This window comes from Ochotona curzoniae, unplaced genomic scaffold (genome assembly GCF_017591425.1).
Source record: "Ochotona curzoniae isolate NIBS_2020 unplaced genomic scaffold, NIBS_Ocur_1.0 contig_523, whole genome shotgun sequence".
Classification (NCBI taxonomy): domain Eukaryota; kingdom Metazoa; phylum Chordata; class Mammalia; order Lagomorpha; family Ochotonidae; genus Ochotona; species Ochotona curzoniae.
Genome location: NW_024466459.1, coordinates 6,477,302 through 6,621,480, shown reverse-complemented (window position 1 = coordinate 6,621,480; position 144,179 = coordinate 6,477,302).

Sequence of the window (144,179 nt, the reverse complement as noted above, 5' to 3'; positions counted from 1 at the left end):
AGCCAACACACTGGGACCCTAACTTAAAGTTGTAGGCATTTGGTGCAAATGTGAAGTAGTCCAATTCTTCCTTCCTTCCTTCCTTCCTTCCTTCCTTCCTTCCTTCCTTCCTTCCTTCCTTCCTTCCTTCCTTCTTTCTTCCTTCCTTCCTTCCTCCCTCCCTTCCTTCCTTTGTTCTTGGCATGGAGGTATCCAGCCGTCCCAGCACTACTTGCTGAAGAGACTATTCTTACTGAAGTCTTTTGACATGAACACTCATTTTTCATAGTGCGTTTCCTTAGGCTAAGGGATTTCCCCTCCCCACCCCACTTGCCCCATTTGGTTTTCTCCTGTATTGTAACAATAGCATAGTCCTTCAACAACAGTCATAAGTACATCATCCTGCTAATTAAGTGTATTCTGATATTGTAGGTATAGAGAATGGTGTAAAGCCCAGCAATGTAGTGTCAAAATATAATTAACAGTTTCATTATGAGTCCATCTTTAATTCAGAGGTAGAGACTCAGACTGCAATGTGTCTCTGCTTCATGCTGTACCTGCCTCCATTATACAGATGCTCTAGGTACGTATGTGCATATTCCCACTGAATAACCTTAAACCTCTTGTCAGGGTCAGCTGGTCATATGTGTTTTGGTCTTTGTCATCATTTTTAATGCATAATAAACCTGATAGTCACTTAAAATTTCTCAGGCTTCAATATAAAGACATCCTTTCAGTACTGTACCTTCACGGAAAATGGAGGAAAATGGACTGATAATTATAGACAGACTACCCAAATTGAAATTCAGCCAACACTTGTAGGCTGCATACTAAGTGAATGGTAATGTACTTGATTCGGGGGGATAAAATACGAATAATTCATATCTAGTTCCTATCTTACTGGAGTGTCACAATTCAGTGGGGAAGACAAATGTACTCACATATGCAAATAACTCTGCCTCATTTTTGCAGAAACAGCCAGGAAATAGTGATTGATTGGTTTTGACTCTGACATCATGCAATGGAAAGGGTGGGCAATGTTTATCATAGCATGCGGCATCTAGGGTCATAATAACAAAAATTCTTTTTGGCGCTACGATTTTTGACATTATACGCAGGTCATGTTATTTTAGTGCTGATCTTAGTTCCTGTTGAAATAGTTGATACATTAAAAATTTCAATTATTGCATCCAAATGGCAGTTACCACACTGACACACAAGGAATTGATTTCTTCAAAGCATTCTCCTTGCTCCAATATGTCAGAACAAGATCCTTTAGTATCTAAAGGCAAAATATTGATAATTCGTTTGTCTTGATCTGTGTAGAATGGCATTAAAAATAAAACTTTTACTGGGGAGTGGATCTAGGTGATTTTGAGGTGATGTTGGGTTGGGGCTCTGTGCCCATGTGCTGGATTGCAGAGGGCGCTTGGAGAAACTTTTAAAGTTGGAATGAATGCCTCCTTCCTCCAAAGCTCATGTTAAGATCTCATTGCCACTGTAAAAGGTGGGGTCTTTAAGAAGTCCTTCGGTGGGATGCTCCCTCATGAACGGGTTAATGCTGTTGTCAGATTGGGAGTTGGTCTTGGGGATGCGCATTTGCACTGCATCAACATAAAGGCCCAATCCAGAGACTAGTGCCTGGCTCTTGATTGTCCCAACTTCCTGAACCATGAACCAAATCAATTTCCTTTCTCTGTATATTCCTCAGTCTGTGACATTCTATGATAGCACTAGGATAGAAATTAAAACAGACTCCAGCAACGAAGGGGTGAGAAAAGGGGAAAAACTGAATTGCAATGTGGTTCTAACAGGCAGCATCAGTCGAACTTGTGCAGAGCCCCAGAGCTGGGCCCTTACTGGAAGTCCTCAGCGGAAGTGAGGAGGTGACACTGCCTACACTTGGGGAAACAACTGCTTTGGTCTTGAAGGGACAATCTGAGCTGTGCGCTACAACATCACTCCAGCAGATTGGGACTACCATCGAGGAGGAAGAGGTGCAATAGCTTAATCAATCTGCATAAAGGCCCATAGTCATGAATGGCAAATTTAGAGACACATTCCATGTTTTCTGATTTCAAACTCCATTGATTTTAGGCAGTGTTATTATCCTTCAAATTCACAATATCATTCATTTAAAAAATAAGTAAAGGCAGATGCATTTCAGTTTGATTTCCTTGTCATACATAAACATTTATACATTCTTTAAACGAGACAGAGAAGATGGAAGCAAGATGTTACTGAAACTGCTATATTAAAGAAACAGCACAACATCTGGATAGGTACACAGTTTTCAGCCTATATTCTCAACAATATGTATGTGTGTGCAAGTGTGATTAACAAATGAAAATATGCATTAATACTGTATGAAAGAGATGAAAAATTGGTCAAAATGTCATCCAGAGATAAGAAAGAATTGAGAGCCAGAGGAAAGGAAGCCTTCCAAATGATCGTTCATTTATTTATGGCACTGGCAACCAAGAGGGAGACAAGCAGAGTTTCCCCATTGAATGTCCTACAATCCAGTTACTAACTGCTTCATTGCTGATGCTTTAGAATCTGATATGTCCAAGTTCAGAAGATCTTGGCTTTGCACTTGCTATAGATATCCAAGCACGTTTAAAGACATTAAAGAGTGCTGGTCAAAGATGAGAACTTTGAACTTGGCTCCACCATTTCCTAGCTGGACAAGGTAAGGCTCTTATTTTTTGAAAGGCTAAGATTCTTATCTTGTAAATAGCATGGCATAATAGCCACGTCGTAAGGTCAATGTGATTATGAAATTAAATGAGGTAAGTCTCAAATGGACCCATTACTATGACAGATTCAGAACGGTAGCTGTCAAATGTGTCTTATTCATGTGTGTGTGTGTGTGATGAGCCTACAGATATGGAAATGCTATGACAGTATTACAAAGCAACACTACTGAGTGAAACTTTTTGACACAAGTCTTCTTCCTCTGTGCTGTCTAGTATGGTGGCCACCAGTCTTGTGTATCTACTGCATGTTTGACATGTGTGCTGGTGCAACTGAGGAATGGAATTTTTCATTTAACCTCATTTTAATTAATTTAGCTAATAATTCAATAGCTGCATAGCTATCACAAGGGACTATTTGCTTATAAAATATTCAAGATGGAGGCTATGCTGGCTATTATTCAATGCAAAGTGATAGAATATGCACATCTCAAAGAGATATGAAATAACATGCTCAAAGTTTCACAACCACCCAGGGGGCAAAGCCAGGATTTCATCACAAGCTCCAGCATTCTAATCTCAAGTCATCATATTGCCGCACAGCATGCCAATATTAATGATCTAAAGACATGGGCAGGTTAACAACAGATGGTGAGCTGGGATTCCCAAGCTCCAACAGTCTCAGTAATCATCAGTACCAGAACCACACGAAGGACCACTTTCCTAGCATCTGTGCTTTGAGAGATAGAATCCACAGTCTGTGTTCTTGACCTCTGTGTCCAGGTATCTTCAAACCCCCGTCTGAGCATCTGCTTGTGGGCACTGATGCCTCTGGCTGAAGTCCCTGCATAGAAGACACCAAGACGGATCAGTGATGAATGCACAGAGGAGACGTCACGGAGAGCACATGGGGTCAGCCCCTCATGACAAGGGAAGAGAGGATTGGGAAGAAGGAGAAGCTGGGTCATGATGGTAGCCCTGGAGTTAAAATCCATCCCCAGAGTAGCCACTTACTGGCTATCTTGGAAGAATGCTCAGCCTTGGGGGAAATAGATTTCTTCTGCTAAAGCAACTTTCAAAGGAAACTGATAGCTGAGGCACATCTCACAGCACAACTGGCTCTTGGACAACTCCATTTTCCATCACTTGAGGGGCATCTGGCTGTCCACCTCACAGTGTCCACCTCAGAGAGCTACGAGGAGCTTCTGAACCACTTTATTCTGCAATAGAAGCTTCTGGGCTGGTGTTGCACACAGTGGGTTAAGCCACTGCTAACAATGCTGACATCCCATATCAGAATACCAATTTGAGTCCCAGGTACTCTGTCTCTGGTATAGTACCACTTCCCACTAATGTGCATGCAAAAACAGTGGTAATGGCCCTACCACCCACGCGGGAGACCCAAATGGAGTTTGGCTCTGGCTGTTGCAGAGAAGTGAACCAGCAGATCTCTCTCTCTCTCTCCTCTCCTCCCTCCTCTCCTTCTCTCCCTCTTTCCCTATCTCCTCCTTTCTATCACTCTACCTTTCAAATAAATAACGAATTTTTAAAAAAGCTTCAACATACAACCTCAACAAGGCTAGTGTTGGAACCATGACTAGTCCAAATAGCAGTGAGTATTACTTTTGAGGGAAAAGAGGCATTTTAAAGAGAAAGGACTGTGGATAGAAGAAGCCTGCAGTACACAAACACTCTTGGGAATCAACAAAGGAGGGGAGGCTTGGCAGGCAGGCGGGAGTGAGGGTGTGCGTGGGAGGGTGGTGGTTGGGGGGGAATTGAGCCCGGCAAACCACTATAAAGAAATCATTTTTACAGCAGCCCCAGGAAACTTATTGAGACCTCATAAAATACAGAGAACCAAGGAAACAGTCCCCTCCGCTAAGTGTCCCTTTTGCTGTTTTACAGACTCGGGTGAGATTTTATGAGCTCTTTGGCTTTTCCTTTGGATGCCACTTTGGTAGAAGTTCCTGGTTCTTCCGCCAGCTATTTTAACTTTTGGCTGGGGAGTGACAAGATTCCAAAATAGGATAATAACCATTTAGGCCTCCTGGCAATATTCTCCAGATGTTGACCACAGCAAGCACTTAAGCAAGCCACAGGGTATACGTAAATTCACTAGCACGAGGCATCTGTTCTGGGGTCCCCCCCGGACGGGACATTTAAAGTCCAGTGACTATTGAAATACTCCCTGGGTGTGTGGGGAGAGTGTGGGGTGGGAGGGCAGGGTGTCCCTCGGGTCTTTCTATGGTTGCAGAATTTGAGTTCTTATCCGCTTCGTTCCATGCTGAGCATCGGCAGGAAGTTGAAAGCAGGGACGGATACAGGATTCCCACTCAGGCACTCCAACAAAGGAAGTGGGTGTGGATACAATACAGCAGATATTTCAACCATTGTACCAAATGCGCACCCTGAAATTGTAAGGCCGAAGAATGTAAAATCAGCCCCTCTGAAAGTGATTCAGCCATCCAAGTGGATGGGGCAGGAGGGAAAAGAGAGCCAATCTCCTTCCTCTACAACTGCCCAGAAAAATAAAGCAATAGCCCCATCCTATTCCAGTCATTCTTTGGTTTCCTCTAAGACCGATAGTGTTCCAAAGAACACAGGTCATTTGTTTACAATTTCGAACTCATTTCAATCTTGGATGTTCGTCTCCGGTCACGTTCATCTCAGGTCATTGATATTCTTAGATGACGATTTTGCGGTGTGCACCATCACCCTAGACAGGAGAGTTAGCACTCCAGAGATCCAACAGGCCCTAGACTCAGCTCAGGACCCCTACCTTAAGCTAGTCTCCACGTTGAACTAGAATTCTTGCTTCTATAGATAAAGCAATCGGTGTAACTCCCATTCTTGTTCATGAGGATACCACATCATTACAGAGGTAGATGGGACATGTTGCAAAAACTGACCTCAATCCTCCCATTCAAAAGCATTTCAAGTTTATTCCTGGGTCCAGCCCTCTGGCCCTGCAGTGACCGTGGGCACACAGGGTTTGATGTTTACTTCTAAGTCATTACATTCTAATGACTCAATACCCTTCAAGGGCCTCCCTTGTCACCTGTCAGAAGGGTCTTTGAGCATCATAGGGTCCCATCATTCATCTTTTCTAAGCCACCTGTTTCTACTTGAACCATACTTTCTGTACTAACAACATCATATTTTTGGTTTTGGTACAAATCAAAGAATTTTTGTGATATTTGATAGTGTGATAATATAAGTTCTCATTTTTATTTCAATAATTTGGTTGTCTCTGAGTTTCAAATCACAAAACATTATAGAAATGAAAGACTGTAAAAGATAGTTGCATATTGTTATGTTAGTTCAAATCTTTAGGAGGAAAAAAAATCCCTTCTAAATGGCTCAGGTTTGTTCATTCAAAAACACAAAGACATCATTTGACATAGAATGGCAAAGTTGGAAAGGACTTGATTTAATGATTTGCTTTTGCTTTGAGAAGTGAAGCAAAGAAAAGCTGCTGAAAATCAAGCAAGTGTTTTAAGTAGCGAACCCAGGTTGAGCCTCTGCCTCATCCTCTGGGAACCCCTGGAGCAGTGGCGGTCAGTAGGGGGCTGTTTTGTCCCCCTCTCAGGGTTGGGGATGGCATTAGGCAGCATATGGGGACAGTGTGGCTGTTGTAACTGGGGACGGGGGTCCAGGAAGGTTGAGAGCATCAGAGGCTAAGGGGCAGGGGAGCATCGTTTGTTGTCGGATGGCATCACAGTAATCACCAGGCTCTAGAAGCTTGGAGGGCAAAAGCAAAGAAACCCTACACGAACCTTAACTCTCGGGGTGGAAGGGGTTGGTGGGGCCACTTTCAAGGGGTGTGATGTCCTCATTGAATGGTCAGAATTTGCTTCTTTGTATACAAGAATGGAAATAATCCTTGCTCCTTTAAAGTGTACAATCAGCATACAACCATATCTGTACCTCCTATGGAAGTGTGATACTGCAATATCAGGGTGCTTCTGAAAGCTCCTGGAACACACATTCAATGGCACTGTGACCTGGAGGCTAAAGTCCTTGCCTTGAATGCACCTGGATCCCATATGGGCACTGGCTCTAATCCCAGGGGCCCTGCTTCCCATCTAGCTCCCTGCTTGCGGCCTGGGTAAAGCAGTTGAGGATGGTCCCAAGCCTTGGGATCCTGTACCTGCGTTGGAGATCTGGAGGAAGTTCTGGGTTCCTGGCTTTGGATCTGTGCAGAACCGGCCATTGCACTCACTTGGGGGGGTAAATGATTGGACGGAAGATCTTCCTCTCTTTCTTCCTCTCTGTATATCTGACTTTCCAATCAGAAATCAACAAATCTTTTTTTAAAAAAAGAAAGATAAGGCTGTTTTAGTGCAGAAATGTTTGAAATCTACCCAGACAGGTGTATCAGAGTATTCCAGGACTTGCTGTTAAAACAGAATGTCATAGGGATGGAACTGTGCAAGAAAGCAGTTCTGCAAAGTTGTCTCGGGAGAGGGTGACCAGAAAACAAGACTGGGGAAAATGGAGGTAGCAGAAAGCAGAGGCATCTCTGCTCCGCCACAGCCTGGCTCTCCGGTGCCCGAATCAGGGTGGCACTCGGTTAGCTGCAGGTCCTGACAGCCTCGTGGCCTGTGTGTCCCTCCCTGCTCTCTTTGCCCACAGCTGTGCATTGTGGGAAGCAGAGAAAACGGTTACAGGTGATGCTCGGGTAGCATTGTCCTTTGGCTAAGAATTTAAGATCATAAACCGAAAACAGAAAGACAAATCCGGCCTGTTCTCCCCTGCATGCAGAATCTAAAACTTAAAAAAAAAATCAAAAAAGAAAATGAAATACAATGTCTCTGTGTATCGGTTTTGCTGCAAACAGTTTTTTTTTTTTTCAAAACTTTGTTTTAAATATCCATTAACTTAATTGTTAAGAATTGGGCCCAGCATGACGGCTCCACTGGCTAATCCTTCCCTTGCAAAGTGGCGGGGTATCATATGGGTGCCACTTAGTGTCCCAGCTGCTCTGCTTCCTTTCCAGTTCCCTGCTTATGGCTTGGGAAAGCAGTAAAGGACAGCCCAAAGCCTCGGGACTCTGCAGTGGCATGGGAGATCCAAAGAAGCTCCTGGCTTCAGATCAACTCAGCTCTGGCCGTTGCGGCCACTTGGGGAGTGAATCAGCAGATGGACTATCTTCCTCTCTGCCTTTCTCCCTGTAAATCTGACTTTCCAATAGAAATAAATAAATACTTTGCAAAGTTCCTTGCATCTATAGTTTTAAAGATTGATGACTGGGCCCGGCGCGGTGGCGCAAGTGGTTAAAGGTCCTCGCCTTGCACGCCCGGGATCCCATATGGGCGCCGGTTCTAATCCCGGCAGCCCCGCTTCCCTTCCAGCTCCCTGCCTGTGGCCCGGGAAAGCAGTCCAGGACGGCCCAAGGCTTTGGGAACCTGCACCCGCGTGGGAGACCCGGAAGAGGCTCCTGGCTTCAGATTGGCATAGCATCGGCCCGTTGCGCTCACTTGGGGAGTGAATCATCGGATGGAAGATCTTCCTCTCTGTCTCTCCTCTCTGTATATCCACCTTTCCAATGAAAAAAATAAATAAATAAATCTTAAAAAAAAAAAAAAAATTTCAGTTAAAAAAAAAAAAAAAAAAAAGATTGATGACTATCTCAAGACTGAGTGAAGTTGTACACCTTTTCATTTGCTTATTGTTTATGGCTTTGCCTATATTCTTGCGAACATTCAACTGCTGCTTGTTGAATCCTTAATTCAGAGAGAACTAAACCCTTGACTATGATATAAATTAAGTAGGTTGTCTCAAAGACAGTAAGTAAAATACTGATGAATTTCAGACAAAATGAAGCAGAGGTAGGAGTGAAAGAAGGCAGGAAGGGACAGTGTTTTGTTCATATCAGAAGTCAGGGTACATGGAGCAGAGAGAAGTGGCTTGATCTCCACGGGGTGAGGTCTGTTTCCTGGGTGGTGGGGCACCGGCTAGAAGCATCAGTGAACATCCTGCTCGCAGGCAGTGGATTGTGGCGGTGCTTTCGATGCCTTTATTTTGATTGAAGTCAGATATACATAGAGAAGGAGACAGAGAGGAAGATCTTCCGTCAGATGATTCACTCCCCAAGTGAGCGCAATGGCCGATGCTATGCCGATCCGGAGCCAGGAACCAGGAACCTCTTCCAGGTCTCCCACGCGGGTGCAGGGTCCCAAAGCTTTGGGCCGTCCTCGACTGCTTTCTCAGGCCACAAGCAGGGAGCTGGATGGGAAGTGGAGCTGCCGGGATTAGAACCGGCGCCCATATGGGATCCTGGTGTGTTCAAGGCGAGGACTTTGGCCACTAGGCCATGCCGCTGGGCCCTGGAGTTTGAATCTTAAACTAAGATTTAGTTACGAGGCTTGAATTTGTTTTTTCCTTATGGGTGAACTCAACTCTTCTTGTGTTGGAATTGATTAACTCAATTTTCTGGTTTTCGGAGCAAAATTTTGGGTATCAGGGAAGCAATAGGCAAGTTGGGGTTTCCGCAGGTACCTAGCAGTGAGTGCCATGTGGTCTCTTCAGTTAGAGCCAGTGGCCATATCAGAGGGAGAAGAGAGAAAGACACATGACCATCCGTGGGAAAGGTTTCACCCATTGGAAGCTTTTAAAAATATACAAGAAGTTCATCAAGGAATTCAAAAGTTGAGAGGGAATGCCCAAGCATTCTTTTTCTGCCATTTTTCCTCGCAACATGGAACCCACGATGAGCTTATACACAGCACAGCCTATTAAGCTGTAAAACCTTGAGAAGCAGGGCAGTAAAAAATAATGAAACACAATATTCAGAATACATGGAAAAGCAATGACTTACCTTAATCCTGGGGACCAGGAATACTACACCTGCCTTGGATCGGGGGATGGCATAATTTTGGCTAACACTGAAGGTTTAATAATTTTTGACCACATTTTATAGACCCTTTCCTGCAATTAATGCTAAGTAAACATTTTCTCCACCTGCTGCTCTGGGGGCTTCTACAGAGCATGTCCCAGCTGCCTCCATTGCCCAACGCCATGGAGTTCTTGAACTTGTTGTATTTGCTTGTTTTGTCATGCTAATCTCCAGGACTGTCCCATGCACTGTTTATGGTAGACACGGTTTTCCATTCTTTTCTGGAAAGAGCTAAGTTAATGAACTTCGGCAGCACTAGCCTCACCGCTGTGACACTAACGCCCGCCTCTGCAGAGACTGTGTGTAAATATCACCTTTGTTTAGAAGGATTGGCTATTATTTGCCTCTTTTTGTTAAAAGAAAATAAAATGTTTATTCGATTAATTTGTTCGCTTTCTGAATGTTTAACTAAAACGTCTTAAGTGAACACTTTAAGTGAAAGATTCGTAAACGTTTTACTCAAAAAATTATCATTTTCACAAATTTGTGGGATATCATGCAATTTTTCAATTTTAGTTTTATTTGTTTGAGAAGGGGAGGAGAGAAAAAGAGAGAAACATCTCCCTAAATATCCCAAACAGCAAGGCCTGAGGATGGAGCTGGTAGCGAGGAACTCGGTCTCCTCCTGGGTGGCAGGGACACAGCACCCGCAGCTCTCAGTGCTGCCTTCCAGCGTGTGCTCTGGGAGGACGTCCCCGGAGCACGTCCCCGGAGCACGTCGCGGGAGCACGTCGCCGGAGCACGTCCCCGGAGCACGTCCCCGGAGCACGTCGCCGGAGCACGTCCCCGGAGCACGTCGCCGGAGCACGTCCCCGGAGCACGTCCCCGGAGCACGACGCCGGAGCACGTCCCCGGAGCACGATGCCGGAGCACGTCCCCGGAGCACGTCGCCGGAGCACGTCGCCGGAGCACGTCCCCGGAGCACGTCCCCGGAGCACGTCCCCGGAGCACGTCGCCGGAGCTTGGTACCCAATCCAGGTGTGAGACGTGAGCATCTCCTCCAGCATCGTGAATACTAGGTCACACCCCTGTCTCCAAGTGACGATTGGACATTAGGTAATGCTCAAATTAAGGCAGATATGTACTTTTTAAGTAGTTATCATATTTATGTTAAAAGCATTCAAAATTCTTCCTTGCAGTTGTGTTTTTAGAAGGAGATCCAGCACATCATTATTATCTAGAGGCTGACTGCTGATGCAATAGAATGCCAGAACTTCTTCCTACTGTCTAACTGTGACTTATACTTGTTAATCAGCCTTTCCCTGCCCTTCCTCAACCTCTGGGAATGTCATCCCATTCCTAATCATGGAGATGTTGCTCCAGGGGTGCCAAGGTTGAGTTGGACAAGAGGAAACGCTGGCAGCTCATCCATGTCCTATTTCAAGGGTCACTTGAGAACGACGTGAGGGCTCTGCTCCGAGATCTCGCGATCATAGGAACACTGTCCCAAAATGTGTCCCAAAATGATGAGGAAAGCATACACCCACGCTGTAGCTTTGTGTCTTTAAGATAGGCAGGGATGCTTCTGGAGAAAAACCAAAAATTGTTTTACAAGACCAAGTGAGATTTAACCATTGCTCTGTGTGTGTGTGTGTGTGTGTGTGTGCGTGTACTCCAGTGCGCACACCTACACACGTGCTTGTGTGTGTTTGCTTTGGAAGGAGATGGTTGAAAGCGTTAGCTATAAAAACCATTAGCAATTCCTAGTTGATCTCAACATTTTTCAAAATGTCGCTTAGGTTCTTGTCCTGCTTCAGCCTGAACCGAGGTGATTAACTCACTCAGGGGGCTGTTCGTTTAATTGTAGTAACAGTATATAAAGCCGAGACACTGTCTAATCTCCTATTCTAGGGCTTTTAAATCCCACATGGTGAATGGCAAGCAAGGCTGCTAGTTTTATAGCTCCATGAATTAGTTCAGCTGAAAAATATTTTGTCCGTTTTCATTTGGGAGCCCTTGGGGGGGAGGGGGTTGGGGGAGGGGCAGAACATGATTCTTCAGCCAGCACTAATCAGTTCTTGGCCTCCAGCGATTTTCTGTAGCAGAATAAAGAAAGGAGATAATTACTCTCCTTAATCAGAGCGTCAATGACTGCATTTAAACCCTCTCCTTAAAGGCGGAGCAGATTTTTCAGAGAATATTTGCAAGCTTTCATTGATCTGATTTTGAGGTGAATGGATGTCCTGAAAATATCCACTAGCCGGGACTTTCTTGTTTGTCTGAGATTCTTGGAAACAACAAACCGCCTGTGGCGTCACATGAGTGACCCTTCTTCTATCTGTCACTGGCCTCTTAGTGAAGGTGGGTTTCACATCATTGCAATTGAGTATCAAGGTTAAAAAAAAAAAAATCACTCAGAACAAGCTACAAAGTCGGCTCGCTGTTACTCCTGTCTCTGGCTCATTCCCATTCTCTTGGCCCTGGTTGTCAATCTCATTCAAAGTGGTGGATTTGTGATCTTAGAAGTGAATGAATGAGAAGGAAAAGGAGACAGCACCCCGGCCTCCGTGATTATCATTTTCCTGCAAGGAATTCAGTCTCCGTGAACGTATAGGAACACGTGCTACGAACACGTGAGGCCGTGCTGATTTGATCAAAGGGTTTCTCTTTGATTGATCAGGACAGAGTGGTCTACAGCTTTGGTTTATGTGAGAGCCAAGCTGAATTTTCATGTGACTGTTTCTTAGGAATTCAATTGCATCTGCACGCCCTGGAGAGTAGCACGAGCCGCCATCATCGTGGGCTGTTTGGCAGCCCAGGGATAATAAATGATAGCCATTATGATATAATATATAACAGCATAACGATTTTTCGTCAGAGAAATGAATCTGGTTCTTTGGAATACCGGGGGAGATGAATGCCAGGTCTAAGATGTTCTAGCTGGGTGTTTCTGCGCAATTTACCTGAACACTCGGGCCTTTTTCCTCCCGTGGTAGGTTAGGCAGAACACTGCCTCTTTCTTTTCAGTTTACACTGAGGTCAAACAAATTAAATTATATATCCAATTCTCAGAGTCTAAGAACTTTGCCTCGTATATTGTATGATAAACTCAAGATCAGCGTTAGATACTGTGATGATGAGCCTGGTAACAGCAAATCCATATCATGTCAGTTTCTCCTGGAGTAGCTCTCCTCGTTGACAAAGTGCTTCAGCTAGTGGTGAAGACCCTCACGTGCTGTGTCAGAGTGCTGGCTCCCGCTTCTGATTTCAGAGTCCGGTTTCCTAGTAGAGGCGGTGGCGATGGCTCTCATGTGATCTAAAGCCTGAATAGGAGATCTGGTTTCTGCTCCTGGCTCCTGACTCCTGGCTCCTGGCTCCTGATTCCTACTCCTGGCTCCTGGTTTCTGCTCCTGGCTCCTGGCTCCTGATTCCTACTCCTGGCTCCTGGCTCCTGGTTTCTGCTCCTGGCTCCTGATTCCTACTCCTGGCTCCTGGCTCCTGGTTTCTGCTCCCTGCTCCTGGCTCCTGGCTCCTGGCTCCTAGCTCTTTGCTTCAGGATCCAGGCTCCTGCCTGGCTCCTGGCTCTGACCCCAGAGCTGCCTCAGCCTTGGAGCTCATTTGGAGCATGAGCCAAGGGGTGAACCTCTCTCTGACTCCATCTCAAATCAAATAAAAATGTGAGAATTCTTAAATTGGAAGGTTTTTTCCCCCGAATGAATTGGGTGCACTAACATCATTTCTAACTTAGTCTTATATCTGTGTTTGTCATTGTCTTAATATTATTTTCTAACTTATTTTTATATGAAATAGTTTTCCAAGCTACAATAATTTTTTCTTAAGTAAGGAATGGCATAAGTTCATAAATAATCAACTTTTTATCTTCGGGAACTTTTGATGGGCCTGCTTTGTTCTCTCCCATCACGTGTGAACAATTCTAAGGTTGTATCTTCACTTTCTTATGTCACCTGCAGCTCTCTGACACTCTCTTGTACACGGTGAGATTATAGCTGGTTTCTAGGCACTTCCCGTTTCCTTAGCTCTCCATCCTCCACGTGTTCTGCACTAGGATGCAGCATCGACTGCCTGGAGTGGTGCTTGGGGATTAAGGGAAAATGTTGCCTTTTTGCATTTCAGTTCATCTCACTTCAGTAGTGGTGATTGCAATGGCATAATGTTTCATGATATTCTTTGGGCCTGATGCCATGTTTCTTTAGGATTTAGGTTTTCTCGTAGTGCGGTAAGATTTCCTGTTGTTGATACGGAGGAAAACGCTGCAGTCATTTGGGAAAGAGCTACTCCATTTCAGTCAACGTTTTTATTTTTTTACAAAAAAAAAAAAAGAAAACTGAGACCCACAGAGTTTGTTGTTTATGTAGGGTTAATATTCGTACTTAGAACAGAACTGCAACTGGACTCTCCTTACTCTAAGTCCACTCTTCCTGCCAAGAGCACGTGACTTGAAAATGTTTCTTTTTTTTTTTCATTTCGGTCCTACAAATAGTATTTCTAGCACATTCCTACAGATGATGAATGCAAATTTATTTGTCAAGTTAAAATAACTTTGTGAGTGGGAACTAATGATATTTCTTATTTTTAGAAAATGTTTCCTTCCAGCTTCTTCTAGAGAGACCGAGCCTCTGGGACTTAAGGGATCTGTACTGCAAATCCATTCACAAGAATGAGAAATTAGATGTAATCTAAATATCATCATGTCACATTGAAACTAAACACTAAATGACATACTAAAATAAATAGCGATCTATCTGTAGGTGAATGGAATATTTTGCTAATACTAAAAAGGAAGACAGAAACCCATCACCACTGATGATAAAACAAAAGCTAATATTTCTTGTGCATTTATTATGTCTGGATGCTAAGAGCCTTTTGTAGGACCTTTTATGGCAGTCTCAGTACCCTCCCACAGACGACCTGTGCTTTTACTGGGGCTTAAAAACACCGCGAAGTTTCTTTGATGGACTCAGTTTCTTTCCTTGCTCCAGTCTGCCTGGGCAGTGAGTCTGTGATGTGCAATTGTGGAAAACAAAACCAAGACAGAGGATCCTACTTTTTCATGTTCCTTACTTGCCTGTGATCTTGTGTATGGTTGGTGTATGAACTTGTAAAAAAAAAAATGTTTTGGAAGTATATATACCAGCAAAAGTATTGTCTGGCCAATATATTAACAAATCTTAATTTTTCAATATTTTCTACATCAGGAGAATTGCTTTATCATGGTCATATCTATTCACATATGTACCTGTGCATGACTTCTAGGATGAAAATAAGGAGGTTAAATAAAGCGATAGCATTAAGGAAGCAGGGGAGTTGCCAGAAAGGAAAAAAAACCCACCAAATGGATTATGAAGATCTTCCCCTTAAAAGACACCCTCAAATCTTGACTTCCTGCATTCTATTTATATTTTCTTTTCTGTTTTTCAGAGTAATCTCTTGCGGTCAGCGAAAGTTTTGTCGCCTTCCAGATAGGACCCAGCCCTTTGTGCCGTGGCGCCAGGCGAGGCTGACCCCCCATCAGAGGACCTAGCTCGCAAGCCCCTCTTTATGACCCAGGCTCAACCTGCCTTGATTTTCCACGGGGAAAGCCGAAGTGGAAATTACTCTTTTGGAAAGAGATTTTCAAAGTAGATTTCACTCAAACTCGGCAAATAATTAACTTTTCATCCTCTCATAAAATTGAGACTGTGGCTGGTTCAAAGCCCAGGACCCCGGGCCTTAATTGAATTAACTCGGTTTTCCATCCTTGTGAAGGACCATTCCAAACCATAACATTTAGTGAGGGCTGCCCTTCCTGGCGAGAACATAAGCGCCCATTGAAAGAGGATGGCCGAGTCAGGGCTGTGGCACGCAAATTGGGCCCGAGTGGAAAATGGGCCACTCTCCGAAAGGGGACAAAACACTTTCTGTAAGTTCAGGGAGACGACGTCTCTGCACCGCGTCATCTCGGCCAAAGCAAAGAGAGCAGCTAGCCCGCTGGATGGACCGGCTGCGGCGAGCACCTGGCCCCTTCTCCTTCCGTGCCTCAGCATCTCTTACCTGCTCTGCTTGGAATGAATGCCCTTTCCTCTCCTTTCGACCTCACCACCTCTCCATCGCCTCCTTTCATCCCGAGCTTGCTGTGCTGCCCGGCAGCTTCCCTCTGCACAGTGTCTGCTGTTGGTCTTATTTTTGTCACCTCTACACAGTCACGCCCCTTGTCATACGGAATAACCGTACGTCAGCGGCTCAGTAGGAAGTCATGGGTGCACCAGCAATAAAGCCTGCTGGTCAGGGATTGAAGCTGTCAACAGAGAAGTGGGCCAACTCACGACGTTCCTCCCTCACTAGATAGAATGTCACACTGTACGTCCATAGAACATGGACAATAATAATGAATGATATGAAGCAGAAGTCCCCTGAGGGCAGGGCACTGTCTCCTCTGCACTGCGCTGTACCAACCACCCCTGTGCGTAACCCTGCCTGACTCAGCATCGGGTGAATACGTGACTGATGACTCCTTGTTTGGCAAACTAGAATAGGACATCTCCCATGCCTGAAACCTGGCACAGAGCGGCTACAAAAGTACATATTTAAGTAATTTAAAATTCTTAAAAACTAAATTATAAAGCGGTAGGAAGTATTCTTGTTTTTTTTTTTTTTCTTCTAAATGTTTCTGGTCACGGATGGAGGGGTTCTTGTGCTGGAGGTCATCTGCTGAAATCGACCTAACCACAGAACACTTAGGCACGCAGAACCTTGGAATTAGGGATCCGCCAAAGGAAATGTAGAATTAAATTCTGATATTGATACTGACACTTGGGCTTTGGCTCTGGGACTGTATGGGGAAAGTCTCTCCATGTGGGATCAGAAATCAGATTTGTGATGCAGAGTCTCGGAGGCGAGCCCCAGATTTACCGTGTGTGGATTGTGCTTCCTTATTGCTGCTGTGAACCCCGGTTTTCCGCTGGCGCTGGCATGTGCTGGCTATCTCTGCAACTTCATTTTGAAAGATGCTGTCTTTGCATGAGAACTCTTCCAAGGCCATTCCCTGGTTTGCGCAAATGTAATATGAAGGCTGTCCTTACGCGTTTATGGGCCATGTGATTAAGCTCCAAGGCAATGTGGAGGACCTTCTTTCAATGGGACAGCTGTCCCGGACCAGGTTCTGGGATCACTTCTCTTTCTTTCTTTCTCTCTCTCTCTCTCTTTTTTTTCTTGTATGATCTCTTCCTGTAGCTTTCCTCCCCAATTTCTGTTTAAGCCCTGATTGCTATTCCAAGTTAGATATCTTCACAAAAAACTTTCTCTCTATGTTTAATACTTATTTATTTGAAAAAGCAAAGTGATAGAGGAAGAGTAAGAGAGAATTAGAGAGAGAGATCTTCCATATGCTGATTATTTCTCCAAACACCTGCAGGAGTCAGAGTTGAACTAAGCTGAAACGAAGGGCCTGTAGCTCCATATGAGACTCCCATGAGGGGGCAGAGGCCCAAGTACTTGTGCCATTATGCACTGGTTTGCCAGGGCGCATGAGCAGAAGGAAGTAGAGTGGTAGGGAAGTGAGCCAGGCATTGCAACCAGCAATAGGGCATTCCTACCTCAAGGAGTTCCACAACGCCTGCCCCTCCGATCCTGGTTTTGTAAAAACTGTAGTTTTCCAGCCTACACTTTTGTCCCTAGCATTTCCTTCCATGGTTTGATCTGTTGGTTTAAGGAAAAGCACATGAGGACAGATATGAATATGATGAGGGAGGCAGCCTGGCACTTCATACAGACAAAAGAAGCTCCTTACGGGCGACGGCGTTTCTGCATGAATACGGTTCCTGAAAATGTGTGGCTACTAAGCTAAGAACTATTTATTGATTTTATTGACACAAAATCCAAGAAAGTGATGAAAATAACCCCACTTGCCATTGGCTATATGTGAAACCCAGCACGATGGGTAAATATTAAAAGCAAGCAGGCAAACAGATTCTCTGCTGCTTACCTGACTTCTCTGGGCTGCGCTGCCAACTGCGCATACACAAGAGTCTGTGAGATGTCACCGGTTAGAATGAGCGAACGGGTATTGTGCAATGTCTGTCGTGGGTCCTGAAAGGGGGCCTGAGGGAACGTAAGGATGCTGTGATCCTACCTGCTCCATCTCAGATGCTTCGGATACAACAAGCTCCTTGATACTCTGCCTCATGGACTGCAAGTAGCAACTCTAGGCTATCGTTTCTCTTCTAAGCTTCCTTTGACAGATAAAAGTGATCTTGCCCAAATCAGAGTCTGGAGTCTTATTCAAGTCCACATACTATTTCTACGATTACCTAGAGAGAAGGTGCAAGAGTCTGTTGAAATGTTACTTCTCAACTTTTGCTCCAAGTTCCTCTCACGTCTTTCTTGCTTACATCTGAATCTTTCTTGTTTCCATCTGAATCTTGTCCTTTTCTTCACGAACCAGCGTCTTCAGAGCGACATAGGTAAGTGGTAGGAGGCAGAAGTGATTTAGCCAGTTCTTCTCAAGAGAACAAATTGCCTGTCCATAGCCCCATCCAAAGAGGAGGTGGTCACGATCAAGTGCTTATGCTTCCTAGTCTAAATGATGTAGGATGTTAATGATGTGGAATGTTCTAGAATGTTAATTCTTACAACCTCAACTTGCTGCAAGAAATGTCACCCCTGGAAGCAGTTGTCTCCATCCTAGTTGACATAATGATCTTACAGGATGATGTTACTAAATTTAGAAGATGTGCTTTGTTTCTCCAGCAAGGGAAAGAGAACAGAATGGGACAAATGTTCAATCCTGATCAAGTTCTTAACGCTGTGGTCCTGCTTACAGAATGGAAGCCTGCATTCAAATCTTTGTTTCCATGATTTTTCAGTGACATAGCTTCTTTGAGCCTTGTTTTATAAGTGGGCCCATAAACTGCAGGTAATAAGGATTACCTCATAGGTTTAAGAGGACGAAACAGATTTTTTTTGGTAACTTGGAACATCTCTATGAAATTTCCTGACATGTCATAGGCACTCAGTGAATGTTACTGCAATGACTGTGACTGGTACCATGACAGCTGTTATTGATGCTATTTTTAGTCAAAGTTAAGGGTGTTATGTGGGACCACAGGGTGGTGTGAAAGTCTCCTAACCAAATTGAACAGCCTAGGGCATCTGCTTGTCCAGGCAGAGGAATAATCGGCCGTAGCTGACGAATGCATCATTTCCCATTCAAAGGGTGACTCTGTGACCTGTGTGGCTGCCGCGCTGGCTGTAATGCCAACCTTCCTATGACAAATGCGTTTGTTAGATCAATGGTAAATGACCCAATCTCTCATTCAAGCACCGATTCCAAGTCAATAAAATAACTGTAGTTCCGCCCTTAACCCCTTGTTAATCCTCGGCATGTACCCAATTTTAACTTTCCCCTCGACTTTTATTTTCTGAGATGGATTATTTTCAGCAGATGGATGGGGTGTCTGCGGCGAGGCATTGCTCATTGTACCCACAGCTCATATTTCATTAGATAAATATACCATGGACTAAGAGCCAGGATTTTGGTGGGCACCCAAGCCTGGAAGAAGCTTTGAGGGTCGAAGTCACTCAGCTCCGAGGGAGGGATAGTTATAGATGCTGGATTTAGCACGGTGAATGAGCACATTGCTGGAGACCTCTCGGTTTATTTGCTCAGATGCTAGACATGCAGAGAGTCAGCCTCGCCCCTTGGTTATGTGTCTGCTGTGAGATGTCAGAGGGATAATCTCTCGAGAGAAACAAAACACATGTTCATGTTTCAAATAGGTAAAGATGGATAGGAAGAAGAAGGTGAATTACAGATAGGATGGTTTTCTATTTAGAATACTTTCTTGAAACTCACATGTTTTTCAAAAGTTCTAATTCTGGCAATAAAGCATTTCTCCTCAAAGAAAGCTGTGTTGTCTGGACTCCCCTGCTGCAGCTAATGACACGACTGAGTCCAGAGTGCAAAATGATAACTTTGCCTGGTTTTGATGCGTGGCCTTTGCTGTCGTGTGGAGAGCCTTGAATCAGATAAACAAGTTGCATGCGCAAGCACACACAGATGTGCATCAAGGCTGCGGACGCCGTAAATGCGACATCCTTACGCGCGTCGTTGGAAGCACATGTAAGGATTGGCTTTCAACGAATCAGCAAATGCCACAAAATCCTGCTTTTGCACACAATGCAATTCCAAACAAATTCCTGAATCTAAACCCAAGTAGCAGAAGTACAGACCTAGGCAGAGTGAAAAAGTGCAATGAGCAGCAAATGAAAGGGAAGTATCCAATTTGAATAGCAATTAAGGCATGAAAATTAACCTTTCAATCTACTTTCACCCATTTTTGGTGACTTAGAAGTTATTTTTGTACATTAAGCATAGGCTGGGTTGCCATGAAATGGTTATTGTCCAACTTGTCACCAGCACGCATCCTTGAAAGTCTACATCTCTACCTTTTAAAGTTGCATGGCTTCCCGATACACCTGATTACCTGGTACTGTCTCTAGCTGATTGACTTCTGTTTTCTAGAAATGTGTTGGTTATTTTACACATTTTATTGACCCCATTAAACTTTAAAATCACTAGTTCAAGTTTCAAAGTTGGCTTTTGGTGTTCCGATTGACCAAGCAGTCATCCTGCAGATCAATCACAGATACACTCAGAAAGAAATGACACGTTTAGGATAGTGCCTTCCATCTCCAAAGCTGTGCGGCTTCCTTCTACACTGCCTGCTCCTCCGTCTCCTCCTTTGGCCCAGAACAAGTAGCATGTGGATGGAGTTCTTGTGGAGAGACTTACACACCGTAGTGAGTGGCTAATTACTGAATTAAGTGAACTGGTTCATGAATCAGTGAATGGTCCACGAGAAAACGAAATACAAGTTCATTTCTCTTGCATCACTACTGAGCTTCCACTTGGTTCTAGCCCTCCTGCCCTTCAGTTTTCTGACAGTACTGTGATCTTTCTGTTCTTGCCTGTGTCGGCCTGAAGCCCTCCTCTGGGCCTGGACATCTGTGTCGTCTTTGGCAGAATCACCGTCCGCTGCTCTTTCTGCTGACAGCAAACTTCACTTAGTTCCTATTGGATGAATAGTCCTCTGCATAGGGTTTCTCTCTCGAGGATGACTCCACAGACCCTACCCTTAACACTGGATTGGGCATCCACCTTCTAGGGTGAGAATATTCCCAATGATCTAACTGGTATTCTTGGTGTTACTTTTTCTAAATGACAACCATGCATGGTGGCTAAAAGAGGAAGTCGGATGCCAGCCTGGATGTGCTGGTTAGCATGTGACTTCAGGGAAAGCACCTCCGTGTCTCCCCATTCAGAGGAAGACAGCATGGGGGCCACCTGGGGTCATCATGAAAATCAAACACACTAATATACATAAAACATTTCAAACAGGACCTGACAGTATCAGCATTATGGAAGCTCTGGCCATCGATACTACTTGTTCTCATAAAGCTCTTTTTGTATGAGCTGTCCTATTACAGGTTACAAGGCTAAGTCCATTTTATTCATTACTTTATCCCTAATGTGTAGAGCAGCCCCAGGTCTTTGTATAATAAGTACTCAGTATATATTTGTTCAACTAATGACTTAGTGTGTTACTTTGACATGTTCTCCACTCCCTTTTAAGGCAATGTTTTATTTATTTAATAAAAGCTTTCTTTGTTTTTCCAGCCCGGTAAAAGAGTATATTGTGTCCTTGATAAGTCATTTATTCTGTACATAGGAGTTGAGAGTTGAATTAGGGATTTTATTTTGTTCTTTTTTGCTTCTTGGTGCTCTTCCGGAATGCAACTTTTCAAATTCAAAGATATCTAATGGACTGTTCAGGAGGGAGTGAGACCTCTACCACTAGAGGCATGTTAACACCTGACAAAGATTTGGTCTCAGTGACCTTTTCCACGTCTGCAATTCCTGATTTTATATCCTGTATTTTCAAAGCACCTAATCTGGGCAGTTTAATGAAACATTCAACCTAACCAGTTTTCTACTTGTGGCTTATATATGGTTAAATGCCTTTTGCATATGTCTAAGAAGACTTTTAAATTGGTAAATAAAACCTTAGCATTTTTCTGAAACTCAGGGGGACACTGTGACGTCAGGAAGTGAAAACGCATTCAATCCCACTTGACAATTATGCCGTGCCATACCGCATATTTTACCAGTCATTTAACTTGGTCAATTTTTAATAATACAAATATATTGTATAAAGTGACACTGCAATTTAAACAGGGACACATAATATTATACAACCCTCAAATTTGGAAAAGAAAAAGTGCCTTTTCCTCTGTGCTACCCACAGACTTTAAAATAAAAGCTTTGAAAAGGACTCTAGACACGGAGTCAGGAAGCCAGAGTTTTAATTTTTGTTCTGTCAGTAAGAAGGTTTTCTGTGTGTGTGTGTGTGTTTCTTCTATATTGAAAATTCAAATTGCAAAGTAGATTGAGAGCTTACAGGCAGCAACAGCTGGCCCCTCCTTGCAGGTCGTTCACAAGAAGGGGCAGCTAAGTATTTCCCACCCAGAGCACAGACCCTTCGAGGAGTAAGCATTCCGATTCAGCCTGGATAGGCAGATGAGTTCAGAACCTGGTTGAAAGCAGGATGGGGGTTCTTGAGGATCTCAGTGAAGATCATAAGTACTGCCTCTCGCTTCGTGCTTTCTGAGTGAGGTTCTGCCTCGGTCACTGGACATCACTTCGCTGTGATGTAGGAAGGGAGACTGCTCCCCACTCAGTGGTAGCATCCCTGACCACAACTTGATGGCAGATGGCCTCGCCACGCCTTCCAGTTCAGGAAGCCACCATCGGCTTTCTCTTACTTCTTCTTCTTCTTGCAAGATTGATTTATTTGGAAATCAATGCTAGAAAGAGAGTGGGGCTGAGAGAGAGAGGGAAAGAGAGATAGTGAGAATGTGAGAGAGAGGAAAGATATCTTCCATTCACCGGCATCACCTGGGTCATCTTTGGTTTTCCCAGGCCGTTAGCAAGGCGCTGGATCAGAAGTGGAGCAGCCAGGACATGAACTGGCACCAATACTGGCAAGACAAATGACAGGTTTGTCTTCTATGCTATAATGCCAGTCCTGCCATCAACTTTCTTACAACTGTACTGTTTTGTCTACAAACCTTCTGCAACCTGTCTGCTTAGAGCAAATGAAATGTCTCTTCAGAACAAGACAAGAATTAAAACTCTACAGACTTTCTTTCATGATCATCTTGATCCACTGGGGATTAAATCTACAGATGAAGATACTGGCAATCTGCAAGGTGCACATACTCGACACGGTTTGGATTATTTACTGTCAGATTTATGCTTTATTTAAGCATATAGCGTAATTATGAATTAAGGCACTTTTAAAGATTTTAAAATGATAGAGTTTTCTTTCCCCAACTGGCAAAATTTATGTTTTTCTTTGTTTAGTTTTATTGGTTAGGACATCCAGACGCATTATATGTATATATTATATATATATATATACACACAACACATATATATGTATATGTATGTATTTATGGAACTCATTCTTTATTTGAAAGACATTAAGAAACAAAGAAGAAGAGAGAAAGTGAATGAGCAAATGTTCAAGGGCTCCCCTCCCCCCCGACCCCCGGCAGGTTCATTCCTCAAATTCTTAAAATAATTGGACTGTGCTGAAGTCGGAAGCTCAAATGTATCCACCTCCCACATAGGTGACAGAGCCGTGACTGGTCCTGGTCCGCATCAGTAAGATGCTGGATTCAGGAACCAGAGTTAAAAATCACGCTCAGGTACTTCCATAACTGAATGATCACTCAGTCTTGAACACTTCGAAATTTAAAAAAAAAAGTTTCATTTTTAAAATTTTCATTGGAAAAGCAGAGTTAGGATGATAGTCTGCCAGCTCTACTTTCAGACCACGGATGGTCTCCCAAGGAAACTGTGAATTGATCTGGACAGTAAGAGGCTGGACTCTATGCATGGTACATGCTTGCAATGAAGGAATCATGACTGGATAGGAACTGTAATACTGCAACAAGGTGGAGGAATCCAACATACGGGGAGGGCATGGGGCAGTCCCTGAGCGTATGAAATTGTGTCATAAAATGAAACAAACAAAAAAACAAAAGAAAAGCAGAGGAGAGAGGAGACGCATGGAGACACACATTCCATCCACTGGTTTGCTACTCATATGGTTTCCCTCCCTCTTCCCGTTCCCTCCTCCCTCCCTCCCTGTCTCCCTCCCTCCGTCCCGTCCTTCCAATTTTTGTAATAGGATACTTTCAATTTGTTTTATGAACACAGGCTTAATGCACCACTAAACGGCACGCTCAACGAGTGAAACGTAGACAGACCACTGTTATAAGAAATAATCAGATGACAAGATGTCAGCTTCATCTTACACTTTTTTTGTATCCTCCATTACCTACCATATATTAGAGAAAGCAAATGATATTTGTCTTTTGGGACTGGCTGACTTCATTTTGGTCACTTTGGATCAGGTTCCAAAAGGAGAAGGCATTCCACAAGGCAAGCCAGAGTGGAGTCCCTTCCATTCCTTAGTTAAACAGCCTCAAGTACACAGCGAGATCCTTCTTCCCCGTTTTGTTTTTTGTTCAAGTGACTGCAGCCACCATACTAAACTAATTACACCACTTCCTAATTTATTTGAAATGTGTATTTGTAGGGCTTTACATGTATACAAGTCTATCTGTACTTTTAAGGAAAACCAAGTCAACAATCACCAGCTTTTCTGAAGTCAAATAATTCCGAATGCAGCAGACCTTTTCCAAACGCAGAAGAACCTGAGAAGGGTGGATTTGCGTGCTCGGAGGATCTGATTTTATAGCTCGCTGACTTCAGTCGTTTTAGCTCCGTCTCAGGGCTTGGATCATAACTGATAAGGGCGCTTGGGCAATTGGTTCTGATTTTAACTTAGGTCGTGCAGACTTTATTTATTTAGATTTTTATGTTAAATATTAGTGTTTTTGCTAATGCCAATTTCCAACATGCGATTTTTATTTTCCAAGTTTGCTATCTTTCTCTTCCTTTTGCTGTATGGCTCATTACAGGAGAATCATGCAGAAATGAGAACTTTTTCCCCCCTACTTTTAAATACACTGTATTACATCAGGCTTGCCATGAATTGTTTGACGACAGGATCTTAGCTATTGTCTCCAGTTGGACTAGCCTGACATCTTGTGTTCTCATTCTTTCAAATGGAGCAAGATTTTGAACAGGAGGATGGACCAAGCACTCTAAAACGCAGGACTTGTTGGCATGTCAGAAACAAATGCTTGTTTTGTGGCTTGAGCAAAGGTAATTCTTCTTGTCTTGAATTCAGTGTTACGCAGGACCTTTTATTATGTGCCACTACCTTGTCTCCATGGCTGACAGCACATGCGAATCTTTGTACACACACAGGAAATGAGCCACATTCGAGGAGAGCTGAGTTTGTGTCAAGGGTACTGTTCCCCTCTAATCGTTTTCTCTCCTTTTATGATGCCCTCATCCTCTGTCTCTGTTTCTTTTGCTGTTCTCTCTCCCCATATCTCTACTTTTCTCCCTCTCCCCCTCCTCTCTCTTTCTCATCTCTATAATCTCTCTCTTCCATCCATTCTTTTTCTTTCTTTCCTCTTCTTTGCTGTTTCTTTGTACTAAAATGAGGAAGGATAAAGAAGTTATGTGGCTGGAACAGATTGGAACTGAGTGGAGTTGAACAATCACAAATCTTCCACAATGAAATGTAAATTTGTCTAAGCTACCATGCCAATTTTTTTTTTCATTCATTCTCAGTGGTAGCAATAACAGAAATGTGTATTGACCTCGTGATCAGGAGGGAAGCTTGCCCAACTCCTGGTCTTAATGAAGTGGAGTCTTAAAATGTAACAGCAATCTTCACACAGACTGGCAGGCATTCAGAGGCTGAATCAGAGTAGGGCTTCATTCAGCATCTCCAAGTACCCCTCCCTTTCCTACCCCTTCCCTGTGCCCTGCTCTGCTGGTGTTTTCCTAGAGGTCTTAATGAGGCACTCAATTGGACTTGGAAGTGTAGTGCATCATTCCTATCTTGGAAACACACATCCATGAATTTGACCGATCGTGATAGAAAATTGGGGAAAAAGAATCTAGACCAAACATGCACAGACTTTTTTTTTTCTCATCACTATTCAACAATTTACATACGTTTTACATTGTAGAGAGTCTTTTAATCCAGAGAAAATGAAGAATGCACATCAGCTGTGTGTTAACATTGTGCCATTTCTTAGAAGGGATTAGAGCATTCACGGACCTTAATATCTTATGGGGGTCATTGTCCCTCAGACACTGAGGGATGAGTGAAAATCAAATTCAGAGCACTAAGCAGGTCACTCTCTGCAAAATCCATTTCAATCAGGTTGCCAAAGAGTGTCTTGGCATTCAACGGGTGATCCACAAAGGCTCTGCACTCATTATTTGCACTTGATCTGAGTACAGTTCCTAAGTCCAGAAGATAGGCTGAGAGAATTTCAGAAGTTTTTACTTAATTATTTCATTCATTCCAGAGGAATGAAGGAAAGGAAGAAGGAAGGGGTTTGGGGAGGACAGAGAGAGACCCATCTATTGGTTTATAACCCAATGCCATAGCCAATGACGCTACGCCATGCTGAAGCCAGAAGCCAGCAACTCAAGTCAGATCTTCCATATATTAGGGTGTCCAGGACTTGAACCATCACCAGTGCTTCCCAAGGTTCACCTTTGTGGGTACCAGGCACAGTGTCAGAACTTGAACTGAGGCACTTCTGCAGGGAATGTGGGCATCTGGAACATCAACCCAACAACTGCCCTAGATGCCTACTCGAAGGCTGAGCTGCCTCTTTTGAGTAAGATAAGGTTTTATACTCTGATGAGGTGCAGTAGAACTGGCTGACTACATATCTGGCCCACGTAGCTCACAGAATCATGGGCCTGACTGTAAGAGGATCCTGTGGCCTGGGAGGTGGTGGTGAAATAGATTAGATGTGTCTTCTGTTTCTGACAAGAGGCCAAGAGTAGCATCTGTCTGTGTGTAGTTTGGTTGAGAAGCACTGGATAAAAATATGCAGAATAAAGCCAGAGATTTTAGATGTCTGTGACCTGATGGTTTCTCAGCCTCTGACCACCAAAATCTAGAGGCTCTTGTGGGTAGATGTGGGTGGATGATGGAAAGCAAATCAATGTGACTCAGTGTAAATTGAACTGAAAAATCATTTGATATAAGACTATCAAAGAATATCATGGAATAAATAATCATTGTTATTATCACTGTATGTATAGTGGGAATTTTATTCAAATTACTAGAGGTGGGCAATTACCTAGCTTTATTTCAGAGTGGATCTAGGATGGGCACTCCGTTTAGCAGTTAAGATGGTGATTGGCGTGTCCACATTGCACACCCTACACTGGAACATCCGAGTTTGAGTCTTGGCTCTACTTGTGGTTCCAGCATCTCGTGAGGGGTGCAGGCCCTGAGAGGCAGTGGTCACTGATAGCTCAGGCAGGTGGTTCTCTTCATCCGTATAGTGGATCTGTGTCAAGTCCGTGGATTCCATTTTTGTGCTTTCCACTCTGCAATGTTTGTTAGGGAGTAAACCAGCTGATGAAAGTACTGCCTCTCTCCCTCCCCTCCTTCATAAATAAATAATAATTTTAAAAAAGTTTTTCTGAAAAAAAAGCCTGGAGGTGTATTTTTGGGACAATGACTTCCTGCTAAAGCCATGTGTACTATTTATGTTTCCTAACTGAAGAATCCCGTACTTTATCACATCATTTCCCCCCTTAAAATTGGCTTATTAAGGATGACGAATGGGCCTTCCAAAATGCTAATTCAACCTTGTCCCTGCTCCTTCTAGCTATCAGTCAAGCTCCATTAGATTTCCCCAGTTGACAAGTTCCAGTTCCAGGCCTGTGAATCCAATCTTCTCAGCTTGTCATCACCTAAAATATTAGTTTTAAATTGAATAATCAAGACATGTTGCATCTCTGTCAAATGGAGTAAAATAGCATGACTTCTAATGCCTTTGCGTACAATGACTTTATGAAGTTTTCTAAAAACATTCTTTCTCCCCCCAAATGTAGATATGAATCACTTGAGAGCACCTTGAACAAAGTGGATTATTTCCAGCTCTGTGGACTCCTGCGTCTGTATTAGGTCAGAAGTTTTTAGTCTGAGAAACCCACCTTCCTCACCCAATGAGAAAATGTTTCAAGAAATAAACTTTCATATTTTGCATTAATGGTTCTATTTTTGTGCTCTTCTTAGGCAAAAGAAGGGGCGATTTACTTAAGTTCTTAAATTTTATTTTACTTTTATTTGAAATGGAGAGTGAGAGAGAGAGAGAAGGAATTCTTCCATCTGCTGGCTCACCCCTCATATGGCTGTGGAGACCAGGGTTGGGCCAGCTTGAACTCAGGAGCCTGGAAAGCTTTCCTGAACTCCCAAGTACACGCAGAGGCCTGGGCACTTGGGCCATATGTTGCTTATTTCCCAGGTGACTCAGCAGGGAGCTGGATCAAAAGTGGAGCAGGCATATCTCAAGATGACAACCTTGCAGGTGGAAGCTTTGCCTACTGTTCCACAATGCTGGCTCCTGATTCATTCAAGCTTTTAAGTCTGGGACGTAACTTCCTCTGGAAATTTCTCTTGTATGTTGCTGTCACCAATTTGGAAAGCTGTTTGCAATGTGGCTCAGAGCTTATCTGTGGTGGTAAGACTGGGTGGGAAGATGTTGGAGAGGAGAGGACAGTGACAGAGTGTTAACAAATGGTACTGACTGGTAGAAGAAGATGGCAGAAGAGAGGATGATCAGCAGGTAATCATTGTGTTCAAGGAGCAAAAGCTGTGCAGGCATCAGAGCTAGGCTCTCATACGCAGTGTCATTCTATTTAAGATACTTTCCAGGTGTCAAGTTACTCAGCTTTGGAACTGAGTAGTTGGGTTTCAAATTCCAGTACTACTTAACAGCCATGCGACCTTGGGCACATTACTTAGCTTTTCTGTGCCTTCCTGCTTTCACCTGTATGAGAGAGTAAAGCTCCAGCCTTGTAGGATTTTATGAGAACAAGTGTTTATACAAATACATATATTGACGTATAGCAAGGCATCAGTAAATGATAGCATTTTATGATTGTGGAGAGTTTTTGGGTTTTCCCTGCAGAAAAGTATCTCCGTTAAATCTAGGTAAGAACCAGCCCAAGTTTGTAACTTGACTGAGAAGTTAGGAACTTCATAAAAGACTCTTTATCAACGCTCTGACCTGAACGCATTTGCTTTTAGAACTTCGCTTACCTTTAAGTTGAATATTTTGTGCAAAATATAGGCCTTAGAAGAATTAAAACTTGTACGATTATATTAATACCTACCTGTGGTCATCCAATGCATGCTCATGGGTGATCTACCCAGTGTCCAGCTTTGGAATCCTCCTCAGAGGGCAACGCAGAGCACGTAGACAGAGTGCAGTGAGCATTTGGCTTAGCACTTAAGATGCCAGTTAGCGGTACGCATCTCACACTAGAGGCCTTGAGTTTGATGTGATGCTCCAGCTCCCAATTCCAGATTCCTGCTAACATAAGCCCTGGGAGGTAGTGGTGATGGCTTCAGTAACTGGGATCCTCAAGTTCATGTGGGAGGCCTCACATGGATCCCATCCGCTAGCTTTGACTCTGCCGTTACAGCTGTTTGAGTAGTGAATCAGCCAATGCATACTCTCTCTTGCATCAGACAAATGCATACTTCCAAAAATAGATGAAGAACATTTGCAAAGACATCATTTCGTACTGATGGATGAGTGATAAATATCGATGATAAAATGACTGGATAAAATTGATGATCTTTTAATTCCAAACTTCCATCAACTTTTGAAGTCCCTTCATATTGCATACGTTAAATCCTGTGATGGGTCCTGCCCTCTCTCCCTTTACTTTATTTCTATCATCACTGTGGGCACCTGGGAGGCCAGGAAGGCCAGATGTGCTTACTAAATCAGAGTCTCATCATGGGTGATGATGACTAAGTTAACAATACCAAAAAGTAGGTGTTCTGAATTCGAGACCAAAACATCGTATGTAATGGATTTTTTTTGTCTGTCTCAAAATCAGATCTGCATTACTCCCTTCCTACTTTCAGACTTCTTAACCAGTGGCTCTTCCACTCAAACAAAAAGATGTCTTCACAAAGTAAAACTATTTCCAAGGTCTCCATAGTTCTTCAATGGAAATGTCTCCGTAGGAGACACGTTTGTTCTGCCTGGAGGAGATCCACAGGATTTGTAAAACGCCTTGTAGTTTCATTATATATATAGACAGATTTACTCTTACACACATATTCACATGTACACAAACATTAAACAATACTCTCCCTTTGGGTAAACAATGGCCACTTGTTCACTTCTGGGACGGTGTCTGTGTAACTGGAACATCCCCTGCTGCCTTGAAGGTCTCGCACCTGAGTGTGCGTGTTCTTTTGGGATCTAACTGAATCCTCCCAGACTGGGTGGTTTCCTGTCTGGGCTGAACTCGGAAAACAAGGGAGCTGCTGGCGCTGAAAATAGCACTTGGCCTGATGGCTAGGACATGGACTGAATCTGGGAAAGTTCTGGAGTTGGGGGTGGGGATCGAGAACACACTATCAACAACAAAGAATTGAATGGGTTGACAATAGAAGTCACAGGGGTGACTTCTATTTAGGGGGTGAGAGTTAGGATGTCTCTGTTCGGTCTCTCCTATTCTACAAAGCTTCCATGAGCTAATTTCTCACCTTACCTTGTGGTTTGTCTGTCTATGACATCCAACATGTCACCGCTTATTGCCAGCAAAAGTGCAAGAGATTCGGAAATTGACAATGCTAGGAAGTACAAATGTTTGATGTACAGTAGATGCTCAAAAATGATTTGTGAAATTGATTTCAAGCAAATGCATCCACTGTGGTTGGCACTCCATGTTGGTCAAATTCGGATATTATAAGAGTGAGAAAAATATCGCTGAATGTTTTAAAGCCAAGTGGGAAGAGTATCGCTTAACCCATGCTTCCCAAAGACAATGTTCTTTGACAACATACATCAAAAGCATTAGAATTATTCTACTCTTTTCTAAGTGGCTTAAACAAAAAGCCCATTCCTTCAGAAGTTATTTATTGTAAAAAAATCTTTAGTTCTCATGTCACAAGACTCTCTTGTAAATGTTGCATCCCAAGAAATGGCTGGGTTCAGCTAGGCTTTGCTACAACGTTGCTTAGATCTGCCTTCTGCATGTGCTGTGGGTCCTTATTAATTGTCACTTATAAAGTAATCTGTGGTCTGGACCAGAGATTCCATAATATATTTTTTTTCCTTCAACCAAATTTTCCACTGAGTATTAACTAACCTTTTCATTTCAGTGGAGCCACTGGTACTGATGAAATGAGAAGGAAGCCAAGGCCCACAGCCTAGATTTTTTGCTGCTGGGGTCTTGAACTGTTTCCATGTCCTTTTTTTAGAAACACCAGGCTACGCACTTTTTTTTTATGTGTCTGTCAAAACTCTCTGGCTTGTCATTTCTTCTTTCACCACTTCTGGGTCATATTTTCTTGGCTGCAATTGAAACTTTGTCATACTAATAGGCACTAGTAGTGATTAGATAGTTCTGAAATATAGAGGAGAACTCTCCAAGCTTCTTTTGGAATATTAAAGCCTGGGACATGTTGTCATATGGAACCATTCTAGTGTGTTGGAGGAAATGTTATGGAATATTAAGAGGTTATTGACAACACACACACACACAGAGCAATAAAATTATTTTTGTTTTGCTGCATGCACTGATTCACATGAAGAAAATGCAAATTTTGGTAGACCTAAAGATGAGTTTTGAGTTTCAAAACTCTTGCCAGTATGGTAAAACATAGCAAATGTTGAGAAGGTATAGAGAAAAGTGAAGTTGGGACTGTAAAGTGGTACAGCTGCTTTGGAAGATAATTTGTCAGTTTCTTTAAAAAGTAAACAGAAATTTATTGTGTGACCCAATAATTCTATCACATAATTCTATCACATAATGAATTCACACATAATGAATTATATTTATAATCCTATTCTTCAAAACACCAAAAAGCATAGTGACTCATATGTCCGTCAGTTTGTGAGAGCATAAGTTAAACAGATGTATTTTGTACAGCAGAATACTATTTTGCAACAAAAAAAAACAGCACAATGCTATAGCATGAATGAACTCAAAATATTATTGTAAATCGAAGAAGTCATCTGCAAAAGCTATAATAGAATTGTGAATGTTGTATCATTACATTCATGTGACATGTCAGGAGGAGGTCAATGTGTAAAGCCAGGAAGTAAAATGCTGGTCGTAGTACGCTCTGCCTGATTATCACTATCATTTTATAACACTGGAAATAAACCCTGTTGGAACTGACCAGGCAACAGGATTCCATTGGCATGAGATCCATTCCATTGAGATGCTTTGGGTTTCTCTATCTCTTAAAGTAACGATGGGACATCTCCTGATAACCAATTTCCTTTGCAAGCATGGAGCTTGACGAGATTCATGAAGTTGAATTGGAAAAAAAGAACATATCACACGCGTAGCCAGTTCCTTAAACAAACAGGCTTCATTGTGACCTAAGCAGCCTTTGGACTTTTCCTGACAGTTTATTTGGGCTCCGTGGCCTCCTGCTTACAGCCAGTGGATATACCACGCTCAGGAATCATAGCTTCTCTAGGAGAGGTTAGGCAATGTTACGCCAGCAGCTTCTCACCTTTGATACAGAAGCACTCAAGAAGTTCCTTCTTTTAATTTCATTCTCGAATGTGTCAGAAATAGGATACTTAAGACAATGCAGGAGAAATTCCCTACTTATCTAAGACTGTAGGGAGAAAGAGGATAATTTGTCTCTTCGTTTTTGCTTTGTGAATTACAGCCCGGTTTCCACAGCACCATCACAGTTATTGCATTTTATATGTCGTTCCTTGTAAGATAGCTGGAGAGTGACGTAGTGTGGCCTAAAGGGTATGTGTACTTTATGAGCACGCCATCATAATGTCTGTAGGCATTTACTATCATCTCTTCAGGAGCACTCAGGAGTGGTCTGGGTGTCTCTACTTCAGAAGGTGGGACACACTGAGGGATTAAGTTTCTGTCTGCCACCGTGGTAGAAATGATGCATCTTAGATCGTTTTTGTAGTTGTTATATAGTTGCATACACTCTATCATTCATTCTCGGTACATCCAAACATCACTTGAACTAGTCAAGGCGGCATTTATGAAGCTAAGGAAGGTTTTGGAATATAATCCAAATTCTGAAAGCCATCCACCCTCTCTGAAAGTCCCCTTAACTTATGAGGATCACTTCATCTGTCCATTCTTACAGATCAAGATATCGAAGCCCCCCATGCTATGTCAGCTCAACAAACACAGGAAAAATAAAACGTCTTGTGGGAACAGGGCTAGAATTTAAATTTCCAGACTTCATTCACTCCTGCTTTCCCTTATATATGACTTACTATTTTTAGGAGTGAATGCAAGGATGAATTTGTTTAGCTATTGAGATTCAGACATCCTTCTCTATCAGAGACAGTGTCCAATTGATCTGCACTTGCATCAATCACTTTAGTTGCTTTAGTCCTACTGATGAGCTGTGTGCTTGTTATAGTAACAGAAGGCTTGTTCACTATTCATGAGTCCTACCTAAGACTTTAAATGATGAGTGTATTGACACATATAAAGTCTTTAACCAACACCATAAATGCCAGCTGTCTTCCAGAAAAATTAAGTTTCTAGAGTTCTTTCAATGAATGGATTCTCAAGTTGGAATCCTATATTAGCTTTTGACATTTCACATTTTAACTGAAATACACAATTCTGGTGGTTTGGAAAGAGCTTTAGGACTAGTGCCACTGAAGCACAGCTTGCAGGGACATTGTGTGCTTCCAAGTTCACAAACCCTGAAAACAAAACAGAGAGCTTCTAACTTTTCTGAGAACCATTAGTTATAACATCATTCAGGTAGAAATTTTCTCTAAGCTTTAACGGAGCCTTGCTTACCACGACATGAACCATGCAGGCAAGATGTGTCGTGGAAATATACAGAAGGATTAGCTATTGCCCATTGGCATACGATCCTAATTCATTCTGAGTGACAGAAAGCAATTGAAGAAACAAGTATATTCTCAGCTAGAGTAAGCTCTTTCGGGGAGAAAACTTGAGGGAAATGAAATCAGTAAAGAAATTAGTTCAGAAAAGCTCATGCAGACTTCGGCGATCTGAGAAGTGGTGCAAAGAGCAGAAAACTGGGGAATGACGGTTATCTAGTTCCTGCGACACTGTGCTGGGAAATGTGACTCTCTCTCGCACTTTTTGTTATTCAATGCATAGCTCCGCAGACAGGTTGTAAGGCCCCCGACAGCTTCAGAGTGGGCACCTGTATGAAAAGCGTGGATGCCCCTGAGTTCATGCTGAAGTCCTGCTCTCTAACACCTCAAAATCCGGCTGTATTTAGCTATGGGTCTATGGTAAAATGGGGCCTTTACATTAGGCAGTAGTTCAAGGAGGTTATGCAGAATCCAGATATGCACAGTGGGAAGACCACAAGAAAACACGTGGCGGAGGGGGAGTCCATCTACAAACCAGGAAAACAGGCCTCCGCAGGAACCAATCTGCTCTCACCTTGATCTCAGATTTCGGGCCCTTCTAATTTGAAGTAGAGAAGCCTTTGTGAAGTAACTCAGGCAACATTTACCAGCAGACTAGTTTGTTCCCCAAGCAACTAGTGCAATGCGAATGTAGGGGCAGCACTAGGCGCACAACTACATGGAAGAGAGAATATTGCTCCTTTTCCTGAGAGCTGGGAAGGGACCCATTGAGGAAAAAACACGTGAACTCCAAAGACAAGTAAGAATGACAACAACTGGTGAGCGGGTATTCCAAGCAAGAGAAACTACATAAAGGAAACTCCTGGAAATAACTGGAAATAACTCCATTGTTGATGAAAGGGGGGAACCAATAACAAAGAGTGACTGCAGCTGGAAGGGTGGGTTAAAGTTGGTGTTAGATGGTCTTGAATTCAAGGTTAAGAGATATACAAGCTCACATAGTTGATGTGCCATGGGTTCTCAGGTTTACTTGCAAGTTCCGTGCCGGCTTTGCGTGAAGCCCTGCCCTGAATAAGCTTGGGAATTTTAATAAGCAAATGAGACAGACACCTCTGCCCTTGTAAAGATGAGACAAACAATAGCTCGTAGACTAACATTTGATATATTTATTATACCCATCTAATAGATTCTCTTAATCATGATTATGTCCATCACAAAAACTTTATAGTATTTTGCAAGACAGAAGTTTTACGGTGCAATGTGAAGCAGTGCGAGAGTCCTGGGAGGAGAGGAGTAGATTTGAACTAAAATACAATCATCAGAAAGGGAGATGAGAGTGACAGGAAGTGGGCCATGACGCTACAGGGAAGGAGAACAACCAGGGCAGAACGAACAGTTAATGCAAAGACAGAAGTATATCTATGGGGTGATGGGACACCTGTCGGGGGCCGGGTTGGCATGGGGTGGGAGACACATTCTGTAAAATAGCCATCCTTTGACAGAATCGATGGATTAAGATGCTATTTTTGTGATACTGACGATGCTGACCTTAGCAATGCCTAACCTGATTTGATTTTTCAGTTCTGAATGCTTTCAAATAGACAACATTGTGATTTTGTGCTTTGAACAGCTCTGGGAGCTTGGGAAAAGTAGATAAAAATATTTGTGCTTCATAGATGGTAAAATGACATTCCAAGACATTATGTGATTTGCCCAAGGTTATGATACAAGCTCTGGGAGTCTCTGCACCCAAGGTAGAATAGCACCTCTGTTAGGCTGTGGGCCCTCTTGGGCAGGTGGCATAATGAGGTTCTTAGACAAAGAGTGGGAAGACTCCCGTAAAAAACAGTCCTGTGATATCACGACTTCAGGAAATACCACCTCCACCCCATTCCATGTCCCCCACGTGAGTTTCATGAAGCCTTTTACTGTCCCTTTGGGAACCCTGAGTTCATGTGAGAACAGTTGCTCCTGCTTTGTAGCACCTAGACCTTTCATGTCAATGAGTGGACAAAGTATTGCATTTTGTGATACTCTGATCCTTGACCTTGGTACTTGCTTCAATATGAGGCAAAAAATGTGTTCAGATGCCCAAGATGGTGACTCCCATTGTGATGTGAGTAAAGATCTCACTCAGGTATTGATCCTTCTATGGGACCTACGGAGAAGGCACGATTATCTAGGAGCAGGTGTCAGCACAAGAACATTTGAGAACACAATGAGAGAGACATGCTTTTCCCTGCGCTACACACTCCTGCAGGTCAGCTGCTTTGTATTTCCTGTTAGGAAAGGAAAAGGTCTGTTAGGAAGGTCTGAACCTACCTGCTACCCATATAGCAGAAATCTCCTAATATAGGCAATTGACTTGCCCTCTGAGTGACCCCTTGGGTTCATGGCCGGCACAAGTCATTTCTCCACGCGAGAGTAGGCGAAGCTGAATTATTCGTACAGATTTGGAAAGGAATTGTAGCAGATATGCTTTCTTTTCTTGTGGTTTATCCTAGAGCCATAACTATTGCTCACTTCTCATAATTTAATTATTGCTTATGAAGACTTTCATTTAACTCCTTCAACCAAGTTGGCTAGCGACAGGCAAAAAGTAAAGTTATACACTCACTAACAGCTTGACGATGAAAAAGGTTCTTTTATTATCTCACATATATCTCCCTGCCCAGCCTGGTTACTGGAACCATGCACGTTGCCAAGTGTCTAAAATGCAGTTGTCATGCGCAGATTGTGTAAAAGTTGAAACAAGGCAAATTCCTTCAACTTTTTAAAAATGTGCTTTACAAAGACAAGCACAAATCCTTTAGTTCCGCTTTAATCATCTGCCTCATGACAAGTCCACAGATTTCCCCAAGGAAGTGTGTCAAATCAGATTAAGATTTCAAGTCCACATTGGAAGCCGGACTCGGAATGTCTCTGGTGATCTGAGTCCTTTGTAAGACACTAATTCAAGGATCAGTGGCTGGATTAGAGAGAAGATGGAAAACGGTTGCTGCCAAAGTGTCAAGTGCTTGGAACGCTGCTGACAGCCAGGATCTGAAGTTGGTCATGGGTGCTTGTGAGAAATGATGTGCCTATGTTTGGGTGAGACACACCTGTAGGGAGCACCTCCTCTGTGCTGTAACTGCACCGTCCGCAGGCGAGTGGCACCCTCAGCCTGCTCTCGGCAGTAGGTAACTCTTGACAACAGAGAGTGAATGGTTTTGCGAAAGTCTAAAGGCCAGTGCTGCTTTGTGGGCAATTTATTCTCTCTCTTCTTACGTGCTTTTCACCCACGCAGCCTCCAGATTCTCAAGGCTGCTCATAATCTGCTCTCGGGATGTCTGGCAGAGCAGCCCAAGGACAGGTGTGGGATGCTAATGAGGGATGAAGTCAGAGGGCAGGAAAGGGGTCAGAGACCAAACAGGAAGAGAGGCCTGGGCCCAAAGAAGCTTCTGTGTGCTGCTGTCCAAGAGCTCTGCGGGCTTTTTGAGGTGTCTGTTGAGGTGCCAGCTGCACAGTGGAATGCTCTGAGAGGCTTTGGGTGTGAAGGCAAATAAGGTCACCAGTTTAGCAGATAAAAATAAAGGGCACCCAGTTCTCTGGATTGCAGATAAGCAACATTTCTCTTTTTTGTGTGAGCAGGTTGCACACAGTCCTGGGGATGCACCTGTTTCCCCTGCACCCTTCCCCATCCCGTAGGTGCTCTGCAGGAACACTCAGCTCTGATGACTTCTCACGGTGGGGCTCATGGTCACGTACCTCTTCCATTTACAACTGCTATGCTCGCCTGCCAACTCTGCTCCACGTGGCTTACATGGAATCAAACTCATGATCTACTTCTGTGTTGCCTTGTGAGCTCATCCACTTTGAGTGCACCTATTTCATAGGCAGTGTTCAGGCTAGATGGGTCTTCAGCCTCCTCTGATCCTAAGGTTTTCAATCTCCATCGGACATCCTAATCCATGTTTCCACACAATTCCATGCTTTTTATTTTAATGCATACCTGTTATCATTGTAGCCTTCACTTGCTTTTCCCCATCCTTTACCATAAAGGATCAAGAACCAAGGCTTTGCCTAGGTTGCCTTTGTATACTATGAGCACCAAATAGGCTCTCTTGGTGTCTGGGAACTCAATAGGTGCTTGTTCGATGGTTGGGTATGAAACAGAAGGCCTGCACTCCAGGCCTTAGAATCTCCTTTGCCTGGACCTCAGTCCCAGGATTACTTCAGCTTTGGGATTGGGTTATAAGAAAGGACCACTTTTAGTCCCCATACTTAGCACGCTCAGACCGCCAGATACTCCAGTGTGAGGATGCTTATGCGCCAGTTTCTAGACTCTGAGAAAACAGAGGGATAAGAAATTCCCAGCTGGAATATTTCTTTCCCTGAAAGATGAAGCAGTGCATGAAATTCCTTATGCATAAGCAGGCATTCATTGGCTATCAAGGCAAAGAATAAAATCTCAAGCACTTGTACCACTTGTGTTAGTTGCAGCAGTGTGGACTATCCTTTGAGATTTCACCTTCATGAGAAAAAAAAAAAAAGGTGGAAAAGAAAATGTTCGTCATCTTATTTTGCCTGACACTGATTTTTTGTTATCTTACTCTACAACTTTAGGACATGGTGGAAATCATTACCCGAAAAGGTGTAAATGTGTTGTATATATCAGTCTCTCATTGTTTTTATCTAGAACACCTGACAGAAGCTACTTGTGAGAGAAGAAGGTTGGTTTTGGTTCCCGGTTGGGCACAGAGTCTCAGACTGGCATTCTCTGTAGCTTTGCGTGTGATGCAGGGCTGGCAGGGTGGAGCTCCGGTGGAGTAGTGATCTCTCGGAGCTTGGAAGCCGGGAGGCCTGGGGAGCACACACTGCCTTCACGCCCAGGTGTCTCTGCTTGCACAGGTACAATGATTTGAACATGAGGTTTCCGCCTCCATAGCCTGACCCGATCTAACCATTGCCCAAGGCTCCACCATCCGACACCATAATTTGATTAAACTCCATTCTTAATCCATCAACCCAAACGCTCTGGGGGTGAAGACATTGCAATATGAGTTGTTTGGGAGTACCCAAATTGTTTTCTAAACCATACCTGTTTTAAGAACAATTCTCATTTAAACTCCATGGAAGCATTTTACATGTAGTTATGCAATGCTTCACCCCCGTTTCTGTTTCCTGTTTCCACAGTGGGAATATTGGCTACCTTCTGGTGCTGGAGACAGGGCTGAGGCACGGCTTGCTTCCTAGTTGGAGCCACTTGGATTTCATGGGGAAATAGTTTTGAGCTGTAATGACAGGGATCATCTGGCTGCTGCTCAGTTCCCTTGGAAACCAGCAGAGGGACAGCCGGCAGATGAATAGCACAAGTGTCATCTTGGAGTTGGTTTGGAGAGCAGGCGCCAGGTACACAAAGGCAAGACTGGCTCACACCCCAAAGTCACAGTAAACTGTTCACCTCTTCTGTTCAGTCATTCAGAAAAGATCTTATGGAATTTGTATTTTCTACTTTTTCTATGACGCTGACGTTTTTAGATTCCCAACAAAGGAGAGCTCATGTGATGTTGCTGCCTGGCTTATTGCACATAAAACAGCGTTCTTTGGCTTCATCTATGCTGCTATAAATTCAAAAAGAATCCTTCTTTCTCAAGCTGTGTAATATTCCTTTGTGTACCCAGTATCACACTTTTGAATTCATTAATGTATTGATGGAGAACTGAGGGATGGAGGATAGATGGAAAAAAAGACGCTAATCAGGGAGTTCAAGCTTTAGGTAGAAAGGAGGGGAAGCTCCAGTGATGGTGCTGCGTGGTGAACTGGGCGTCTGAGAAAGTTTATGAAAATGGGATTAAATAAGCAAGTTTATTTGGTACATTCTTGAAATCCGTGCATGCATGCAGAGTCGTTTGAAAGTACATGAAAACCACATACTATGAAAAAAATAAGTACAGCCTTCAAAATATTTTTTGTGCTAAAATGCCACCATACTTTATTATTTATTTCAAACATTACCAGAATCAATTTTAAAGCTCTTGCCACAAGAACAGAGTGAGATGATGAATATGTTAATTCGTTTTACTGAGTCTTCTCATAATGTATGCGTAGATCAAAACTTTTGTAGATATACCTTACAAATATGTGTAATTATCATTGGCCAATTAAACATAGGTCAAGAAAAATACTTGATGCTAATTTTCGTGTTGGCCTATAGACTTAGGAGCTGCACAGTGAGAAACTAATTAAACAGGTGTTACTTGGGATTCTTAATTTCTTTGTAACTCAACATTTCATGGCATTGATCTTACTAATCAAGTTGTGTTTGACAGAGAGTTGTGCATTGGCCATTCTCGGCGCTCTACGCCATGAGTAATACATGTAGCAAGCTGCCGAGATCACTTGGAAGAACTCTGGAAGTCTATATGATAGCTTTTGTGCTCTTATGCTCACCTTTTGTGCTTGCCTTTCATCATGGAATCACTCCTGCATTTTCAAGTGCAGAGAAAACTACTAGAAACAAAATATTGCATAGGGAGAAACACTTCATACTTTCCATCATAGAAGAGGAAAATGTACGTGAAGAAAGAGAATCACACTACGTATCTAACTTTAGTTCCCTGCTTTATCCTCATTTTAACTCATTTCTTACAGCTGCTTTAAATCCTTTTAATAAACACAGTTGCACTACTCTGAAATCAATGATTCTAGTAGAGTGATTGTCAAGTGGGAAGCATAGTTTCTAGATGTATTTGTATATGTGTAGATATCCTGAAATACGTTGTCCCAGCTCAAGGATGGGCCACTCTGTGTGTACCCGGGAGGCTCTAGTGGAGGGCTGAAGACTCGAGGCCCTGAGCAATTGTTTCTAGCTCTTGGTGTCTCTTTGGTTCTGGCTCTTTCTGTTTCTCTGACTTCCCTTTCTTCTTTGCCCTCGTCAGAAGTCACAGCCAGAAAGTCCAAGAGATGATGGACCTGTGGGTGGGACAGCTGCTGTGTGTGCATCTCTGCGTGAGAATGGCAGTAGTGTGACCACACAACCCATTCACCATGTGCTTTGCATCAGGGGTCAGCTGGGTTACCTGACAGCCCCAATTAGTGGGCGTGAAACATCTCTGTTACCCCAGGCGACGGAACCCAGGGAAATCTTTGCATTGATTGATAGAGAAGAAGGTCCTTAGGAGGAAGAGCGTAGCTTGGGGACAGGAGCGGGCCACAGAGGATTGGCCCTCTGCAGGTCACACAAATATTTCCATATCTGGAAGCAATCAAGGTACTTCACTGAAACAGAGCCAGATCTGGGACTCAAAACACAGTGGAGCCACCTTCCATTTCAACCAAGTTCACACTCCTTTAGACAGAATCATGTTTATAAAAAACTATAAATCTCATATAAATTAAAGAAGAAAACTTAGCTTCTTTAGAAGGGAACTCATTTTTTTTTTCTTATTGGACGGTTTGGGTCTTTATTCAAAGCCTATCATTTTACATTTTAAATGACTGATTAAAAAAATAAACCTCCGGCAGTAGGTGTTTATTGAGTTCTTTTTGTGGACAAGTACCAACCCAGACATTGAAAATGTTTCTTCCCTTCCAGTCTAGTCCCTGGGTTTCTTTCTGTTCATAGTGGTTTGGTGTAGTCATAGCTCATTTTCAACCATCAACTGTATGTAGTCATATGTGTTAACTGAATTATGGAGAATCAAGTTCTCTAAGAATGATGATTAGTAGCCACTCACATATGCTTTCTGTGCACTGTGATTGGTTGACTTTATGAATGTGTACTTAGAGTCGTATTTCCAACCATGGCACTTCTGCTATTCTGGTAGATGATGGTCCTTTGTGCTACTGAATGGTTATCATGGTTAGCAGGATGCCTGTCTTTTATCATCATGCTTTAATAGCAACCCTAAGTTGGGGTAATAAAAAATGTCCCCAAATATCGCTGGACGACCCCTAAAGGGACATGGCAAGACCATCTCAGATGAGATTGATAACTGTAGAATGAAATGTATGCATTCAAAAAGCAGTGCAGATAGGGAAAAATATCCTTTCAGTGCCTCAATGAAAAAAAGAACTCTCACTTGGCACACAGTTGTTCATTATATTTAAGTAAGTATAATACACATTTCCTCACAGTTTCAATGATAATGATCACATTATTATTAGCATCATTTTCAATCTCAAAAATATTGAGTAGTTATTCTTCTAAACTATGGCAATCAGTCTAGAATAATTGATTGTTCAATAAAAATGAAAATTCCCCACATATGACATCAATTTTATCAGTTGTATAGTAACAGGCCAACCGTAAGAAATAATGAATTTGTGAGTTCCCCTACCCTGAAACTTTCTGAGCTGCTTGGAAAGTGGATTGACGCTGGAATGAGAGCTGGTGGCAAGAGCACCGTGAAGAATTTTACTCCCTTTCACGTCTTACAGCGTTTGACCTTTCACAACTTCTGGTCTTCACCTCCTCTTAAAAGAGCATTTTTTTCTAGAATCGGATGGAAATTCACTTGATGAGTCAGAAAACTCATCAAAATATATCTTTATAACTCTGAAGATCCCAGGAGAAACCTCCAGAATCTGACAATTTCTAGAATTTTAAATTGTTTTTAGTCATTAAAGAACCATCAAACATTTTTCTCCTAAATAAATGTTTCTTGATTATAAGGCACCTCATAATGCAAATTTTAATATATTTGCAAAGTCAGTCAACAGTGAAGGTTAATTCTGTGGTACCTAGCTTGATGGAGTTAATGGCAGAAGACCAGTTAATAAAGCCAACACATTCCAAATGTTCCATATAAGAGGTTGTTGGGAGTGTGACTTTTTTTTTTAAAGCCATTTAATTACATACCCCGATGTCTTCACTCAGCCATTTTCCAAAATATATTTTCTCAATTTCAGCATATACCCCTTCTCTATTCTCAATTAGCTTTTGCATTGGGCCTTTGCTTGCAAGCCCCGTAAGTAATAGTAAGTTAATTTTCCAAGTCATAAATCAGGTAGACTTATGCTCCATAGCACATGTTCCATTTGTTTTCAATCAGGGGCAGCCTGGTACTCAGAGGTCGGAAGCTTTAATTCAGAGGGCTCCTATGCCTTTTGGGAGGGAGAAATCTTTTAGCTTCCTTGAATTCCCTTTGTGAATGTTTTAAGTATTGTTTTGGCACCAGTTTGAATATGTAAAACATCTTGTGCAGAACCCTTTAATTCACTGGCTGATATGCACACCCTGTTACTCAGGCTTTGAGATGAGAAGAAACAATAAAAAACTTTTCTATGCTCACACATTCTCCTGATTTTTAAAGTTATTCTTAAAAAAATATAAAGCTGCTGGGAAAGGAGATAGAAAAGTATACAATTAAAAGATGCTTAACTTCCAAAAACCAGTTCCCTAAAGCAGCCCTAGCAGACAGCACACACACTGAGATGGTTGCAGTCTGATCTCTTGAGAAGGAAGAGCTGATAATGTCAAGTCCCTACATGATTTTTAGTACAGCATTTTGTAACTGGAAGAATCTTGGAGGTGCTTTCTCGCTCATTTCCTGTCTGAGGACAGTGACATCCAGATGGAATTTAACCCCAGAGAGTGGTTACAAGGTTGTTAAAACACAACCAAAACCCTGTTCATCTAGACATCGCAGCTGCACTAGCATCTAAGAAATATCCAGTAAGATGGCTTATCTACCCCCAACACAAAGCACCCAAATATTTTAAAGTTTCCTCATTATTTACTAACTTTTAGTATTTCTGCTAGAAGCATTTTGAAGACATTCGGAAAGCCTGAGAATCAAGCAAAAGATCTTATAGAAAGCTATCAGAAAAGGGACAACATGAAGATTGGGTACAATGGAAGGGAAAATACTTTTACCTTATACCTTTATACCGAAGGCCATTTTTCAGGCATGGGTTTGAAAGGAAGACAGTGTATGATACTAAGACAAACTTATGCATGTTGTGAAGGAATCACAACAAGACAGATACCATCAACAAGAAAGGCAAACCCCGCAAGGACTACTGAGCTGGAACAACCAAAGATGAACAAGACGTTAGGAAATATTCATGTTATGTTTAATAAGTAGTCACTGAAAAATCTTTAAAAGTCAACTTTGAGACGATATCAAGAAGTAGTTTAGTTAGACTGGAATGGGAGGATGCCACAGTGGAATAAAAGAAAAACACACAATATGTTAATATCAGGGAACATAGAGAGCACTACAATTGTACCGGCTACTGAGTTAACCTTGAGGACTTACAAACTTTGAAAGCATGCATTTCCAGGACCCAGCGACTCTTCTGTTGAGCTATTACCCTTCAAAGAAAAAAGCCCAAGGCATGAGGGTGCACACATCCCACAAATGTCACAACAGTAGTTCTCAATAGTAAAAATAAGGAAACAAGGGAGAGAGGGAGGAAGGAAGGACAAAAGGGAGGAAGAAGAAAAAGAAGAAAGGAAAGGAGGCAGAGGGAAGGAAGGAAAGAAGGGAGAGAAGGAAGGGAGGAGGCAACGAAAGGAGGGAAGGAGGAAGGGAAGAAAGGGAAAAGGGAGGAATGAAGATAAGAAGAAACAGAATATGTCTTTCTAATAAGGACGACAGCTGAGACAAACAAACAAACAAACAAACAAACAACCTGGGACACATATAGTCTATGGAATCCAAAAACCCAAAAGCAAAATCCAAATACAAGTGACAGCAATGGCTAGAGCTGGGCTTATCTAAGGCCAGGAGCCAGGAGCCTCCTCTGGGTCTCCCATGAGGGTGTAGGTTCCCAAAACTTTGAATCATCCTCTACTGCTTTCTCAGGCCACCATCAAGAAGTTGGAAGGGAAGTGGAGCATCCAGGACACAAACTGATGCCCATATGGGATCCAGGCACTTGCAAGGTAAGGATTTTGACAGTGAGCCATCGTGCCCAGCCCAGAATACACATTTTCAAAAAGGTAAGTAAACCTCAAGAATAAGCCAATCCGACAGCATGAGAGAGAAACAGTTCTTTTTGCAGGGCTTTGAAAAGCTGTGTAGTAGGTGACCAAAGGGGTGGGCCTTGCAAGGGGGACCCTTCTGGCAATACGAGAAGCAGAAGAACATTCCAGCAGCAGTAAATAGAATGGATAGCTAAACATGGATGTGGGTGAGAGACACAGCCTGGAGGAGAAAATGTGAACATTCTAATTCATGTTAGGTATTTTATGCTTAAATTTTTGTGGCTTCATTCTACAGAGAACAGGGAGTCACAAAAGAAACAGAATTAGGTGTTTGTTTTCAGAACATTCTTTATAATTTGGGGGAAGGAGCTAGAAAGAATAGCCAAGATTTCATAAGAATACAGGTGAAATGCCCATCAGCAGAAGATTGGATAAGAAAGCTTTGGTTCATCTACTCCATGGAATACTACTCAGCTATTAAAAAAACCAAAATGCAGTTCTTTGTGGCTAAATGGGCCCAAATGGAAACTATAGTGCTAAGGGAAATGAGCGAATCCCAAAAGGTTAGATATCACATGTTTGCCTTAATTTAAACTGTATTTTTTTGATCCTGTCATTGATACTGTCTCAACATATGTGTTTTGAAAAAGTGAACTTGCATTATTTTTAACATATTGTTTACTCAATACTATGTCAATCAATTTCATAACACTGTATATTGTTGCTGATGTTTTGTTGGGGCTTTTAACTGACCGGGATTTTACTCTGTTAGCTTTGCCTTCAGACCAGGGAAGGCCTCCCCAAGAAGCTGTTTAAGTTATCAGGACAATAAGATGCTGAACTCAATGCTGGGAATGTGCTTGCAATGAAGGAATCTCAACTGAACTTGAACTGTGGTTATGCACCATGGGGGGAGGGTTGTGGGAGGAGCGGGGGAAATCCAAGCACCTATAAAACTGTATCACATAATCCAATGTTATTAACAATAAAAAAAAAAGAATACAAGTGAAAGAAAAAAGTAATAGAATTACATAGGGAGAAATTGTTGCAATGTGTATTTCAGAACAAACTTGAACATACACTGGTATGTCATTAAGGGGCAAGTTACTACCTTTATTTTTCATTTCTATTTTCTATTTATTTTTCATTACTTATTTTCTCCTGTCCCAGTTTCTTTGCATATTGTGACAGCCCGTAAGTTAATTTTACTGGGAAGATAATGGGTGGCCGAGAAAATCTGAAGGGTCCAGCTGGCAATGTTAACAAGGGAACAGGACAATGCCTACTCTAGGAAGATGCCTCTGCAGGCTTCTCACGGAGTCCAGTGGTCTGGACCTCAGCCCTCTTGCAGGAAACGTGTCGCCTCACACAGATGCCATCCATCATGTGCTTGGGACTGCTGCCTTTGGTTACGTCTGGCATCCAGGACTCACCACAAGTTGGCAGTGGTTGCGTCACACGCAGAGGAAGACGTGTCTGTGGGCATGCATCTCTGGCCTCCAAGTGGGTGCTGCTGGTGGTGGGACTCAAGGCAGGGTGAAATTAGGAGGCTGGTGATGTTCCAAGAGGAGATCAGCCGAAGACATAGCCCTCCTCTTCCTCACCTGGATGCCCGCGTGCTCCTGAGTGTTCACCTTTGGAACCTCCAGCTGCAGTCCTCGTTTCTGGCCCGTATTGTGCCGGAAGGTGGCTACTGTTTATCCAAACGTGAAGAGTCGGCTCTATTTCTTAACTTTAATAAAGTTAAAGAAAAAGCAAGCAATGAACAGAAGAAAGGTTGGGAATTGGTGTTGTGTGTGTGTGTGTGGCACTTTCATATCCCAATAACCTTGAGTTTCTCTCATGGTCATCCAAAGCAAGGTGAGAGGGATGGCTGTTCTAGAGAAGGCAGAGGCGCACGTGTATCCGTGGGACATCTCTGCAAAGACTTGTGTGTGGCGCATGTCTGTCAATGTTGGCATGTTGGTCCAACGCCTGCCACACCGCTACCACCAGGATAATGCAAGGGCCTGACGGGGCACGGAGATGTCCAGGGAGCACACAGTTTCTCATGGTTTCCTGAACCCTCTAGAAGTAGACAAGCAACTCCCTGTTCACTTCATTTTGGCTTTTTTTTTTTCCTTTTCTTTTTTCCTTCCACTTCCCCCCCACCCCCCCGTCTTCTGTGCCTGCCTGCCTACCTATAGCTATATTCCTTGCTTTGCACTGTTCCCTCACTGTGCATACAGGAAGAGTAAAAATTGAGCGGGGCCTTGATTTCTGTCATTTATCAGTGTGCAGATTTTTTAAAACAATATGAATGCAAATGAGTGTGAGTGCATTTGGAGACTGGAGGGGAAAGATAGGATGAAAAGTGCAGTTGGCGGCTAGCTTAACAGTCCCAGATCAGAGTATTTGATCTGTCCAGCTCTGCTTCCCGAATTGAGCTTCCTCAGTGCAGACTTTCAGAAGCATCAGGGATGGCCCAGAGTTGGGTCCCTGGGTAACCTGGATTTCGTTTCTATAGCCCAGCTTTGACTCTGGGCTCACCCTGGCTGTTGTGGGCATTTGAGGAGTTAAACAGCTCTATGTTTGTCTTTCTGTCTGTCTCTGCCTCTCAAATAAAGGTCTTAAAAATGAAAGGAGAAAAGAAAGATTGTAAAAGGATGAGTGTGGGATGTTAGGTAGCAAACAAAAAGCATTAGAAACAAAGTAAAATGCAAAGGTCCTATTGATTTATTGATTTTTTTTAACCTTCCAAGGAAGTCTTTTGTTTTTTTTTTTTTCTGTCTTCCCAGGGAGCTCATTTGTGACCTGTTGGGTTATGGGGAACCTGGTGCTGTGATGCGATAGCTTAAGTTGCCACCTGCCACAACGGTACCCTATGCAGGTACTGTTCTACGTTCCTGCTGCTCTACCTCTGACCAAGCTCCCTGGCAATTCAGCTGGGAAAGTAGTGGAAGATGGTCCCCTGCCACCCACATGAGCGTACTGGTTGACTCCTGGCTTCGGCTGGCCCAATTCTCAGTCAGTGCGGCCACTTGAGGTGCGAGCCTCAAATTAGAGATGGAAGATCTCTGTCTCACCTTCTTGTTCTATGTAACTCTGCCTTTCAAGTAAAAAAAAATATATTTAAAAAATATATCCGTTAGGGAGATGATATTTCATAGTCCATTGGACTCACAGCGACTAGTGGGGAAACTTAGGGTGCCTAAGTACTTGATAGTAAATAAATCTTTGTTTCTTTGAACAACTTTAGAGTGTCAAAATAGCTGAAGTGAGTAGAATGCCATTGAGGCCAGGCTCAGAGGGAGGTGATATTTCCCATAAGAAATGACTAACCATCATTGGGGTGGAGGAGGTTGTAGACTGGCATTGAAATAGAAGGTCAAAGACAGCATGAGACCGAGGGATATAGTGAGAAACTTCCTGATGGGGAGAGACCAATGGAACTTCAAGACAGGGACATGTGCAGTTGGTTGCTGCCATAAATGCGAAAACATTCCTTGTTCCATTATTTAATTTCTTCCCCCTCACCCCATTTAACTTCCAGTTTCCTTAATGTCACAGAACTGACTCAGGATGGTGACATTTCGATGGGGTATGTTTTTAAATTTTTATTGGACAAAGAGGTCCAAGTGAGCATGCACACAGGACACATGTGGGAAGACAGGTTCTGTAAGAGCAGAGCCTTGGAGAAAGAAATGCCCATGAGAAGCAGCAGTTCCTTTGGAAAAATCCACATATGGTGGAAGACAGGCCCCTTGCCTGCCTCAGAAAACAGGCACCAAGACGATGAACGTAGGTAGAGGTGGACAAGTTGTCTTCAGAAGATGGAAAGATCTGGAAGAGCTGGGAGTCTAAGGTTGAAGTTTGTCTTATACACACTCTCCTTCAGGGTTATATTTGACCAGGTATTTTCTCTGGCCCTGGCACCTGAGCTAGGCATGTCTCTTTCACTGGATTCTCAGAACAGTTCTTGATGTTTTGACAACCACATCTTGTTGTATGTCTCAGATCCGGCCCCCCTCTCCGCCCGCCGGATAGCTTTAATTAACTATAACCACTGTTAGTGCTTGATGTGCAACAAACAACATAGTAATTTATCTAAATAACCTTCTGTGATTTTCCATCTGTAATACAAACTGAGTGTGGTAAGCACCTTTTGTTTCCCTGCGAGTTACAGGTGAGTGAAGTTTTAGGTTTACTGCCTTGATCAAAAGCAAGAATTCGTACATACATGTCTATTCACTCTCTCTCTGTTCCCTGTATTGTCCTCTTGCCTGTCCCTCTTGGGTACCCATGTGTCTCCAACCTTCCAACTGGACGAAGAGAAAACAACATTTTCCTGTTTATCATGACCCATTAGGAGATGGGGGTAAGTGAGCTTTCTACCGGATCTTGAATGGATGAGAAGTACTTGAAACATATGGAAAATATGGAGAATAGGGTATAAGTCATAAAAATAAAAATAAAATAAATAAAATAAATCGCGAATGCCAGTTTCTGGTAATGATTTGTTTTCACAGTAACTGAGAGCCCCCATAAACTCGTGATTAATCACACATTTATGGTGAGGGTAAGCTGGGAGAATTAGGGAGCTCCTTGGGACTTGGGTTATTAGCGCAGCTGCTTTTCATTGATGAGATCTGAGTTCAAATCCCAACCACTGTTACAAATGAAAATGTCATTTTGAAAGTTAATTAGCTCCATGCAATAAATACCAGCTACTTGATTGATGTGCTTAAAAAAAAAAATTGCCATGCAGACAAAAAAAAAAAAGTCAGGCCAGTCAAAAAGTCAGACATTATTTAAACAATTTGCTTTTCTTAATAGTCTCAGCACCTGCACGTAAATAGAATTTATTAAAAGAAGGTGGAGCTTCTGGTAGTCGGATCATGCGACAGAATGTCTGAGCATGTTAAGAACCGCAGCATTTCAGAACCAGAAAAAAAATCCTTAGCAGCCATCAGATCAAATCCTTGTTTTCTTTATAGAAGAAGAAATAAGATCCCAGGAGGTGAAGTGACGTGCTGGAGCCACGCGGTTCACCACGGGGGAAGCGGCTGGATGGCAGGTGTCTCGCATCTTTGTCTACTCTGGGTTAGTCCTGTGGACTTTCAGCTTGGCTCTGCCTTCCTGCTCCATCTTGGCTTCTCCTTGCACAACCTCTCACCTGCATAACTCTTCCTTAACACGTTCGGTGCTTCGACAGTTCTGTCTTTGGCTAGGGCATTTGGCACGGTGGTTATGAAGCCTCATGGAATTTCTGCATCCCATTTAGAAGAAGCTGGATTCCAATCCTGACAGCTGCTCAAAGTTTCTAGCTTCCTGGTCATGTGCACTCGAGGATATAGTGGTCGTGACCCAAGAAGCTAGACTACTACCACCCTTTTAAAAGATCTGGCTATTTGTTGGATCTGAAGCTGATCTGCGGGTAAAAGGACCAGCAGATGGAAGCTAGCTCTCATTCAAAATAAAGCAATAAATTACTTTTTTAAAAATTCTGTCTTCCACTATACAAAAAATAAACCTTTAAACTTGATTTCCATTCAGTTTCTGATTCACTCTCCCAAAATGCCTGCAGGAGCCAGCGTTGAGGGGGGCGAATGTGGGGAGCCTGAAGTCCCATCTGAATCTTCCGTGTAGGTGACAGGATCCACCAAAGAGCCAGCACCTGCTGCTTTCTTGGGGATCACGTCAACAGGAAGTTGGCTCAGAAGTGAAGTAGCTGGCACTCAAAGCAGGCACCTCCACATGGGATGCAGGAGTTGAAACCAACAGCTTAACCCTCTTCAGCCCAACACCCACTGACTATTTAACACGACCGTTCCATCTGTACTAAATTTGATAAGGACATGTCAGCAGCAGTGAGAGGAAACAAATAAAAACCAAAGAAGTCACTTAGTTTCCGTGTTTAGAGCTTACACTTTTTTTTTTTAATCCTGAATGATGCCTTCTATGTGGCACTTGAGAAAATTTCCCATCTATGTATTTAAAAGGCATAATAATGGAGAACAAGGCAGAGATAGAGAATGTGATCTTCTATCCACTGATGCACACCGGCCCCCAACCAAAATTAGCAACAGCCAAGGAAGTGCCAGGCTAAACCCAGGAGCCAGCAACTCCTTTCAGTCCTCCAGTGTGAGTGGCAGGGTCCCAAGAAATCAGAGCATTCTCCACTGTCTCGCAGGTGAATGGGTAGGAAGCTGGTTCGGAAACAGAGGTAGTATTTGACCTCAGACACTCTCAGATGGGATGGATGTTGGTAAGCCAACGCCAACCCACCGTGTGGCATCTCATTCGGTTGCTTGGCAAAGACCATCAGAGGCTCTTCTGGGGGAGGACTGAAAGACATAGAGCCGTCTGTCAGCCAGAAGAGCCCTCTCCAGAGACCAAAGGGACGGAACCTCCTGGTCTCGGACTGTCACCCTGCAGGACTGTGAGAAGACAATGCGTGTTGCTGAAGCAGTTATCAACTCAACCTCTTTTGCAAAATTGTAGTCCAAAAGGACTAGGTCAAGGAGGGTCAAAAGGTGAAAATAATGACCCATTTTAAAAGTCAGTATCTTCGGGTAGTCAGATGTCCTGCACTAATGCCTATTTTTATCTTCCCTATTTCTCCTCCCTATTACTGCTCAGCGAACAAGAAGATGAAGATTAGGTCGCATATGTTACATGACTAATGTGAGTTGTCTTCATTGCAATTGAAGCACACTAGGCTTTTTCGGGGGTATTATTTTGGGATAATTATGGGATTTAAGTCCTATATATTGCAGACCATTTATGCGCTAATAATCAATAAAAGTAGTCAGGAAACTTTGAAAGTGAGATGAACACTAGAATTCCTACTGACATATGGAGAGAACATTGGTGGATGTGTCTGATTTTTCTGGAGTGAATTTTTTCCCTGAGTTGAAACCTATTACTTGAGTAACAGAAGGAACATATCCAGTGTAAACTTTGGGAACCCGAGAATTGAACAGAAAGAATAATAGGAGTTATCATTCAACTGCCGTTATCACCTCAGCATACTATACACAAATATATTAATGTTATTTGGTATTATATATATTTAAATTCCTATTATAAATTGCTTGATATACTTGTTCGGTTTGGTGTATTTTCACTCTAAATCTTTTTGTCTTTTTCTCTGTATGTCATTCCATTTTATTTCTATATCAGATCCCAGAAATGCATGTATTATGTTAGACATTATTTATACAGTGCTGATGAAGTGGTTGGAATGAGATGGCACAAAGAGGATGAGGGAATAGGGCAGGCATGCCCCAGACCATATCTGCAGCCCGAGCACTTGGAAGAATGAAGGGAATTAAGAGAAACATCTGGCCTGCTGTGTTTAGTACACATGTAGGTGGTCAAAGCTAGGAGGGAACAGGATTCATTTAATGGTTTGTTAGTCTCATACTTTTACAGAGTTAGACATGTGTTTGAGGGCATTTATCTATACTTTTATCCAGGTCCATTTCAAGAGTGGTATTAATAACCTTATCTTTCTCTTTTTTTTCATGTAATTATTGCAATTATTTTTTTTTCTCTTGACATTGTATTCAAGCTCTATTATAGAAATTGAGTGGCTTAAGATAAAAAAAGAAAGTAAACAAAACAAACAAGCAACACACAAAAACACAGTGGCTTCAAATGGTTCAAGTGTTGTTGTTTGCAATCTGACACAGGTCTCATCAGGCCAAGGTCAGGCTGTGTGCAGGCAGTGCTGCTTTCTGGGTGCAGGAGCCCAAGCCCTTGGGTCATCCTCCACTGCTTTCGCTGGATGGGAGCTGGGTTGGTAGTGGAGCAGCCAGGACTCGAACTGGTGTCCGTAGGGGATGCCAGTGTTGCAGGGAGCGGATGTATCCACTACAGTACAACGATGGTCAAGTGCGGGTCTTTTCATGAGCAATGGTGGAGAGTCTTCCACTTCCAATCGTTCTTGCCCTCTTCTTCCTTTATCACACTTTCTTGGCCAATTGTGGTGAATCCGTTCTCCACTTTTTAAATATATGTATCTGTCTTATGTCAAAGGCAATAAGCGAGCTGGATCTTCCATGCACCGGTTTTTTCCCCAGATGCCTGCGATGGCCCAAGCTGGGTAAGAATGGAGCTTGGGAACAGGGAGTTCTGTCTGGTTGTCTCACATGTGTGGAGGAGACTCAGGTACTTCGGCTAGCCACCTGTTGCCTCCCAAGACGCCCCTCAGCAGGAACATGGAATTGGGTACCATTTCCTAGGAGCCGAGCCAATAACCCTTCTTAGCAATGTTTGTGAATAAATTAATGAGCATATTAAATAAGTGAATGAATGCCTTCTAAAATAAACAGGATGTATTTTTAACGTAAGGCTTTTTTTTTTTAATTCAAAAGAAAGAAAACTAATTGCAGAAAATGTAGATTTCTGATGAAATTGTTTCCTAGGTTGTTAACCCTAAAAACATTTCCATAATATCGATAATAGACTATAATAACCATGCTGGAATCTTCCAGGTTTTAGTGAATCATCCTTTCCGTAGAATCAGATCCGCTCTCACTTCCTCCCTTGAGGTATTTGTACCTTCGGTTTGACGTCTCTGGAATATTCAGCATCGTGCTAAATGGCAGTATGCTTTTCTTCTCTGCAGCTTTCACATGGGCAAGATTCTTCCAGGGGTCCTGCGTGGTGTCGGTTGGTAGTTTTTGAGGCATACGTCGCTCCTCAAGCTCAGGGTGTGTCTGTCCACTTCCAAGTAGTCTTAAAGAAAGAGAAATGTCATTTCCATTTTATCAGATGTGCTTTAGGTAAGTTCCACAATTGCTTTTGCAACAGTAGAACTTCAGAACTTCTTCATACCTATGGAAGGAACCATTACTGCTGCATACACAATTTACAGCAGTTATGTTCAGGCAGATAGATATATGGTTTAAACTTTCTTTGTGAGACTGATTCTTACGCTCATACTGGAAATCCCGAATGGAAAGTGTTAACATTCTGTGATGGCCTCCTGGTGCCACCGTCTGTTTTTATGATCCATTTTATCTTTATTTGAAAACCAGGACAGCAGAGAAAGAAGAGAGATAGACAAGAGGTCTCATCCGGCGCTTCATTCCCTAAGCGGCCGCAGCGTGAACAGCTGCGAGCCAAAGGCAGGAGTGACTCTGGGTTCTCCCGTGAGGATGCAGGGCCCCAGGCAGTTGGGCCATCCTCTGCCACTTCCCCAGGCCCATTAGCAGGGAGCCAGACTGGAAGTGGAGCAGCTGGGACATAAAGCGATATGCCTGTGGGATGTTGCTGCTGCAGGTGGTGGCTTCTGCAAGCAGGCAACTCATCTAGTCAGTCCCTTTGTACCCCTCCTTCTTCACCCTATTTGGTTGCTGAACGGATCAAATAAGAGATAGTGAACTGTAGCAGTTCTCAAAGTTTGCATTCACATTAAAAGGCATTCTTACAATCAGAAATTTTGTCAACATACTTTTTAAAGACTCATTCAATTAATTATTCTCAAACATTTCCACTCATGGTATCTAATTTAAGTTCTGTGCCAAGTGTTCTACCAGAAACAAGCTTTCCTTGGTGGGGAAAAATCCCCAGCCCCACCCCCACAGCCCCACCCCCACAGCCTCACCCCCACAGCCCCACCCCCACAGCCCCTCCGTTTCCCTGTGCTGGAGATCAGAGGTGACTTGCAGGCACTTTTTTCGTATCCTGAGGAGATGCTACCTACAATGTTCCTTTCAAAGTTGAGCTAGTTAATTTCCAGGGCAGCTATGACAATTGAACAATCCCCGCAAATTCATACTTTGAAAGAAGTAAGGCCTTGCTAAAAAGGAAGGAGGCTGACAATTGGAATGAAAATTCCAAGTAAACTCGCAGGACTTGAAACTGTATCCGTCCTTGCCCTAAATGCTCTCTAATATCGGGCAAATTGTCTGGATCGCTCTGCTCTCTTCCTCCAATTCCTGATCAAGACATGTTTCCTGAGTAATTGCCTTCTACTCCGTTTACTCCCTGAGCGTTAAATACCATTTGGTCCGTTGTGTGCAATCTTAAATCCATCTCAAGTCTATCCGGTCCTCTGCACTCCCAGCACCGTTGCATTAATTCTGGGCGGCATTATTTTCCCCCTTGGATTATTGTAATTGCCTCTATTCTGTCTTAACTGCCTGACGTCTCGTCCCGTTCCCTGCGCCCCTTACAATTCATTTTCTACATTGCTGGAATAATCTTTCTTAAATGCATGCCCGGGCATGTCATTCCCTGCTTAAAATCCTTCAATTACTCTCAATTGCATTCATAATACAATCCAAGCTTTTTCTCAACAGTCCTTTGAAATCCTTTCTGGAATAAGGTGGGGGTACAAACATGGACATGTGTGCCCGGGAGCTTTGCAGCAGGTCACATGAGAAAGGTCCTTTGCAGCAAGTCTAGCTGCCCGGCCCTTCCTTTCCACCTGTGGATAGGTTGCGGTACTGTTCTCTTGGCCTGAAATTCAGTCTCCTCTACCTTGAACTTCCCATCTTCTCCAGTCTTAACCTACACTTGGGAGTTTCTTTAGCCATGGATTTGGGGCTCTCTTCCAGATTCACCAGTAACTCTGTTTGTCTAAAGAATGCCACAGGCAGGGCTGCTTATAAGAAAAAAATAATTATTTCCATTCTGGTAAGTTGGGACCTTCAAGATCAGGAAGCTAAGAGGTTCAAGGCTCAAGACTTTTGCTCTTCTGCAAGTGTTGCTGATGAATTTTTTTTTGTCGTGTTGAGTAGTTTGCAAAATTAAAAAAAACCCAAACAAACAGGTAACCTTCCTCTTTTCTTGATATATTTTTCTGCCTTGTAACATCCCAGTGTGCTGCACTGCCCCAGCTTCTTTCTGAGACTTGACTAGGGCATGGGCATATATTTTCACTGTCTCATACAAAAATCATCTTGAGGTTTGTTCCCTTGGAAACATTAAGATTGGGATAATTGCATCCCGTTAGTTGATGACTAATGACAATTTAATTATAGGTCCACATACTTTCGCATGCTGGCCGATTTTCTTACTTCAACCCCAAATACAAACGTATTGAGATTTTGGATGGCAGCGGTGGGATTTGGGGGATTTTATAGGTGTTGAAGGAAGGCAAGAGGGGAAGGTTACACTGCTCAACATCCATGCTGAACGTGACATCTGGGTCACGTGACATCTCTCCCGTGTAGCTCTCACTTGCTCCATAGCATGGATGAGTCACATAGTAGGAACTGCTCTAAGCAGAGCATCTTACACTGCAAGCTCGGGCCTGATCTCAGCGTGAGGCTGCATGCCAGCTGTCTCACCTAGGGGGGGAAGCAAGGGACATAGAGTCAGCTTGTTGGGTAGGTGTCTCCTAGCCATCAGTGCATCTTCTTAAGACCCCATATTAGCACCAAAAGGGAAATGGGCATCATTAACCAAGAAGACCATGTCTCCGAGGACCTTCTGTGTTTTCGCAACCATGATGCTGTCCTGTCAATGTGTGTCCTGTGTTGGAAACTTCATTCCCAAATTCACACGTTGATGGTGACTCGGGGAGGTGATTGAAGTTGGAAGAGATCAAGAGCCTGGGGTCCCCCTAAGTGCATCCATAGCTTCCTAAGAAGAGGAAGAGAGAAGTGAGCTGGCATCTTGTTCTCTCCTGCAGGGTGCCACCCTCTGCCATGTTAAGACACGGCAGGAGGCTCTCGCCAGGTGACGGTGCCACGTGCTGGCCCGCCACCTCTAGAACTGTGAGCCAGAGAAGTATCTGTTCCTTACCGGTTATCCATTCTGTGAGCTTCAGGCTTTGCTCTGCAGTCAACTGCAAAAACACAAGCAGAACTCTGCAAGAATGAGTTTTAAAGTTCGCGTTCGTCTGGTGTTTTCCTGTCTGCTCCTCCAAGTCTCCAGGAGTCCTCACTGCAGTGAGCTGCGATGCGATTTTCCATCCTGATACGAACCCTGGCAGATCTCCCCTTTCTCCAGCTGCCAAGTCCCTAGGGGCTCAGCTACATCCTATTGTCTCTCGCTTCTGGAATGACGGAGGGAGAGGCTTCCTAGAATCTTCTGGCTGAGCTGGAACAGCAAGCCTCATTCCTGAGCCTTTGTCTCAGCTTGAAATGTGCCTCCAATTAATCGGGCTGATGCAGGTGACTAAGGCAGTCACTTGGACTGTGTGCCTCTCCTCTGAAAAATGTCTTGAAGTTGCCAGGTCTAAGCAGGGTGTATTGAATTGTCAGTGATTCATAGTTTGCAAAAGGAAGCCCTTTCCTTTGAATGGAAGTCTGAGCTAAAGAAAATGTTTAGACTGATTAGCACCTTTTCTGTAAGCTCGCCTACTGCTCACCTCACAGTGTATCGGTTAGCATAACCTATGTCCCGAGGAGTTCGGTGAGAAGCAAGGTGCAGACCCCCGCTGTCAGAATGACAATGATTTTACGTCTCTATTTCCAAATGGTTTCACAACTTAGACTGCCATATTCTGGAGTAGTTATAAAAGCTATTCAGGGATCTGGTGTGATAGCCTAGCGGCTAAATCCTCGCCTTGCATGCACCAGGATCCCATATTGGCACTGGTTCAATGTGCTGGCTGCTCCACTTTCCTTCCAGCCCCCTGCTTGTGGCCTGGGAAAGCAGTCAAGGACAGCCCAAAGCCTTGGGACGCTGCATCCACATGGGAGACCCAAAGAAGCTCCTGGATCCTGGCTTCGAATCAGCGCAGCTCCGGCCATTGTGGTCACTTAGGGAGTGAACCATCAGACAGAAGATCTTTCTCTCTCTTTCTCTCTCTCTTTCTCTCTCTCTCTCTATATATATATATATATGATTTTCCAATAAAAATAAAGAAATCTTAAAAAAAGATTTAATGTTGTTTGTCTTGTTGGGTTTTGAGCTTACCTGGGATCTTTCAATCCCTCCCCCACATCCACTTCCTCCATCTCCTCCTCCGTCTCCTCCTCCTCCATCTCCTCCTCTTTCTCCTCCTCTGCTTCTGCTTCTTGTTCCTCCTCCTCCTCCTCCTTCTCTTTTTCCTGCTTCTTGCATTTGCGGTAACCACATGCGTGCTGTTCTCGCAGTATCATCATACTTTGGAATCACACAGCTTGTTCGGTCAGCAGCTGAGAGCTAGATGGCAACCTGCGTCAGGCTCAGTTTTTAGTTTTATCAGTGTCTGCTTCTGATGAGACTCTGCACTTTAAATTTGTGAACTGCTGTTAGAATGACTTAAGGCCAGGGGATATTGGGATGGGATGAGTGTCTTGTATTCTGTGAGGACGTGGATCTTGCGGGAAATGGATGCGGAATACTAAAGGCTGACTGTATCCTCACCACAAGTTCAGTTGTTGCCAGGGTGATGTGTCCTTTCTTCATCTGCAGAATGAAGTTCGTGTCGTTCGGATTGCTGGAAATGAGATCTCACCAAGAGGTGCGTTAGAAAATTAGCACAGCCTCGGATTAATCATAATTTCTTGAATGTCTTAATTTATTCTTCACCATGTAAGTAAAGGGAACGCAGTGATGGCTCAGTTTTTTCTTTCTTTCCTCTTTTCCTGTCATAGTGCATCTTGGAGTAGCTATTGTGGTACAGCCAGCAGGCTGTTTAGGGCACCAACGGCCCATAACGTGGAGTGCCGTTTTGAGTTTTGGTTATTCTTCTTTCAGTCTGACTCCCTGCTAATGCGCCATGGAACCGGCAGATGATGGCCCAAGTGCCTGAGTCCCTGCCACCTGCATGGGGCACCCGGATCCTGGCTCTGGGCTGACCTCATCTGAGTGTTTTGGGCATTGGGGAGTGAGGCACTGGATGTAAGATCTCCCCCGGCCTCTCTCTCTTCTTGCTTGTATCTCTCTCGCTCTTGCCACTCTGCATTTCAAATAAAGACCACATTTCAGACCTGGCTGCTTAGGTCTGAAATATTTTCCTAGTGAATGTCTCTGGCTCTTGGTGCACAGCTTGCTTCAGAGTTCCGTTTCCCAGGAGCATCCAGGGCACACTGCCTGGCACCCAGGGAGGGCAGGCCTTTGGGAACCAGTGAATCTGGCCTGGGTAACTTGCCTGCGTGTGGGCCTCACGTGCAGACACACGTCCGTCCGTGGTGGGAGAACAGCCACTTTAGTAGCCAACGAGAGGAGAGAGTGGCGTTGTTCAGGGCATTTGGAAAGTTCCTAAGCGAGCAATTCTATAGTGAGAAACAAAATAACATCCTTCTGCTGTCATCCCACTTTCGTTCACTTCTCCTGGCCCGGCCTCAGCACACGGCATAAATCTGCAGCTGCAGAAACCAAGCTCTCATAGAAAACTGAAGGATTTATTTTGAGGTATTGAAAGGTTTATAGCTGAAAAAGTTAAAATTTGCCGAATCGGCATTTGGAGGACTCTCCTGTGCCTGGCCACTCGTTGGCTGATTCTGTTCTCTGCATTCCCACTTCCACAGGGAGATGAGCAAGCCAGGGAAACCCGGTGGCAGGAATGGCACTGTCCAGGAGTTACCTGCTCCTGGTGTTTTGTGGCTTCAGTTTTCTACTTGAGTAGCCCTGGAAAGCTGTCATCATGATGCTAGGGCACAGCGAGGGTAATAAAGTGACTATTCAATTGTAGCCTGGTGCCCTGGGCTGTGTCAGGCTTCAGTGCTCCTGACACCCGCACTGGGGGGTTTTCAGTGCCTGCTTTTCTTTGTTTAGACTGTTTGGTGAGAATCAAGATGCAACCTCAGATCTGCAGTTCTGTCGTGAAACAGAAACCATGCGGCTGAGTCATCACGTCTGTACCGGGATGTTCGGCAGTTCCTCCTTCGTTAAAGATGTCCTTGTTTATTTGAACTTTACAGTCACAGAGGAAGCAGAGGGAGAGAGAAAGACCTTCCTCCGGCAGGTTCACTCCCCAGACGGCTGTAACAGCCTGGGCTACAGCCCACTGAAGCCTCCTGGGTCTTTCTCTGGGTCTCCCATGTGCCAACTACGTGTATCATCTTCCACTGCTTTTTCCTGGACCACAGAACCAGGAAAAGGACTGGAACCAGACCCCACGGGGGTGACAGCCTTGTAAGTGTTGGGTTCATCTGCTACTCTACAGTGATGGCCCTGGCACTTTCTCCTTGGAGTTCTTTTTTTTTTTTTTTAAAAAAAGATTTATTTTTATTATTTTTTTTATTGGAAAGGCGGATATACAGAGAGGAGAGACAGAGAGGAAGATCTTCCGTCCGTTGATTCACTCCCCAAGTGAGCGCAACGGTGGATGCTATGCCAATCCGAAGCCAGGAGCCTCTTCCGGGTCTCCCACGCAGGTGCAGGGTCCCAAGGCTTTGGGCCGTCCTCGACTGCTTTCCCGGGCCACAGGCGGGGAGCTGGAAGGGAAGCGGGGCTGCCAGGATAGAACCGGCGCCCATATGGGATCCCGGGCGTGCAAGGTGAGGACCTTTAACTGCTTGCGCCACCGCGCCAGGCCCTCTCCTTGGAGTTCTATAGATCTTGGAAATTTCCAGTTCAAGAATGACTCTCCAGGTCTTGCAATGATTGCCAATGGACTGCCTGTCTAAGTTTCACAGCAATGGACTGCTGAACATATGTAAGAAGGGCCATTAGGGCAGAGGGTTGGGAACTATGCACTGCACTGGAAACCGAGGTTGAGAGACCTAAGATCGGAGGCTGGTTCATCCATACGTTCTACAACTTTGGGAGAAAAGAAGTGCTGGTCTTCATCATTTCTTGCATAAAGCATGAGAGACCAAGTCTGTAATTGTGCAATACCTTATCTATATTGCAGGACTGAGGTGGAGGGATGTCCGTGAGATCAAACAACAGCTTTGAGAATTCCGAAGAGTTGTATAAACATCACATCTAGAAGCAGGTACAGCGTTTCGCAGACTGACCTTGCCACCTGCCTCCCCTGTTCCCAAATCCTTCACAGGCCCCTCTGCCTCTGCTCTAGGGCGCTTTAGCCCATGAGACGGAAGTGTGCTGCTCATGAAGGCCACTGGAGCTCCAAGTGTTAGTATTGTCATTCTTCATGTTTCTGCAGAAGCTGTAGCCCTTCTCCGGGGCCCACGTGCCCGGGGCAGAGATGTGTTTGTGTTGGGGCAGACCTGAGCCCGGAATGCCATAGACGCAACCCCTGACAAATGGAAAAGACCTTTAATCTACAAAGGCAGAGTCTAAAACTGACCCTTGGCTGCCCCTCTCCTCTGGTGGTCTCTGCTGGGAATAGGTCCACTTTTGAGTGGAAGCCCACTCGGGCTCCGAGGCAGAGTCGGTAGCAGCTGTTTGGGTGTGCAGAGCGCTCGCTTGCACTGCTCCATGGGCACACGTGGGCCGTAGTGTTCTCAGCAATCTCTCGGTAAGAGATTCTGTGAGAAGACAACCTCTCTTTACCACTCTCTGTCCAGTGCCAGTTGCAACAGCTGTAACTGTTTCATTTTTAATTTGCTCCTTGCAGCCTTGTCTCTGCTTAATCCATTAAGACAACCTTGAATGTTCCCGGCTCATATATTTATAAAGAAAAAAAAAAAGAAGAAGAAGAAGAAAAAAGGGAAAGACTTTGAAAAATGGTACCTAAATTGTAGCCAAATGTACTCAGAACCCGCCTAGGTTAAATTGCAAATAATTTTCTTTCAAACATCACCGACACTCTAACTTAACAAATTGGGCAGAGGGGTTTTGCTGCTCTCGGAAACACAATTCACTCACTCTTCTTTCTTTCTTTTTTTCTTGCCTCTTTCCCTCTATTCTCATGCCACCAACACCCACCCCCCACCCCAGCGCTCTGGCCCCCTGAGAAACTTTGTGGCAGCTTTGCAGTGCCATGGCGTTGTCTCTAGGTTTCTTTCTTGAAGCTTCTTCCATGAATCATTTGTCTATGGAGCTAGCTGTTCAGGAGACCAGCCCCATCCTTACATGCTGGGCGCTGTAGGATGGGGGAGGGAAGGACGGCTGCTTTAAATCAATCAGTTGACACTAATGTAATGTCTAATTAGCTCTGGGTGGGCGTGTGCTTTGATTATAGGAAGTGCCGCAGGCAGTGGCTGGCGTTTGAAAGGCTGCTCCACGCGGATCAATCATCCTTTGACAAGATCTGGAAGCAGGGAAAAAAAAAAAGTTGACAAGGGGGAGGTTTCCCTCTATCCTCTGTTGATTATCTATTTCCAATGGTTCAGACCCCTGCTTTGAAACTCATCCGTTTGCTCATAGCAAGGAGCCCCTGACCCCGACACACAGATGCTTTCTAAAGTTACTGAAATTGCCAGTTGTATCAAACAGTTGTTTCCGTGCCACAACAAAGCTGCTCATATCTCATCGTTTTCTTAAATCTCAACCAACTGCAGAAGCTTCAAAATTCAGCTGAACCCTAGAATGGAGTAATTCGTGCCTCCTTTCTAGTTTTCAAAGTTTTGCCTGTTTACCGTTTGTGTGAAATGATGGGTGATGGCGTTACCAAAAGTGAGCACCTTTAATGAAAATGTCTTTTGTTGGAAAGTTCCTGAATGGAATTTTTGATGATCTGCTGTGCCACGTTAATTTGCCCACTAGGGAGAGAGATAATTCAGAAACTTTTCTAAAAGTGATCTTCACAGATTTAAATGTTTCTGCTGCTGCTACTGTTTGGAGCAGAAAGGGCAACAGGCTGTCATTTGCTTCTCTAAATCCTGCCTTGTTGTAACTAGGACCCCAAAAGGCAGAAGGATGACTCCATTTGAACTAGTGAAACAGCTGGGGTGTTTTCTAGTTTTCATGACAAAGAAAACCAAATTTTGTTGAGGGGTTAATGTCTCTCCTGCAACTACAGATCATGGGATTTGAAGTAGCATTTTTCAAAGATTTGTTTTATTTTTATTTGAGTGGCAGAGCTACCGAGAAGATCACCTGCACGCCGGTTCCCGCCCCCAATGGCCACGACGCCATGAGCCTTCTGCTTCCTCCCATTCTCCTGCGTGCTTTCTCGGGACCTGACCAGAGAACTGGACTGCAAGAGGAGTAGCTGGGACAAAAACTGGATTGTTGCACATGTGGATCTGCCACTGCAGACAGATGCCTAGCTGACTGCGCCACAGCACGGGCCCCTGAACATGCTTGGTTGTTATTATTTGATGCTTGCTTAATTTGTTTTTCCGAGAGCCTTTCAGACAGCTCAATTTGTTGGGCCTGAGCAAGTGGGAAAATAGGAATGGGTGATCCTTACAGAGATTTGCACACAGAATATCATAGGGACTCCACCTGAGTTTCTACAAACAACCAAGCATGTTGGGCTTAGCTCATAGCATTGCTTCTGACAGGGTGAGCAGAGCAAGGGCCTTAGTTTTGGTGAGCCTCAACTGCAAGATATGACCATAACTTCCTTTACAAGTTAATCATGAAAATCAGAAAATAGGAGGCATGTAAGTATTTAATGCATGGTATGCTCTCAATGAAATGTTTAGTGTTATTTTTGATGTAGATACTTTTTCTTAACATTAATTTATAAGGCAGAGTTATATATAGAAACCGAGAGGAAGAAAGTCTCGTTTCCAGTGAGTTACACCTCCAAACGGCCGTGGTGGTTGAAGCTGGCAAGACTGCAGAAGAAAGCTCCATCCGGGCCTTCCGCATCGTGACAAAGGCCTCCGCGCTTGGGCCGCCTTCTGCTACCTTTCCTGGGTATGTCAGCAGGGAGCTGAATCCGAGGTGCTGCAGCTGGGACACAAAGTGGTACTCAGATAAGATGCTGGCATCCCAGGGCGTGGCTTGAGCAGCTGCACCACCATGCTGGCCGCAGCAAGTCTAGCTTAAGGTAGAAATCTACCAAGAAAGAGCTTTTCTTTGGGAACATACGAGGGGACACAGAAGCTGCTTAAGGAATGCTGTGGGAAGACCAAGAGTTGACGCTTAACCCAGCGACTCAGGCGCAAATGTTTTAACTCACAGAGGCACCATATTTTTGGGTACAAATCAATCAAAATCATTGGCCCACTTTAAATGAAGGCATTTCTTTCTGAAGAATGATCACAAGTCTACATTTTCTATGATACGTGAAGAAATTCTAGCTTGACAAGTTGATAAGGAGACTCATTTGGAAAATTAATCCTGTCTTCTATAACTTCAAGAAAATGCTTCTTTTCTGTTTCTGCCCTCACGAAGCTGAAATAGCAGAAGCTGCACTGTGTTCGCTGTTGGAGGTGCAGCTTACTCTTTCGCCCTCTGCTTTCAAAGCATTGATGTCTTGTCAAAAATTGGAATGAAGCAAGAACCAGGAATGGTTAAATTACAAATTTTTTTCGATACATTTTTATTTTTAATCAATGTGATCTGTTTCCAAAAATGTCTAAATCTTGAGCTAGAGCACATTTTAATATAAATTACTCTTGTAAGCACTATCTTTTTAAAAAATCTTTTCTAAAGATTCATTTTATTTTTATTGGAAAGTCAGATATACAGAGAAGAGGAGAGACAGACGGGAAGATATTCCATCTGTTGATTCACTCTCCAAATGGCCGCAATGATTGGAGCTGTGCTGATCTGAAGCCAGGAGCCTAGAGCCTCTGCTGGGTCTCCCACACAGGTGCAGAGTCCCAAGGCTTTAGGCCGTCTCCCACTGCTTTCCCATGCCACAAGCAGGGAGGTGGGTATGCAGCAGGTCTGCTGGGATTAGAACTGTCACACATACAGGATCCTGGTGCATGCAAGGCAAGGACTTTGGCCAGTAGGGTACTGCGCTGGGCCCAAGGTTTATTTATTTTTATTGCAAAGTGAGGCATACAGAAAGAAGACACAGAGAGAAATATCTTCTGTCTGTTGATTCACTTCCCAAGTGGCCACAATTGCCAGATCTGTGCCAATTCGAAGCCAGGAGCCTAGAGCCACTTCCAGGTCTCCCACATGCTACAGGGTGCCAAGGTTTTAGGCTATCCTCGACTGGTTCCCCAAGCTGCAGTCAGGGAGATGGTTGGGAAGTGGGGCCACAGGATTAGTGAGAATTAGAGCCCATATGGGATCCTGGCACATGCAAGGTGAGGACTTTAGCCACTAGGCTACTGCTCTGGGCACAGGTATTATCTTTTTAAAATTCTGAGGAAGCAAGAACATTGCGAAAGTGATCCATTTTCATTCCTTTCTTCAGAGCACCATATGGGTAAATGTTTTTGCACTAGTAGCTGAAAAGTTCAGTGAGGAAGTTGTAGAATGATAAATTTATGCTATTTATTTCCGTGTTTCTTATTGGAAGTCTATTGAGGTAGCAACTAGAAGTTTTAAGAACAAATTGTGGGGCCCAGTGCAGTAGCCTAGTGACTAAATTCCTCACTTTGCATGGACTGGGCTCCCCTGTGGACACCGGTTCATGTCCCAGCAGCCCCCCTTCCCATCCAGTTCCCTGCTTGCGGCCTGGGAAAGCAGTCGAGGACGGCCCAAAGTCTTGGAACTCTGCATCCACGTGGGAGACCTGGGAGAAGCTCCTGGCTTTGGATCGGCGCAGCTCTAGTCTTTGTAGCCGCCTGGGCAGTGAATCAGGTGATGGAAGATCTTCCTCTGTGCCCTCCTCTCTGTATATCTAACTTTGCAATAAATATAAAATAAGCCTTGAAAAAAATTGTTATTTGCAAAGACATGCTCTTTCATTACCTTCAATTGTTCGTAACAGCAAAAAAAAAAATCTAGTTCTATATACTTAACATATTATGAGGTGAATTTAAGTAAATTTAAGAATTTGGTTTAGACTTCTTATATACCTAATTGATCTTATAAATTTCTTTTTGATTTTTTGTTCAATAGAAAGAAATAAAGGAGCGAATGCCTAAACAGATCAATAGCCCCCACCGCATCCTCTCGGAGTGTGTACTAATATCTGGTCTTAAGACCCTTCCCACGTTTTCTTTGCCACCATCAAAATCCCAACATGTTTAGGTAGCACAAAGGTTTTCCTTGCCTTCCAAAAGCTTGCATGCCCCTTTGTTGTGTTAAGCTGTAATACACAAGCCCTGAGATGAATAACCCATCATATTAAGGGTGTGGTGCACCAAACAGCATGGGGGAAGGGTTGTTAAATCACCCTCCTCTCTCCCGGTGTCGCCTGCTATGGTGGGAACACGTTTTTCGACTGTGGAGGCAAGGGCTTTGTCTAGATTGCAGAAAACTCTTTCTAGCCATGAGGGTTGTGTGTCCTGCGAAAGCAGTGCTACAGCAGGGGCTGTAGAGCTTCCTGCCATGGGAATTTTATAATAAGAGCCAGGCTGGTGTCATTGCACACAAGACCTGCCCGGAGGTAGGGGAATGGATAAAATGACCTTTCCTGCCTCCTCCAAGGGCTAGAACTGATCCTTAATGAAAACCTGGTACCAAGGACTAGTTCGGTATGGAACAATGCTTTTAAGGCCAAAGTTTAATTTCACAACAGAAATCAGACACTAGAGATAGAGAGATTGCACTGTTCTGAGATGGATAAAAAGAGTTGGTCTTTGGAGCCCATCCCAAGGGATGCTTTACGGAAAGTTCTCCTTGACCAGCATCCTGGACTGGCAAAGGCATTACTTGATGATTTAATGAATCCTTTCCACTTCCAAGACTTGCGATGCATCACGACCGCCACTGAATCGTTATAATCCAGCTTTTTAGTATCCACTCAGTAATAGACACCAACCGAAGTGTTTGACCGTCAGACTTCAAGACGTAGTCATGTTTCATTGCTGTACAGTTGCTTTTGGCAGTGGCCGCCCTCCTTGCTTCTCTACCTGTGTTCGTCATTGTCAGTAAGATCTGTATAGAGCGTTATTCCATTGCAGTCTGCATTCCAGAGAGGTTGTTGTGAAAGTTTATTGGTGCTCCAGGCTCCTTTCTTGGAGAAAGTCCCCGATGCCTTTGAACTTGAATCTATTTACTTTCACAAATGTAAGAGATATCATCTTCTTGGGATACCAATAGGAGAAGTTTGTATTTGGTTGTGTGTGTGTGTGTGTGTGTGTGTGTGTGTGTGTGTGTGTGTATGAGAGAGAGATAGAGAGAGAGAGAGAAACTGAATCACTGGAGTAATGCTCAATGGGCCAGACAAGTAAATGGTTATGTTGTTGCTTTTTATGGATTGCTACAGGCTGTGGCTCTGAATAGAGGATTGCTGTGCTTTCTACTGAAATAGACACTGGGAAAGCTTTGGGAGCAGAAGAGGTACAACAAAGCTTTTCTGGCCTTCTTTTTGTGTGTGTTCTTGTTGAATGCCAGCTACTCTGACTGAAACAGAGTAAGGAGGCACACAATAGGGACGGACAGGAAGGGTGGGGCGATGTGCAGCTTCCAGTGACAGGTGCAAGCAACATGGCTGCCGCTTTCCCACACGTATCAGTCAGTCTCTCCAGTGGTCTTGCACTCTGAAGATGAAATAGCTGTGCAGATCAGGTGTCTGCCAATTAGAGATCAGCAGGGAAAGAGCGACAAGGGGCTGGATGCACTGTGTGCAGAGGGCGGGCGTGCGCTCAGAGGGTTTGCTTGTGTCCCTGCATCTTTATTGTTTCTGTATCCAAGGCTCAAGATGTGAAATCCTATCTGGGTTATTCTGCCTCCAATAACCATGCTCCACGGAGGCTCCGAGATGGTATCTGTGCGATGAGCACAGAGAGCCCTTGCATTGTTGCTTTTCTAATTTGTGCTCAGGAGCGGCTGCCCGATGTCTTTAGGTGGGACTGCAAAGTTCTAAGGGAGGCAGATGCTCTGTGGCACCCAGAACGCAGCTCTGGCCAGCGGTCCTTCCTTCCTTCTGCGCCCACACCCCCGGCCTCTACCTCACAGATCATTCCTACCGAACAGACTGGTAGTATCTGACACGTCCCCTCAAACAGACCTCATGCTGTGATGCTCACTTGCGGTAATTTGAGATCAGACAAGCAGAGGACATGTTTGCGGTGAAGGAGTTATTTTCAGGGCTGTCAAAGTGTTTCCATATGAGGCTAATGCCGTTTATCCAAGGGAGCACACGCAAGAGACACAAGATTATTTCGCTTCCTGTGGTACTTTGAAAAAAGATGCTTATTGTGGAGAGAAAGCACGCGCAGGAGCATTTTCTGAGAGCAACTAAAACGCAGGACTAATCCGTCGAGCACAGTGTGACCCAGGAAAACAGGATCACTAAGCAAGTGTTTTCTTTTTTTTTCCTAGGGAGGGGGCTGTGTTCAGATCTTTGAAGGATCTGTGTTAGTTGATCCTGAGGATGTCATGTGCAGTGCGGAGGGATATATCCCAGTGATTTGCTGTCCAGCCTTGCTTGATTCTCACGATCTCCCTTGCATTGGCTCTGCCTCTAACTTCGTAGGCTTCTTCTGCTTGCACAGCCTTTTCACAAGTCCTCGGTGCCTGCTGCAGTGTGTGGAGCACACTTTTTCCTTTCCTCTCTTGGGTAGACTCCTTGTTTCCCAAGGCTGGGACCAAGGATCCCTTTTGGTGTCAAGCCTTCCCACCTCCTCTTTCTGCCTTTGCTCTCCTCTCTGGGCCAAGGCAATGCATCGGTGAGTGGTAATTTTTTTTTTTTTAATTTATATGGCCACCTCCTCCCTGGGTGATGAGTCTGTCTAGAGAAGAGGAAGCTTCTCTCCTTTACTTCTCTCGCTGTCTGATATGGTGTGCCATAAATCCCGATTGATGATTGCTGGGATGAATGGGGCTCTCAGCAGTCAGGATGATCTTAACTGGAAAGCGGGGTTCTCGGTTATGCTTTGTAATTTGCCATGTAAGAGCAGTGGGTGCACGTTAGGTGCAGTTCTCGGTTATCTCTCTCTTACGACTAAGGATTTTAGGTATTGAACAAATTAAATGTCTGATTTATGGCCAGACTTCTTTATGTGTTTGATTCCATAAAGATAAAGATGATGTTGATGATGATGATAATGCAATAATAACATTAATAGCCAATACTTATTGAATGCTTAATATGTTCCAGGTACTCTGTCAATCACACACACACACACCCTTAATATCACTTGTTATTTAAAAGAATACTACGAATTATCCTATCTCTCCTCTCACAAACATAGCAGGAGAACAGTTTGTCAATGCTAGGTGTGTGGAAACTGAAAATAAAAATTGGGTAAATTCCTTGTGCAGAATTTCACAAACTAGCCTGGGCATGGGCATCAGGGAGCTGTTTCCCAGGTAAGGAGGGTCAAACGGAAGCCGTGGGAGTCATCAAGAATATGCTAACTGTCCTGAGCAGTTCTAGGAATTCACCTTGTGAGTCCCAGCATTCCAAAGACATCGAACAGCTCGCTATTCCTGACCTGCGCATATTCTTGGAGTTCACAGAAATGTTGAGTGCATGTCCTGGACCAGCTCGTGTCCTCGCACTGAGAGAAGACAGTCAACCGGGACTCTGGTTTCACCTCTAAACTCAGAAGAAACTTGTGGGGTTAAGCGGTTTTCTGGAAATTGTTGGCCAAAAACCGCATTCACCCCATATTGCTGTCTGAAAAAAAACACATGGGTTTTCTTTGTGTTTGAATAATTGCAGTGGTGGCCTCAAGTTTCCATTTCTCTGTGTTTGTGTGGAGTCAACCATAATAACTTTGTGCAAACAACAAAATGTATGACAAGGTTCTAGCATCTCATCATTGCTTTGCCAACTGGAAACACTCTAGGGATGTAAAGAATAACCCACAAGTACGAATTTGGTATTGACTAGTGTTTTAAAATGCTGACGGCCTGGCTCATATCAGGGGGGCATCCCTGCATGCTGTTTGTTTGATAACTTTTCATTGTTTATTCTTGCATATTTACACCATCCCGTTTCGGTCCTCTTGACAGAAAATATCCTGTTATAGTCTTGAAATACATTTGCACAATTGCATCCGATACTCAAATGCAACAAATTCTAACAAAGAGAAGAAACACCATTGCTTTTAATTTGAAAATATTGCAATTTTGGTGTTAGTTGTTGGACAGCTTTTGCTATGTTTCTTCATCTTTTATTTTTTAATTGATTTGAAATTATTGGAAGATTTGCAGAAATGTCGAATGTAATGATAATTATGTTTCTTCTAATTATCACCAGTTCATTCTTAAAGGCAGTTGTCTACATTTGCCAAGCTGTCAATTATATATTGGGCAACATAATATACATTTATGCTAATAAACATTTGTCACATAGTTTTTTATCAGTTATTTTTCCCCCAGATGATACAGCAAATGAGATAAGTGCTACCAAATTGTCCCAATAGCTTAATCTTAAAAATTTACCCCCCTTTAGCTATATGCATCAACCTAAATTCAGAGAAATTAACAAGAAAAGGCAAGAGTTGAATGACATGGATAGGTAATAATTGCAGCATTACTAAAAAACATTTGTTTGGAAAAGCGTTCCCAATACTTTCACAAGCTTAGAGGGGAGGAAAGTGCTGCTGATGTTTTAGACAACAAAATTCATCCTTATCTGATGTAGCTAAGTATTTGTCCCTGGCTAAATTCTTTCAAAACTGTTTGCCAGTGTCCATCTAAATTGCATTTGTTTGGCATTTTTACTTACTTGGATATTTGGAATACTCAAAATATTTTGAGGAAATACATTTTAAGGCTTTAGTGAGTTTTGGGGGTCTGAATTTTGGTGGCTTGAATTCACTTGAAATGACAGATTCATGGGTCTTGCTACCAGAAGACATTCAGCTATGTTGCCTTAGTTCATTGGAGTCCTTTGAAAACACTACGGACTGGGCAGCTTGTAAAGATATTTATTTATCATGGTGCAAGACAACCTGTTTCCTGGTGGAAGAGGGTCCTCTCTGGATTTCACATGAGCCTCTCACTGTGGCCTCACAAGTTGTGGAGGAGAGGCAGAAATCCTCTTCCTCTTCCTTCTTCGAAGGGCTTAGCTCCCATTCAGGAGAGCCCTGACAGCCTCACTAGCTTGCTCCTTGCAGTCCCCTCCTCTGTCATCATGTTGGGAGTTTTAGACATATAGCAATTTTTACGTGAGTGGGAAAGGCTGGTTCATACACATTCAACCCAAAGGCCCAAGCACCCACCAGCTGTCCCACCAGTTCATCCCAGAATGAACAGAAATGCTCAGAGGACCTTCAGATCCTTGAGTAATAATCCCTGTTTACTGTGTGAGGCCCTTGTGTTGGAAGATGGTTTGCTTAGTTAGCGTAAGAGAGATAACAGGTGGCTGATGTGACTCAAGTGATGGTAGGACTCTGGAACTTCGCAGACTACATGGAACATCCAACTTTACTCAGATGTTGTCTCAAAGCAAGTTTCGTTTCAGCAGTTATTTGCTTCAATGCTCCATTAGTTGCGATATCCAGGTAATTATCCTTTTCTAAAATTTCTATAGGAGATTAGTTGAAATTGGGCTTGAAAATCACTTAGTCCAACCCATTAACATTATAGGAAAGGAATCAAGTGCAGCTGAATTCAAGGGCTGTCTGCAACAATTCTGCAATTACTTAGAGAGCAGAGACTAAACACTTTCTCCACTCACCACTGGAGGCCTTGATTCTGTTTGAAGTGATGTATTATAAACAGCATGTATCAATATCATAGTATGTGGAAGTTATAACTAACGCTGTCCTATCTTCTAAAAAATGCTGATAACCACATTCTGCCATTGCTGAAAGCAGTCACTTCAGTTTTTGTGTGACTAACTCATTAGTCTATGTGTACCTGCATGTGTTTCTCAGGCAAATGGTGATCATTGAACAGACGTAGAGTATTGCATCCATACATGAAACAAACCTTTCCTGTTTAGATGAAGGCCTTATTTCTTTTTACCTTGAGCCATCCTCTGTCAGCTTGCAGCTTCTTGGATGACTGTAAATGTGTGCTAGTCTCCACACCCAGCATAGGAAACATGGCTCTGGGCAGTTTCCTATGGGGAGTAAACTGTCATTTTTCACCACATTAAATTTTATAAGTTTCAGGCGAATGGAAAATGGATTTTATTATTTTCTCTCTCTCCTTCTCTTTCTCTCTCTCCCTCTCTCTCTCTTCTTTTTGCCCTGAATGTTTTATGGCTGTAAAAACAGAATTTGTGGTTTCAACTGTTCAAGTTTGATGCAAAAAGCTATGGAACCTCTTATGTAACCTGATGGCCTGAATAATTATCAAAATATTTTTCTTTCCACCCTTTTTAAGCTTTAGCAGCAGCAGCAGCAGCAAAAAAAGAAAAAAAAAGTGTATGCAACCTTTAGACCACAAAATAATAATGAGAAAGCCCTTTTACAAGGTTTGCTTCTATACCTAATGCTGTCACCGGAGGATGCCGGTCCGCACAGGGCCTGTGTCCCAAAGCTTATCAGGGACTGCCTTTTGCAAGGAGGCAGAGTTGAAGGGAAAAGCCAGGCTGAGGAGTGGAAGGTAGAGATGTGGAAAGGAGGCCACGCAGTAAAAATGTAGAACCAGAGGATCTCTTACTTCTCTGGGTCCAGACGTCGTGTTATCATTAACCAGAAAGGTTAGGGCTCAAAAACTGTGTGTGTGTGTGTGTGTGTGTGTTTGCTTTTCAAACAACTTTTTCTTTCTCAATATGTGCAGAGGAGAACAGAACTTATCTGATTCAATACGGTGTTACCCCCAGATACCTTGTAAACCCAGGTAAGCCTCGATTTATAATGCCAGTGAGTCACATTCTCACAACAAACTCTGTAATGCTTAGGTAACAACTACAAACATATAAATATATACATATATATTGTATTACATATATTATGCATAATTTATGTGTGCTTGTATATACTATATAATGTAAAAAAGTATTATGATGGAATATATAATTATAAATTTGGAATTCTGTTTTGATATTGAGCGCCAGACATTAAGATCCACTTAAAATTGGTTTTAATTTAGCAGGAATCATCCTTCTAGGATCTTTGCATTTCCTGGCAATAACATTTCCTCAAGAGGATTCAAGATGCACATCCACCCACAGGTATGTGATTCATAAAGTGAAGAATTCAGCTACCCTGTAAGTGACACCGCCCACATCCTCATAAATGCAGGAAAAATTAGCCGATGTTTCAACTTCAGTATGGGTTATTTCTGCTTTGGTCACATTCAAATGTCCATCAATATATGTATTATCATGGTGTACTCCTCAAGGAAAGAAAATGAATCTAGCATATTCTATCGTTGCCCGGGAAAGACTAACTTTGTTTTGCCATTAACTTCGACTTCCAAACACATGATGTGCTGTGCCAGGTGTGCTATGAAGAGCAAAAGTGGTTTGAAAATGCTCTACTGTGTTTGCAAGCAGAATAGAAGCCCCCTGCAGGAATAGAGGGTCCTTCCTGTGCTGTTGTAGCCCTGCGATGCTAAGCCGCTGCCAGCAACATTCCACCAATACTTGCTCAATAACCAGCCTAAACTATATATATATATATAGCTGATAGATGACACAAAATGAGCAAACAACAGCCTCTTTCAGATTCAGGAATGGTGCCGGCAGGAGACAATGCAGTATCTGCCTTTATATTCATCATATAGATAGGGGTGTAGGATTTCAGCGGTCGAAATGTCATTGGATTTTACTGCCAAGGATGTTATTGTAAGTTACTTCAACGCTTGACCTCTTTTAAGAAATGATATACAGGTGAGAACTATAGAGAGGACAGAATATTACAATAGGATGTTATTATATGAGTAATATGTCCACTAGATTCTGCCCCAACCACACTAGTCAAACGGACTAAGGAAAGAAGGCAATCGATGTTGGAATTGACACTGCCCACAGTCGTAGCTTGTCATCACCCAGGTCTCTGTTGCCACGGCTCTTGGCAGGGCAGTGGTGGCATTAATGACTATGTTTATGCTATTGATTCTGATCATCCTTGGATGGAACTGACAAGCTGGCTAAACGACCACACATCACTTAGTATTGCCATACTTCTCATTTCCCACTTTAACACATGGAAGAGTGACCTCATTCACATGGCAGAGTGATTTTAAATTGTGGTTTATGTATTCCAATCGCCTGGGTTCATCAGATGAGAGTGTAACTAGACAGTTAGGATATATCCAACTTTTCAGTGCCTCGGTTGAAGGCAGTTTAGGGGACTTGAGTTAAATGAATAGACCCCTTTGTTTTTGTTTTAGTATGTCCTGACTCATGATAAATAGATTTCATCACGTCATTACCATTATTGTGGTTTTTTCTGATCACCTGTTTAGTGGAATCTATTTGAATATACCTACTAAGCCATTCAGTAGAGGTCATTGCTTTTGGGAGAAGAGAAATTCAACTTGTCTTGTTTTCGTAGAGATGTTTTATCATACTTAGAAAATTATTCTCACGAGTGAACTGGCTGGTTTTCATCGTAGTTTTCCAACGGGAAAGAGCGATTGCACTACAGTAGGGCCAGGGGGACTTAAAGAAAGGATCCGTATTGTGCTGGCAGATCTCATTTCTTCTTATTGGATTAACCCCATGCCCATCAAATGTAAATTCTCGTGATTAGCCATCCATGCCGCTTTGTTAATAACAGTCCTTCTATTCAGCACATATTGAGTTTGGGGGCTGATGGAGTTTCCTTTTCAAATCAACTCTTTTGGAAATCCTTCCTAATGGAACTTTGTTCATAGGGCCAGAGAACAAGGCGACCAAATCAGCTACCAGCTGGAGTGAAAGAGATGGCAATGCTAAAAGGCATATCTCATTCTGGGGAAAATTAACCTCCCAATTTTGCCCAGTAATTGATTCCATCTGACTGAGGAGTTTCAGTCTCCACGGTGACTGTCATTTGGATAGCTGGGAAGCAAAAGCCTATAATTACAGGCATACAACCCTGTTATCAGAGCCCGGGAAGGCTTACCTCTCTTCCTACCCTGGGTGATCACAGGTGAGGCTGACCAGCCAGGGAGGAAGGAGAGAGGCGAAAGTAGGCTGGCAATTCTGACCCCATGGGAAAGAGCCCCTAAGGCAACCCTAGCCAAGGAGGAAAGGTCAGAGGTCATTGGGCGTCCTCTTGAACTTTTGAGATATGAACACGCGAAGAGGCCAGAGCTTCCTGCTTCCTGCAAATTCTGTTCTCTAGGGAGAGGCTCTGCCTGGACAAGGTTCATAACATCTAGAGACTCTTTGCATTAAAAGCGGAAAATGCAGGCAAGTGATGCCATCTCTAATGTGTCATGAGATGCTGTATAATCGATTTTTTTTTTCACCTTTAGATAGGGCCTGTGAGCTGACTGTAGGAGCAATGAATTTTAACAGGAAACGGGAATTATTCTACGTCTGTATGAACCCAATGCCGTTGAAACAGCAGCATCGTTTGGCTATCGGGATTAGACTAAGTGTACTGTTTCTGCGATCTGTCAGTAGAGGCATCAGTGCTGGTCCTGTGGAGTCCCGAGATGGGCTTGTCCACTTCGAATCACCTACTGGAGCAATGTTTCCTTTGGGATGAAGAGTTGTGGCCTGAGTCCACAGCCGGAGACCCTTTATTGATGGGATAAAGTTAGTAGTACCGTGTAGTTGCAACCTCAAGATCTCTGTACGAGGATGCTTTCAAGGCGCGTATTTCCTTATACATTTACCTCTGTCGAATAAAAAGTCTTGATAGCATGCTGGCACTGTTTTATACCTATAAGAAATTAAAGCGACGAGTAGCAGTAACTTCCTGCAGCTATTTAGCCATCAGCAGTGAACCAAGCTTGTTGCTTTGAAGGGTTTGGTTGCCATGGAAGAAGACATTTTGGTGGCTACAGAGAAAAAAAAAACCCTGTAGCAATGCAACGCAAATACAGGCTATTGTAGTAATTATCATTGCCACATTTGTACACATTAGTTAATAAAATCAATTTTGTAGTCTATATAACACATATAGTACTGACATCATTTGAAGATAGTTCTTAGCTTGAAATTGTAAGTCATGTCAATTCATTTACAATTAATTTTTTTAATGACCTACCAGGTAGAAAGAATGTCTTCAGTTATGAGAAGTGTTCACAGATGGCAGTTTTCAAGGAGACATCAGTTTGAGATGCGAGTATAATCGGGAAGAACAATGCATGATTAAAATAATGTTGGCGATAAGTTCATGGAGGAATGAGAATCTAAGTCTGTTGTAAGAGAATCTCAAATACCGGCTATTCTCACGAACATCAGCTATATTTAAGTAACAGCTCAAACTGTCACATATACATACATATACTTATATAAAACATGCTTAAATATTGAATTACATATATTTTGTGCAAGTATCACAAAATGCCTTAAGAATTCTGGAATTTGTTTTATTTCTCTTAACATTACATCCTGGAGATCATTCCACAGCTATGTCTATATGTAACCCCCACTTATTTTAAGAACTGCCTTGCTCTGAGTTGCTTGGCTATCCCATTATTAGTTTACAAACCATTATTTTGTCATTATTTTGCAGGCAGCTTTCTTCTCTTGCAAACCACATTGAATATATTATTACTCTAGCCCACCGTTTCCAGTGTTTCTTTGTGAGTGATATTTTATCGTCTACAGATGGAAGTTTCTTGCTCATTGTAGAGGATTTAGGGGGAAGAAAAAAAACAGCCAATATGGCTAATTTCCATTTTACTCAGGGAGTTGGAGGGTAAAGTAAGGGAGAATTCCACAAAGTGGACACTAGGGCAATCTAATTATTGAGGTCAAGCAACACATTGCTGGGGTCCCTGGGAGGCTGAACGTCTGAAGTCTGGAAAAATCCCAATTAGATGATTAATTTAGGTGCTGGGTGTGCTTTTAGCCTATGGCCATGGAGTCAGGAAAAGAAACAATTAACTCTCCAGATTGCCATGCTGGACTGATTAATTTTTAATTGAGTCTTGTTAAAGGCATGGAAAACTGTGACATATATAACCTGGAGAGAAAGAATCCTGAGCCAATGGGGCCACTCTCCTCCCTATAGGAGTCCACACATTTCACAGGAGAGGAGAGTCCTGCAGACAATGCCTGGAGGCAGGGGTGACAGTGACAGGGAGAAGACTCAGCTTCCTTGTAGAGAAAGCTGGATTTCAAAGCGTCAAAGAGACTGTTGGGGTCACGGTAGGTGGGGCCTTGCCGTGCAGTAAGCTTGTCCACCCCTCGTCTTACCCAAGATGATGTCAACTTGCACGGTACATCACGTTGCCATCTAGAAAGTTTAGATTAGCCAGGACCTCCAGTCCCGCAATTTTCATTGACTCTGCTAATATGACAGAGAGAGGGAAAGAGAAGAGAGGAAAGTTGAAGAGGGAAGGGGAGGGGAAGCTTTACCATGAAGGATTCTCAAGCTGCATTTTTCGTTCACAATTGTCAAACAAATGGAGTCTTGGAGGAAGGGTTGAGATGTGGCATGCAGTCACTTAAAAAAGAATGTGGATCGATACCAGGATGCTATAAACTAACGAGGACCCTCAGGTGGCATCCTGGAACTTGGAGTTTCCTAAGGTTTTCTTCTGATAGGACAAGAGTGGCTATGAATATATTCCTAAGTTGTTTAATAGATATTCCACAGTATAATTTGATCTAAGTTAATTCACACTGTGTTCTTTTGGGGAGCTTACACTTAGCTGCCAATAAGTGACAAGAGGCATGAGTTCTCTTATTCAAAGTTTTCACCCACAAAACGAAGGCCGTATAATTTCCATTTCATTGGTAAGGACACAGAGCATTCCCATTTTACGGATAGCAACACAGAAGCTTGGTGGGTTTAAGTCGTTTGCTCAAGTTGCAATGAGATAGCAGCTGGTTGGCTGGAAGGAAGAATGCCCACCTTCCCTTTCCTCTGAACCATGGCATCGTGACATGGCTGCGGTGGCTTTCTCTTCCGATGGCAACAGTCTTGGTATTGTACTGTCTCAGGGTTGGACTCAGGGAGTCAGGTGTGGGAGATTCGAATTCTGGCCATGTACACTAGCTTCAGTGTCACTTGGATCAAGCCCTTTTCTCTGATCTTCACAGAATTTTTTTTTGTGTGTGTGAAGTGAGGATTGCACTTCCTGTGCGTCACTGTGACGGTTCAAGGATGCCGAGGCAGATACTATCTGTCAGCAGATCACCATAATTGGTACACAGTCAGTGTTCACCACTGATGTCTTCATCAGCAAATGACATCTTTAAAGTATTGTTACAGAACTCTTGTAAAATTCGTATTTCTGCTCTCTCAAGGTAGATGAGTTAGAATACTAGCTTATACGAAGCCAGGGAAATCCTTGAATAATGCATCAGTTAATAGGGGTTACCTTTTAAACCAGGATGAAATCAGTGGTAGAATAAAAGTTCCAGAAGCAGGAGATATAGCCACAGCTTAAAAGTTGTCTAACTGTAAATTACAACAAAGCACGGAATTTGATACATTTAGTCATTGTTTAAAAGTGTGTATCCTTCCTTTTCTTACTTTTGTGGGGGAAAGTGCAGTTCTAGGGAAATTGATATTGACTTTAGCCATGTGTCTTTAGCTTCACGGTTGGTGCAAGGCATTTTCCTGCCACTTTTCTTGAAGCTGGCTTGCTTTGGCCATGAGCAGTGGGATGACCCCTCCATGGATAGAACCTGGCTCTACGAAGGGTGAGAGATGCACAGAGCAGTCTTGGTCTCAGCCTTCATCTTGGATGAGTCTCCTTCCATCCTATGTCAGACACGCAAGGAAGAATCCGATGTTATCCCTGTATGACACTAAACTTTGTGTACTTTGTTTTGTAGTAGACAGTAGGCATACTGTTGCTGATAACAGTGGTACAGTCCATGTTAACACTAATCTTAAATTTTAGACACAAATAGAAATAAAATCTCTGCAGCTCCAAAAGAAGGAAAAGCTACGAATTCCCCAGCTACCTTTTCCCAGGGCTCATGCATTAGCAGTCAGCAAAGCCCTCTGAGGTCTCCCAAGGAGGGTGCAATTTCAGCAGAAGCATGTCTATTATTTACTTTTATTATCCATTTTAAAATTGAATACTTAAAGCAAATAGATTTTCCAGCCACCAAAAGGAAGTTTCTTCCATGCCGCACCGTATTATGCTTTGGGTCCCCTCCAACTATAGACTCTATTTTTCTTTTATGGCACTAATTTCTATGTTTATGGGTCTGTAAGTGTGCTCCATTTCTCCTGGGGTTTCTGACGACCTATAATAGTCTGATATTTTGGAACACTAAATGATGCCTTGGGCAAAGTATAAACTAGGGCAACGAGAGAGGCCGAGAAACAATTGGGCAATGACAGAGGCACTTTGAAACGGCAGGCTAATAATTTTAGACTTCTAGAATTACCTTCGCAATATACTGCAATGTGTGATGAGTGTTTCTCCCTTGTTTACCAATGAACACTCTCGTATTGGACTTCTCCTGAATGTTGAGCCCAGAGTTCTCTGTAAAAGGGGTCTAAAATGGGCCGAGGCCATACTCGGAGCTCACACTGACCCTGTGCCAGCCGCCTCGTTGGGTGCTCTCTAGCAATTACCGCATGCATTTTCGCTCACAAATGTGATGATGCGTGTACTGTTACAGTCCACTTGTAGATGTCCAGAGACATTAAATGACTTGCCCTGGATCATGCAGCGGTGGAATCGGTGCCTGAATTCTGAGTCTTCTATCCATCACCATGTTTCACGGTGACTTACATGCTTCGTGCTGACAATTTTCTGGGACGCAACTGTCGAAGCATCTACGTGGTACTCATCATGATGCCTTCAAAATGACCACTGGGAGGAGAACCAATGTGTGGAAGGTTGTGGATGTTCAAGCCTGGCATCTGCAGCTTTTGTTTCAATGTGAAATCCTTATGTCCACAATGATGTAGAGAATTAAGTTCTTAAATAATAGATCAAAACATTCCTTTTTAGATGAGCTAGATAGACCTTTTTATGCAGTGGGGCGCAATAAAATGATTGCTTCCTGATTGTAATGGGTCTTAAGGGCTTGACACTTGTCGTTTGGAAGATGATGAAGACAAGTTGGATGTGCAAGTGCAAATAACATAAAGCCTGGATGAAGGAAAACCCATGGATGAGGAACGCTTTCTACCTTAGATCCCTGCCTGGGGTCTGATGTGTGAAAAACGTTGAAAGCCCGTTTCTTTCCAGGAACTTGAAAATTCAAGTGCCATTTGCAGAAACTTCTCTATGCTGTCGAAATCCCCAAGAGGAAGAATAATATTTTCATCACTCTCATCCATCTTACAAAAGTTTAGGCCTGAAGGAATAGCGTTTGTCTCAAGGCATCGAGGTTGTAACCTACTCTAGAATAATTCTGAGACTGAGTTTGGCTGCCTTTACACAGGACCTCAGGCGTTCATGCCATCAATAACTACTTCTCTAGTTTTCAGGGACTGGTCTGAAGCCAGCTGGCTGAGCCTTCCTGTCGAGGTGAAGCTCCAACTTCATAAGGTGTTAGATTGGTGTACACTACGTCATATTTTAAAAGGGAAAATCATTGTGAGGAGGTATTTTAAGCTCTCCTATTCATCAGTAATTTATTAGTTCACATGTCTAAACACTAGTGGACAAACAATCAGGGTTTGTGCCCCATCTTTGCCATTGGGCTTCATAGCTAAGCCCTTGCAATCAAAATGTCCAAAGCAGGACAGGCCATGCCCCCGACCTGTGTTTACCGAAGGGACATGGCAGAGTGGATGGAACCTGGAGTCTTCAGTCTAGGCCTTAATATTCCTGCCCCACCCCCTCTTTTTAGCTGTGTGATGTGAACAAGAGTCTCAGCCTGTCTGAGTCTTATATTCCTCGGCTTTACAAACTGGGTTTAATATCAGCGTGTAGTCTTTTGAGGGTGATTAACGACACAAGAACTCAGCCGCCATTCATCTGCATACTGGGTTCACCAAGCTTTTAGCTAAGTAAGTGCTTGAGGACAATTGCAGTTATGGAAAGACTTACCAAGCCATCACTGAGTATGTCACATTTTACTGATTCCTCCAAACATAATGGCGTATATGATATTAAGGTAACTCCAGGGGACAGAGAATACTTTTGAGTCAGGAGGTATTTTTACAGAATAAAATCTCACTTTTATTTAATTCCTTCCTTCCTTCCTTCCTTCCTTCCTTCCTTCCTTCCTTCCTTCCTTCCTTCCTTCCTTCCTTCCTTCCCTCCCTCCCTCTCTCCTTCCTTCCTTCCTTCCTCTTTCCCTTCCTCCTTTTCTTTCTCCCTCCCTCTTCCTTCTTGCAGGTTGAGCAATGGAGGCGAGTGAGAGAAGGACTGCACACAGGAGTGCTTTCAGCTGCCGGCTTGCTCTCTAAATGCCCACCAGAGCTGGGACAGATGTGAGTCAAAGCTGGGCACCAAGAACTCAGGCCAGGTCTCTCCGTGCTGGGAATCCCCTTATTTCAGCCAGCATTTCTTTTATAGCCTGACGAGGAGAGAAGCAGAAACTATGTGGACTTCAACATGAAAAGAAAAGGAATGCTTCTTTTCATCTCTCAATTCCTTGCGCTAAATGAATCTCAATTTGAGAAACAGATGATTTTTTTTTCCCCATTGCTATGCCTGGTGAGTTGTGACTTAGCATGCCTTTGACTCTGTCCGGGGATAGGGGCCCAATGTCTGTGTTTATGAGCAGCTTCAGGGATCAGAAATGCTTCTCTGTTGAGCTCAAGTCTCTTCCATGGTGTCTTCTCTTCATTTGTGTCCATTCCGGACCCTACAGACACACAGAACAGCTCAGTGACCTAAAACAAACCGAACATGCTCTGACTCACACACAGTAAATGTGATTCTGAATAAAGAGGACTTATTTATGTTTCTTGTAGAAAATCAAAATGGTACTTATCCAGACTTCTTTGCCAGACACCTTAGTAAATTGTGCCTTCCCAGGGCAGACAGCTAAACCTTTCGGTAGGTGCCAGGTTGTGTTGTTGCCACATTGAAAACCACATGCTTCAGGAGAGTGGGTGATCTAATGAGTTGATTTCTGTGCCTGGGTTCCAGCGACAGGGCAATTGAGTGACTTCATGGCAATCGGTATTGCTGACTAACGCTGTATCAACACCTACGGCCGCCGGCACCAGCGCTCCAGTGATTTTACGTTCAGTTTGATTTCTCCAGACAGAACTTTTCCACATCATTGGAACTAATTGAGGTAATGGAGAAATTAGCCTGGTGCCAGAACACTCTTACTTTCTTTCACCCACTTCCCCCTTGGTATTGAAAGACAACAATGCTTACAGTCTCTCGGTGTTTCTCCATCGTCAGTAATGGAGACCTTGACCGCTTTGCCATGGTACTTTGACTGCTTTGGGGCAATTAAGGTGGGAAAGCAGACTTGAACTTCCATCTTTTGGGGCTTCTCAAGCCTGCACAATGTGCCCCTGTGCCTTCTGTCAGGTCTTCCTGAGCTGTTCGCTGCATGGATCTAGGAATTCTGCTATTCTTCAGACCAACCACAAGAAATCTAACATTTGCTGAAACAACTAGCGGATGGAAACAAACATTTTATGAGAACATATTCCACCTTAATCATCTGCATTGTCTGCCAATGTTTACAGCGTCTCAGAGGGAGTTTGAAGGTAAGACCGAGCCGGCCAAGTATGGTTTTCATTACAGGGATTTGTATCAAAAGTGGGCTGGTGCCTTTTACCGACTTCTCTGCTCCCCACCCATCGCCCCACGCTCTGTAACTATAATTCAAGCAGGTTGAACGAGCCCTTCCCTGGAGAGTGTGGTGTACTCCAAGGGCCTTCCTCAGCCCCATGTCAACAGTTAGGGGCTCAGTGAGTATTTGGGGTCTCATTTTGGTAGACCACAGGAAGGCTCTTAGAGGAAAGGCCCTGCGGGTTTGGATTTGGAGGGCCACTCCACAGCACTGACTAGACATCAGAGACATGACTTGGTGTGCATAGTAATGCTGCTGTATCACTGGGAAACATCGGGCCCAGCATGGTGGCTTAGCAGCTAAAGTCTTTCTCACCTAGTACTGACCTGGATCCCATGTAGGCAAGGGTTCTAATCCCGGCAGCCCTGCTTCCCATCCAGCTCCCCGCTTGTGGCCTGGAAAAGCAGTAGAGGATAGGAAAGGATGGAAAAGCACCCACATGTGGGAGACCTGGAAGAAGCTCCTGGCTCCTGGCTTCAGATTGGCTCCACCAGCTCTGGCCATTGCAGCCCCTTGGGGAGTAAATCATCGAATGGAAGATCTTCCTCTCTGTCTCTCCTCCTCTCTGTATATCTGACTTTGCAATGAAAATAAATAAATCTTTAAAAAAAAATTAGTGGGAAATGTTGTGCTTCCTTGAGGTTTGGGGGAAAGAATCTTTTGACTGCATAACAACAACTTTAATAATAATACTCTGGCTGTGTATGATGCCAGTGCCCATTTTTCTTTCTCCATCCAGCTGTTCTAATGGCTTCTTCTGATGGAAGGAGCTGTTCTTTCAACACGGCCAGCAGAAATGATGCAACCTGAGCAACAGATTGCAAGTCCATTACTGATGTTCAATTCTGAGCAGCGTTGGGAATCACACTGAAGAGGATGTTTTGCATTACTCATGGACTTTATTCTTGCACATCACCTCTGACCCTTCTGCAAAGTTAATTGAGAAGTGGCCTTTTTCAGACAAACTGCAGGAAATTGACCTTTGTGTTCATGCTATGTTAGGGGAGTCCTAGATGAAGAGTGAATCAGGAGGCACAATGAGCAGTGTCTGGCCCCAGCCATGGTATGGCACATCGGGAAAATGGCCACAGAATTCTTGGGGCAATCACACAGTTGACGTTACATATAGAATTATTTTTTTCTGCCAGTCATGAATTAGAAATTAATTTACAATATACTCTAGTGATTCAAACATTAAATAATCGGAAAGTACTTCTTAGATTAATGATTCTGCTTTAGCCTATCCATTTTCATTACTGGTAGAGATATCTTTTTGGGGCTACTTTTTGTATATAAAATCTGTTACCTAGGGAAGGTGGAAGAGCAGTTAAAAACATACTAATTTTTATCTCAATGCTCTTAGATTTAAAGCTGGAACCTACCAAGCATCATTTGAGTTACTCTGAAAAAAAAAGTATATAAAATATTGCCTTTCAAATCTTTGCCTGTGACATGGAAAACATACAGGCGAAAAGATCGTGTGGAGATTGAATTCATGTAAGGCCTTAGCACATAGATGCTGGACACTGTGGGTTGGTTATTTCATCTTATGTGGTATGCACAAGGATGATCAGGAAGGGCTCTTGCCCTCCTAAAGGTTATACTCTTTAGGGGGCCGACAGTTTCTTTACTCTTTCTGGACACAGCGGAAGAATCTTGGTCAGACCAGCAGTGTTTGAAATGCAATAGGAAATGAATTGTTATTTTTAACTAGCAAGCCAGCATGTGAAATGGCTTCTTAAAGCTCACAGCTGGATTAAATAATTCTGGGCCAGTATCTAGATTTCATGGTTGGTGGTGAGGTCGGGCTGAACTTGCAAGCGGGGTAGCTGATCCATTGCTCAAGCCCACATGTGTATTCTCCAGCTATTTCAGTTTTGATTTTTGCCTAGTTTTGTTTGTTGTACCTGTGAAATTGCCATAGTTATACATCTAGTCTTCTATATCTTTAAGTTCCACCTATGTGGATTCAGCCAAACATGGACTGAAAATACTCAGAAAATGCAGTTGCATCTTTACTGTATATACAGTCTCCCCCACCCCATCATTATTTCCTACATACTGCAATGCAATACTATTTACACAGCACTTACATTGTGTTCTGAAATGTTGTAAGTAATCTAGAGATGACTGGAAGTATTTTGGAAGATTGTATAGATTATATGCAAACACTATGTCATTATATTTAATGGACTGGAGCGTCTGCAGATTCTTGCACTCTCAGGAAGTCCTGGAACCAATGCCCCACAGATACCAAGGGATAGCTTTCTTCATTGACTAAAATCCCATTGATTTAGAGTATAAAGCCAGGGAAGATATGTGGGGTTGAGCAATGGATCAGCTACCCCATTTGCAAGTTCAGTCCGACCTCACCACCAATCATATGGGAAGGTGACATACAATAAAATACATTCTTATACTCACTCTAGCTTTATGAGTGAACTAAGTTGCTCAGCCCATCTCTGACAGCAAGCTAATTAGTTCCAGAAATTACTCAAAAACAAAACACTACTTAGACCTTCCTGGAAGACACTGAAATTTTAAATGCAGAATAAACTCAATTCTGAGTGGAGATAGGATGAAGGCCAAACATTTCTTTCTTTATAAAGCACTTGGGGAAGAGAATTAGACATAAAGCCTGACATTATTCACTGGGTAAATTCCCCATTTAGTAGACAAAGCTTTGGTGACACTTGAGTAAACTTAGACATGGGTTTGAGTTTCAGCTTTTCCACTTATATTTTGTTTTTTGAAGAAAATATTTATTTAAGTGAAATGCTGCTTCATTCTTTCCTTACCCATCTGCTGAATCACTTGCCAAACACCTACAACAGCTAGGACTGAGCTAGGCAAAGGTAGGAACGAAGAACTCCATGTAGGTCTCCTGAATGGGCCTCACATGCGGGTGCCAGGAACCCAACAACTTGGGCCATTATCAGCCTACTCCAAGACGCATTAGCAGAAAGCAGCATCGGAAGCATATATGGATTGGGGGCACCCCAAACAGTGGTTTATTCTCCTAGTGAACCACTGGTATATAACAAACTTCCTCAAGCTAAATGGATTAAAGCAATAACCATTGTATATGGGTCTGCTAGGTAGTTCTGCTGTTTTTAGTTAGTGTAACTGATCTTGGTGGGTCTTGCTCAGGCATCTTCATTGGCTTGAAGTTTAGCCAGGGTTGGGCTGGAGTAAGGTGGCTTCACTTGCATGGGTGATAGCTAATGGCCCAGGTGATGAAATGGCTGGGTCACTGTATCTCAACATCTGTCATTCTAGTCTGGCTTGGCTGCTGTGTTAACAGGAGGGCTACAAACAGAGAGATTCTAGAGTCTGCACTGTCTACAAAGCACATCCCCACATCTCCTGATCAAATAAAGCCATGAGAGCAGCTCAGATTCAAAGGATGACCAGCCTTGTGTGTGTGTGTGTGTGTGTGTGTGTGTGTGTGTGTGTGTGTGTGCGGGGATTGTTGAAATACAAATCTTCAGTACGGGACACCTGCCTCCCTTACCAGAGTGCCTGATCCCTGTCCTGGCCAGTCTGTGCTTTTGATTCAAGTTCCTACTACAGTGCATTCCAGGAGACAGAAGACAATGGATTGAGGAATGAATCCGGTGCCAAATGAAAGACCTGTGCTGGAACCCTAACTCCAGAGTTTAGCCTGATGTTATCCCAGCTGTGGACATTTAGGGGAGAGAATCAGCAGATGAAAGAATTCTTCCTCTCTCTGCCTTTCAAACTAAATGAAAATTAAAAACATAAAGCAAATCTTCAGCACAGGTTTAAAAAGTTAGTTGAGCAAGCAGTAGTTCATGAGACAGGCAGCTGCAAAGCATATACGTTTCTAGGGTCCTACAGAAATTGAGTGAGATGAAAGCTTTGGGGTGAATGCAGAGGAAAGGCAAAGAAAATATTTGATTGGCTAGAGTAGAGCAGTGGCCTTATTTGGATCATCTCAGTGGAAAGTCCCTCATTTGAGGTTAGTTAGAGGTTTCTGATTGGTTAAGCTTAAGTTTCTTTTTTACCGTTTACTCTGAGTTGAGGTTTGGTTTGCTTACATAGAACCCCGGGTGCTGGAACCCCCTCAGTGTGTGACCTCTGGATTAGTTATTTCAACAGAGGCTGCAAATTCACACTGGAAGCCTTGTGGATGGCATGAAGCACTGGGCTGTTTTTGCAATCTACTACCCCCATCCGTGTACATGGTTATAATGCTAGATGATGAGTCGTCGTGGTCCAGCCACCTTCATCTCTCTGAGGAAGACAAGTACCCATAAAAACCTTGAGTGCTGGGTAAATCCCAGAAGGAGTTACTAAAAATGGTAGCCATTATTTTCCCTTTTATTTGCAGAGTGAACTCAGATTTCTCACTAGTATGCATCATTGTAGTCCTTTGAAAGGCCTGTAAGAGAGTGCACGCTGTGATGCTGCCAGGAGTAAGCCGTTGCTTGGGTTACCTGCAAGGCATATCAGGGTACCAGTCTGAGTCCTGGATGCTCCACTTCCAATACAGCTTCCTGATGATGCAGCTGGGAAGAGGCGCAGCATGACACACTGGTGCTTGGCTTCGGCCTGGGCCAGCTCTGCCTGCTGCATTCATTTAGACAGCAAACTAGCCGATGGAATGTTCTCTCTCCTCTCCGTCTCACTCGCTCTTCCTTTACTTTTCACATTCATAAATCCTGTAAAATGCGTGCAAATAAAAAAATTAAAAGACAATGATTCACGGGAAATTCACTGAGTAGCTAACTCGAAGCAAGATGCACATGTAAGTTATCAACCCATCTGTGGTACGTAGGCAAGCCCATTATCGCCTTCTCATGTGGTGTTATTGGCTCATGTGTGTTTCTATTATTTAAAGATGTGTCTATTTCTTTGTAAGGCAGAGTTTACAGAGAGAGAAAGATCTTTCAGAGAGGAAGGGAAAGAAAGAGGCAGAGAGGGAAAGAGAGCAAAAAGAAGCAGACAAGGCTCCCAATTTCTTAGCAATGCTTCAACAGACTCATGAAACATTATACCCGTGTTCTTCGATTTTCTATATTACCTGCACAATTTATTGTTCAAATGTCAGAAAACAGCTAGTGATCATAATCAAACCTAACAGAAGAAAATAACATCATTATTTGTACCTAAATGCATACAGCTTTTCACCCTCAGATGTAAAATAGAAGCATGGTTTAATTTATGTATAATAAGTTATTATGTATAATAAGCTTTGGATATTTTGTATGTAGGAAAAATAATATTGCTACAGCTACCTTCCATGTAAAAAAAAACTCCATTTTTTTTTGAGGTATTAGAAACAAACAATAATGTAGTTCACTTGAGGAACAAAACCCAAGTTTGGAATCCAAAGACAAAGCAATTATTCTGGAAACTATTATTGTGAATAACGCTGTGTCGGTCGGGTCATGTTCCCGTGGCTCCAGGATGTGGTACAGTCTAGCAGAAACCAGGGCTTGGATGGGACTGAAATAAGCCCAAGATTCTCAGCCTCTTCATATCTCTTAGTCACCCCCAAACAGTATCAGGGAGTTCTTCATGCCTCCTCCAAACCTTTCTTAAATTTAGATTTTTTTCCAGCACCTCTGGGTTTATTCATGCGTAGTTGAGCTCTCCATTATTCTTTCTCTCTTGGAACATACTGTTTTTGGAACAGTTGCTTTCTGGTCAGAATCCATTTTTTCACCCCTGCATTTCCCATTTTCTAAATAAGATGCCTTCACCTTATACCTCACTTGAAACCCCAGGCTCCATCAGGTCTGATGAAGAAATTGGGCACTTAAGGGGTAAATATAGGGAGAAAAAACCGAGTGTGAGCTGTCCACCATGCCAGCTCCTCCCTGAGGCACGCACCTGCCATGTCATCATCCAAACTTCCCCAGGGTGGGAGTGGGCCTGAAGTTCTTGCTTGCATGCATTGGGGTCACAAATGGGTGCTGGTTCACCTCCCATTGCTCCACTCCCATCCAGCTCCCTGCTTGTGGCCTGGGAAAGCAGGAGAGGACAGTCCAAAGCCTTGGGACCCTGGACCCACATGGAAGGCCCAGAAATAGTTCCTGGCTGCTGGCTTCAGATTGGCTTAATTCTGGCCATTGCAGCCAGTAGAGGAGTGAACCAACAGATGGAAGATCTTTCTGTCTCTCCTTCTCTCTTTAAATGTGACTTTCCAATAAAAATATGTAAATCTTAAAAGAAAATTCTCTCTTCCTTCAGCATCCAGGACACAAGCTTTTCTCCTGGTTCTGCTCTACTTTAAAAATAACAATACTTTTTTTTTTTAAATAAAAGGAGTCATAAAGGACTAAGTCAAGATTCATCTTCCTTTATTATTTTACTTTCAGCAGAACTTATAAGTGCCTGGTGCCTGGTGACATTGAACCACAGTCCTTTCCAGTCTTATTTGGGTTACTAATGAGCAAGTAGTAATTGCTTATCCATTCCTCCCTCTAGACTAGATGTTGAAGCTACCGACATGCCAAACATCCCCATTTCTTGTTTTGTATATCTTTTTATAAATTTATTTTATTTTTGACTGTGTTTATATAAGTTGGGAGGGGTGTTACCTATGTGGATCTCTGATTAGGGTGGGGACAATCAAGGTATGGGGGAAAGTGGATAAGACCTTTGTTTTTCTCCCCGTATCTGGGGTTGGGGAGAGAAGGGAAGGGGGTTGCTTCCAGCAGCCTAACTGCACCAGTACCTGGGCTTAGGGGACGGCCACTTGATGACAACCTAGGCTCTCCAATGTGGAACATGTTCTGAGGGTACCGCTGAAGTGGTTTCAATAGTCCTGAGATGTTGTTGATTTTGTTGCTCCAAGGTGGAGGAAATCCTTTGAGTTAAGCAAGAGTTTCTTATTTTTAGCTAGTTGAACAAAGAAAAAAAAATCAGATCAAGAATGAGAGTTTAAAGCATCTGAAAGGTGCATAAAATGCCTACTTCTTGTATGTCAATGTTCTGTGGTTTTCACAATGGCAGGGCAGAGCAGCGGTGATGGAGATATCATGGTTCTTTATGGAGGAAGCTTGCCAATTTCTGCTCTAGGGCTTTCCTTGAGCTCAGTCTTGCGTTGGATGTGCTTGAGTGTATTCTTCGCTTAGCCACCACAGGTACTCAACAACCTTTGGTTAAAGAAAGAACACTCAAATAGAGAGATAAGAGGTAGGTTGGAGTAGTATATGTTCCAGCACCCGTGTGCATTGTAACAATCTATAGTTCTGAAGCAGAATTGTACATAATAAAGAATATCTCATTTTTTATTCTTGTGTGTGATAGTTTCAATTAAGTTTTGGTCTTTGCCAGCCTTATTTTGGAAAAGGAATGTTACTAAGTATAACTGCTATCTTATTCTGCTTTTTCTATATATTACATTTTACTTAGCATACCTACTCATTATATTTGATAAATATTGTAAATAAGCCAAGATAACTCATTGTTACTCTACTAATAAGACAAAATCATTCAACATGATAAAGAGATGGGGTGGGAGTTTGATTGGAAATTGTGCATGGGGTACCAACTCTTTTCATTGTCTGCCTCTGTTTTCATGGTTTCGATGTTAACACTTCAGAAACGTGCACATTTGGGATCATTTACAGCTAATGGATATGTCTTGAGAGGGGTCTGTAGGATAATATGTCATGCAAAAGTGAAAGATAAATATTTGACTTTTGCCTGACTGGAACATTCGCCAGAAGAGAGACACTTTCCGTGCCTCCACTCACCACTAGCAGGTGTCCCGAGTTCACGTGAGGTATTCCCATGTCTATCGACATTATTTCACTGAAAAAGAGTCTGTCATGAATGAGAGATCATATTACAAATCACTCAGTTCCATTGAACACGAGCCTGGGTCTGAAAGAGAGCCGCAGTCATTTCAGCTTAGATACGGTTCCTCCAAAATGTATCCAGTGCTTGCAAGCAAATTCTCACGATTCTAAGAAGTGCTTGACAGCTAAGAATGCCTATGTTACCTACTGCTTTCTAAAGAAATTATTTCTCTGGACATACCTGGAACTTGACCACTTTTGATGGGAAAAAAAAAAGTTATATCCCGAACTCTGACCACCTTCGAGGAGGAGACACACATAATTTTCTCGAATTTTATTTCTTTATTTTATTTCATTGGTCATAATAGACACTATTTCTATGCCTGTTTGTGGTATTTTCTGAGCTTTCCATTTACTTTGGTGAGTTATCCAACTCATTATTTTAATGTGGGAACTGAAATATAGAACAAATTTATCCAGTAGTTTTGGGTGGCAGATTTTTTTTTTTTTTTCTGCACACCTGTGCAGGAGTGGTTAACGTGTCAGAGGAGGAAGTAAGCCAATCTTTCCCATTTTTGGTGGCCATCATTTTCTACCACAAAGGATCAAGGAATGTGACCAATTGCTCCTGGCCAGTTCTCAACAGGACAGAGTAGTGGCAAATCCCTGATTTAACCGGGATGGGGGCTGCTCAGTGTCATCCTTTAAGGTTCTAGGCGCCCAGTGCTAGGAAAACTGAATTACGATCTTCAAAAGATTATTCCCAATTCCAGTCTTCCTCATCCAACTTGATCAGACTACTATCATTGATATTTCCCAGAGATAACCTGTGTTATCTTGCAGGGACTCTCTCTGTATAACCCATTTTCATCATACAAGACCCATGATTTTTTTGGGCAGAGGGGAGTGGTGGTGGCGGATAAGAGTTTTTAGTTTTATTTCATGATTGGACCTCAACAAGGCACAAGGTCCTTGCTTACCTTCCCAGAGTGTCTTTGGTGGAGATTTCTAGACCTCCTTTGTAATGAACTACCGTTGGACCCCAAAGCATGTACTTCCCATGAAAATACAATGGTCTAAAAGTTTCAAGAGAAACCAGTCACGTTGTTTTGACTCTGGACACCCACTGTCTGCAGTTTGAAGCGCCACCTCTGGGGGTTTATGCAGCCCTAAACTAAATGTGAATTGCTCGGCACTTCCGTGGTCCTCCTTGTCCTTGGAAACTTCCAGACAAGCTTGCTTGTGCAGCTGAATCATTTGGCAGGACAGTGGCTGGGACTTGGACAGTAGTGTCCTTCCCCTTCACCCCCCAACCTCCTCTACTCCCCCATGCCATCCCGGGCATGGGCCAAGTTGCAAACCCTTTCCCTTCCCACCAGCTCCACCAGGCGGCTGTGGGTCCAGGAGGGAGGGAGAATTGAGGCCACTGTCCCCACAGTTCCCTGAAGGCTTGGCTGCTCTCTTGAAGGGCAAGTTAACGATTTAATTGTGTCTATGTGGGATACATAATGAATGAGTCTGAATAATTCAAGACAGGATGTTAGTGAAGAGGATGCAGCCAACACCTGGGCTAGACAAAGATGTCTTTGGCTGCTTCGCGGGGGAGGGGACGTGCGGCTGTCTTCATTTTACCGTATTATGCTCCCAGCTGCGAATTATCGGAACCAGAGCGGCCGGTTCTTTTCCTTCTGAGAAGGCTTCTCTGGCTGCGTGTGCTGTGCCCATATCGGAGGGGTCTTCAGGAAGCCCACGGAAACTCCATGTTATCTTTCCATTCCGTTTCCCCCCACCCCCGCCCCATGGAGCTTTTGAAGACACCTCGTGCATGTCTCTGCTTGTGTTTCCTTGCCAAGACCAAAGCTGATGATAAATCTTGTATCCCTTTATTCAACCTCAGACTTGGGCCTGAAACAAATATCAAGCAAGCTGCTTTCTTCTCTACAGTTTTATAATGATGATTATAAAATGGTTCCCTACCAAGTTCAAAGAACCCTTTTGCCTGGAATCTGTGACTCGAATCTTAGCTCAGAAGAGAATGGGGAATCTAGAGGAGTTGTGCTGCTCCGAGAAAATAAGGAAAGAGCAAGGTCAAACTCCTGGCTCACCTGAAATAACCTCTCAATAGAAATTATTGGGTGACAGTGTCCTGGCTTTTTGCCACTCTCTCTTCTCAACCGCAGCAAGGAACGGTAGGAAGAATTGAAGTTAATTCTGCTGCAGATAATTTTATAGGAACACCTTGAGAGATGTGACAGCATTTATCTCAAAAACCAAAATAAGGGGGCGACTGAGGCTTAGCAGGGTGGTATAACTGGTTAAGCGTCTGCCATGTGCCCAGGTGCTGGGTCATGTCCCAGTCGTTGCTCTTCCAGTCTAGCTCACTGCTAATGGCGTGCAGGAAGCAATGGGAGACGGTCCCAGTGCTCAGATCTCTGCTCCCCCCTTGGCTCACCTGGATGTGACTCTTGGCTCCTGTTTTGAACTGGCTCCGTCTTGGTCATTCTGACCATTTGGGGGGTAATCAGAGGATGGACTATCTTTCTCTAACTGACTTTCACATGAAAAATTATATTGAAACAAACAAACAAACAAAAAAACCCAAAAAAGTAGCTACCAACATGGATGCTGGTTTCTGCCTTTGCAATTCATTGCCCCATGCAAGTTTTGTCCTTAGGTTGTGATTTTTGATTCTTAATTTTAAATGAAAATTTTGATTTTAAGAATTTTAGCTTTAATTTTAACTTAGCCCGGTGAAGACCAGGATACGTTCCTGATATCATGATATGAATTAGTATCAAAAGCTAAAAATTAAAGGATTATATACCTTTTCCATGCACTTAAAATTTCTATTCATTTATATAATATGAAAGGCAGAGAGAGAGAGAGCGACAGACAAGACAGTTGGGTCTTGCATTTACAGTTTCATCCCAATTGCCACAAGAGCTGGAGTCGGGACAGGCCCAAGCCAGGAAGTGGAAATGCAATCTAAACTCTCTTTGTGGACCCAACTTCTTGAACCATCACCTGCCACCTGCCGTCCCCCAAGACACATGTTGGCAAGAGTCTAGAATCAGGAGCAGGTCTAGAGTGAAAACGGACGCCTTCCAGATGTGGAATGCGGATGTCCTCAGAGGTGACTTCATTTTCATGGATGTATTGAAGTCCCTTGCGTGTGTGCACATGTGCATGCCTGGAGTATGCATAGCTGCAGGCTCATACACTTCCTGGAGAACCGCATCTAAACCCCAAGCTCAAGGCCTGTGGTCTCTGTACATAAAATTCCTGACAAGGATATATTAGATTTTACATTGTCATCAAGTCATTTAGTCTAATTGAGGTGCATGCGTCATTGTAACTGGAGTGACACAGATTATAGTTTCAAGGATAAACTCACATCATCCCACCATTTGAAGGCATCAGTTACCTTTGAGAGACCCTGAGCTTAGAGGAGGCACTGGTAGAAGCCACTCATGTTACTGTGATATAGGCTCAGAACACAGGGAACAGTACCGAGCAGAGCTGAACTCTCAGGTGAGAACCACAGGGCAGGATGCAAAGGACAGAGAGGGGTCGAAAAGCAGTGATCAGCAGGTAGATTGAGTATCTCCAGGACTCTTAACGCGCTTAAAAGTGAAGCCCATTCAAGCTCTCTCCGGTCCCATCAGTGTTTCTGGCCATGTGGGAAAAGGGAGTGCCTGAGACAGAGCCTGGAACAGAGGCCAGGCTGCAGGGCCACCTCCTTCTCCTGTTTCTTTTCCCCAGGCCCCTCGGTTGAGTGCTAGGAGGGTCTACACGAGAACCAGGGGACAGTGTTATTTGGAAACAGTCTCCAAGCTCACTAAGAATGTCCACTTGTAAAACTCTGGATGAAACTCAGAGAACTGACATCTCCCACATTTTCTGAACTCATGACCTGCATTAATGAAGAAAATACAGCTCATCTCAGCCCCAAGGTTAGGGTGCTAAGGTGGCCTTTGAAAGCACTGAGGGTCCCTACTTGGCTGACAAAGATGAGCAAACTGAGATGCAGGTGGGAAAGGAAGGGACAGCATCTAGCCCAGGTTATCTACTGAGTTGGTGGCAAAGCTTAAACAAACAACGTTCCTAGGAGACCGAGCTGACTCCTCGTCCTGGTCCTGTGATCCCTGTTGTAACCACCACCACACACTCACCTGCAGGATTGAATCACTCCAGCTTAGAAAGAGAGAGAGCGAGAGAAACATACACACACACTGTGCACACGCATACACACACACACACACACACACACACACACACACACACACACACACACACACTGGCTCTGTATGGCTCTCTTTTCCAAAACGTGTTGTATAAATGTATGACATACAAGGCAACTCATGAATTGTAGCAGACCGCAGCCAGTATGCTCAAAGCCAAAATTTGAGAAAGTATACCTTTGGGAAACCGTGATATGGAAGAATCGGTTGCAGGATTTTTTTTTTAAATAAGTTGCTGTATATAAGTGCCATGTTAAAGAGAATGAATACTTCAGACTTTATGTATAACTGAGAAGTGGTGATTTCCAGAGAAGCAAAGGATGAGGGACTTATAAAAATGAAGGGTTGGGGGGAGTGGGAGGAAGGAAAGGCGTTCTTAATGCTATATTGTCTTCTGAGCTCTACCAATTAGCAACCATCTCTTCTAAAAGGAAGAAAGAGGGAAGGAATTTCATGCACTGAAATGGCCCCAGTCAGCTGCAACCGCTCCAGGCTTCTGCAGCTAAGCTTTCACTCCCTCTCCAACGCTGGCCATTACATCAAGCCAAGTGCATCCTGGGGGCTATTGTCATGCTGATGAGCCAGCCCCCAGACTGGATTCTCCCACTGCCCAGGAAAACATTCCCACCACAGACCGGCTCTGGGGCTCATTCAGGCTGAGCTGAATTGCCCGGGAGAATAAAAGATGCAGCCTTAATTAACCACTGTGCGAGGTCCCAATCACAGCTTGATTGTCCTGCTGGCTGTGCTCCCTGCCACGGAGGAAGTGCCAGGGCTCCTGATGCGGTCCCAGCACTGGGAAGGAGGGCTCTCCTTAGGGAGCTGCAGTTGGCTCCTTTCTTTTTTGGGAAAGAAAATATCCTAGGTATTCTGTCCCCGTGTCACTGGTGCCTTGCTTTCTTTCAGAAAGAAACTGACCCGTGTCTGTTATTTGTTGTTTTGCCTGCTCTGCTCCTGGATCCACCCACAGTACCCATCTCCTTAAGGGGGTCTTTACACACATTTACTAGCCTGGCAGAGAACCCAGCTTTATCCCCGGCACTATCTTTATTTCATTTTAATAGTTTCTGGTGCTGTTGATACTAGAAGGAAAAAGGGCCAATTTAATACACACACTCACACACATCAAAATATATATGAGGGATCCTAAGAATGTTCATGGAAAGTGCATATTATGAATACAAAAATACACGGGTTTCATATTTTTGTGTGTGTTTTTTTTTCTCCTCTTTTGGCATGGGGACAAAATAAGCTTACCTTTTATTTTCATTTTTGTATGAATTTTCTGAAGGAGCCTCATGCATGCAAATTTTCTACATGCGTACAATTATGTATGTGTGTGTTTGTGCACACATGTGAATATAATGGTGTACTATATAAATTCTATGTATACCTCTCTATCCTCTGTCTATGTATCTTTGAGGAATTTGGGACAAGATCTTCTTTCTGGTACTTTTTTTCCTCTGTAATCTCTTCACCACAAGTTGGGTAGCAAACCTGTAATTGCCACATCTTTTCATCCTGTGGCAATGTACTTTGAATCCTCCCTAACATCTTATACCTTGGTGAGTGGTGTCGTTTCTTATGTTTGACCTCCCCCCGCCCCCCAATTGCTATAGAAAACAAATGTGCTCTTTATGGTGCATGGTAACACAGAGTTCAGGAGTTCTAAGGACCAGCAACCGAGGTCCTCTGCCCAGGTTGACTCTCCCCAGGTTGATCGAACAGGCAGGATGGCAATCAAGGGAGAGACAGCCAGGTTTGAGCATCTCTGACGTCTCCCCCTTCCCAGTCATCCCTGTAAGTGCTGCCTACGGAGTCCTCTCCAACTCCTGCTGCTGTTCACCTCAAGTAAAAATTCAGATTCTTCGGAATCTGGGATAGAAGATGACTTTCCTGAAATTGAGACTCAGCTTGATTTTATAGATGAGCTACAACTTTTCAGCGGAGATAATGATATACTCTCACCGTATACAATCGTTCTAGAGAAATCTTCAAGGTCCCTGTCAAGATGGGCCCTTTTGAGTATCCCAACCACCATAGGCTGTGCTTCCCCTCCATCCATGACTACACTTTCTCGTTCAGTCTACAAAATTCATCATAGTTGTGTTTAAATGAAGGAACTCCTTGCAAGCTCCCATTCCAGGTCTTATTTTTACAAATAAACTTTTATAAACAAATATTTTATTACTTACACATATAAATGTATATATTTTTATGAATGTTTTAAATGAAACAACAAAGTATTTGATGGACAACTCATCATAGAGTGATTTTTAAGACAATGAATCACTCTGTATTTTAAGATGACACACAATCAGACCAACACTTTCAGAGTCCCAAGTTCAGTCAAGCTACCTGCATCCTAAATCTTGACAGAATTTTGTTTTGTGTGTTAATACATGAACTTTCTAGCAGTTACTATTATGTAGCAAACACAGTCAGAATCTGAGGGGGAAAAAAAGATAAAAGTTGTGAACACCTGTCAAGGCCATTGTCCCACATCCCGGTGCCGGTTAGATCCATTCCTGTTCTGCCTTGATGCAGCTAAAGGACCTGGGAAGACCATGGGAAATGACCCAGATCCTCAGCCAGCGGCACCCATTTGAGAAATGTGGGTGGAATTCCAGGTTGCTGGCTTCAGTGTGTCCTGGTCCTTGCTATGGTGGCCATTTGGGGAGTGAACCAGTGAATGGAAGTCTCTATTATTCTGCCTTTCAAATAGGTAAATAAACGCATCCAGAACAAAGAGCCTCCAAAGAGAGACCTGTGGCAGAGAGGACAAGCCTGCAAGATACAAAACGCGGATCACGGCTCTGACCGTGACAGCAACTGTGCCAGGAGGCAGCCATGAGTCTCAGACAATAGAGTCCGAAGGTGATCGTTTTTTATTCACTCTGTGACCTTGTGGAGTGTTGGTTCTGCTGATGTTGCAAGCCAGTTACGCCCCTTTACCTCTCTGTGCCTCAGTTTTGTCCTCAGCAAAGTGGGGACAGCATATTTTGGTTATTCAGCATCTTTAGGTGTCTTGCTGTGTGCATGCTTTTGGGACACCTAGATAGGTGAATTTGGGAAGGGATGGTGCAAGAGGGATTGGTTTCAGAATAAGAGGTCGAAGATGAGGCAGACTTTGTGACTTCCCCGTTGATATTTCCAAGAACCAAGCAGAGTCTTTCATGTTATTTTTGGTGAACAAAACGGAGTTCCCAGCGTCCCACCCACTCAATCACCATAGCTTTAATGCTCCTTTACAAGTAAAGACCCTTGCAGTGTTTGGTTTATGGTGACTCAGGCATTTTTAAGCAAGGACAATAAAAGACACAAATAAATCCAGTGGGGAGAGAGCGCGAGCTTAGTGGTCTGTGTCTCAGGTTGGAACTGCGGAGACTCCCCAGAGTTGTAAAGTTCAAGTTACAGACACATGGACTCCCCCTTCATCCTTGATGAGATCAACTGAGTTGCACTTGGTTTATGATGGGAGCGTCTTTTGGATCAAGACACTAAACACCCAAGATTGCTCTGTTTAGAACATTATAGAACTCCTGAAGCAGCTTTTTTTTTTTCCCCCTACCAGAACATGGTCTGCTATAATTTGTTTGGCTCCAGATTCTGATACTCGGCTGAGATGTTGGCAAAGCAGAGTTGGCTTCCCCTACAGTGTGTTGGACACTTAATAAAACGCAGATGATCGGGAAACCCTTCTCTGATTCCCAGGGATGTGCTTGAGACCGGGTAGGGAGTCAGGGAGGTAAAGAAATGGGGTGACAAATTTCAAGATGGCCTTTGCAAAGTCAGACATTTAGCTGTACGGCTGGGCAAATTGTTCTTGGAATTTTTTAACCTGTAAGCCCTGGAAAACTTAGGACTATTTATTTCCAGTGCATTTTCAGCACAATGCAATGGCACTAATGCTTTTGTATCTAGGCAAAGGAAACAAACAATGCATTTAGCGGTGCTTTCTGAGTTATTTTTGAGTTATAAAAGAAATAATTCCTACTTTTAAAGAGAGTCTAGAATTTATAAAAACATGAAGCTATTCAGTATTTACATCGGATGACCTGAAATTCATTCGTTTGTACACTTACATACATTTTTTGATATGGACCTGGTATTTTAATACAATTTTTAATGTAAATGTTTTTTGAAAAATGCTTGCATTCTAAGGATTTAAAAGAATTCTCTAACTATTCAGGGAGAAAATGTGGATTATGTACAAAGAAACAAAAAGAAGTCTCTACTCTTCGGTATTGCTTCGCTCTGATTGGTGCACTGGCGATTCTTGGTTTCTGGTATGAAAATATTCAATAACCAGGTATTCAGTCCATAAAATGTCATGTAGTTATGCAAGAACAAAAAGGAATATACCTTGTAAATATTAATTCATTTTAATTGAAAATTTACCCTCTTTTTATAGGTATGTGTTTTCTTTGTGCTGTTAGTTTTTTGAGAACTATAAAATTATTTTGTTTTTTTTTATGCAAATCCTCTGCTTTGAAGTGAACTCTGCAATGTAAGTCACAATATGGACTAGCATTCCCGGAACTCTGAGCTGGGACGCCAGAAATTAAGTCTGTTTCACAACAGAGAGTTTGCAATCAAGCTTGCCTAAATCTGCTTGAGAACAAATTATTTTTCTCTGATATTTTTATCAATTAAGTTGTTAGAGAGGGAGAAAGAGAGAAAGAGAGAGAGAGAGAGAGCTAGCTCCAAATGGCCACAGCACCCAAGCTGGACCAGGCCAAATCCAGAAGCCAGGGACTTAGTTTAAGGGACTTAAACCAAGGGATGTCAGGGACCCAGGCTCAGTCACCAGTGCTTTGCAGAATCTACCTAAGCAGGAAGTGGGGATGGAGAGGAGAGGGACCAGCACTCAGGGATTCTGAGATGGGCAGCCGGTGTTCCTGGCAGTACTGCTAGGCAAGATGACTGTCCCTCAGGTATATTCTATAACAATACACAGGTTTGGGCCCTCAATACTAAATATAAAAAAATAACAAATTCACTCAGCATGGGGAGATTTTTTTTTACAGATTGATTATTTCTCTATGAGAAACCTAAATATACTACATTCACCTAATTGTTAGTTCTCTAAATATTTTGGAGAGCAGACAGTGACTGATCTCTCAGATAAGAGGCAAACTTTATCAGAGCTTGGAATGAATTTGCCTTTTCTACAACAGTGTGTCAAACCTGTACAATCAGCACTTTGCTGGTGTCGGTCAGAAGTATCTATTTCTTCTCTGTAGAATTTGTCCCAACCCTGGATAACCCCCACGGAATGATCAAAAATGAGGACTTTGGTTCTAAAGAAGTAGAAAATTGTAGAACTCATGGGACTCTGCCCTCCTCTGGTGGCTGGATGCCCCCTGAGTTTCAAGTCTAACTTTCCTGGGGAAGAGGAGCCACAGCAGCCTGGCTGCTTCTGGATGGCCTCGCTCGAGCCTGTAGCTTGCACCTAGAAACACTGCCAACAGTTGGATCCTCTTTCCAAGCAGTGCACAACATTGCCTTGAGACCTTTATTCTTGAGTATCTCCCTTCTAAGGAGAGGATTCCATCCCAGATCGAGCCTTGTAAGATGCTGTGGTGGAACTTCCCTTGGGATAAATATTCTCTCAATAGATTAGTAACTCAGGGAGCATTTCAACATGTTCAAGCATGGCCAGTGCTCTTTAATTGAGAGGGGAAATGAAAATGATGACATATCCAGATTATGGGTGACCAAACACGAAGTGTTGTCATTTGGAGCTTGCTGATTGTGTAACAGCTACTAACGAAATGTAAAGGTCATCTCCCCTTTTGGATAACATTATGATCAAAACATGCACCCATGCTTTTAAAAATAACTCCTTTGGCACCGAGAGGGACAGAAAAGAGAAAAAAAGAATAAGAAAGTAGAGTCGTAAGTTTCACTGCTCTTCGTGCCAACATACACAAAGTCACGTCCAAAGCACATCTAATTTACATGCCTGTTTATTTTGTTTTCATGGCTGTCTGGAAGCTGGGCCCTTCCTTTCTTTTCTTTTTTTTTTTTTCTTTTCTAAATTGAGACAAAGAGATATTAAGATAAAACAAACCCTAACCTTGCTCAGCTGTGTCCATCTCCATGAAGCCTTGCCCTTGCCACCTGTGTATGTGTGTGTATCACTAGGGACTTTTTGAAAGGTGCACTGTGCATTCTTTTGCTTATAAACTTTGAATTTATAAGCTGTCCTCTAGGAGTGGCCAACTTGACTTGACCTTCAGGAAGATTTGAAGTAGAAGAGAGGGATAGGATAGAACGTAGTGTCCAATCATTTCAGACAAAGGAAAGGCTTTAAGTCATGGAAAGCTTTGGGTGGTTCATCTCCTACGCAGGCAGCACGTACACATATTTCTTTTCTCTTGTTGTTCACCAGTGCTGTGCCATGCATGAATCGGAATTCCTTATAACCATCAACACCTCCCGGAGATGTGCTTAGCCACATGGAGAAAATGCAGACTCAGCATAAGGACATCTGGCCCAGATCACACAGCAAGTGGAAGATCCCGATCCCAATCCGGGCAGGACTGCTCCCAAGCCCGCTCCACGGGTCTACCCCTGCTTGCTCTGGAATTTTCTGCATTCCTTTTTTCCCCTCTGTAAACTGCGCAACAATTTCTTATTTGGACACATTATGCGCCCTTGATTAGTTTTTTTTTTTTAACTTTTGTTTTTGGTGCTTGGGTTTAATTCCTGGCTCTGGTTCTTGGTTCCTGACTATTTCTGCTTGCCAAAATCAGACCCTCGGATCAAGTCATTGGATTCCTGCCTCCCACATGAGAGGCCTGGAGTGAGTTCTGTTTCTGGCTTGGTGTTCCGCAGGGTAAAACAGTGGATGGTAGCACTCTGTGCTTGCCTGCCTGTCTCTTGTTCTGGGTCTCTGCTTCTCAAATAAATAATATTTTTACAGAAAGTTTCCAAAAAAGAGTTCCTTTTCAATGTAGAATGACTGTCAGCCCATAGGCAATTGCGTATGTACAGGGTCAGGACTTAGAATGAAGGCATTTTAAGAAATCGAATCTTCTAAAACTAATTTTTGTTCCCCTAACTTGTGGAGACAACGTATTTTAAAACTGCATTGTAGTCGAAGGTTTAATGACGCTACTACTAAAGAGTTCAGCAAAGAAAAAGTGAAAAAAATGTAATGGCCAACAGGGAGACAGTTCAAGGTGTTCAACTTTACTCCTGCGAGGTACATTTCAAAACAGCCACAAAAGCATTGAGTCTCTATTTGTATGCAATTTCTATCATTTTTTTAGACAAAGATTTTCTAGAAAAGTTTGACAAAACACTGTATTTTTTTTTTAAGCTGAAATCCACGGGCCTTTCTCTCAAAAATCCCATTGCTTCTAGAAATTTCTTTCTTTCTTTTTTTTTTTTTTCTGCCACATAGAGTTGCTGGTTTCTCACCACTGATTTCAGAGGGCTGTGTCCAGCTGATGCGCCATCTTTCAGAACACGACAGGGGCAGATTCTTCTGTTCTTGAGTGTTTTCTTCGTTTCTGAAACAGAAATGATCAGCTGGCGTGCAGGCGGTCCAGACCTCCCCGGCAATAACAGTGGGGAGGCGGAGCACGGTGTCATTGAGTGAGGCAAATGTTCTGGTGAAAGATTTTTGTTCTTTTCAAGGAGAGTAAGAAATCTCCACGAGAACTTCTGCCAAGTCAGCCTGCAACACAAAGCAGAAAGTGGCTACCAACTGGGCGGAACAGGTGCCTGAGCAGGTCATGGTTCTTCCTGGAATCGCTTTGTTGGAATAGGACTCCAGCAGCAAACCGGATGCTGCACACGTTGGGGTTCAGAGCTGCATCACATGGTGGTCTGGAAGAGGGATGCCATGAAGGAGAGGACACTAGCTTGCTGTAAAAACAACGGCTTGCGTAAGAAACGGATGCTTTGCACCCTAGGCTCACAGCTACCCAATGTCCATAGTGTACCTGCAAACACTTATGTTTTCCTTGACTTGTTGTTGCCCTTGAAGTAGATTAAGGCAATTTATGTGAGCCGTGATGCTTAGGCCACCACTGATCTACCTAATTCCATCCTTTGCCATGTTTTTCCTTGTAATTGCGGGATCCAATGGCACTTTCCTCTCTGGTTTTCCCAAGCTCCCTGTGCTCTGAGTGCCGCGTTGCTTTACCTGTCCTTGGCAATCGATGCTCCTTCCCACGCTTCCAGCTGTTTTTCCCACAGCTGCTTCTGCCCATCTATGAGCTATGCAGCCTACATTTTCACATGCCTGGGAGCACTCACGGCTCTGGACTCTGGTAATGTTTATTGCTGCTCCACAGGTTTATCCTAGGGCACATGACCTTGAGTGGGAGTATTTAATTGATCAAACCAGAACACTGTTCAGAAAGAGGGAGCAACGTGTCCACACTGGCTCTGTCTAGGGAAAGTGACTCTGTCTTGCCATTGTCTTTGCAGTTTCTTCGTGAATTCAATACTTCCTCTACCATGCCTAGCTCCCAGGAAAAGGATGACACCATTCCTGTTTTATTATCTGCTGGGTCCTAATCTCTCTTTCATGGTTAAGGCATAATTGAAACTCAAAAATAGTAATTATTGTACCAAATGACAACTATATGTATAAACATGTCTTGAAATGCTTGTACCAAAATAGCAAAAATAGTATTAATTTTGAGGTATATAAGAGCAAAATGTTAAGTAATGAGTGTAGGTGTCTTGTTTTTCTGACAGTAAGTTAGCTACTCTAAAGTGGTATTTGGGTTCCTATTGATTCTTCTTTTTAATGTTTATTTTTATTTGGAAGGCAGATTTAAGGCAAGACCAAGAGGGAGAGATCTTCCATTCACTGGTTCACTCCCCAAATGGGGAGTCATGCAAAGAATGGAAGTTGAATAAATACATTTAATTTGTTCACTTGGCTTTGTCCATTGGATCCTCTATCAGGCCCAGTGGTCAATATAGGGCCTTTCTTACACTGAAACATCAACAGAAACAAGCCAGAGAAGACATAGGTAAGAATAAAATATCTCATTTTGGTAAAATTGAGAGAGAAGGCTAAAAACACAAACACACAACAAGCACCTGCAGGCTAGAGTCGGGGACTGGGGGGACTAGGACTTAGCTCCTGGAAATGTTCCATTAGTTTGAATAAATGCACTCACGACATTACACCGCATATCCTGACTATTACTTTCATTTCCAGGTTAGAGGGTCTTTCGTTGGATCTGTGGAGTAATTCCAGCTGTGCCTGATACTTCCTCCCTTTGGCCTCCAAGGTGAGGCTGTACACAAAGAAATTTCAACAGCAGCGTCGATGTCACATCTTTTTTACCTTAGCAACTTCTAACCTGAGCCACTTTCAGCATGTAGGGATTCTATTCTGCTCTATCTCTTTCTAGTTTATGCTGAGTCACATGAGCCCTTTGGTTCTTAGATAAAACACTCCCAGGAAACCTCACGTGTTTCCTGTCATATTCTGCAAACTTGTGTGCACTCCACACACTAGGATGTATTTTCAGGTATCTTGATGCATCATTCCTTCTTACTGTAGCGCATCACAGCCCGATGAAGATAAGCAATGATTATCTGGTGCCAAGATAAGCCAAACATGACTTAAAATTTTAGCTTTATGTTATCCCATGGCAAGAAACATTGGGAACTGGATAAAACTGCAATCATCATTCTTTCATTCCACAGCGTACCCAAAGGCTGTTGCTGGCAGGAGCGCTGGTAGGCTGACGCTCCGCAATGCTCTGTAAGTATGCATTTGCCTAGAGAGGCGATGCTTAGAGGGCATTGTTGGTCACTTGGTGACAGTGTTTGCAAGCTGCTGGGCTACTTGCCATGTGTGCAAATGCTCAGCTGTTTATGCAAAAGAACTGAATGAAGTAGAAAGTATTAAAGAACAAATGACAGAGTTGAGAAATTCTATGGTATTTCCCAAGGATGCACACATAATTTAGAGTTCAGACTACTTTTTAAAAAATTCTACTCTAAGTACTATTGGAATATTTTAATTATAGTTGGAGACTTAATCACCGTTTTGGGATAAAAGACTCAATTTTAAGTCTCTGAAAGTTTGTGTGCTATAGTTATTATCTTCTTTCTAAAACAGCTTTCCTTTTTGTGAAATTTAACTTTTAGCATTATTGATATTCTAGCCTCACAGTCTATCATTAGTGGGGTTTTGAATACATTTTTTTTTGTCCAAAGCACAAAATTGTGGAATTGTTATGATGAAAACTTGAAGCTACTGTAAAGAATAAAAGGGAAGTTGCTGAGAATTCTATCCACTGCTATGACTGCACAAACTCTCAGTGTTTATTCATAACACAACTCCCCAGGGAGAGATTGCAAAATATTACATTTTCTATACTTCTAGTTTCTAGAAATCCAAGATACCTGTAGAAATCCCAATGCATTTAGATATTGCTCAGAATCAATACCCATACTCTAAATCAATGCATTGTTACTCATTTCTGGGCCACCAACATCAACATTTTCAGAAAAAAAAAGAAAGAAAAAAAGTCCAAACAACCAAACAAATAAATACACGCAGAGCAAAAGCAATAGCAAAAAAACAGTTGCTAAGGCTTCGTGTATGTCACAACCTCATTAGAGTTTATGGGTTCAAGGATGAGTAACATTTAGCTTCTAGCTCTGAGCAGTTCACAATGATGAGTGAACTGATGTGATGGCTTCTATAAATAAAATGGCTTCTTTTGGAACGCAGTGGAGAGTGGTGTTTCTGTGGAGACTGTAGGAACTTAGAGAAAAAAAAGTGAACCCTGAGTTGGATATCAGAGAATAAATTGGTTCTTCCTGGAGAGCCGAGATCGGTAATTCTAGATTGGGATGATGTCCGCTGGACATGTTCACAATAAAGGAATGTATTCCAGAGACTGCGAGCAGGGCAGTGTACATGAAAACCAAGAGTCCATGGCAGGAGCCCGCTCAGTGATGGGCTTTGTGCAGCGGAGTTTAAGCTCTGCGTGGTCCTACAAAGTCAGTGACCAGCAGGTGGTGAAAAGAAACAGGCCACCTGTGTGTTAGTCTTGACCCTGCCACTAGCAAGAGTGTGTCCTCTGAGGCATGTCCCATACTTCTCTGGCCTTCCACGTGAGACAATGACTGGCAGCACTAAGATTCTGACCTAATGTTATCTTCGAAGACATAACAAGCTGGAAAAAATGAGCTTTGTTTGTCTCTGAAATTAGCAAAATATTGAATTCTTACTCTAATAGTCATTACTGCAACTTAAAAATAGAGCTGAATTTATATGGTGTCATCCAGCAAGGAGACTTGACTTATGGGCTGATGAGCTACAAATTCCCTCGGCAAAACAATCCAGATGAAGAATCACAGCCTCCAAAATAAGAGGAGAAATAATGACCTGAGACAAAGGGCAGGGCTTTGTTTTGTTCTGTGGACTAGACTTAAAAGCCTTCCTGATTCTGAGAGCATCTGGCTGGCCTGTGTTGTAGGCTCCCTGGAGGAGCAGGGAAGGCTTTTTCTGAGATGCTCAAAGGGGAAGGCCAGGGAGCTATTGACTGGTCCCAGAGGAAGGACAGCGTACGAGGAGTGACTGAAGAAGACTGAGCAGCTTCAGGAAGGCTATGGAGAGGGGCAGGCGAGACAGAAGGAGTCTTGGGACTCCAGGAGATTGGGAACTCACACTTTACGCCTGGGTCATTCGTTTCCTGCTACCCATCTGACTGTGCCAGCACGGGAATGCTGATTTCAGGGATCATGGAATGCAGAATCCCACTCTACCTTGAAGTATCCGTACATTTGGCATCCTTCTTTTTTTCTCACAGTACACAAAACCGCTCAACACAGATGACTGAATGTTGAATGCAATAATCCCTCATTACCAGGAGAAAATACAGCTTAAGACCTACAGAGGATGCCAGAAAATACAGACTGCTGAGCCCGATGCATACTGCTTTCCCCCCATACTCACATACCTATGCTTCTTAATTTCTAAATTAGTCACAGTGAAAGATTAATAACAACCGAATAGCTATAACAGTGTGCTGTAAAGACAGCTATGTGAATACACCCTCTTTTGCTTTTATAAAATCTTAACCCGAAGAGTTTGGATGCAAGTATGACTACTCTGATTACTAAATACTTCAGGCTGTTCTTTGCTCTTGGATGAACAGGTTCTCATTTACATCTTGGAGTGACCCTCTTAAATATCACATGTTACAGTTCCTCACTCCTGCTTTACACGAGCAGATGCACACGCTGATCAGAACGGATTAACCAAGCTGCCTAAGCACCCCAAATTTTGCTCCAAGGGTTACACCTGCCCGAGCATCCTAGAAGGGTTCTGCCAACCAATTCTTCACAGTTCGAGGGCATGTCTAGAGACTTGCTCTAAGAGCTGCCCTCATAAAAAGGCTCCATCGGAATCCGTTTCAGCAGGTGGTAGAGACGCAGCCTATGACAGCTGACTCAGTGACCAAAGCGAGGACATCCATTTTTCTTTCTTTCTTCAGTTAAGGCTCTGAATTGGATCCAGCTGTTGTTTGATACAGAGGCTAAAAGACCCCAATATCCTGCTTTTTGTTTTTCTGGAAGGTATTGACTATTGTTAGCTGTGAAGCCAGGCTGACACCCCTCGGGTACAAGGGAGCAAAGCCAGGAGCAGCAGAAGAGGCAGCATTTTTAAGACCGTCAGTTTTAGGCCTCTAAAGGAAACAGTCATAGACAGGCCTTCAGTGAGAAGCCACCTGGAGCCTTCTCACCTTTTACAAGCAACAAATAATGTTTTGATTGTAATTCTCATCGTTTGTCAAGTCACTATTCCGTACTAGCTAAAATGCTGGTGGGTTTATAAACACTATGCTCATCATAATTTTCTCTCTCACATTTACTGAGAACTTACAATGTACCACAATCCTGCACTAAGTACCGTTGTCTTCTATCTTAAGGTAAACACTAACATACTTTCCATTTTCGAGGTAGACTTTTGAACTCAGGTAAATGAACTTTTCCAGGATCCCAAATACAGTCAATGACAGAAGTGGGAATGTGAATGCTTGAGATTCTCAGAGGGCTAGAAACCAGTTCCTCTAGGATTAAAAGGAAGAAATGGGGGTGAAAAGCAAAGTCATTCAAAGACAGAGCCATCTGTCAGTTTCTTGTGCTGTGCCAACAATACCCCTTGCCCCTTGTGCTGCCTGTTCCCTTTCGTTTCCTGTGTTTGTAACCAGAGGGAGCAGACATTTGTGCTGGCGTGATCCTAAGCGTGTCTAGAAATGGGATTCCCAAATATTCTACCAAAAATTGACTGTACTCAATACCTCCCTGGATCGGCGTGGTCAGAATGAGAAACTCACCCACAAAACTGAACTTGGAACTCCAAGGGATTTTCATCTTACAAATGTCAGCTGTGACACAGGGCAGTGGGTGAGTCACTCCTTTTCAGCAACAGAATCATAACTCCCAGTAGAATAATGAACTTCAGCCTACTGGCGCCCAAGGAGCGAACACAATAGGCAGATGTCCGAACTCTCCTGGCCATGTCCCAGATGCAAACAATAGAACACTGGCCAACTTCTGCTGAAGAGAGTCTCTGAAGCCGTAGCGTTGCCTTGGCCAGCCAAAAATGCATTAAGAGACCACAGTTACCCACAATTGTCTCACTTCATAAAGAAGGGAAAGGATTGAAGGGGCTGGGGGAAGTAACGTGAGCTTAACGTTCTCTGATAGAATTTGAGGAAAAGTGCTCCAAAGTTTTCTTCTTTGGATGATGGATTACTTTGGTTTCATGAAAGACTGGGAGCTGAATCCCTTTAGGGTTGGGATTGCATGAATATTAATTGGTCCCAAGTAAGAGGAGTGAGGCCCAGTTCATTACCAGTCTGGGACAGTCATCATCACGGGCTTTTGTCGGACTTTGTTGTTTCAAGATCTTTTTAGAGGAAGGTTCAGAGGGTTAGATCTGGGGAGGAGATTTTCACTAAACACTCTACAATTCTTGGCCACTTTGTTCCTCAAGCGTGGGACCATGTTAAAAGCTATAATGGCATTGGATTATCTAAGCAGATCCTATTTCATAACCTCCAAAATGGATGTAGGTTACAAAACTTAGTTGAAGCCGTTTATTACAGTTCCTAGAATTTAGTCTTTCTGTGCATTTCTAATATATAGAATATGATTTGTGATCGTCCCTTAAGATAAATTAGGCAGCTATTACTTTTTTCTGTTTGCAGAGAGTAAACAACTTGCCATTAAGAGATCATACTGAATGCAAGGGCAGGACTGGGAATTTTCACTAATCTTCTGATTCCGGGCTCTCCCTTTTTGCTACTTTCTTAGCCTAAGAGCCATGCCATCTATGGAGACCACTCTGCATTCAGTCACCCTTTTGGCTGCTATCGCTGGCTCTGACAGTGACATCTGGTCCGTCTATAGGAAGACAGTGATAAAGGACCCTGGACAAAATTGCATTTGTGCAACTTCGCCGCCGCTTTGCTTTGCTTCCTTAGACACAAAACATTTATTTTAGGGGCATTGTTTATCTCACATCGTAAGGTAGAAAAGTAGTTATGTTTCGAGGCTCCAAGTTTAGTGATGAGTTTTCTGCAATGAGTATGTGTTTGTCAATCATGCTAAGATTGTGGAAAATAACAAAGATGCATTTGGTTGGGTAGGATAAAAAACATAAACCATTAAAACAATCGCATTAAGTCATTTGAAGGAGTTTTTTCAAAGCCACTGGATGGCTGTGCACGCTCCCCTGGGGCTTAATTCTGAAAGCTAAAGGAGACTTGCTAAATTAGAGGAAAACAAAACAGAATGCTCCTTCCACTTCCAGAAGATGCAAGCCAAGCCTGAGCTCTAACCCTTTGCGATTTGGAAGGGGTTCTGAACTTGGCAAAAAGGCACTTGCCCATCCCTACTGGAAATCTCTCAAGAGAGTCGGTTCCAGCTTTCCAAAATTCTGCAGCCCAAATATGTCTGGCTCCACATCTGAACCTTTGTAATAGCTGACATCTATTAGAAATTACCAAGGAAACTTCAGAAACCTAAAATCAAGCTAAACTCCAATGGGCATATGAGGTTGGACTGATAAGGTTACGGTATAGTTTAAGCAAACACTGAACGTGCTTTGAAAACCCCAGTGAAGGCTCACTCACATTATTTGGCCAGGACTCAAGAGATCTTTGGAGATATTAATGAGGCGCAAGAAGACAGAGATCTCATTTTTCTCTTCTAATCCACTGCTTCCATGTAACTACTGTATTCTCTGACCTCTGAGATCAGAGGTTCTGAAATTAATGGAACAATGGCCCCAGTGAAATCAGAACATTTTTAGGACAAGGTGATAATTTTTTCTTAATGGGAGTTAACCCAGCGGAGCTAGTCACAGAATAGGGAAATTCTTACTATAATTTCACTAAGAGATTGGCAGCCTCTAAGCTGGAAAAACCAGGGATAGATTTGCTCATAAAGACGGAAAAGCCCTTATGGATCAGATAAGGTATTAATCCAATTTGGAATTCCCTAGCGAGTAGAGAGGAAATGGACAATTAGAGAGGGTCTGATAGGGCTTCAAAACTCAGGGGACCCTCAAAGTGACACGGGCATTTTGGTTGGTGGGTTGTTTGCTTGCTTTTTGATGCCTTAAAGGATACGAGAATGTAGCAAAGACTCCCCTTCACAGCTCTGAGGGTTTGGGAACTCCGAAACTTGTTTGTCTGAGGCTCATGGAAATGCTGTCTGAGAAACAGCACACGCTACATCCATTTGGAGCCACAGGAAGTCCCAAGGAAAGCCGGGAGTCTGCACCAAGCGTTCTGCTGTTTCAACCGCGTGGTGACCTTGGGCTGAATCACTTAATTCTGCCGAGCTGCAGCTTCTTCTCCAGTAAATGGCTGGAATCATCCTTTTTCATAGTGTCACTGTGAAAATCGAGTGAAATAAAGCATGTGCTCTCACCTGGTACAAGGCCCACTGTAAGCACATGTCAGAGAGAAGTTGTTTAAATCTGCAAAGAAATGTTCATGCCGTCTCCTCTTCTGTTTTATTTTTTTTGGAGGGGCGCAGAACATGAGGAAGAGAACATTAAGCCTTTTCTCTCAAATGCTACTACATGCTGTTTCACAAGGTGCTAGGCTCCTAGCATAAGAATAGAGTGACTTTTCACCACAAAATCCTGGACAGGAGGAGATAAAAAAAATCAGGGTTTTTTTTTTAGGTTTATTTATTATTTTTCACTGGAGAGTCAAATTTATAGATTACCCCAGCCAAAGGTTAACAGTGAAAACCTAAGCAAATAGAGACTCTAAGGTGGACTATGTCAGCCAGTGGAACCTGGAGAGATTTCATCGTGCTTGGAGTGGCGAGATTAGCAGCCATTCAGAACTGCTGAGCTATCAAAGCCACTTGAGCGGAGCCCTCGTAGCAGACCCCGCATGAGGGACCCTGGTTGGGAGGTTGGATGTGGCTTTTTCCCTTATTGCTCCCCTACCCCCCAGAGGCAAGAAGGAAAAACCAGAAAGTGATAACAATGGTCTCACCCACTCTTCTAGCCTTTGACCCTTGACGCCCTAATCAACTATGTAAAGATTATCAACAAAATAAATACAAACAGAAAGAAAAAAAGAATCCTGATTCTCCTTGGAGGAAGATATTCTTAATATATAACCAAGAAAATTAACTCAAAATAAAAGGAAGTGAGCTAAAAAAATTGTTTTTTTCACCCAGTCACGGGGAAGATTAGAACTCGGAAAATGAAATATTCCTGAATCTGGAGAAATGGCTAATCCTCCTGTTACAACTGCCAGGATCTCCTGTGTATTGTCCTGGCTGCTCTGCTTCCCATCCAGCTCTTGCTCTGTGGCCTGAAAAAGCTGCAGAGGATGGACCATATCCTTAGGACCATGCACTCAATTGGGAGACTGGGAAGAAGCTCCTGACTCCTTGCTTTGAACCAGCTCAGCTTTGTAGCAGCCACTTTGGGAGTAAACCAGCAGATGAAAGATCTTTCTCTCTGTCTCTCCTTCTCTCTGCACATCTGCCTTTTCAATAAAAATAAGTGAATCTTATAAAAAGAAAATGAAATAATCTTATAATTGTTTTTGCCCCCTTTTTGAGTAAACAGTAATTTTTAAGAAGCAGAATTCTCTGCTGTATATTAATGGCATGGAATTGAGTGAACTTCTTGACTCAGGTCTATTCTGCCTTCTATAAAAAAGGGGATTACAATACCTGCTATTAAGATTTGGCCCAAACATTAAATGAGTTAATGATATGCAAACATTTGGAAAGGAATGCTTGGCCAGTGTAAAGCAATGCATATTGTCAAAGTTCACCAATGCTTGTATAGAGGACGTATGACAGAGGAACAGTTACGGTTGAAAGAAATTCTGGCTTACAGGATTGCCTGTGCTTCTTTGTGACTTCTGTGCTCCTCCCATGTGCAAACCAATGACCTTCATCCCTAGGGAGCCATGGCTTTCTGCCTGTCTTAGCTTTCCACTTTCTAAAGGGAGGGACGAAGCAGTTCAAACAGGTGCTGAAGAGATCACAGATGTGTGTAGGAGAAGGACCAAGCTTGTGCCCAGGTAAAATTTTCTTGAATGAGTTATGAATGACTCTCCTCCAAATTCCAGTGGATGTGGATCCTGGGAGGAAACAGTGATTGCCAACATGGTTGTATTTCCATCACCTCCGAGGGAGACGTGGAGGGAGATGCCAGCTTCTAGCTGTGACCTGACCCAGTGCTGTCTTGTGGTCATTTGAGGATTGAATCAGCAGATGGGAGCTTGGTCTATCTATTTCTCAAAACAAACAAACAAACAAACAAACAAACAAACAACTAAAGTTGTCAGGCAGGAGGGGTTGCATCCTTCATATGGCAACAGCAGGTGCTTTGTTCTAGTCAGACCTTCAAATGACTGCGTTAGTGCCAGGCCCTCTCCTGTTGGCAAGGGTGATGTACTATACTTATCGGTCTATTTAAATGCTAAACTCATCCGAAAACACCATCACAGAAGTATTCAGGAAATGTTGCATCAAACATCCAGGCATTCTGTGACCCTGACAAGTTGGCGGATTAAAATTAGCCACCCTACCTAGTCTCTAGTCTTATGCTTAGGGCCAAATATATTAGGTTATGTTTTCTTTTTCTGTACCTTCCCTTCCCCAATATTTACTAGCAGCCTCATATAAGAAAGACACAAATATATTTTAAAAAGTTTTCTGGAAGAATACTCTCTGGAATGAGATAGCGTCTTACAAGAAGGATTGAATCTAAACATAAGATTCTGCCTAGATTACTTATAATAGCATTTAGCTGGATACATTAATGCAATAAGAGTTGGATGCAGGCATTAAAAAAAAAAGCTGGAAATGAAAATCACAACAGGGATTGCTTATCCATTTTAATATGTCCCGAATGTGAATCGATATCCTGTAAGTTTCTGATTCATTGCATACCATGAGGTGACCCAGGGGCCTTTCAGCACTCCAAGTGGCGTACAGCTTGCTTGCCTTGGCCTGCAGAAGAAAACCACAGCTCACTGCTTTACTCAACACACTCAGCAAGAAGACGAAAGGAGAGTGGGTGAGAGGAAACCTCCACAGCAGCACGGACTCTGTTTAGAAAACCTTGGGTTCTTGAAGGAGTAATGCGTCTTGACTTCTGACACTGCTAACTACCACTTGACTACTTTTCTCAGCCTCCTCAAGCAGGAGGAAAATGAGCAGGCACAGGGAGTTTGGCAGAAACTCCATCTTGCATCAAGAAAATCCAGTTTGAATCCAGGTATCCCGTTGAGGACCTTCCTGGCTTTTACTTTGCTAACTGCTTCCATCTTCATTAAATTACCCACCAAACCTCACACAAGTTGGGTGAACGGGGGTGGAGCCAGCAATACGTAGTTGACAAGATGAGCATAAGAGGACAAATGACACGGAAGATCAGGGCTTCTTTCTGCATGGGGATCAGGAAGGCATGAGTTCCTTGTGGTGGGCAGAACTCAGGCTCCCCAGTGGCTGCTGCTAACACATCCTAGGCATCATATCCGTGCCGGCAGTTGTGTGGTTCTCTCTTGAGGTCCATTTGCAAACGGTCTTGGGTTTACAGAAGACTTGATTCTGTATCTTCTTTCATTCTTGCAGTTAAAAACATAGGAAAGTAAAGGCAGGCAAAGCTAAGTAGAAAACAGTACTTTCTGGCTGAAAGGAGGGAATTGATTTGTTTAACCAGTGCTTACCTGCCTGTAACCTGTTTGGGGCTGTGAGTGTGCATGTAGGAAGGCGTGTGCCAATAATATGCCCATTAACTGCTCACTAAAGGGAATCAAGGCAGGTTATGGGGGAGGGGGACCAGCATAGTCTGGGCTGAGAAGCGCGGGCATCTCTGTGCACCAGAAAACTTCCAGGAGCTTTCTTGTTTATGCTCTCTAATCCCAATACCCATTTGGAATTTTCTTACTGGAAAACTCATTAGATGGCACAAGATTTCTTTACATAGTATAAGGGAAACTTTGCTATTAGAAGATTCTATTTTTTTTTGAGGAAGCTAAAGAACGGCTTAAGTATTGGGATGATACTTCTTACTGGCTCTTGGTGCCCTGATGGAGGAGTAATTTCTAGAACACATGTGCGTGAGTGTGTGTGTGTACGCACGCGTGTGTGTGGCATATAGAAAGATTCACTGGGACTATGAGTTAAAGAAAGCAGACAGAAGCAGTCCTACTTAGAGCTGGCAGGAGAAGAGAAAAACCAACTTTGTAATGTGAATTATTTAAAAAGGACTCAATTCAGAAAACCATCTGTACAAACTTACTGGAGTGATGAAAAGCAAGACAGGCAGCAAGCACATGGTGTGTGGTGAGGAGGGACTATGATGTGGAGTGGGGTGGGGTCCTCGCCTTTGGGGAAATGCAGTTGCTGGTTTAGGTTACTTTTATTTCACACTTCAGGCAGGAAGGTAAGGAGCCGCTAACATTCATTCTGTTTAGGGTTAGCGAGAAACCAACCAGACTGAAAGAACCTTCACAATGCATTTTTAAAAAGACTTGGTCTTTGCAAACTTAGGCTATCTTGGACTGGAGTGAAGCTGAATGTCTCCCTGGGCTGGATACCATGACTCACATCTGTGACTCATTGTCCTAAGGTTTGCAAACCAAGGATCTGGCTGGCAGATCTTTTCATTGTGTAGCCCTGGTGATGAGTGTATCCGTCCCTAGCCCTGCCAGCCTTATTATTTTAATTTGTGCTTTGTCAAATTTGTGCTTTGCTTCCAAAGGAGTTTCTTCTTCGAAATGGTCTCCTATTAATAATAACATCAGCCGCAGTAACATCTGCTGCCATTTATTTAATTTTGCGTCAGGGACAGCAGGAGGCGATTGACAATTTGGTAATTGTCAGCTCAGACTCCGTTGTCAGACTGCCGAATTCAAAGCCGGATGTCATAATTTACTAGTTATGGGCCCACGGGCACATTTTCTGGTCTTAGTCCCTTAATCTGTAAAATGGGCATAGTAATGTCATTTTCTAGTCTTGCAAGGATGGACTGAAGAGTAGAGAACCAGCTTTGCAGTGTCCTTAAGCATGCTGGGCCTTTTCATTTGAACTTTGGTTATTATCTTTCATTATTCTCAGTGTTTCGTTTAGTCCACACAACTCTGAATGACAGATATTATTCCCCCATTTCACAGATGGCACAGAGGAGACTTAGACATGTTGAGTAGCTTATCCGGGTTTATACACTTGGTAAGCAGTGGAACTGGAGTGAGAATTTATTGCCGTTTTTATGGTAGCTTTTTGTCACCAGGCTAGACAGCTGTGTAACTTCCTCCATATTTTGATTTCAGAAGGAACACTTATCTTCTGACTTGTAAGCAATATGACAAAAAGAGTTTCTTCATAGATTTTATTGACTAGCTACCCAATGACCAGGGGCATTTCCAGCAGTTACTCCACAGTAGTTCTATGGAATTGATTCTTACGAAGAAAGGAAACTTTGAAAATTATAAAATCTTTATATCAGAGTCTTTCATTTGCCTGCCTGTATTTGTTATGGTTTCATTTTATTTGCGAGACAGAGATTAGATGGCTAAGTAGGTAGGTAGATGGGCAAATATTTTTCATCTCTTTGATTCGTTTCCCACATGCAAGCATGAACTTGGAATGCAACCCAGGCCTTGCACATGGTGCTGCCCTCGCACAGCGTGCATCAACAGGGAGCTGTATTGGAAGAGGAGGAGCCAAGACCTCAACGACAAGTGGAAAGTTTCCCAAGCAGTGTCTTAGGCAGTGCGCCAAACGCCAGCCCCTTCTGTAGCTTCCTCCAAAACGGTTGGCAAGCTCTTGTCTCAGGGCCTTGACACCTGCTGTCTGGAATGTTTCCCTTGGGACACTCCTGTGGCTGACACGCTGAGCTACTTTGAAGGAGTGAGGACGTGGATTTGAACGTTCAGCTCCTTGGCTGCTCGGTTACCCCCTTGACTTCTCTCAGTGCTGACCCTTGGATGACAAGCTCTATGTAGAATTTACTCTTTGTGGATGCTCTATCTTCACCACGAAGTAGCTACAGGGACAAAGGAATGTTGCTCCTTTTGTCGCTATTATGACATTACGTAGAACAGGACCAGCCAGGTGGGAGCTCTAACTGGCAGTCCTTTTTTTTTTTTTTTCTGGTTAACTGTGGCAGTAGGGTCTTTGTGAAGTCCACGGGCAACTGCTGTTCTTGTGCTGCTGTTTTTCCTCCAAAGAAGGCGGTGTTGAGAATGGTAGGGTACAAATTATAATGGAAATTGCTTAAGGCAGATCATTCAATTCTTGCAATTCACATAGATCAGGCCATTTCTGTTCTGTTTCTATCCAGAGCCACATGCAAATAAACACCAATTCCAAACCGACATCCATTAAAAAAAACATGATCTTCACTACTCGGCAGAATTGGTCCATTTCATTCTGACAGAGCCTGCAGCTGTCTCCATCACCGCCAATCTCCGTGCAGGTGTTCTGTGCATCAATCCACATCAATCCCTCCCATTTCCAAGAACACCTCTTGAAGCCCTTCCTCCGCATGCTCCTTTGTCTGCCTCCCTCTGATCACCCAGTTGGAGGCTGCTCTTTATGAATGAATTCTTTCCCCTTGGAGCAGGAATTCACCAAGCAGGCCCAGGCTCCTCTCCACGTCCTGTTCATCCATTCCCCTACTTGACAACAAGGGGTCAGGAGCACTGGGAGACCCAAATCTGAGAGGTGGGTAAGCATGGGGCAGTGGCAGTCCCAGCATGAGGCCATATCCTTTTCTTGAGTGCTTTATACTGAAGCTGATCTGACTGTTGTAAATATTTCCTCTTTTCCTCACTTGTTAGGCATCACCTGTGCCGGTGCCAACCAACCTGGTGATACCCTGTAAAGACAAAAATGCCTCCTGGACCTAGTTTGCAGAGAAAGATTTAGAGGGCAGGCAGGACAAGATTTGAAAGTGGGAAAATGGAAAGAAGCTTGTTTGTCTTAGAATGTTCTCCTGTCCTAGAAAACTTAAAATGGTTTATGGGAGCTCAGACTAACCTAAACATCTTAACCTGTCAATCTTTGCATGTTTGTTGATCTTAGATAGGCAGATAGTAAGATAATTATTACAGGGAAATTCTTACTGCCATCTCTGTTATCTTGGCATTCATTTCAGGGTTTTGTTTCCCAAGCTGGTTAAATAACACTGAGAAAATAAATGCAGTCCCATCGTTGTGGCTCTTAGAGAGCATGCGTGTGTGTGAGTGTGCGTGTGTGTGTGTGTTCTATATGCTCTCGTTTGCTTGTGGTGTGGAATTGTAGCTCCATTTGCTTGTCCCTTTGAACAGGTCTTTTTCTGCCTTGCCTCACTGTTTGCTATTTATGTCTACGTTTTCGATTTTGCAGGCTCAGCTCTGAAGCTGTCTTTATGGGCCCTCTGCTTTTCAGAGAAGAAGAACAGATAGTGGTTGGAAAAGACAGTCCAAGGCACCACTTTGGGGTGCGCCCTGATTCCTGGGAAGATATGGGATGGCCTCAGGTCTTTGGCTTGTGACATTCCCTAATTGCGTCTGCCAGGAACGCCATGTTGGTGCTCCTCAGGAAAATTCCAGAAGTCTCCTTTGCCCTGCTCTGAGTCATCCAGAGGAGGACCTCACCTTCCTGTTTCGTTCTCACTGGGGCCCTCCTGCATCCTGCTCTGATGGGTCTCCTCTCGGGGATGGGGCACTTCCATGCCTGCACTGTGAATCTACCGGTGCCAAAACACAGATGAACAGCAATAACAAAAGCGTCAGGGCAGAGGGCAAAGGACCGTGTGGGATGGCATGAGCTTCTTCTGCGTGTTGGTGTGACAGTCTGTCTTGGCCGCTTTTAAACTGTGGAGGAGTCATCACACAGGTATGGCCTGTCCACCCTGGGTGGGGGAGGCCAGAGGTGAGCGGTGGACCTTGAGTTAGAACCATGGGTCCCTAAGTCCTGCCCTGCCCTTCTGCACGGGGTGGTCTCTGATGAATCATCTGAACATCAGAACAAGAACTGGATGTTTTAGAACTTTCCAGTCTTTTAAAATAATACTTAACTTCAATTCCCCGAGAGAAAGGGATAACAGGAAGAGTTGAATCTCCCACCCACTGCCTCGCTCCCCTAAAGCCTGCAGTATCTGAAGCTGGGCCAGTACGAAGCCAGGACCCAGGAACTCCACACTAGCTCTTCCTCAGGAGCGGCAGAGGCCCACGCCCTTGAGCCACCTTCTGGTGCTTCCCAGTACACTTTCGTTAGAAATGGACCGGAAATGGAGGTGTTGCAACTTAAAACATCACTCTCAAATGGACTGCTGGCATTCTAAGCAGTGGCTTCACATACTGTGCCACAACACTGTCCCCTTGATTTGATTTGATTTCACCTCACTTTGTGAAATGTGCATTATTGATCTTCCTTGTCCTCCCAGGCAGGGCATGCTCTCTTAGGGAACATGGTACACTCAGGGGGAGAAAGCTGACTGTGAGAATGGATGGCAGTGTGGTCCAAATGCACCTGCTCCTACTGAGGATGTGGCTTCATGCAATCCTGGGCTGTGAGCAGCTCTCCAGGGCAGCACATTTGCTTGGGGGTTAATAAAAGGCTTCTGGACTCCATTCTGATTCCTTCCCTAATAACCACGTGACCGAATCTGAGCACTTTAATCTGTGGCACCTGTTTCCTCAGCCACATATTTCATGAAAAGTATTCTGGAGATTAAGTTAGTAATATAAAGATCTTATAGTAGAGCCTGGTTTACAATGAGCACTCAATAAAAGTTGTAGTTTTTCTGATTTCTGAAAGTCGTAATGAAGATTGACAAAGGGTTTCAAGAAGCAGCAGGGAGGAATGTGCAAGCAGTTCTGAGGCCTTTCCAGGAGGATCCGTTCACTGGGTGGCGTGGCTTCTTCAAACAGACGTGCACAGAATGGCAAGGATGTACTCATGGGGAGAGCAGCAGGTCAGGGCTGCAGTACCTGCAAGTACAGGTGCTAGCAGAGATGCGTGCCTTGTGCCACTGCACGCATGCGGTGAGATTAGACACCGTAGCCAGCCCTGGACAGCAAGGCAGTGTTATCACAGAACCAAAGTGTTAGCAACAGCACGATGCATAGGGATGGCATTCACACAACAGCCCATCATTTATGCCACCCACCTGACGTCAGTACCATCAGGGCTGTGTGGACGCTTGGCAGAGAAGGTGTTGTGTAGCAAACTCGCAGGAGCCATTGAGGGCCCACCACTCCCTTTGAATTATTTCTGGTAGGGAAGGACGCTTACTTAAAGAGAAGTCACTGTGGTTTTACACATGAACAACATGAAATAAAACAATAGAAATTGCACAGGCAGTGCTCTCAACTCTGCATATGCTCATTCGGTAGGCCCTGAAGCTGGCCCCAGGTGTCTCTGTGCTTGAAAAAGCTGCTCTGGTAATGGTGGTGTGTTCACCGTTGTACAGAGCAGCAGTCCTGGAACATGCAGTGACCTTTATCGGGACTGGGACCCACATATCCTTTGATGGGAGGCTTCTTAACAACGACTCCTTTTACAGGGGCGACCAAAGATATTTTCCCCATTTCTGCCTTATATCCCTACCAGGGCTCAGTGATTCAGGTTTAAGGTTAATGTAATTAATCACGTATTATCAATCCCTGAATTCATGTTGTAATTGGTTTGCAATGTATCTGCTTGGGTGAAAGTCATATTCCAAATTTTTTTTTCATTTGGCAAACGGCAATACAAGACACTCAATGAAATTTATATTTTAAACAGTGGATTGTTAAAAGCAGAGTTATATATTATGCAATACTGGGGACATGATAGAATACGATTTATCAGAAATTCAAATTAAAATGTGTATCCTGTATTTTATCTGACAGTCCTGCTTAGATGCTTCTGTTTAAGATCAAGGGAGAATTGGGGGAGGTTTGGCAGTTGTTCAGGCAGCAGACATTTTGGGGCAGGTTCATCTCTTATTGACTATGCCTGTCACAAAGTTACCCTGAAGACAGAATAAGAAGAATAAGAAGTTGGGCAACAAATACACATATTTTCCACTCGCCTTGATCATCTCTGAAGTTAACAATTAGTCCTCAAGGCGATTTCTTAACACCTGAACTTATGGTCCTCGTTCCAATTCAGATCCTATCACCCAGCTTGGGTACTGAATTCTTGCATTGTAATTACACTTACGATGTCTGCGCACCCAGGTGCAGTGTCGGGAGATGGGGAATGTACAACTGAGGCCGAGATGCAACATCTGTCGGCAAGACACTCAGTTTGTAACGTGGACGCTCCTGTGGCTCCCCAACTCTTTCAGGGCGCCCCGAGTTCTGCTCTCAGACAGAGAGCATCTCTACTGTGCCCTTCCCCCTGTGTCCGGAACCCTCAACTCTCACCTTGCTCTAGCTCTGCCTTTCTTGTTGTAACATTCTAATGTCTCTTAAATCTGGGCCAGGCCCACCCAATCACCCCGAGAGAGGTACAAAAAAGAAACAAGAAAAAGAAAATGAATCCCACACAGCTACCTCATCTTCCAAGGAAATCAAAGAAGCATCCATTTTCCATAGGAACAGCTATAAACCCAGGAGCCACAATTACCTTACACGTCATTTGCTGGACCACAATATTTTTCTTTCTTACTGAACCTTCTTTCTTGAAGATAAATATTTCTTTAGATGAAGACATGAGTTGTTCACCCAAAGCCTCTCCAGAAAAACATTTTCTTTCCAAAAGTTAGGAAAAAATCCTAGGTAATTCTATCATAAAATATATAGAAAATAATCTCTAAATAATCTCTCCTGCTCTCCCCAACATGGTATTAAATTACATTTATCTCTGATAACCTGGGAAGTCGCACAAGCCTTACTGGGGGAACGTGATGACTCCTATGTGGAAAGCGGAAGACCTGGGAGGTGAATTTATAAGTTTGCAGCTTTTCCCATTCAGACATGCAGCTGCCAATCTGGCTTCCTTTTTTTTTTTAAGATTTATTTATTTTTATTAGAAAGGCAGATATACAGAGATGAGGAGAGACAGAGAGGAAGATCTTCCGTCTGATGGTTCACTCCCCAAGCAGCTGCAATGGCTGGAGCTGAGCCAATCCGAAGCCAGGAGCCAGAAGCTCTTCCGGGTCTCCCTTGTAGATAGAGACACCCAAACACTTGGGACATTTTCTAATGGTTTCCCAGGTCCATTAGCAGGGAGCCGGATTGAAAGCTGAAGTAGAGTTGCTAGACTTGAGCTTGTGCCCAGAGAGGATGTCGGCATTGCAGACAGAGGCTGGATGTGCTACATGGCTCTGACTCCTGGATTAATTTTCAGTATCCTTTCTGGATCTAGTCTTAGGATTTCAATTTTGTGTAGGAAATAATCTCAATTTTCCAGAATTAAGGAAAACAAGCATTTCTGGTTTGAGTTTGATTATGTTACCACTTCTACCTTTCAACTAATAAGAGGTTTTAAAGTGTCAGTGGAGGCCACCAAGCGCCTGCTGCCCTGTTGCATTCATGTGAGGGATGCTCTCCTGAATGGTGAATGCCATGCTTGTAACGACAGAACATGTTATGGCCTGGCAGGGTTGTATTTTCCCCGTAAGATGAACAGTCAGAGCAGAAGGAAGAAACAACGCAAAAACACACCCTCAAGTTGCAAAGAAACTCAGTTGAAACCGTTTTGGAAATCTCATGTCTTAGTTTGGTTTCTCTCGCTGTAACTGGATGCTACAGGCTTGTATCTCATCTACATTATATGTAATTACAGATTGCATATACGTTATCATCTATATAGGATATAATTGGCACATTATAGATATCTATTTGGCTAATGGTCCTAGACACCAGGAAGTCCATTGGCACAGCACAGGCATCCACTTAGCATCCACATGATGAGAGCTTTCCTTCTGTATCTTAACCTGGCAGGAGGCATCAAGTGCTGTGACAGAGCAAGCCTCTGTCTGCTGATGGCTCCTTTCTCTCATGCAGCCATAATGTCCTGCTGGGTATCCAGTGCTAATAACTATCCAATCCTAATTAATTCATAACTCCCACGCTTCCAAACACCATCCATAGATGAACTCGGGGATCTAGCTTCAGCATGAGAGTTGAAGAGGACGGTGAAGCCACGGCCTCCAGCAATGAGAGCATTGCTGGTTTCGACCGAAAGGGCTCACAGGGCTTAGCGCTCACGCACCTTTGTAGCTTGACTGTGACTTGGGACGTGTGCCTGCAGCCAGAGTGTTCCTAGAGGAGGAGGAAGAGATCTGTGCAGACTGCAACTTGACTTCAGACTTCAAGCAAGGGAGCCAAAAAAAAAAAATGGGAATAAGGGTGGAGAGGGAATGAAGAGACCAGCAGGCTCCTCTGGAATCAGGTAGCAGCCAGTGGTCGGCCGGAAGACATCTTGCCCACGGAATACACACGTGCCCCTTTCCCCTCTTACCTATATGAGTGATGGCAAATATCTGTGTACAGAGGCTTGGGCCAACCATTAGGCAGGTCCCCCAGTAAGGTCACTGCAGGTGCCGTTTTCATTCTGTAGGCTTGTGGAGGGGGTCATGATGCTCTCTTCCTCCAAGGGGAAGCTCTTTGGCCCCAAGAACTCCTGGAACCTCTGGGGCTCTTCTTCCAAGGAAAATGTGTGTGATCTTATCAAAGAATCTAATTTATTCAAGGCTTCAGTAGATGTCAATCAGTAGGTGACATTTCCATTTTAAATATATATATACACACATGTATATACATATATATATATTATCCTTTCAACTTGTTGTTCAGAAAGGGATGATGGTAGCTTGTAATTTTGACAAGACTTCTAGGAGTATCAGAACTCTATCCCAAACCAAAACCGTAAGTACCAGCTTTTTCTCAAAAGGTTTATTTATTTTTACTTGAGACAGAGAGAGAGAGAGAGAGACAGAGAGAGAGAGGTTTTCCATCTGCTGTTTCACTCCCAGTGATGACAATGGCCAGAGCTGAGCTGATCTGATGCTGGGATCCAGCAGCCTCTTCTACTCTGCCATGCAGGTGCAGGGGTCCAAGGACTTGGGCCACTCTCTTCTCATTTTGCAAATCATTAGCAGGGAGCCAGACTGGAAGTGGAACAGCCAGGACTTGAACTGGTGCCCGTGCTGCAGGTAGATGATTCACATGCTATGCCTCCACACCAACTCTCCACTTTTTAAAAAAAATATATGGATACCTACTTGGATGTTACACCATGCCATCGGCTGAACTTTAGTTCATGGTGCTCTACTCTGCTGGATGGCAGAATAGGTTGTAAGGGATACTTCCCACTTCCTTAGGCTCTGGCTTGCATTTCTTCACTGAAGAAATCATGAGCCAGGAGAGAGAACAGAGAATATGTCAGTCTCAAGTAAATAATCTAGGCATACAGGTAGGGCTGGTGTGGGACAGGCAGGTGAAACGGTCACTTTATAGAAAGTCAAACTCAGAATTACCGAGTGTAAGTCCCACCCCTGTTTCCAATACACCTTTCTGCTAACGTGCACTCCGGCAGGCAGTCTGTGACGGTTCAAGTGCCTGGGTTCCTACTCTCAGGGAAGAGACCCAGACCGAGCTCCCGGCTCGTGGGCATTTGCAAGAATAAGTCTGCTTTTCAAATAAGTCACTTAAAGCTGAGAGGAAGGTAACACTTCTACGCTCTTGATGCAAGAGAAAAGGAGAACTGTACCCAGATGTGTGAGCACTCATGCACAGTGGCTGGATCCCCAGAATTCCAAGCTCATTTGCTGCCTCGGAATCCTGGTCGTTGTAAATTCTCTTGTCTGGAAGGAGAGTGGAAGAGGACAAAGTGCTGAGAGCTTCCATTCCTGGGCAACGTGGTTCCTCAGAGATGTGACTGCTGTGATTTCTGATCAACATCCTTATTGTCTTGTCAATGTATAAATATTCATGGTATATAACATAACTAGTGCTGTGGAAAATGGATAAACGTATTTGTGAGAGATACTTCCAGTGTTGACAGTTTTGTCGTAAGAAGGAAAACATAAGGAGAAGAGATGCAAAGTGAAGCGAAAGGGCTTAAATTTCTCACAAGTTACACCTGGTTCTGGAAAGTCTCTCTTAACGTTGCTCTTCTTTGCCCCTATCCCAGCAACAATCTTTGTTTTTGGAGTTTGTTATTGTGTAGAGCGATTCTTCTCTTCCTGGGCATCTGGTGGTCATGTGGCGGTGGTTTTTGTTTGTGGTAGTGGCGGAGGGGCTGGACGTTGTCACTGTCTCCTATGGGTTGAGGCCACAGATTGTGCTAAACATCTCCTTCGATGCAGATCAGATCAGCATTATGTAGCTCCGAGTGCAAGCAGTGTCAAGATTAGAAACTGCTGCTTTCCAGCCTGTTTGTTCGCCTCCTCCCAGGTGGCCTTGCTCTTGATGGATCTGCGGCATGCTCCTTTCACAACTGCCCATGTTATTCGTGTGAACAAAATGTAAATAAATACATGCGTGTATGTAAATATCCATGAATATGGAGGTATGTGTTTATGTGTACATACACTTGACTGATTTATCTTGGTCTATGCCAGGAAGTAAGTTTATATTTATTTCCAGAGGGTGCAACAAATATAAACTTGGAAACGGTGATGTGTGTCTTGGTGAAGCAGTGATTTTCGGGGAAAAGCCTGAGTGCTTGCTGCGTGGCGACTTCCTAGATTCTTACTCTGAACAGGTGAAGGAACGAGCTCTCCTGAGTTTACTGCAGTGATTTTCAAACTGTGGTTTTACGCTTATTTTAATGAGCACTTTTCTATTTTCTGTCTACCCATCTAAAGATCAGTATGATTCATTCTCTTACCAATGAAACCTCGCACTTGTCCAGTCACCCTCACCTCCAGTGCAAAGATCATAGAAACTGACTTATTAACTGCCCTAAGGAAAGAGCTGACAGGACAAAGTGTTCATGTCCACTGTGAAGTCAACGGTCCTATGAATGAGGAATGTACATGGGTTCACTGATTCTGACATTTTAAGTCACATTTTTATTTTCTTTTTTATAAAGTTGGTTCATGGAAAGATCACAGAAGCCCAGGGAGTATAAGAAAAAAAAAACTGGGCAAATGAAATCATGTTAAGGCTAAGAAAGTACTGCGTGACAAAGGAACAGTAAAGAACCAGTGACGAGCTCTTCATTTCCATATTTGGAAGCTTTAAGCATTTCTATCTGTTAACAATTAACGCTATCGCTGTTAAACATTCATCTTGTGTTCATGATACAAATTACAAGCAAAAGGAGAAATTCAAGTGGAAAAAAAAATGACTTCCCAAATCTAGCATTACAATTTCACACACGTTCCTAACAGTTCCTACTGTTTTTCTACAGGGATGGGTAGATGGATGGATGGATATAGATTCAAAAGTAGAAAAGGATATTAATTGGTGAGAGAGTTCTCCTTGTATCTAAATTTCCCTAGAACTGAAAGCTGAACTCATCTCCGAGTGGCAGATAACATGTTTTATAAATGCTTAATTATCAGTTCTTAAAGTAATTTTATAAGGCATAGAATTTTTTTTTTTTAATATTGAGAGACAGACAGGTGGACCGATGGAGTGAGCCCTTGTTTATGGTTCACTGCCCAAAGATCTCCCATGTCCAGCGTGCGGACAGCAGTTAGAATCTCAGTCTACCATGCGGGTGCCACCATCCTTGATGCCTTCCCATTTTTATGGTTTGTGGCATATTTACCTTGTTAAGTCTTATGAAAATCATTCTGCATGCAACCAAACTTCCTTAAGTCACGGGCGACATAGAACCAGGACAGAAAATGATATTCCAGAAGAATCCGGCATGTACGCAGGCGCAGAGGAGAGGGAAGTAGGCAGTGGATTATGCACATGATAGGAATCTCAAAGCAGTCACCCAGGTGACTCAGGTTGCCCAGGTGAGAGTCAGCGGTTTCCTCTGGCATCAAGGCATCACTTAGATTGGAATAGGCAACTTTGTTTCAGTATGTTGTCATTATCATCACGGATGGGGGAAGAGCTTCTTTGTCACTATTTCTTAGCTCTCACGTGAGACCTACTTGAATTCTCTGCAGCGAAAATGGCACCACAGATCCTGCGTCAACCTGGAGTGGCTCACTAGCAGGTGAAGGGCCCCTATTCTGTCGAAATTATTATTTTTTAAAGATTTATTTATTTTCATCAGAAAAGCAGATTTACAGAAAGAAGAAGATACAGAAGGAAAGATCTTCAGTCCTCAGGTTGACTCTCAAAGTGGCCGTAACGGTGACAGCTGAGCTGATCTGAAGCCAGGAGCCAGTAGTCTCTTCCGGGTCTCCCCTGTGAGTGCAGGGGCCCAGGAAACTGGATCATCCTCTACTGCCTCCAAGGCCACAAGCAGGGAGCTGGATGGGAAGTGGAGCCGCTGGGACACCAACCAGTGACCATAGGGCATCCTAACACACGCAAAGCGAGGACTCAGCCACTGAGCCCTCTTGCTTGTTGCTTTCTCATATGTTCCCTGATCAGACTGCATTAGTATCAGTTTAGAAATGAGTTTCTTAGTGAGTGAAAATCTAGGTGTATGTTGCTCATATGTTGCATGAGGGAATCCAGCTTTTGAAAAAGTGTTTTTTGCTGGGTGGGCCTGCTGACTTGTTTTCTTAAGACACTAGGTGTGATGGCAGCCCCCCACCTTGTGTTTGGCAGCTGGCTCCGGCCCCTGACTGCTGCTAAAACCAGTCCTGGGGCGCGGTACTCATGGCTCAGTTGAAGGGGTCCTTGCCATCACTTGGGAGACCCAGTCCGAGTCCCCAGCTTCTCATCTTGACATCAGTGCAGCCCTAGCTGTGTCAGGCATTTGGGGAGTGAAGTAGCACATAGGGGTTCACTCTCTTTTTCTCTCCCTCAAATTCTGTCAAATAAACAAATCCTAAAAATACTAAAAATTGGGCCCAGCATGATAGCCTAGTAGCTCCTGGCCTCAGATAAGTTAAGCTCTGGCCGTTGCGGCTACTTGGGGTGGGGTGAATCAGCAGAAGGAGGATTTTCCTTTCTGCTTCTTCTTTTCTCTGTATATGTGACTTTGCAGTAAAAATGAATAAATCTTTAAAAATCCTGAAAATTGCTCAACACTTTTCAATAGCCCATGTGATGGGGCTGCCACGAAAGCTCTGGAAAAGCTTTGGCACTGGAATACAACTTAGGACCTCCAACCTACACATCTACAAAAATAAAGCTGCAGCACAGACTTTAACAGCCCAGGGATGTTCAGAGCTGTGCTGACTTCCCTTTGGCCTTGGCAACAGCTCACGGTTCCTGACCTTGCAGTCACCTGACTGTTGACGGACAGAACGAGGTCACCGATCTTTGGTGTCATCGTGCTGGGACATTTCCAAAATTAATGCCACTGTTGCTTCTATTCCGTAACTCCATCATGCTTCTTGCATAACCAGCTTGTACTCCCTGGGCGAGGTTAGGAGTGAACCTATTTGATTCCCATGGCACCTGCTGGTCAATTGTTCTACCTTTCTTTACCTGAGATTCTGCCAGGGATGCATATGACATTCTTCCGGCTAAGAGGACAAGGTGTGACCATCGCCAGCGCTGTCGCCCCAGAGCAGTTTAGTCTTTCTCTTAATCGCAGCCGTTAACTTCTCCTCAGTGTTTCTGCGGAGTTCTGGCATTCTGCTGTACCCCAGGCCAGATGATCTGTTTCCTGTCATGTGTGTAGCCACCTGCGAGTTCACTGTTGTCAGAAAATGCCGCATCTCAAGGGCCTCTCAGTTTTCCAACCTCTTCACGTGTGTCTTCCCTTGCTTCTCATTGACTTCACCCAGCACAGGCTCATTTCTTGCTTTGTTTTAAAGATTTATTTTTGTTATTATTTTTTTAATTAGAAAGGCAAATATACAGAGAGGAGGAGAGACAGAGAGGAAGATCTTCTGTCTGCTGATTTACTCCCCAAGTGGCCACCACGGCTGTAGCTGAGCTGATCCGAAGCCAGGAGCCCAGAGCCTCTTCCGAATCTCACACAGCAGGGAAGGGTCTCAAGGCTTTTGTTTTGGCCATCCTCAACTGCTTTCCCAGACCACAAGCAAAGAGTTGGATGGGAAGCCAGGCCACTGGGGTTAGAACTGGCACCTAGATGGGATCCTGGCACCTGCAAGCTGAGCATTTTAGCTGCTAGGCTACCGCGCTCGGCCCCAGAGGCTCATTTCTGATGCACAACAATGCAAGGTGGTCTGCAGGGATCCGGGCTCCCTCCACCTAGTAACATGGTCATCTCAGTTAGCTCATGATGGGGTGGAAAGAGTGCATCATCTGTGAGAGAGGCACTTCTTTTCTACTCAGAGTCCATTGTGTTTATTGAATCTCTGTACCCCCAAAGGCTGTGGTGGGGGCTGAGAAACATGCTCAGAAGCCCATCATGTAAGTAGGTGATACACGCTCATGGTTCATCCGTGGTTGAATTTTTATTTTACGCTATTTAGATCTTTGCCAGATCTTGAACTTTCTCATTGATGTCTCCTTAGTTTCAGCAATATGGATAAATATTCGATGTCGATAAAAGGGGGCTGTGTCCACTTTGCTAAGATTTTCTTCACTTGTATTCTGCATAAAGTTGTGTTTGTGTCCGTCTGCTCTTGTTTATCTCTGTGTTTTAAGGAATGTTCTGGATTCTTTACTAAAGCAATTCTCTTCACTCCTTCTCTTTGATTGTTCTTACTTGTAATTTATATATAAAATGAGTAAATTTTACATTTTTCACGATAGATTTAGAAGTATAGGGGTCCCACACTCCCAGCACCTTCTCTCTCCCTTCCTTCTGTCCTTCCTTATTAATTTTTCCAAATTATTGCAAAATGGTATATTTATTCATTTCAAAGTAATGAGCTTAACTTGATGATATCGAAAGGTATCATGGCATAGCAAGTAGAGGGAGGAGAATAAATAAAACTACAATAAACTAAAGCTGGAAATCTCACTATGATTCATGAGTGCAGACATTCGTTGTAGATACTGATTAATTCTCAGTGTGCTAATCTCATGTTAACGGTTACATTTTTGTTGTTTTTTTGATTAAGCCCCATATGTTTGCTGATTCTGTGGTGACTTATGTGCTAGCACAACTTTTCTCTTGAAGATTCTCTCTGTAGACTTCTCCAGCTGTGCGCACGCTAGGCATTTATTTGTCCTTTTATTTTTTTTCTTTTTTATTTCGGCTTCCATTTAGGCTGCTGTGTGTCTGCCTGTCCCTGGTTTATCAGTGACCACGTTCAAACATCAAAGTTTGCCTTTGATATTTCTTACAAGTAGCTTCATCTCCAACCAACACCTCCTGTGTGTTGAACTAGGCTCAGCAGTGAATTGCTCATCACCTGATTCCATAGCTGTGTCATTCTTCCTGTTTGAATTTTCTAGAGTTTAACGTTCCCTGTGTTCATGTTTCTCCTGCTTTGGTGCTGAATTCTAAGGCTACTTCAAATAAGTTTGTGGAAAATTTATTTTGATAGAGAAGACTTTTCTTGTATCAACTTATAGTCTTTTTTTATAATATGTATATTTTGGGTGAACTTTTTGAAGATCCCCTAATATTAGTAGATTTATCATTTTAGGGGTAATTTCATTGCGTCCCTCATGCCTCCCACACAAAAAATAATGAAAATGTGTCTGTGCTCTATTTCTTTTGCCTAGAATGTAACTTTACAGGGCCATTATCCTCACGGGGCAGTATTTCAAACTCTATGTCTGCTTAGAGGATACTAGACTCAGTTCTTCACTGCCTGAAGCAAAGCAGGAATTCCTGTCCCTTCTGTTTTTTATTTGCCTGTAACATGTGGCCTCCAGCTCATTAGTAACAGTCTGAAGAAAACCCCACTCCGGCATCCTGGATTTTGTGACCTATGACCCCCAAAGGAAACTTTGGATCTGTGAGGTTTTGATGTAGGAAAAGCAAATCCAAATAAAATAAGAGCAAAGCGAGGAGCTCCTTTCTGGAGGTTGGCCATCAGCTATGCTGTTGAGCAGCTCAAAACTTACGATTTGTTGTAGACCCGAAGACGAGTCTATAGAGTGGAAAGGAAATGGAGAATTTACTGTTGTGCTGAAATGTGATAAGTAATGCATAGAATCCAGTGGAAATACTGGTCCTTTGTGACACTCAACGGCTCCTAACAAGAGCAATTTGTTAGCACACATTGTCTGAAAGATGTTCTTTCTTTCCAGGCTCCTTACCTGAGATTTTGTTTGCTGACAGCAAACATTTTGCTGGACTACCATTCTTTAGAATTTAATATTTTGTCAGGAGTTATGCATCTGTGGATGTATCTCCATTAATATTACTCAGAATGGGTTAATTCTGTTGAACCTGCACTTTACGGTATTGGGTTTTGTGCTCTAGGAGTTGTATGGTAATCTTAGATTTGATTTCCACCTCCTTTGCTGGTATTCTTGTTGTTCAATTGTATCATCCTTGGAAATAGCTGTAATTCTTAAACTTTAATATCTATCAGAAGTCGTCTACCCAGGTTTGAACTTTTGTCCTTTTACTTTTGCCAAGTTTGCCTTTGAAATGACTGCTTGTTGTTTTGCGTGCTACTTCTGCTTTGGGGGATCTGCAGTGAAGACTTCAGTTTCGCTGCTGTTAGTTGAGCTGTGCCCTATTGCCCTACATCTCCAGGGCACGGACACGCACTTGTGTGCGTTTTCTGCTTTGCTCGATTCGGACTCAGCTTTTTGCCTTTTGTTGCTATTGCTCTTAGTTGATTTCATTTTCCCCTATTAATATCATTGTTTGTTTCTCTATAAGATTTCACGATTTTTCCCTACAGAAGACAATTCTTGTCTATTACTGGAGATGGGCTTCTGCCTCTTGAACTCTATCTTCTTCAAAAGCATATTCTTCTTTTAAGTTTTCATGTGTTTTATTGTAAATTCCGCCAGCCCTTAGGTTCCATGTCACTGTTTATCCCTGAAACAAGGTCACACCTCCCCTTGTACTTGCCAACAGACAGGGTGTGTATGATGCTTCGGGCTTTATTCTCCTAGATGGTTTCAAGCTACTTCGACAAGAATCCTGCGAGGCAAATTTCCACCTGGTTCAGCCATACCAAAGTGGGTGATGCCGCTGTGCTTTCATCTATAGCACACACACGTATCTATCTGTGTAAGTCTACCTATTTGATGTCGACTTGGTTTTTATTGATCACTACAGTGTTCTAACTAAAATTCAATTTGTAGAACACAGTGAATAAGTCAGCTACTGCTCTGTATACTTCATAGGTTTCTCACTGTGGACTCATTTCCTTGAAAATGTGGTAGCAGTAATGGGAAAGTTGGGAAGTGGAAGGGACAAGTGTAGGAAAAAGATATTTCAAAACGTTCCTGATAGTGAAGCAATGCTTCAATTTGTAACTGGCAGCTATTTTGTCTCTTTGAGAATGGGTCAAGATAGCAGGAATATAAAGTACTAATGTATCTATCATTTCTTTTATTTAAACAAGAATCAGCGATGGGTGTTGTGCCTCATGACTTACAGGGCTGAGGTACCCATTGCTACTCCTGTGCTGCTCCATAGCAGGGTTCTAGTTTGTGTCCTTGCTCCCCGGTTTTGAAAACAGTTTCCCGCTAATGCATTTGGTAAGCTAGCAGACAATGGCCTTTAGGCTCAAAGTTGTGGGTCCTTGCTACCCATGCGGTAGAACTAAATGGAGTTCCTGGCTTCTGGCTTCCATCTGGCCCAGCTCTGGATGTTGTGGCTATTCTTGGAATAAACCAATGATGTAAGCATGCTCTCTCTCTCTTCCTGTCACAGTCTCCTTTGCTCTTTCAAATAAATAAATAAGCAAGCACATGTTTTTAAAAAGATTCTTCTTTGTCACATATAAGCAGGCATTTATCCCCTCTCATTTCCATTCCTCTTGTGTCACAGAATTTCCTTCAATTTTAGCAAAGTTTTGTCTAGCCAATTTAGGTTTCTATATCACTGTAACTTCACTACTTTTTGCTTGAAGGGCAGAGTGAAAGGCCTTTTTTGGTGTTTTGTTGAGAATGTTGGCTGACACCCTGCCAACTGAGTATGTGTCCTTTAGAAACTAAAGATAAAAAGCGTTCAAGCAAATGACATAAATCTAGGAAAACGAACATGCAGGTGACGTGTCCTCCCTGAGGGTTGCTCATCAGACTTTTCACTGCAGTAAAGGCTCCGGGCTTACCAGATTCCCAGAACGTGATCTAAATCGCTCCATGTTCATCTTTTTGGGGAAGAGGACTCTGAAGCAACCCATCTCTCCAAGGCAGCTGCTCCTTCTCCCTTGCCTCCATTCTGTCCAGGGATTGGTTCTAGGTCAGAACTCTGAAGTCAAGCAAGATGAAGGTTGTGACCTCTGGGGGAACACTGTGAGCCTCGAGCCGGAAAATCCCGCCCCCAAGAAGCCTGACGAAGGCTCTGCTTTCCCAACCATACTGCCAGTGATCTTTCAGCTACCAATGTTCTCTGATCTTTCACCTGGTTCCCAGCCAGCATGGAATAAGGGTTGGGATTTTGTGTAAAGGATATAAAGTCCCCTGATCCTCTAGGAATCCTCAGGGCTGTGATCACAACAGCTCAGGCCTCATCCCAGCCCAACCAAGGATCTTGGAACCAGGCCTTACAACATTATCTAAAACCGAGGATTTCATTTTCTCCAACAAGAACCCTAGTACTTCAGTGACCATGACTGCCTCTGTCTTCTTCCTGTGAAGGAGGATTTCACTGTCCATGAAAAGATAGGCTAAATAAAGGGAAGCAATCATTTTATCCTTATGTATCTATTTGATATGTGGATGCTTTGTTTTTCATTACTGAAGATCCCTGACAATTCAGACAAATCCTGCTTGCTTCCTTTTTCAGAGGCAGAGATACTGTAGTGTGGATTAATAGCATACTACGTGAATTTTTCGTGTTTAGGTAAATTTTTTTGAGTGGTAGGAAGAAGTTGCTGATGGCGCCATGGGTATTGTTGGTGAAAGTCATTGAGTCCACTCTAGACAAACAGAAGCTTCATTCTCAAGAGCAGACATGTACCACTAAGCCTCAACATTTTTGCCTATTGGGAACTTGAGGGAGCACCCACATTTTTCCAGGAGGGTGAGAAATAGCTAGAGACCCGACACTGAAACAGGAAATGCCAGCTCCTCTGAGTCACTAATTTAGCAGCTCATTCACAGTTTGTGTGTAACCCTTGGGGCTGGCCATTTCTGCTCAGCGCTCTGCTGTTTGGAAAGAAGAATTTCTGGTTAAAGTGGTCTTCAGCCCAGTCTTTCATGACATGACCAAGTAGGGCACTGCAGTTGGAATGAACTTGGCCTTGAGTCAGTCTGGCTAGAGTTAACCTTACAACTTTCTCTTTTTGAAGCCAGCACTTGTTTTGGGTCTCTCGGCTTGCCATCCTTTGGTGTCTGTGATCCTTTGAGAGCAGCGCCTGATGTGTTCTGAACGGACATGAGGAGAAAAGGATGAGATCTAGTGCTGGACCTGGATGTCAGAATGCAGCTCTCCGTGCTCTTGGGGCTGTGGAAGTTCTAGGTATGAAAGGTCACCAGAAATTGCCTAAAGAATTTCAATTTCAGAAACAAAATGAACAAATAAAACTCTGGAATATTCTCTGGAAGACTTTTTCTTTTCTTAATTTATTCCAGTCATAGCAGTTAATTAGCATACTTTACTGGTATTTTTAAGTGCATCTAATTTGATTAGTTTTTCCCATTATTGTTTAAGAGGCAGACAGAAGATAGAGCTTCCATAGCCGGTTCACTCTGGAGTCGCCTAAGGAGGTTCCCAGCTGGGACAAGGCTACGCCTCCCCTACTAGTTGTAGGAAAGCTACTGCTTGAATGTCATCATTACTGCTTCTGTGGACTGTACAGGCAGGAAGCTGGACTCAAGAGGACTGTACATCAGATCTAGGCTCTCCACTGTGGGATGCAGCCACCTTAATCGGCATCTTGATTACTACACAATGCACACTTCTGGTACTTTCAAAATACTACCTTTCATTGTGTTTTATACACTAAGTCACTTACACAGATGCATTCACAGGTGTGTGTGTTTCCTATTTCTAATTCCTCCCTATTCCGCATCATTTCAATTATGTGGAGTTATTAGGTAATATGGTAATATGCTGGCATTGACATCCAGTGTCTGGGGTCCAATTCCCAGCTCTGGCTCCTTGCTCCAGTTCCCTGCCAATGCAGTCCCTCGGAGGCAGCAGTGACTACTCAGCTAACTGGATTCCTGTCACATAGCAGACCTAGATGGAGCTCCCATTTCTGCGTCTGCCCTGGATCCAGCCTCAGCTGCTGTTGGGGTTTGGGAAGTGAATTAGTGAATGACAGCTTTTCATCTGCCTTCATAGAATTCTTGAAGTGATAAGCCGCAGAATCATTCTAATTAACTCCCCTTTTTAAACCAAATATAGCTTATGTTGTTAACAATACAGCTGAAAGTCAAACATTATTTATTTGTTTTTATTTATTTAAAAGGCAGCGAGACAGAGGGAGAGAAAGAGATTCTGTATGTTTTGGGTCACTTTCCAATGTCCCCATCAGTCAGAGGTAGGTAAGACCAAAGCCAAGAGCCTAGAGTTCTAGTTGAGCGTTCTACATGTACGGCAGGGAGCAGGTGTGTGAGTCAATACCTACTGCCTCCCTGAGTGTGCATGAAAAGGAACAGAAGTGGAGGAGCCCGGACCTGAACCAGGAACACCAATACAGGAACCCCAACATAGGATGCTTTGCAATATCCACCCCAAGCTAATATATATATATATATATATATATATATATATATATATATATATATATCAGATTTACATAGAGAAGATAAAGAAGCGTGCACACACACACACACACACACACACACACACACACACACACTCATCCTCCATTCACTTGTTGGTTCCCTGCTCAAATGGCCACAGTTGAGCCAATCCAAAGCCGGGATCCAGGAGATTCTTCCGGGTCTGTCATGTGGGTAAAGGGGCCCAAGAACATGAACTGTCATCTTCTGCTTTCTAAAATCACCAACAGGGAAATGGATTGGAAGTAAAGCAGCAGAGACTAGTGCCAGCATCACATCAGATAATAGAATCTCAAACACATTATCTTGCTATGCCACTGCCATGGCCTCAAAGCTGAAGTGCTTTTATTTTTTAAAGATTTAAAAAATTTTCATTGGAAATGCAGGTCATATTTCTAGAGAGAAGGAGAGACAGAGACAAAGACATCCCATTTGCTTGATCATTCCCCCAAATGGCTGTAATGGCTGCAGCTGAGCTGATCTGATGCCAAGAGCCAAGAGCTTCCTCTGTATCTCCCACAGGGGTACAAGGTCTCAAAACTTTGGGCTGTCCTCCACTGCGTCCTCAGTCCACCAGCAGGGACCAGGGTGGAGAGTGGAGCATCTGGGGCACAAAATGCTGATCATTTGGGATCCTAGCACGTGCAGGATGAGGATTTCACTAATGAGCCATTCCACCAGGCCTTGGGATTTTTTAAAATCAATGTGTACAAAGATGAGACAGAGAAGCCTGTCTTCCCCTCTATAACTTCTGAACAGAAAATCAAGTTTCTACTAACTGTCCAAGAATAAGAAGATGCCCACGCTTGATTCTACTTCTCCATTTTCACGGTGTGCCTTGAAAAATTGGAGCTTGTTTAGCTCTGATCGTCTTTGTGAGCTACAGTGCTTATTCAGGCTCTTTTTTAATAAAACATACACTTACGTTCTTAAAAATTCTGTTTACTTGATTATTGCTCACAGTTCTGGCTGTACTAAGCTTTTGTAAATGTAAATTAAAAGTATGTTACTTTAAAACAATAAATCATTCACTTTTTTTGGATTTATTTTTTCATGTCAAAGAGAGAGAGAGAGAGAGAGAGAGAGAGAGAGAGAATGTTCCAGCCCTTGGATCTCTCCTCAAAATGCCTTCACCAGACAGAACTGGGCTAGGCTGAAGCCAGGAGTCCGGGACTCAATCTGGATCTCCTGCATGGCTGACAGGTATTAAGTATTTGCACCATCAGCTGCTGCCAGTCAACATGCACATTAGCACGAAGCTGGATTGAAATCATAACTTGAACTTGAACCTAAGGCACTCTGATATGAAATGCGAGTGTTCCAAGTGATGTCTTAGCTACAATGCCTAATGCTTCCGTCTGTTGGGATTTTACCAAATAATGGTTACATATATATTGACAATAAGACACTGGACTTTGCCATTCTCCACACCGACAGTGTCAGGATACACTTAAACAGCAGGGTGACAGACGGATGACCTGTCATCCCTGTTTTCTGAAGAACTATATTATTGTAATAAAAAGGGGGAAATCAGTAAGGGAGGGACAAGGGGAAATCCCAGAGCCTTTGGAATTGCATTGTAAAATAATTAATTTTTTAAAAGTAATGTTTTTATGCTTTGGGACAAAATGCCATGCCAATGATTTTGTCATTGAATGATTTTGTCATTTTGAATCCACTTTGGTGATTCACAGGGTCCCTAACGGAAGAAAGGAACTTGCATGGATTTTCTGCATCTGAGCTGGAAATAGGAGAAGTAGCTTGGCAGTGCTAATGAGCCGCTCTCTGGAGTTCTTCCTCGGGTGCAGGTCATCGCTGCATAGAGGTTCAAGCTGCTTGGGCATGGGTTTGTATCCCAGCTGATGAACTTTGAATCTAGCTCCCTGCTAATGGTCTGAGAAAAATAACTGAACAATGCCTAGGTGTTTGGACCCAAAAGAAGCTCCTGGCTCCTGGCTTCAGTCAGATCTGGAGATCAAGAAAATGAATCAATGGATGGAGAATCTCTTTGTGCCTGTGTCTCCACACACACACACACACACGCACACAAATACACATACACACATGTATACGCACATATGTATTTAGATAAATGAGAGACACTTGGAGTGATATCGATGTGACTGAGACTGGATTCTTTGCACTTCAGAGAAGACCAAGCCCAGTTTGTGTGTAGCTGATCACACTTTCGCTCTGCCTTGAAATGTGCTCGCGTCTGTACAGTTTATGGAGGAAGTAAAGAGAACAGTGGAATGCCGAGGGTATTTATGGCCACCTGGGTCATTACATTCCATCTCAGTCAAATACCATCAACTCTGTTCTCTTGGCCTGATCCTGTTCAAAGGGCAGGGATCAAACTGTGTCGTAGCTCTCGTGGAAGCCACTCCCAACACGTGACGCATGGTTTTCCCAGAGATGAAAAAGAGTTGGGGTTTGAGGGGACGCAACCCTTATACAGGACTTCTGATTGTACTTGCTGCACACGTCGCCCCCGCCACACCACCTTTTCACTCTCTCCCTCACTCTCTCTCACACCCCATTCACACTGTTACGGCTGTCTTTGTTCTTCCTTTGTTTCCTATGATCTTTCTTTTATTTAAACTTTGGACAAGCGGCTTTGAGAGAGATCCAGTGGGGGCTGTCACCCATGGAAACAGCATGTAAAATACTGATATTAATAACTCAATAGGGAACAGCCAAGTGAAATGTCAAAATGATTGAATATAACTCAGATCATGAAGGCAGGCATAATGATGAGTGTTTCTAACCTGTATATAGCCAGCACAATCTTTTTGAAAGGCTTCAAAGGCATACGGTTGATCTGGCTGTTGAGACACTGCTTGGGATGTCTGTTTACCAGATCAGAGTACCCAGGTTCGAGTCCCAGTTTGTGTTTCTTTTACTAACTTGCTACTAACGCAGATCCTGGCGGGCAGGGGGTAACAGTTCAAGGGACTGGATTCCTTCCACCACATGAAAAACCTTGACTGAGTTCTAGACTTATAGCTTTGGCCTGACCCATCTGGGCCTTTGAGGGCATCTGGGGAGTAAACTAAGAGATGGAAGCTCTTTTTGTCTCTTTACACCTGAAATAAAGAAAACTGGAGAAAAAATGTAAGGTACAACATAATGAAAATTTGATAGTATTAATTAAGACCCAGACACATTCAAGATACGAACTCACAAAGGAAATATTTTTTTTTTTTGCTTATTTTTTGTGTTTGCTTGGTTTTCTTTAATGAAGGTCTTCAAACTGGTGACTTGCGTTCCCATTTGTATGGCCCAAAAGACAGAGGGCGCTGACCCTGAAAATCCAGACCTCTTAAATTCTACATTCTCAAATTCAACAAGACATTTGACAAAGGGATAGAGAAAAGTATGTGCAGTGACATAAAAGCTGCATATCGCTGTAGGAACTGCCAATATTAGCTTGAAAAGAATCTTCTGCCTTCTCTGAAGATCATCTGCAGACCTTCGCTAGTGAAATAAAGAACATTTTTCAGATACTTTTACCCTGGCAATAGAGAACATCGAGACGAGACAGAACTGCCGTGTGCGTGAGGCACTTCATTGCGGATTTCAACCGAAACCTTTATTTGCTGGGTTGGCTGATGTTTTGGATATTGCAAAGCTGGCGTTGTTTACGATTACTTTCTTTCAAAATTGACATGCCTCTAACAGAAAAGAACAAGCCAATGAGTCCCTGCAAACAAATGTGACTTGGTTCCTTGTTTATGAACACTCAGATATTATGGATTTTTTGTTAGACCAAGTTACCTGAATGCCTCCTGAAGAAAGATTGAGTTGCCTTGCTTCTCTATTCATTTTGAGACTACCACATTAAAAGCAAGTTTTATTACCTCTTGGAAAGTTCTGCTATCAGAAGAACAATCATTTCAACCTTTTCTTTAACAACTACCAGGTGAAGCATGGAATAATAAGATTCAGCACATTTGAGAAATCGCTAAAACCCAGTAAGTTCACCACTGAGTATACATTTGTGTGCCTTGTCTGTCATTGATTCAGAGCTTCTTGGACCTAACAGTCACTACTAAAAAACAAAAGAAAAGTAAAGATCTGAATCTTTGCTTTCCATTCACTTTGGATGTAAGTTCCACACTCCTAAAATATAAGTAGCACGGTGGTGGTAGATTATCATGCTCTGAAATAGTTTATGTAAATTTATCTGGGGGCAAAAAAAACCAGTTTGATATCTTTGACTTGGCAGTTACTGGGGCACACAGGGCAATTTGTATTTTCCTCCATGTATGGGGGAATGAGAAAGTTGTTTACGTCCAACTATGTCTGGAAGATGCAAGGCAAGTCAATTGAAAAAGCTGCACATTTCCATCACGTTGTGCTCACTGCAGTGCAGGCAGAGCTATTCACAGGGAAGTGGACATGAATTCAGCATGAAGCAGTGTTTGCAGGAGCCAGCCATGGATCAGGCCACCCTGCCTTGCATTGTAACTCTACACCTTAGCTTCTTCAAACTCCTGAGGTTATCTAGTCTCCCCCTATGCCTCATCTTACTCGTCTTGTAAACAGGGTGGGGAATCATCCAATGCTGTTTATAAATGGCATGGGACAGTACATACAGGTGTTGCCATTGCTGGTATTAAGAATACTCCGGTACTTGGGTTTCAAATACAACACATTTCATTTCCCTGATGGGGAACTCGGCATTGACAGAGGAAGTAATTATTGTGCTTTAATCACTTCTATGCTTTTGCTCCCACTCTGCTCCAAACAGAAAACCACTCTCTGATCCGTAGTTTAATATAAATGAAATGCATATTAAAGATTCAAGCTAAGTAGGCTTTATGGCAAGCAGTAAAGGTTTACCATGTAGCAAAACCACAGCCTAGTTTCAATGGGCATCATTTGTCTAATAATTGGTCTTCAAAACCATTTGTAACTTAAGCTTGAATTCCACCAGATGTTCTATGTGATAATATAAAATTAGGTAGGGCTCTTGTACTTGGGGCATACAGGTCCCCCCCCACCCGCTTTCCTAATCATAATACGGCATATGTAATCACAGTGTGGTTGGAGTTACCCAGATGTTCTGAAATCTGGTACTCAGCATTTACTGTGAAAAAAAATGCTATCAACTTTCAAAAAAAAAAAAAAAAGTAAAATACTTTCCCAAGCCTAAGCAAAAAAGCAAAAGGTAGCAAACTGCTTTTTAGTTAAAGGAGAAGAGGATAGAATAGCGGTCCTTTAGAATTTAGCAAATGGAATAGTAAGAAGAAAAACTGACATACAAAGATGTGCCTCATTTTCATATCTGTCAAATTACACTTTGAAGCTGCTTTGCAAAGATTAACATTTGCATTTTGATTGAGATGGATTTTGTTATTGATCGTTAAGTTTTCTCCTTCTGCATTGCCTTTGATGCATCTGCCTCAGGAAGCTGTCTTTGGTTTTATGCTAACTTTTTCAGTATTAGTCCATCCTTGACCTCTTGACCCGAGGACCCTCAACAGCGCAATCAGCACAATCACCTTGGCATTTCAGGGTATCATGCTGCTTGTGCTCGATTCTTGGAGACTCTCCATCCAATTGAGTGTAAAAAAATGTTGGTTGTGATCCGGTTTCTTCATGGTACCTTACCTTCCTTCCACTTGTTAGCACTTCCTGTTCAACTACAGCTTCAATTTCTTTGAGCCTGCCAGACTTGCTCATGGTTTTTGCTTGTTTCTTCCAATTCCTTAGATACACTTCTGCAAGGTGCTTGATTAGCTTAAAGCACACCTTTATATTGCCCAGGAGGACTAATCTGAATATCCCATATAAAAAATCTACTACTTGAGCCGGTAGCTTGCTTCATTTTTTTACAATTGCAATATACCTTATCTGAAATGCTATTTATTTTGTGTTTTCTTTTGTATATTTCCGTATCTTCTCTTCTAACATAAATACCAGGTTCGTTGAAGCTTTTTATGTCCTGTATCTCAATGCTCCCTCATCAGTTAGAATAGCTCAGTAAACATTTTCAGATTGAATAGACTGAGTGATCACTTGCTTAGTCATGGCGTTTTAGAGAGAAGTGTTTTCCCTCCAAACTTCCCATGAAGTGAAAGTAGACAACAGGAGGGAGCCTTTAGATTCCTGGTGGACGGATGTCTGCTTCCAATGGTTCAATGACAGTGAGCCAGTGCTATCCCCTAACCTGAAATACTTTGGAGAAACTGCTCATGGATCTTATATTTTCATTAAAATCTCACTGCTATTCCTTCTGTGCTATTACTATTTTATTTTGCACAGCAAATCTGTACTCCTCAATTCCAGGGGGTGGAAGAGGCTAGCTAGAGATGCTCTTATTTTTAAAAAAAAAATTATTATTGCATTGCATTATGTGACATAGTTTTTTAGGTACTGGGATTCCCCCTCCCCCAAACCTCCCCCCATGGTGGATTCCTCCACCTTGCTGCATTGCCACAGTTCAAGTTCAGTTGAGATTCTTTCATTGCAAGCATATACCAAGCATAGAGTCCAGCATCTTATTGTCCAGATAAGTTCAATGGCTTCTTGTGGAGACCATCTCTGGTCTAAAGGTAGAGGTTCTCCTACATTTTACCAAGAATAGAATTTTCTGTCTCTGCATCTTTGCTCCTGTTTTGAAGATGGAGCCTTGAAGTTGATGAGCCCTCCATGGAATCAACTGGAAAGCTGGCAGGCATAGTAGTACAAGTCTCAGAACCACAGCAGATCAGATCCACGTGAAGTCAGGGGAGAGTGGAGAGGTGGTGGAAGGTGTGATTTGAGAATCCTTGTCCCCAAATAATGTGGGGACACTCCTGAGGCTCCAGATGCTAGCCTGTGTGTGCCCGCTTCACCCTGGCCGTGCTGCACGGGGACACTCCTGAGGCTCCACATGCTAGCCTGTCTGTGCCCGCTTCACCCTGGCCGTGCTGCAGAGTCCAGCCACATCTGCCAGTGATAGGAAGCAGATGTCCTGCTTCACAGGGAGAAATCTTTCTGAAATTGGGAGTTGGGGACTCACAAGCCCTTCCTCCTTTGTTCTCCCTCAAAAACAAATCAAGGAGGGAAAATTACACCCAAGTAATGACCCTGCAAGAGGATTTAAGTACAACAGGTTGAAACCAATCCCATGTTTTAAGGATTTGTGTAATTTTAAAAGAAAAAAAATAATACTTTAAAGTTCAGTTTAGCCGGTTGGACAGTTCTGGGATTTTTTTTTTTCCATGTCAAGTTCTATTACTGCTGCTTCTCTGTTTCTTTGTCTCTGTCTCCTCCTGCTAATCCCTGTTGTCACTCAGATTGCCCTGACCTCTCTTTTTGATTCAGCTTCTTCACTTGCTTCCCTGCCTCCTCTTTCTCACTGCAAAGCTTTCCATGTTTTGTTGCCAATTAATTCCTCCAAGTCCTTCGGTCTTAGCTCTGGTCATGCTAATCTAGCCCTCAGAAGCTCTGTTGTCTACCGGATACCTTCCATGTCCCTCAGCACTGAGTTTAAGCCCCTTGCCACTTGAACTAATCTACAGTCGTTGAATGTATCTCTTGTTACATTGTCAATATTCCAGTTACATGCATATATTTTTTTATCACTCTGTTTCTTCTTGGTTTGAATGTTTTGGACTTTGTGCTCCCCAAAACTAATGCCCTAATCAATTTCTATTCATTATAAATGACCCTGTTTGTGGCAGACCGTAATGGCAATATACAGGACATTAAGACAATGCGGGGAGAAGTCATTCGGATAAATGATATCTTTGAGAACAAAGCCAACCCACAAGTTAACTGGAACTGATGGATCTTCAATATTCCTCAGTGTTTTGCTTTTAAAATCAGCAAGTTTAACCTAGCTCGTCATACATTCATCTGTTCACTTCCTCATTGCCCATGTGTACTTCCACCGTTGTGTACGCACTACCTGCACACCCATCATCTGATCCTGAGATACAGAATAGAGAGAAGCTTGCTCTCATGAGCCAGAGGGGCCTGCCGATGCTGTGGTAAGGCAGGGACCAGGTTCCCTAGGATAGAGGACCAGGGTAAGCAGAAACTTGTTCTACAGGGCAGAGAACCAGGGACAGCAATGGGCTGTTGGAGCCCCGATATGGTGCACACTGAATTAGTCAGCTTTTAAATGATGATTTATAAGACAAGAATCTAACACTGAATTCTCTTTCAATTGAATTTCTGCGTGTGGATGTAAAGCGTGCAAATCTCGTGGACATACAGATGCTTCTGAGGGCAGAATGAAACGCGCTCACCAAGAACAGACGGGATTCAGAACAGCAGCTTTGTCACTCACAGGGATGTGGGCACCGTGAGACACCCGCTCTCTTACACCATTCTCAACTACCTTCATAAAGGGAGGCTAATAAAATTATTCTTGTTGATTGGTCATGAGGATGCGAGTGGTGCACTTCCAAAAGGAGTTGCTGGGTCTGGATATACACATTTTAACATACTTGGTATTTATTATCATTTTTTAAACAGAAAGATTTAAATAGGTGTTCTCAACTTCAGCGTGGTGGCTATTTGGGGATGAGTTATCGTTTGGGGAGGGTGTGGCTCTCCCGTGCAACAGAGAAGATTCTGTAGCGTTCTTTTTCTCTGCCAAGTAGAGAAGTGGCACTCACTCCCAGTGGTAACACCAACACTTCTTCAGGTATTGCCTAGTATCTGAAAATCCTTAAATCCCATCCTGCTTTCTCAATTCTCCATCACACTGCACTAATAATTACTATTCCTGTTAACATGACTTTCCCTATCCTGGAAAATTCAGGACTCTCATTTTCCAATTTTGTCAAATTAGTAATCTAAAAATACATATTTTTCTATTTAAATCTAGATAACACCCGTTTTTCTCTTGAGCGGAGAAATTATTTAATTTGTCTAAGTCGAACGTACCTCCAGTGAGGTCCTGTTATCTGTACATGCTTTTTTGTTCTTCTGTAATGCCACGATGTATGGACTGTTGAGCAGAAGAGAAAAGGCACTGAGATCTCCCTGTCCGGAAGGGAACTTCTGTGAAAGGCAGTGTGCAAGAGAGGTTTGGATGCACGGACTTTAAGTTAGATAGAACTGATTATAAATTATGAATTTTGATAGTTGTTTGACAGATGAAAAATGTCCTACTGTCCAGGGAGAACTGAGAAAATAAACATGAATCTTTGGTATATAAGTGATAAGCAGTATTATTATTATTAATTAGCAAATGGTACTATTATTATGAATCTCAGTTTTGTTCACAGGCATTTGGTGAGCATCCTGCCTTACTCCCTGGGGCACGTTAGATACGCCTTCTAAAGTAGACGCTTGGCAAACATTACTGGAGAACAGGTCCCTGTGCCTAGAGAAAATGCAGTTCTGTAAGAATCATTCGGTTTTAACAGTTTATAAGCCGTATCAAGTTGGAATATTTCAATAAGAGAGAATATGTGCTCTAGTTTCCTAAGAAACTGATAAAAAAAAATAAAACAGGTTTCTAACCAGGTCTCTCTTTCTATTAACCTTTGTTCCTTGTGAACTTAACAAGAAAATATGAAAGGGGACTCTAAATTTGTCTTTTGTTGAATTTTACTAGAATACAGGTAAGGGCTGAGATGAACTCTTCAGATCAGAAGATGTTGGCAAATCAGCCACTGGCAACCGATAAAATCAAGTAAGCCACTGTTCATCTGAGACTGGAAAGAGGAGGAAGAAGTAACAACCAGATGGGAACAGCAGAAGTTACCATTTACCAAGTCTACCATTTTTGAAGAACTTTCTAAGTAATGCTTTATTTGCAAAGATAAGGTCACCTTATGAAATGAAAATTAATTTCCATTTTATAGATAACGAAACCTGAAGGACTTGAAGATTAAGTCACTGAAATTTGCAGAAATAAGGAACTGAGTGGAGGGGTGATATCCACTGTCCTTGACCTCAGATTTCATCTTCCCTTCCTCCACG